This window comes from Dermacentor variabilis, chromosome 11, assembly GCF_050947875.1.
Source record: "Dermacentor variabilis isolate Ectoservices chromosome 11, ASM5094787v1, whole genome shotgun sequence".
Classification (NCBI taxonomy): Eukaryota; Metazoa; Arthropoda; class Arachnida; order Ixodida; family Ixodidae; genus Dermacentor; species Dermacentor variabilis.
The window spans coordinates 102,827,480-102,971,658 of record NC_134578.1 but is presented as its reverse complement, the minus strand read 5'-3'; the positions used below and the strand labels follow the sequence as shown (position 1 = coordinate 102,971,658).

General features: G+C 47.1%; 1 protein-coding gene across 1 annotated transcript; it reads left to right on the top strand.

Annotated features, from left to right (window-relative positions):
• The first annotated feature begins 71,559 nt into the window (after nt 1–71,559).
• LOC142563963 (synaptotagmin-5-like) lies at nt 71,560–120,672 on the top strand. The gene is made up of 7 exons (XM_075674718.1): nt 71,560–71,689; nt 81,926–82,247; nt 96,205–96,378; nt 104,960–105,168; nt 106,999–107,118; nt 110,285–110,402; nt 111,141–120,672. The coding sequence occupies exons 1-7, from the start codon at nt 71,630–71,632 to the stop codon at nt 111,464–111,466; spliced, it is 1,329 nt and encodes a 442-aa protein (XP_075530833.1). The 5' UTR covers nt 71,560–71,629; the 3' UTR covers nt 111,467–120,672.
• The last annotated feature ends 23,507 nt before the right edge of the window (nt 120,673–144,179 follow it).

Sequence of the window (144,179 nt, the reverse complement as noted above, 5' to 3'; positions counted from 1 at the left end):
TTGGGACTCCTTGGGCTGTTGCTTCAAAAAGTCGGCAACTGACTCTTTCACGTCGTCGTCCCACACAAATCTGGTTTCCTTCAGCTGCTTCTTCAGTTGTCCCAAAAGGTGGAGGTCGTAAGGCGACAGGTCTAAGCTGTATGGTGGATGTTGCAGCATTTCGCACTTGAACTTTGCCATTTTTATATTTACCAAATCAGCGACTTGGGGACGGGCATTGTCGTGGAACAAGATGACCTCATTCGTCAATTTTACGCATCATTTGTTCTTGATTGCGACACGCAGACAATCCGGCGGTTCACGATATCGGAAACAATTGATGGCCTCCTGCTTTAGCAAATTCTATCAGTAATGGCCCCTGATGATAAAAAAAAGTCAATACTTTTCCGGCGGAAACGGCGGCCTTTGCTTTCTGGGGGGTGGTGAATACGAATGTTTCCACTGTAAGCTTTGCCGTGGTGTTTCAGGCTTGTTGTAGTGGCACCATGGTTCATCCCCAATCACAATTACAGACAAGAAGTCGTCACCCTGACTATGATACCGGATCAGATGAGCCAAGGCAGCGCCGAACTTCTCCATCTTCTGGCAGTGGTTCAAAATATTGGGCATCCATTGCGCACACAAAAGCCGATAACCGAGATGTTCATGAATTATGGCGTGAACCGAACCGTGACTGATGTTCACACGCTGTGCCATTTCGTTGATGCTTATCTTCCGTTCTTGTCTTATCAGCTCATCAACCTTTACATTTTTGTTGGGGGTGATTGCATGGTGGCTTTGGCCCGGTCTTGGATTGCCTTTGCCACTTTCACGACCTTCTTTGAACCGTTTGTTCCAACGCTTCACAGTGGCCAATGAAGTGCAATTTTCAACGTATGCGGCAGCCACACGGCGATTAATTTCTTTTTAGGAAACACCTTCAGCTGTCAAAAACCTCACGGCACCACACTGCTCAACTTCTGGAGCGTTCATTATGTCACGCGACCATGTTCAACTCAGTGTTTGAGAGCATTAAAGAACATTTATCCTCACACCTGCGTGTCACTTTTGTATATGAGAGATGCCTGTGTGCTGCGCGCATGCCTCGCAGATATTGAACCGAATTATTGCGCGGGCTGGGTAGGCTCACTTTTATTTGACTCGCCCTTGTACATCAGAAATGCGAAGATACAATGGAATATACAAATGCGAAGATACAGCTTGATAAAGGGCAAAAAATGTTTCACCGGAAACAAAGCTCACTGCATGTATGCACGAAACCTCGCCACAGCATGTTTAAATACTATACGTATAAGTCTCCAATAAATCTACGTATCTAAGAAAAAATCACTGTAAATAATGCGTCAAACAAGGCAAATAAACATGTTGCGCAATCACAGAATCCTAAATCCCGCCCCCATTCTATCCACTCCACCCGATGTATCGTGCTCAACGGAAGGTGGCATGCTTTCTCCCCGCTTTTCTACTTTGCGCACACAAGACTGAGCCGCCATCATCGGCTCACTCATACCACTGCCCCCCCCCAAGCTTTCGCTCGCACATACAGCATGCGGTGCGTGGTCACGATGTTATTGCTCTTGGACTTTATACGGAACATGAGGACGACGGCGACGGCAGGAATGCGCCTGGAGTTTCATATAATTGCCATCGCAATAATATAGTAACAACATCCGGTAACTGAAGCGTCCCGTGGCCCATTACTTTCCGTAAAAGAAGTAACAAAGTCGAACTTTCACCATGCGACAATTTGCTGCGCTGCGACAATGTCTTTTTGTCTTTTGTGGGGCAGGAACACGGAATTTAAAATAAAACGCAAAGTAAAGCATGTTGGCCACAATCGAATGCCTACTTTGGGCACCTAGTGTGGCTATCGAAGGAATATCGAAGAAAACGTGAGACTCTTGGTCCACTGAGAACCATACTCACACTGCTCTGTATCCTACACCGGCGAGACGAGACTTTCCAGAGATTTTGCGCTCAAGTGAACGCGGTGCAATCAGTCGAGTCCCCACAGTGATGGCGGTGAGCGACCATTCTTTCTTTTTCTCGTCTGCTAGCCAGAAAGCGTCCAAAACTCTGTGTGGCGAAAATCCACTCGGCCAGAGAAAACTGAACGCGCACCGAAGTGCGCCGCGCTGCGGTCGGGGCAACACCAGAAAAACGCATGCGCTTTGGCTGGCTCTGGCAGCGCACAGGTGGGGTAGCGAGAACAAGAAAATTGAAGAGACTCAATGTGTCCTCGCAAATAAAAGTCCAAATAGAAACAATATACAAGAACGTATTTACCTTTGCTGGCTTTACTGTCTTGACATGAATGTTTTGGCTTGAGTGAAAAAAAATGTTGATATTTTTTGTCGCATGATGGCACAAATGAACCAGCACAACGCTTCGTCTCAGCGGACCTCGCTGCATGCTTTGTCAACTTGTCCGACAGTGTGTTGATTTGGCTTTTCTCGTTGTATGTTTCGATGTATGACGTTAGAAAAGTCAATGCACCTTTGGCATCAAATGTTTATAACAACATTAAACCCACAATATTCCGCAGTTGAAAATCTAAAGCACAACTTTGGAAATGCCAATGCACCTTTCACATAAAAAGTTTATAAGAACGTTATACCCATAAAGCTTCGGAATTGACATCCATTCGCTCCCTAGATTCCGCGGCCTCCGCGAGATGCTGTGGCGAGCCCGTTCACCATCAACACGCCCTTGAAACTTTGTGCTCAGATGGGGCTGCTTGCGTTATGTGACTCACGGTGCATGGGCGTTGCCGCAAAATCCAGCCCGAGTTAGCAATGTTCACGGTGAAATGTCTTTACGAGCGTGAAAAAAACATTCTAGACAAAATCCAGAGTGATTTCCGGCACAGGGGGTTGCTTTGGTCAGCGGTGCGTGGACAGCACGAAAAAATTTCGGGGGGGGGGGGGGGGGGGGGGGGGGGGGGGGGGGGGGCTCAAGCCCCATGAGCCCCCCCCCCCCCCTGGCTACGCCCCTGCTCATCACAGGTATGTGGGCTCCACTGTCGATGAGTGCTTGGACAGCTATGCTGTCTATTTTAACGCCAATTACACTTCTCCTTGTGTGCATAGACAGAGGGTTTGCTGCAGCATTAGGCAATGCAGCACCACCTCCGAGGGCTGCATTTCTTAGTTTTACGAACGGGTATGGCCAAACGCCACAGGGGACGAAAGGCGACGTGGCTGTGGCGAATGCGAAGATGGGCGACGTGTTTGCGGTGAACGAGATTGGTGTCCGTGCGGCGATGGTGAGCGACTGTACATGTTCCTAGCAGAGTTGGCGCTGTTAGATTCGGCGGTGGGCGAAACATTGCGGGCATTTTCATCAAAATGGCTCAGGTTGGTTGGCATGCGAAGTGTTAAGGGCCACGAGTTGTGACAGTATCAGGCGACATGACCAACGCGGCAGCAGGTGAAACATATCGGCTGGTCGTCCGCAGTTCTCTACTCAGTCGGGTTGCGATATCGCGGAGAGAAGCGTCGGGGTGGAGCAAACATAGTAGAAGGGCATTTGTTAGCTCTGGGATTGGCAACAGCACAGACAGAACGTAAGCCAATGTTTTCAAGTTCCTGGTGAATGATGGCTTGTAAGGGGACTGAAAATGTTGTAGCATCTGGGATAGGCGAACAGAAATGCAGGCGCCATCGCATCCAGTTCATGTCAACAATTCGCACCAAATCCTCCGATGGCGACTCATGCTGCTGTGTGGGTTGATCTTCACACACCGGCGTTGCAGCAGTAGTGGGAAGTCTGGCGAATGGTTGCAAGACGCATCGGCTTTTGGCGTGCTGGAATTGTCGGCACTCTTTAAAGATAACATCAACTGTAGAGCAGCTTTTGCACATGAGCAGATTAAAGGCATCGTCAGCAATGCCCTTAAGCACATGCCCGACCTTCTCAGCTTCTGTCATGTCGTGATCGGGTTTGCTTTATGACAAAGTGCCAGCATGTCCTGGATGTACAAGAGATAGGACTCCGTGGGGGATTGGGCACAGGAGGCCTGTTCCTGTTTTGCATCAATTTTACGGCCGGCTGGTTTCCCAAACAACTCTGTCAACTTCTCTTTGCACTGGTCCCAGCTGGTTAGCTCCTCTTCGTGGTTTTCATACGACACCTTTGCCGTGCCTCTTAGGTAGAACAACAGGTTAACTAGCACATGCGTGGGGTCCCATCTGTTGATTCCACTCGCACGTTCGTGCATAGCTACCCACTTTTCAACATCGGTGCCATTGGTCCCACAGAGAGTTCCAGGTTCCTTAGGTTGCACAACCACAACCTTGGCTATGCCCGATGACAAGGTACAGCAAGATGCTACTTTACCCCCAGATGTCACCTCTTATGACATTTCAAGGCAGCGAGACTGAGACTGCACTGTATTCAGCGGCACTGACAACCATGATGTAGAGGATTGACTTTCCCCCTATGTACAACACATCAGCAGAATAAGAACAAGGAAATGCCCCACACAGGTGCATGGCACTAAACTGGACGCACTACCTGCTGTATGCAAGAGAGAATGAGGAAGAATGAGCTTCCCGTTACTCCTAAGCACCTACCTACAACTGTTTTTATGGGCACAGCATTGAAGCTGCAATTGAGGTAATGCCTAACACCACATGAAATACAAAGCACAATAGGTCAACACAGAGAAACCAAAACAACTGCACACACTTCTCACCGAAATAGACACAACACCTGCTTTGTTGCATCTGAGCTCAAGCGGGTGAATCCCAAACTCTGTGTCACATAACATCTGAAAGAATTGGCTGCTACAAGAGAACCAATGAGATTAATCTGGCGCGCTATGCATGCATCTTTAGCCTAATGGGTAAAGAATTGGGCTGCTGCACTAAGGACCCAGATTAACAACCCACCATCAGGCACATTACTATTATTGAGCCTATCTGACTGGATGTACGAAGAAGCCAGGAGACAGCTCATGATAATGCTTTGCATAAGAGACAACGAAGCTGAGCCCACGTTTTCTGCCTTGTGCTTGCAATGCTCTACCAAGTGAGCTTTAACGGCACTTGTCGCAATGTCAATTGTCTTGGATAGCTGCGCATATGTACTAACCATAGCCGTGCTATGCAGCATAGCCGTGCTAGGCAGCAGCACTCACAGTTATGATGGCAGATGTGTAGTATACTTTAAAACACCCACATTACAAAGCACATGAAAACACTCTTTTTCTACCATGAGGCCCCAAGGCAGCCGAAATCAACACATTTGTATCTTATGAGCGAGAAAAATCAGGGGAATCATGCAGCTCAATTTTTTTTTTTATAGCAAGCATGTGATGGCAAAAGACAATGAAGCAACAGTGACTATATAGAAAAATGGGTTAGAGCTGATGACAATCATTGGCATCTCACACTATAATGCTTTCTCTACAATTTATTGTCTCAAGACATCTGGCAGCAAATCCTCTGGATTCTTCTTCTACTATGTCTTTTGAAACTGAAATTTTAAATGTGTGTAATACTTCATGGCAACTTAGAACACTTAAATGGTTAAGCATCTCCATACCTTAAATTTGTGGACCAGCTTTGTCACCTTTCTAGAACAATAACTCTCTGGTGTCATACATCACTCAAACCACTACTAATTAAATCTACCTTTAGATGAGCAGTACCTGTATTAGACGCAGCAGCATACCCTTTTAGCAAATGGATATACATACCACGCTCAGACCGAGCAAACCAACAGCAACCAGTACTAGTGTCCATTTGTCTTCAACAAGGCAGAGACAGGCCAGGTCTCGATAAACACAACAAATATAAGGTGCAGGCAGAGGAAATAAGCAGAAGCTGTAAAGACAGCAGCAAAGTGAAACAAATTAGGCAAGTTTGCACACAGTCAGCGATCTGGGCCGAGGCCAATTCACAACGTTACTGCCACAATTAGAAGCAAATGCTCCTCATGCAACAAGAAAAAACACGTTGTAGCTGTAAACAGTACTACTGCGCGGAGTTGGTTGACATTCTAAAAACAGCACAGACAACAATTACAGCAGACACATTACTTGTGTCATCTGTCTTCTTGCTGTTTCTACAATATCGGTCACGGTTGCAAAGCTAAGCACATGATCTATGAACGAAAGCAACGGACGTGCATATAAAGCTTGGTGAGCCGATTCATACTAATATATGTTTAATTTTGAAAGTTCCCGTAAAAGCGATAGTAGCAGCAGCAGTAAAGTGGGTTCGTTTACCAGCTCGCTCACAACGTACGCATTGTATGATTTAACTCCACGGCTCGCAAAGGAGCTACTAAGAAGCTTTAAGTTAAGGAAATACGCTTTGGTTATCTCACTGCAACGAATGAAAGCCTCTGACGCCCATACCGCGGTCAGCAGTGAGAAAGGCAATTAAATGCAGCCATGCGCTGCATGGGTAAATAAGAAGGGCATAGCGTAGTCATCCTATAGAGATGGAGAAAAATAGACTTAAGAACGCGATAAACATCACAGGACGACACCCACGCTAGTTGAGTGCATGCATTTCTGGCGCGCGGAAGATGTCGCTGTTTTTTTGTTCTTTTTTTACATCGGTGCAACGCGTAGGAACTGCAGTGTTGAAGGCACGAACGAATAAATTATCCTGCGATCACTGCGGGACCTGCGACAACCGTTTCGTGTTCCTTCGAATTTCGAGATCACATCGACCACAGCTCGAATGCGCAACCGGTTTTTTACGTGTCAGCAAGAGAACGGGTAATCGCACGACACTTACCGTTGCTCCAAGTACGTCGCGGTAGCACCAGCAGCTGGGCAACAAATGTCATCAAGCCCTGGCCCACCGCAGTGTACGCAACTTGAAGCTTCTAAGCATTCGCCAAAAACAAAAAGCGGACCACATTCGTACGTACGCGCGCGAACGAGACGCGAGCCATGTCGTCTGAGTTCGAGAGTAGTTATTTCATAAAAGCAAAAACAAACAACAATGTGACGTCACATTCGGTAAAGTTAACTTGTCCTCCTTTCTCACCTTCTCTCAGCTAACGCATGCGCAGCGACCACGGGCCCTCGCGGGCGATGTTCAGGTCCGCCAGGCGGCTTGGTCAAATGGATGTATTCTGAGTGGTGTCACATGTGCATTCAGCGCGAGATGCATGTTGTGATTTCACGTGCGATCCGTCGTACGACGCGTTGGAGTTTGACTTGCCTCATACGACGATTCGGTACACATGGTAAGAAGATCGCCCCGCTATTTTTTGAATGCCAGTGCAATAGCTCGCTTGGTGGGCCTTAGTTCTGTGGGTTGCCCCGATGCTACGCTATCCAGATCGTACTAATGCCTGAAGCCCTTTAGGTACAGCAGGAACCACGAGGGCACGGGACGAGGGTGCCTGAATGGTCTCTCCCTCGCTGACTCTGCGTACACGTTAGGGCCAACCGCGTCGTCTACTATTACATCCGCCATGACATGTCTTGCACCCTACCATAGCCTCCTTTAATTTTTGCTGAGGAGGCTGTGTCCCTACGGAGCGCACTGCCGGTGCGCGTATAGGATGAGTTTTTTGCAGCCAAAGCCATTCCGTGCGAAAGAGGCTGCTCATAACAGGCACGTCTGTGCTCACACACTGTTTGCAGTCCTAAATTACATTAATTTTGCCCTCGCACACGGTCTCCTGTCACCGCAACTTCTCGGCGGTCGTGCCCGGGACGTGCCCTATAGCGTTAAGAGGCCTGTGTCGCAGAAAATCCGGTGTCCACGTTGCACTTCCCATCATGAGGAGGAGGAATAAACGTTTATTTTTGAAACAGTATTCTGGGGTAAGCGCCGGTTCTACTCTAGGTGGGAGGTCTCCTCATTGCAGGAACCCTCTGGCCTTCGCTGCCTCCTTGGCCCTGGCGACGAGGCGACGTTGTTGTACCAGGCCCACTTAGACTAGCTTGGTCTCCCGCGTTTCAATGAGGTCTTCGCTTTCTTGTCTGACGTTATATTCTTTCGGTAAGGCGATGCGTCTGTATCTAGATGCCATGGACATTCAAGTTCAGGTGCGCCAAGGTGTCCGGTATGCCGCAGATTGGGCAGTGGTATCCTTGTAGCGTTGGGTATAGTCTGTGCATGAGCATTCAGTGGGTGTAAGTGTTACTCTGTTGTCTTCGGAGTGTGGTACTTTCCTCTTTGGTGAGCTTTGGGTGAGGTGGTGGGTACACCCTGCGTTCCAGCCTGTGATGTTGAAAAATCGCTGAGTAGGTGATAAGTACGGTCTCTGCCCCTGCTCACACAGACCGAGCATATCGAGAGTAGGAAGGGTTGGCTCGGCAGGTGTGGCCTCGGGCCGCGGCATGTGCCGCTTCGTTCCCCTCTAGCCCCTCGTGCCCAAGAAGCCACGTTATGCAAGTGTAGGGGATCAGAGTGCTGAGGTGCTTCAATGTCTTCAGTGCTTCTGTCGACACACGACCCTTATCGTAGTTCCTGGCAGCTACTTCAGAATCGGAAAAGAAAACAGCTGCGTCCATGCACGTGGTAGTTGCTAGGGCAATCGCTGTCTCTTCTGTAATTTCAGGGTTTTGTGCACGGACTGTGGCAGACGCTAGCTCTCTGCCCTGAGAATCTATGACGCTCAGGGTGTAAGCGTTTCTTTGCAAGTATTTGGCTGCGTTGGTGTATCTGGCATCCGGATCTTTGTGTCTTCGCCGTATCGCATCCACTAGGGCTTGTCTTCTTTCCTTGTGGTGCGTGGGGTGCATGTTGCGTGGAATTGGTGCTATTCACAGGTATTCGCGGATGTTTGGAGGAATTCTTTCCTTTCGGTCCGTGGTGGCCATAAAGGTTTCACCGTAACGCAGCCGTTGCAGCACTGATCTTCCGGTGGGCGTGAGCTTCAGTCGTTCCAACTGACTTTCTTTATGAGCTTCAGCTTGTTCTTGCCATTTGTTGTGTACATCCATCTTGAGAAGTCTCGTAGTCGAAGCCGTAGATGGTAGGCCCAGGGTTATTTTGATGGCTTTGCGTATTTCAATGTTAATTTCTTCTACCTCTGCATTCTTCAGCGCGAGGTGGGCCATGCCGTATGTTATTCGACTGGTGAGGAGTGCTTGCATCGTGTGTAGCGTGTTGCGTTCTTTAAGTCCGCTTCTATGGCTTGTAACTCTGCTAACGAGATGCGTGAGCTGGGATAGCTTTTGCTGTAGGCGTGGGAGGGTGGCCACCCCGGACTCGTCTTTGTGAATGTGCAGCCCTAAAACTCGTAGGGTTTTCACTTTTTGAATAGGCGTTCCATTGAGGGTGACATTGGGATCGGGTTCATCATAGCCAGGTGGTCTGCCTCTCCTTCTTGGCTTAAGAGCGACGTGTTCCGACATCTCGGGAGCACAGCAGAGGCCGCATTTGTGCAAGTAGCTCTCGATCGTATCTAGTGCTTCCTGTAGGCATGTTTCTTGCATTCTGGTGTTTGAGGCCCTTGTCCATAATGTGATATCATCTGCATAAAAGGCATGGCCTAGGTCTGCTATTGTGTTGCGGAGGCTGGGTAGCTTGATCATAGCGATGTTAAGAGCAATGGCGATATGACTGAAGGGGCGCCTTTGCTCGGTAGTCGGAAGCTGTAACTGCACAGGGTGTATATTCCAGCTGTGGCCATGGGGCCCGTGACGGAATTCCTGACGTAGTCATATGTCTGAGATTCACAGCCCAGGTCTTCGAGGTTGCAGAGGATAGCTTCGTGACTGACATTGTCAAAAGCTCCCTTTTCGTCGATGGCTAAAATCGATGATTTGCTTCTGGTGCTCAGGTGGTCAGTGAGGTCTTACATGAGTAGAAGGAAGACATCTTGCGTTAGCGGGTTCTACCTGAAACCGAACATGTTTCGAAAATATCCATTGTCTTCGAGGTATGAGTTTAGCCGGTTGTGTATCAGCTCTGTCTTCTTTGGTGAAGATAGCCTTGGCCCGACCGCAGCCGATTTCAACTTATCTCCGTTCGACTACTTAATCACGGACTGTCCAATCCTACTGGTATCCAACGCTGTGACGTCAGCGCCTGCGACTATAAGAGCAGCACCGCTGGCCGCTTTCTTCAGTGGGCAAGGTGACAGCAACGCCGCAACCATGCTTAGACGAATTCTACTCTTTGCGCAGGTATGTCACTTCAATAATGCTTACTGCATTCGATCTGACGACCCCTTTTTGTTGCTGCTGCCTTGCCCACGATGCTGCAATTCATGTTTTGCATACATTTGGAAAGAGCTTGTGCATCTTGTTAGTCACCTTTTGTTAAGTGGTGATGTTGAGACGAACCCAGGGCCTCCTAGAAGGAACCCTCAAGCCAACACAGAGCTAAACTCGCAGTCTGGATGCGCCCCTACCCTCGATAGGTCGACAGCAGCGGTTGCTGACACTCACAACGTTGGTGATATATTTGCTCAGCTCCTCGCTGGCCAGAACCGAAGTGCGCAAGATATTGCTAATCTTAAAACTTCCGTTGACTCCCGTTTCAAGGCCTTTGAAAGCCATCTAGCTTCACTTGAATCTTCATTTTCGGCCTCTGGCTCTGTGTCTGATGACGTGCAAAATAAAATTCTGGCATTAACAGCCACAGTGAACAGGCTTGTCACCCAGAACTATGAATTGGAAGCTTGTCTCAGTCAAAACAACTTCAAGGCTCTTTCTTCACTTCTCGAAGACTTAGACAATCGCATGACCGCAGCGGAAAACGCCCCTGCGGTCAACGACCTGTGTACCAAACTACAGGCAGAGGTGACTTCGCTTTCGACAACTGTGACACGGCTACTTTCCAAGAATGATGAACTAGAAAACAGGTCCCGTCGCAACAATATAATTCTACATGGTCTTGATGAACCGACTGGCGAAACTCGCAAAACATTATTAGCTAATGTTTCACGGCTATTTTCTTAGACATTGATGATGCAATGTCCGTCCATTGAACGGTGTCACAGGATGGGAAGGCCACCGGCACCCCGTAATAATGAAGATCTTGAATTTCCAGGAAAAGCTTCAGATCTTCAAAAATGCCACTAAACTCGTAAATTCCGATCTGCGCTTCACCGATGACCTGTCTTCAAATGTGAGATCTGTTCGCAAAAAGCTCTGGGAGGCCTCCGGTTCATTTCGCGACACAGGTTTTGTTGTAAAAATGTGCTATGATCATGTCTTTATTAACAAGATTCACTATCACTGGGATCACTTGTCTAACTCAATGGTGAAATCTTCCAGTAATTCCTTTCGCTCCTCACCTGTGCCTTTAGTTGACAACTGTGCCGATGCCAGCAGCCATACTGTATCTCCGTCATCGCATCTTTGACCAGCTCCCACATCGCTTGATTGCCTTCGTTTACTCAATCTTAATGCATGAAGTATCACCAATAAATTTCCTGCCTTGTTATCTCTTATTCACTCGTACTGTCCTCACATTGTTGCTAGCATGGAAACGTGGCTACAGAATGGGATTTTTGACTCGGAATTCACTCCAATGGACTATATCGGAATTCGCACGGACAGACAGAACAGCAAGGGGGGCGGCGTCGCCCTTTTGCTTCGGTCTGATCTTAGGTTTTCCATTCTTGCAGCTCCTCTAGATACGGAGTCAGCCTGGTGCATACTTTACTTGGAAAAAACGCATCTTGTAATCGGTGCTTTCTATCGCCCCCTGGGAACAACGGTGGACTCGCTTCAATCAATCGAAACGTTCATGCACATACACAACCTAGGTCCTTCCAACGTTATTTGTCTGGGCGATTTCAATGCACCTGGCATTCATTGGCCCTCTCTATCGACATGCAGTCATGATGGCTCTTTCGATAAAGAACTTTTGAATTTTGGCCTGAATTTGGGGCTTACTCAGATCGTTTGCGAGTCTACCAGGCAGAATGCTCTTTTGGACTTGGTCTTTCTTAGCTCGAACCTCACCGCGAATCACTACACTTGCGAAGCGGTAGAAGGCATTTCTGATCATAAGGCTGTTTTCGTTTCCCTTCCGTGCATTGTTTCTAAACCATCCTTCCTTCTTACTACATTTCGCAATTTGAATCACGCTGACGACACCTCTATTTTAGATACATTGGCCGATGCCTTCGACACCCTTGAAACACTCAGCATAGCAAGTGACATGAATGTTCTCGTGACATATATTGAAAATATTGTGATGTCATGTATCGAACACTTCATTCCCATCAAAACAAAAAAGAAAAATACTAAAATCCCTTGGATGAACAGAGATATACTACATCTTTCACGTCGTGTTCGCAGGCTTAGACGCTTGGACTCCCATAATCCCATACACACTGTCAGGTTAGCTAAGGCGAAGGAGGATCTTTATACAAAAACCAAATCAGCCAAAGATGTTTTTTATAGCGTGCAGCTACTGCTTCTGTTGAAAAGTAACCCGCATAAATTCTGGGGATCCATTTTTCCTCGTGACAGCGCTTGTACATCCTTGTGTGTGAAGAACGAAATGACTAGTGATTCACTATCAATCTCCAACGCCTTCAATGCATACTTTAAGTCCGTTTTTACTTGCGATAATCATATTGTTCCTCCTTTTCCAAACATTCATCCAACTTGCCCCATTTAGCACAGAAGGTGTCTTAAACCTTATAATAAACCTTGACACAAAGAAAAGTGAAGGGCCTGATGGAATCCCGAATTTGTTTCTCGTTCGGTATGCCTTATGGACTTCACGATACCTTACTCTTATCTTCAATAAATCACTAACTTCCGGCCTAGTACCTTCATCATGGAAGATGGCTAAGGCGCTTCCGTTACATAAGTCAGGTAGTAAGCAGCATCTTTCTAACTACCGGCCAATATCTTTAACACCATATTCATGCAAAATACTAGAGCATATAATATACACACATTGTGGAATTCCTTGAATCAAATAACATTCTCTCTAATGTACAACATGGATTCAGACGCGATTTTGGCACCAGAACACAACTTCTCCAGTTCACGCGTGACATAGCTTCTAACCTGGATAAGGGATTTCAAATTGACGCTATATTCATAGATTTTTCCAAAGCTTTCGATACCGTACTTCACTCAAAACTACTGTCCTAACTAAATGCCATTCTTAACCACCCTCAATTAGTGAACTGGATAGAAAGCTTTTTGTCTCACCGCACTCAATTCGTAAGCTTTAACTCTATCAATTCTTCGGTGGTGCATGTGTCATCAGGCGTCCCACGAGGCTCGGTCCTCGGATCTCTACTTTTCTTACTATATATAATGATTTGCCACGCGAGATATCATCCAAAATTCGAATGTATGCAAATGACTGCGTATTGTATGACATCATTTCATCTCCCTCTGAGCATGTTCGCCTTAGTGAATCATTCGTCAGATTTTCTAAATGGTGTGAAACATGGCAGATGAATATTAACTTCCGTAAGACTGTCGTTATGTCCTTCTCTAATAAAGCTAACCCGTTCCTTTTCAGCTACGGATTTAATGATAATTTAATTCAACGGGTTTCTGAATATAGATATCTTGGTCTCACGTTCACCACTAACGTGTCCTGGTCAAAGCACATTGATTCCATTACGACTAAAGCTCTACAAAAACTCGCTTATTTACGTCGTACTCTGTCTAATTCTCCGCGCGACACTAAATTACTGTTATATAAAACTATTGTTCGCCCTATACTTGAGTATGGTAGTATCGTTTGGAATTCCTACAAGCATTACGAAATAGACAGAGTTAAGGCCATACAAAGGAAAGCCATTAGATTTGTCTACCGACGTTATGACCACCAGTTCTCACCATCGTCAGTCATGTCCTCACTCAACCTGACATCTCTCGCCGAACAGCGACACGTCAATTCTTTAAAATTTTTTCATGGCATTATTCACTCATCTTGTCGCCTCTCCAGTAATGAATATATCGCCTTTGCAAAAATCTCTTCTAGTAGGAGACATCACGCACTTAACATTACACCGTTTTTTGCACGCACTAATACTTTTAAGTATAGCTTCTTCCCTAAAACAATTGAAACATGGAATTCGCTACCAGGAACCAACCGTTCTCTCCCATTAAATGAATTCTTGTCTGTACTCCCTCAACACTGCGCCTAAACTTTCTTTGTTGCATATTGTATTTCTTTCTTGTATTATCCACTCCTGCTATAGCCCCAGCAGGGGCTGCAGTATGTGTAAATAAATAAATAAATATGCTAGAAAAGTTTCCCTACGCACAAGTTAAGGGAAATTTGGAAATTCTCAAGGCTGAGCTGTTTATTCCAGGCAACTAGTAACTCTTCTTTCTCCCAGCATGCATTGAAGTACTGGAGCAGGGTTGCGGTAGCCTGCTGTGAAAGGTTCCGGAGATGCTTGTTGATGATCCGATCTTTGCCCGTTCTAGTGTTTCTGGTGAGTGTCAATAGTGCTGCTGAGAGTTCAACTTGTGTAAAGGGTTGGTCAAGTTCGGGGTTTGGTTTCCCACCGTAGACTTTGTCATGTGCTGTCATATTAATGGGTGGGTCGCCGCAGAGCTTCTGAATTTCTCGGAGGAGGTTCTCTTCCAATCCAGCATGGTTGTGCGCGAGGCTACAGAGGTGCTGTCTCTGCTGAGTCTCTGTAGGGCCGCTGTCGAGAAGGGCACGCAGGAGATGCCATGTCTTTGTGCTCAGGGTTCCCTGGAGTTTGTCGCAAAATGCGTGCCAGTTCTCTCTTCCTAATCTCTACGTATGCCTGTGCTTGCTCGATGAGGAGGGGAAATTTGCTTCTTCAATTTCTTGTTTAGCTTCTGTCTCTTCCATCTTTTGAGGAGAGCTCTTCCGGCTTCCCAGACGTGGAGAAGCCGCGTGTCGATGGCTGGCACTACTTCATTCAGCTGTATTGTTTTGGTGTAACGATCTGCCGTGTTGAGGACTTTGCTCAGCCGGTCATCTATGTTCTCGATGGCGGTCTCGACATTTAGCTCCTCTCTAAATGACTTCCACTCCGTTACCCGGGCCGTTCCTACCCTTGCAGACTTGGGAGTGTGAGCCATGGTTAGTTGGAGGATGTGGTGATCGCTGCCCAGGGTGTCTGGGAGTCGGCTCCATTTCTTCGCGTCTTCCCAGCTGGCTCTGCTTGCAATAATCAGGTTCTCGATTCTCTGCACTTGAACACACTTTTTCGCCAAAGTCTCGCTGTGAGAAACACTGGCTCTTCCCATGGCTTGCATGATGACGACATTGTTCCACTTTGCAAGCTCGAAGCCTGCTTGTGAGCTGAATACAATCTTGTAGTCATCGACTGGTAGAGGTAGCATTCGGGCCTTTCGCTGTTGCGGTGGTGGTGGTGGCTTTTTATTCAATTGTTGCTCGGCTGGGCTGCTTTCTTGTGTCATTTGATTCTCTGTGTCCTTCTTGCCTTTTCTGCCCCGCGTAGTCCAGATGCTCTAGCGTTCAATAGTTCTTCCGCTGCTTGCATTATAATTCCAGGCAGTTTCTGTGTTGTTTACTTCAGCCAGGTCCATCTGCATTGTGTTTGCATCTTCTAGCTGTTCTCTTGGTATTTTGATTGCTTCTACTGCTGCTTTGCTCATCTCGAGTGCTCTTAGTTGCTGCATGGGCAGGCGCCCGTGCTATGCCCTTAGATATGCTCGAGTGGCGCCAGCACGCACCACGGGGTTGCAGTGGCTCGTTTGGCATCGGGCTTAGCCAGGTGGGTGTGGAGCCATTGCAGAAATAAGTAAATGGGGCACTCACTTGATGGTAGGTAGTGTCCGGCGATTCCTCTCGTCTTGCCATTTATGCAGTTGGCAAAATTAGGTTGTTCGCAGGATGTGATCCTGCTTGAGAGGCACGAGAAGCGGGAGCCCATGGGAAGCGCGTCTGTTCTCCACGGCCCCATAGCGGCTTTTTCCGACGTCCCATCAGCAGAAATATTTTTGAACCGCACATACCCAGGCCCTACATGTGCCGGAAGGAATTTACTGAACTAATGGAATTTTGCAAAGATACGTGGGAAAATAGTAAACTACACCTTACACACAACCTACAGACAGAATAGGCTCTTAGATTATAATGTGACTATACGAGGAAATGTAATTCTGTTACGCGAAAACTCAGACCCCTTTTCCAGAGTTTCTACAATTCATAGACTGCCGACGGCATCCGCCATTTGCACGCACTGGCGCGGGGATCTCAAGGAGTCCACGTAGTGGCGCGCACGCTTCCTTGAAACACTTACAGATGGCGCTCGCCTGCGCCAATTTTTAAAGCCCCTTAAAACTTCGTAAAGTAACCACACTCTTCTCCGCCTTCACTCCTCCTTGTCCCTCCTCCCTCCCTCCTCGACTGTGGTGCCGCCTATACCGCTTGAGCATAGCAGACGGCCTTTGGCACAGTTGACTGCACGCATCTCAAGGCAGTGTGCTTTAAGGGGGGACGCGGGTCTTGAAATCGCGAAATATGGTCAAAAATGGAAATTTTCAAAAATTGCGTTTTTGAAGTCTTTAATGTCCCAACTATGCCTCTACAAAATATTATGGCTCAATTCCTACTAGAAGAATAAAAAAAACGGCAATTTAGAAACGTCGGTGAGCCGAAATTGAACGCCAAGCGCGAAGGTTTGTCTCATTTTCAAGCTGCCGTAGCTCCGCGCGACGCGAACCGATCGGCGCCATCTTGGTCTCGTTTGAAAGCTGGTTTCCCGCTCTCCATTCTGGCGCCCCTCGGCACGCTGTAGACCCTCGTGCAGCGGAGCGAGCGGCACCCGTTCTCAAGCGGGAAATCGTCACGAGACAGCCGCTGATTGGGTGAAACGGGCGTCTCCTCGAGGGCAGCCCTCTGATTGGCCCTGACGCATGCTTCGCCTGCCGCGGCCCCGCGGCCGCGTTGTTCGACTCCTCCGCGTCGTCTGCTTTCGCCTGCATGCACGTCATTTTTCGCGCTCCTCTTTGTTTCCTAGTATTTTTCGTTCTGCCTTTTTCTTTATCGTTCTTGTAGATATTTTGGCTACTGAGTCGCTTCTTTTAACCACGAATTTCTTGCTTTTGCGTGCCTGGTGTCTATGTTCCGCGTGTCACGATGGCGCGAGACGCGCGCTTGAAAGCAAGCACGCGAAAAGCAGTCAGCAAAAAGAGACGCGCATGGAATAAGAAGAGCGCGACATCGTCGAGAACTACAGCTTCGGTGATGCCGCAAGCTGCTGTGCCCTTGGTGGATGCGGCTGGACTGAGCTCGCCAACAACAGCTTCGCCGGAGGACGCGGCTGAACAAACCCCATCGACGCTAGCTTCGCCGGTGGACGCGGCTGGACAGTGCCGATAGGTGTCAACTTCGGTGTTACCGCAAGTCTCTGCAGTGCCGGTGGATGCGCCTGGACTAAGACCGTCGAAAATGCCAACTTTTGAGACGCTGCAAGTCGCTTCGGATTCCGTGTCGTCGGAAGCGGCCGAGCCGGCTGACCGAAGCCTAACGTCGACTTCGGCGTTTCTGCACGCCGCTTCGGTGCCGACGGACGCGGCCGAACCGAGCTCGCGTGCTCAACGCTTTGACAGTGTTTTTCACGGAGGCGGAGTGCGCGGGGCACGAAAAAATACGCAGACAACATTAAAACTTAATTGGCGAAGAAGTCCGCAAGTTCGAGCTAATGAACGTCGGCACAGGAAGTGAAGACGACGATCGCGGCACAGAGTACACCATCGTTGATCTCTCTGTGCTAAAGAAGCTGTTTGCGTCCTCAAGCTGCAGCAAGTGTGGGTTGGCCACTCTCCAACTCGCAAAGTGCAGTGAGAGAGAGCAGTGAGAGAACCAGCAGAGCTGTTGCAGCACAGCTTGGTTACAGTCCTGGGAGCTACCTCATTCGTAGGAGCCTTGAAAAAGATCAGAGGCTCTGCAGGTCTTATAAAAGTCACACCAATGCTGAAAAGGTGAAGAAGAGGATGGCCAAGAAGCACAAGCCTGACAGAACCCAGGACTACTGCCCAGGAATTATGTGAATGTGTGGCAGATTCAAAGAAAATAGCAAGTGACTTTCTGAGCTTTTTTTTTTGTCAAGTGCCAATGCAATACAGAGGTTTTCACAATCTTTACATGAACAGATTTCGTTGAGTTTGGTGTTATTGTGTTCAGTAATGACTGGGCTGCATGCTAAAGCATTAAATTTTTCCATGTGATAGGTAAACAAAAGTGGTAGAGTAAGCAAAACTTTGAATGCAATTTTCTCAGCTTTGCTTTTTCGATCAAATGCCTTTGCCTTACAGAACTTTTCATAATGTTTGCATCAACTGATTTTATTGAATTAGGTATCATTTTTTTCAGTAAGACCTCGGCTACATCCTAAAGCTTTCCATTTTTCATTAAACCCAATAGACTAGCAATTATGTCAGATGTAAGCTAATTACTCCCACATTGTTTTTTTCTTCCTACTTTGTTATTCATTCATGACCTATATGATGACTTTTTGAAAATTTCTTTAGCTTTAGGATGTGCAGTGGGCCCTTGGAAATGACAGCTATTCTTTAAAACTAGTTTTTTTAATTAAGAAATTATCATAATGGCCCGTAAGAAAAGACCTATGTGGGATGAATTATTTTGCAATATCTTCATTTCTAGATGAGATATATAAAATCTGGATATATATTTGGGGTCAGCATTCAAAGATACATCTGCATGCCAATTTTCAGAAAGATATGTTAAGAAATAAAAAAAAAGTTTTCAAGACCCTCATCCCCCCTTAAGTTTTGTCGTTGGCTTCCAGCTCTGAGTAACTTCATGTACAGCATAGCATAACATAACTATCCTGAAATCATGGGTTCGTGGCACTGAAGTATTTCCATCTCGGCTATTAATGCAATGGCGTTAAGGGCACCGTGCCACAGAAAATGCGGCATCGGACATTGTTTCGGCAAAAAGGTTCTCGAACCGCACATACCGAGGCCCTCCATGTGGCCCATGGAAGCTACTGAAATAATTGAATTTCTCAAGCTAAAAGACAGAAAAATCATAAAGTACGGCTTACACACAATGTATAGACATGGTAGCGTCAGATTGTACTTTGACTACACTCGAAAAGATAATTCTGTTAGGCGAAATTCAAAGAAAACCCTTTTCCTGCGTTTCTGCCGTCCATAGACCGGCCACAGCCTCTGCCATGTGCACATGAAAGTGTGGCTGGCTTCGCCTATATACCGCTCACATGAAGATGTCATTGTCGCACGAAACCGTATCATTCGTCACAGACTCCCAAATTCATCAAAATCTGCTCGTCCTGTCATTAGACCTCGTCCCTGTCTTTTCTTGGCATTGTCCTCGCATCTCCGTGCAAACTTTTTCAGTATTCATCAAAATGAATTGTTTTCTAATTCAAATTTACTTCTTTCGTTCGCCCGATAACACGCATAATTCTGTACCCCCTGTACGTGTAAGAAAAGTCTACCGGTGACTGTACTTATTTGCATAAAAAGTCCAGTTTCAGTACAACGAAATTTCAATATAATGAAGCAAATTGCCAATTTTACCGACTTCATTATATTGAGGTTTAAACATCTTTCCAAAGTGTGCACAAGGCACGTACAGTTTTCAGGCATTAACTGTGCCTATGCAGCTCACAGGGTTGCGAGGCAGCATGTGGTGCTCCACAGGAGGACAGTATAGCTTTGCTGACCTCACCCTATTCTCCACTGACGGTAAGACCCACCGCATATGCGTGGTTTGGAACAGTAAAAATTCTGCAGGAACTGTAGTGGAGCGACCAGCCATCTCCTCCTCCAACTCGCCAATGCTCCCAGTGCTCCGCCCAAGCCCATGGAGGTAAGCTGTTTTGACTCAGGCCAAGCCACAAGACCCCTCTTGTACAGATGAGGTGAAGGCCACCTAGCATTACCTACTGAAGTACAGTTAAACCTCGTTACTACGAATTCCACATGAACAAAGTTTTCAGAAATCCCATCTGACTTCTTATAGTTTCGATGTAAAAGTATTTCAGTGCTCCAAATTTCAGAATACCGAACTTTTCAGAATTACCATCATTATTCAGTTTCCCTGTGAGGTTAACAACGCCTCAGTACCATGAGCTAATATTTAAATATTTGAGGATTCTTGATTTCTTGATTCTTGATAATGGAAGAGGGAATAGTCCAGAGGACTTTGACATCCCACAAGTATCGCCGGAAAAAGTAAAGAAAGCTTTGGGAGCTTTACAAAGAAGAAAAGCAGCTGGGGAGGATCAGGTAACAGCAGATTTGTTGAACGATGGAGGGCAGATTTTTCTAGAAAAACTGGCCACCCTGTATACGCAATGCCTCATGACCTCGAGCGTATTGGAATCTTGGAAGAACGCCAACATAATCTTAATCCATAAAAAAGGAGACGCCGAAGACTTGAAAAATTATAGACTGATCATCTTACTGTCCGTTGGCTACAAAGTACTTACTAAGGTAATTGCAGATGGAATTGGGAACACCTTAGACTTCTGTCAACCAAAGGACCAGGCAGGATTTTGTAATGACTACTCAACAATAGACCATGTTCACACTATCAATCAGGTGATAGAGGAATGTGCAGAATATAACCATCCCTTATATAAAGCTTTCATTGATTATGAGAAAGCATTTGATTCAGTCGAAACCTCTGCAGTCATTCAGGCATTACGGAATCAAGGTGTAGACGAGCCGTATGTAAATATACTGAAAGATATCTGTAGCGGCTCCGCAGCCACCGTAGTCCTCCCTAAAGAAAGCAGCAAAATCCCAATAAAGAAGGGCATCAGGCAGGGAAATGCGTTCTCTCCAATGCTATTCACAGTGCGTTTGCAGGAGGTATTCAGACCTGGATTGGGAAGAATTGGGGATAAGAGTTAATTGAGAATACCTTAGTAACCTGCGATTCGCTGATGATATTGCCTTGGTTTTTAACTCAGGGGACCAATTGCAATGCATGCTCACTGATCTCTACAGCAAAGTGGAAGGGTGGGTCTAAAAATTAATCTGCAGAAAACTAAAGCAATGCTTAACAGTCTCGGAAGAGAGCAGTAGTTGATCATAGCTAGCGAGGCACTGGAAGTGGTAAGGGAATACATCTACTTAGGGCAGGTAGTGACCACGGATACTGATCATGAGACTGAAATAATCAAAAGATGAAGTATGTGCTGGGGTGTTGTTTGCCAGGCACTCAGATATGAACAGTGGGTTGCCATTATCCCTCAAGAGAAAAGTACATAGCAGCTGTGTCTTACCAGTACTCACCTACGGGGCAGAAACCTGGAGGCTTACCGAAAGGGTTCTACTTAAATTGAGGATGACGCAACGAGCTATGGAAAGACAAATGATGAGTGTAACGTTAAGGGATAAGAAAAGAGCAGATTGGGTGCGGGAACAAACGCGAGTTAATGACATCTTAGTTGAAATCAAGAAAAATAAATGGGCATGGGCAGGGCATGTAATGAGGAGGGAATATAACCGATGGTTATTAGGGGTTACGGATTGGACTTCAAGAGAAGGGAAGGTAGCAAAGGTTGGCAGAAAGTTAGGTGGGCGGATGAGATTAAGAAGTTTGCAGAGACAACATCGTCACAATTAGCACATGAGCGGGGTAGTTGCAGAAGCATGGGAGAGGCCTTTGCCCAGCAGTGGGCGTAGCCAGGCTGATGATGATGATGATTTTCATATATATCTTTCACAGCAGCCGAAGCAGTAGGCTAGCAGACAAGGCTCAGAGAGCGGACGTAATGGCGCATGAGTTCGCAAAACCTGAGAGGGTGCCCAAGAAAAAAAGAATGTGGGCGAGCTGAGGCGAATACGCATCAGGTTTGGCAAGCACTTGCTCCACCCAGAAAAGTGTTGCCTAGCAATGGAACCGCGTCTTTCTTCTTTTTGCCTTCTTTCTACGCACACTTCTTTCTTTCTTGCTTCTTTCGGTGGCAATGCTAGCTATGCATGTGGTGAAATATAACCTCTGTACTCGCGGGTATGCCACACAGTCACACTTTGCACTTTCCAGACGTGCTTGTGCTTTGACATAGCTCAGGTGTCTGCCTTGAGCTAGAAAGATGCAGTATCCACCGCAAGAAATGTCAAATATAAGCAAAAAGCGAGAGACAATCCACTTCCAAGGTGACATGAAGCTACCTTTTTGTTGGTACTTCTCTCAACATCAGCATCTGTTTTGCACTCGTCACTCTTATTATATGGAGCTTCGGTGATGCGTGGCAGCGGAATCCATGGAAAATTGCAACAGCGCATGTTGAGACCCAACAGCGACATTTTCGTGGATAGCTCATATGCTGACACCTTATGAACTGATGGGCTGATGGACGGAGTGGTTAATTTTGGGGCTTTCACTATAACAGTCTTTCAGAATAATGAAAAATTTATCACATTCCCCTGAAGTTCAACATCTTAGATGTCTCTTATGAAATGCTGACAACATTGAAGGGCTTTTATTCCACATTCCTCAGATGGAATGGCAATTGCTGTACCGTCAGCATGGGAATATCCATATGTCACCTGAAGCTGTATCCATACAAGTGATCTTTTTAACACGACAATAACTGTGTGTTCTCTATATACATCACAGATCCTCAACTTAGAGGCCATTTTGAAAGCCTGGTTTGTCTGTGTCCTTACCCATACGTCCTTGTATGAAACCTGCACTTCAAGCTCACTGTGGGGCAGGTCGGTATGTGATATTATTGGTGAACTCATTGAGAATTTTCAGATGTCCTATGGGACAAGTATAAGTAATGCAATGTAGCCTACTTTTTTCTAGCATCGTACATAATAGTTTTTTCTAGAGTCGTCACAGCGCCTGCATGCTCACTTCCTTGCATGCAATGGCTGATGATTAAAAAGCCTCTTCAGAAGTGGTAATGTCCCAGTGTTACTAGAGAGAATTGAACAGTATGTATGTGCCTTATGTTTAAAGCGATGGTGTCTATGTGTTGCAAACTGGGATAAATTCAAGCAGCTTTCCAGCCTGACACCTCCATGAACATAACTCTTCATCGGTGAAATAACATGCCGTAGACTTTGAGCTGCATGCAAAATCACCCCTCGATGTTCAAGCACTCAAGTCAACCCAAATCCTTTGTAAGGTGAGGAATGCAAATTGGCATCACGTAGAGTAGAATAAGACCTGGGTTTTAATTTAGTGTACCCAACATGTAAAATTACAGTTACTTTTAAACAATGCAGAGCAACTTGGAGATGCGTACGTCCGAAAGCAAAAAAGGAGTATTTGGTCAAGGTGCATGTTGTCTATAAACTCGCACATATTCTACAAACTCTATAGCACGGTGTGCAGGGTAAAAGAGCTAACACCCTCACCCTTGTTTATGCCACGGGCTATAGACTACAACAGCAAAGCTAGATATTTGGCGCACATTTATGTGGATATTTAGTTGACAACAGTACTGGAAAAAATTTCTTGCACTCAAGCATGACTGCTGAATTAAAATCACTTTGACCAATGCCTAAGTTAGGACCAGTGAGTGTTTCTTTGTCATTGTATTTGTTTTAACCATGGGACATACACATTTTGTCCCCAAGAGTGTTTTAAGAAAATGTTTGTCGTCTTTTTCTTTTACATCAAAGCTGTTAGCATCTCTGTGTCTGTCCTTGAGCATAAATTATCATTGGCAATGGCTCATCCCCCTCGTAATGCAGAGGCTACAAGCACTCAGCAAAGTGAAGCGATCAGTGCAAACAATCCTTGATATAACTTGTGCAACAAACAGAACAGCATACGTTTAAAGGGCCCCTGAAACGGTTCGGGCAAATTTTGTAGACGCGTAGGGTACAGCTTAAGTAGAACATTCGCGCCACAATTTAAGTGAAGTGTTACGTATTAATGGAGCTACAAGCGATTAGAAGTTACCCTCCTCCCTAGCCATGCTTTTCCTCCTCAACTTGTCCGCCGAGCGATCGGGGCTAAGCTCTGCCTTCACTGGTTCTGCGTCACGATGCGACGTCACATCACGCAAGAGCTATCGAAGCAGCGTGCCTTGCGAGCATTCTGTCGTAGCGCCGAATGTGTCTGGTATTCCGGTAACCACAGACAAGCTGGTCATTTCAGCAAATGGCTGGAGGTATAAACTCAAGCTGATGAAGGAACTTTGGCGTAGACGTGCGTGAGCGGCTTGATCAGGGTGCATGGTCCAGCCACTTGTTGGTGCAGCGCTTAACCAGCCACACAAAGCGCTAATAGTGTTCTAACCAAGTGTAAAACATTTTAAACATTTATGAAAACAACATGTTGATGATTACACTCCTGCGAAAAATACACACCAGCAGCAAAGAAGAATACACTTCGTTACTGCTACTGTGTATGGTTGAGCTCTGTGCCACCAGGTGGCTGCACCGTGCAGACCATTCACATTTGCGCTTCTGCTTATACCGTTACTGCACAGTCAAGCGGCCAGACCCTGTCTCCTTGCGCTTGCGTTTGCCCTAATACCGGACTGGCGAAATGCTATTGCGTTAGTAATCTTCCAGTGTAATTGACGGACATGAACACACAAATCCTGGCGCCGATCGGATAGCGGCAGTCCGATGCACAGCAGCCAGTTCGCTCGTATGCTGCCTTGCAGAGGGATGCGATGTCGCAGCTTGGCATATTACCAGTCGCTACGTTTGCAGTCCACAAGGCAACAAAGTCGAGTCATAGTGCTTGCGAAAAGACTGAGACAGACTCTGACTGCGGAGCTCTCGTCAAAATGGAGTACGTTGTAACACAAGCAGACGACACTTGCTGTGTGCCGGAAGTGCTTGAGTGTACTGAAAGATTGTTCTTGTGCATTCTCTTTATGTTACTTTCTTTATATAAAAACAAATGAACTAACATTCCAACGATTACGAACAACATTTGTTTACCATAAAGTTGGAAAAATTATCGATCATGCGCCCTAGTCAGCCAATCAGATAGCTCGCCCCACTGACGTCATATGGGTGATTTCCGTCATATGGGTAGGGGCGGCTTAAAATTCTGCCGAGCAGTGCGCTGCGATCGGCAGCGATGTGCATTTTTAAAACCTTATAATAAATTACACGCTTTACGCAGAGCACTTAGATGTGTCAATTAATGATCAGAAGGACCTACACTATCGACTCAGTACGTTTGTAGAAAATCGTCAAAATCATTTCAGGGTCCCTTTAAATAAAGTACAAGTGCAATAAGATACCTCAACCATAAGTTAAGCATTGCATAGTGCCATTAGCAGTTGTAGCAGTTTTTTTTTTAAGTTTCACTGGGCATCGACTTCCTCAGGGCTTCGATAGTGAGACAATTTTTTTTTATTCTGTACTTATACTTCAGCATGTTTAGTCTGCTTTACTGCATGGATTATCTGTTCGTTTCTTATCATTATCTTGAGCCAACCAGTCACTATTATCTTGGCACCCTATAGCCTTAGTAGGATTGATGTCATTATTTAAATAATTATCACCATTGAATGAACTATATTTGCTGGCAGATTATTCATGCCTGAAAAGGGTAGTGAAAATATCAGTATAGTTAAGAGTCTGAAAAATGTTTCTTCAAAAACTCTGTACATACCCGGCTGCACATGCACAGTTAGACTTGTCGTTATGATGGTCTGTACACCTACACTTTCAAAATGCAGGTTGCTGTGCTTCAGGCTATGTCAAGATGAAAATAGTCACTGCCAGCACTAAATATGCATTTGGCAACTTTCATACGGGTGGTATGCCATGCTTGCAATCCACCTCAGCAACGAAGCTTAGTTACAGCAGGCCTTTCTCAAAAATTGCCCGTGATGTATAGTCTGAGGTTTTATAAGGAAGGAGGACTTGCTCTTTCATGGTTAACGCAAGATGGGTACCTTCTGTACATGTTTGTGGGGCTCCTAGTTATGTTATTCAGAGGCTTATTCTTGCAGAGTGCTTGTTTTGATATTGTATTGGGAACACCGGCTGCTGCATCCTTTTGATCAGGGCACATTCTCTTATATTTATGTTGCCCTGTGGCATTCATTGTCCTGAAGATCACAAAACAATGAAAACTAGGCACAGGTGTAAACTACATAGAACATGTGCCAACAATGGATGCAGGCAGTTTTGGTCAAGTTTGTGATATAAAAAAATAAATATGCTAAGCAACTGGCAGTAATGTAGATTGCTTTGTTGCAGTGCATATACAAGCATACTTTTATCTGGAATATATTAAATGTGTCATCAAAACATTAGTGGAAATATTACACTTTGCAGTAATGGCTGTATGCACGAATGCTGCACACCACCTCAACTCGCTTTGCAATTTTAGAGCAAGAGCTCCACTAAGCCATGTCTTTCAAGGTCATTTATCGTGTCGCACTGACTTTGAAACGCTACTTGATCCGCTGCGGAGAGGTGTCGCAACTGCGCTCGCACGGAGCCTAGCTGCTGCGAGCGCAGTAGGAGAAGGTCAAAGTGCTAATATAGTCTGGCGCACCGTGAGCACGCGGACATGTTATGTCACGTTGGCAAGAGCATCAACGTCTATAGTTCGACAGTTCAACTGTTGGTTCGATGCACTGTCGCAGCCAGTGCGCTTTGAAGCACCCGGCATCGAGCGATGCTGGCCCACGCGCCAGTTAGGTCGTAGTGTAAATGCTCCTTTAACAGCTGCTTCGCTGGCGCTTGGTCGCTCAGTCTCGCCATGGATGGCACGCCGGCTGTTCTGTCTGTCTGCGCTTCAGTGCAAGGGACAGGCTGAATCCAGTGATCCAGTAGAGATAGCTAGACGGCATGCTGCGAAATCCCAAGCAAATGCCAAGTTGCCTGCTGAAACTGTGGTGCGAAAGGAAGCCTGAGTAGCTTGTTATAGAGAATCTGGCCAAGCCCGTAAGCATGCAAAGATCAAAGGTACTATAATTTCTGCCATAGTCCAGCAACACAAAGAACAATAAGAAGGAGACGAAGCCGTCAATATAAGCAACGGCACCCAGGAAGTTTGACTGCGATTGCCAGGTTTCGCCGTGACTTAACGGACAACCTGTTCCGCAATGTGTTTAACGTGTGTGAAATACTGCGGCCCAACTTTACTAAAACACTACGTGCATAGTCTTGCAAAACCAAGCAAAACAGATGTTTTGCTGGTGATGACTACGTTTACAAGAGCTGAACCTTAGCCAATTTTTTTTTAAATGTACAGCCAAAACCCATTATAGTGAACAACCTTGTGGGCTAACAAATAGCTTGATCTATCAGGTGATTTGATATACACAAACTCACCTATAATGTACCCAGATAAGCTTTTCTTGTTATGCAGTTCTAAAATACCAATTTGTTCCCAGTGGCTGCAATCGCCAAACATACTCACTCTTATCCAACAGCACTTGGGCAATGGCTGGATGTGCATGAAATAGATGTTTCATTTGGACTTCACTGAGACCAATTGGCTCATTTTAGGGAACTCTACTCACACCATATACCCTCCCCCCCCTCCCCGTCCCTCGATGTTCTTATCAGAGGATGCACTATTTAATTTTAAGAGTGCTCAATTACCTTGCACAAGTCAACTTTCTCGACATCATCTCATACCATCCTAACCTTCAGATTGTGCCTCACAGGTGAGATACAATCTGATGCACAAAAGTATGTCTGAGTTCTTGCACTTCTTGCATAAGCAAGAATTGTACAAGGGATTCGGACAACCCAGAATAATTTAACATGTGTACCTGTAGCAAATGCATTTAAGTACTTATATTTATTTTAGTAATTATTTTAGGATGCATCCACTAGTATTTAAAGATATATCTTACGGGTAGGCCTCCGTACAGCCTTTATTTTAAATCATAGTCCCAAACTCACAATTTTACTAAATCATAACACGTGTCCTGGTGCTCATTGGTCTTAGATGCCCTTGCGCCCATAAACATCAATCATCAATCAGATGTTTCATTTGGTTGCCCTTTCTAGATTGGACTATGGCAGTGTAATCAATGGATCGGCACTTTCTTTCACATTCTATATTCCTGACACTAGGCAGCAGTTCGGCTTGGAAATGGGAGAATACTTCAAAGATATTTATTATTCCCATGCAAATATTCAAAATTTTTAATGCAAATCAAATAGTTGTTGCTTTTTTCTTTCTTTCGTATTGATTGAGAAGTCACTATCTGAAAGTTTGAATATTAACTTCTCTTGAATATCTGGAAAACATCACTTATTGGAGTCTTAATCGATAGAAAACAACGAAATTGAGTAGTGTTCCTAATGACACTTCTGTAGGGGAGCTGCAGTTGCTGCACCAGTTCCTGAGTGAATGCATGTTTCAGATATAATTTCTGCCGAATTGTTCCCAGTGGTTCATTATGCACGCCTCACTTTTAGGCAGCCTGTATGCGAATTTGTGGTCTCGACGTAAGCAAAACAATTGATTATTCGGCCAATCGCACAATGGTCTTGCCCCTTTAAAAGAATATGCAGTTAACAATAAACAATTGCTCTTGTCTTATTGAAGGAATTTGACATTCTATGTGCATTGGTTGACATGCTGTTCCGTTATTCATCTCTGACATAGTCACAGTGCACAAAATAACTTAGAGCAGTTGGTTTCCATTTACAAGCTCTTTAGTGGAATGTATGTTAGTTTGCAAACAATGTTGCATGCATTTAGATATATCTGTAGTTGAGCCATGTAAGTAGTCTATAAGCTTTTCTTTTAACCCGAGCTCGAAGCAAGCTATATTTCATTGTTTACAAATAAAATATTAGATTTAATTTCTTGAGATTGGTTTCTCGAACACAATGGACGTGCTTAATTCGTCTCCAGTTAAATTGATTTTTAGTTATTTTTATCCCTGCCCAGAGTTATCTATCCCTGCCCAGAGTTATCCCTGCCCAGAGTTATCTATCCCTGCCCTGACCAGCGCCGATGCATTTCTATGCTCCCAAAGTTCTATTATTTCGATCCTAAGGTTAGCTTTCGCCGGATAATTCAAACTTGACGAGTGAACACGCAGGAGACTGACCCCTACTGAGGCCCCAATAATGACCCTTTTAGTAGCAGCGTCTGTCTTGAAGGAGCTTAGGAGGAAGTGGTTCCTTTGAACACACATCATCGCTAGTCGAAAGCGTCACTTTTTTTTTCCTGTCCAAGAAAATTTTCACGCAATAAGCCTAGCTCACAATGTCCTAATACAGTAATTAGCTCATTCTGATGCTTGCCTTCCTTTATTCTTGTGAATAAAATTGAGCCGAAAATTGCCTGCACGCTGCCATCGCACAATAAACCAAAACTGCATTTGCAACATTTGTATGCTTTACCACAAAACGCGGCCGTATTGCTGCGAAGATAATTGTTTGAAAATGCATGGCGAAGCCCACTTTAAAAAACCAGGCGCCATTGTGCACCAATTTTTCTTACCAAAAAATTGGGCACGCATTAGATTTCTACTTTCTTAAGGAGCTTTAATCTCATTTTTACGTCTGTGTTCTACTTTGGAAACATAGAAAGTGTGAATGCATAGCCTATATTAAGCTGTACAATGCCTCCCTTCTTGTAGTTTTTCACGAATAACAAGACAATAGCATACTATGGCAGATGATTAGTTCCATTCTCCTGGATTTACTGATCGCGGTGCTTGCACTGAGCTAAGCCAGGTCATGCAATGCAAGAAGACATGTTGAACTTAGCTTCTGTGCGAGGTTAGCATAATTTTTTTCTTTAGTTTACCTCATTTATGAATGCATCTGTTAACGTCATTGACATTGTTTGTGCTTAGCAATACAAAATGTCTCATGTTGAGGCAGCTCAAGTTACGAAAATGTACATGAACAGTGTTGCAACAGCATCTTGCCATCGAGCTTGGTTGTGCGTTTAGATTTGGAGTGTGTACAGTCAAACCAGTTTCAGAAAAACGCTGTGACAGGTTACCATGTGTTGCATACAGAAATTTACTTTGCTATGTGTTATATAATAAATAGCGCTGAAAACAACTATTTAACCACCATTAAACCATGAACTAGTTGTAATGATGTCTTGCTCTCAAAATTAGAATGCAGCTCACAACTGCATTGTGTGTTGTAATGTTTGTTGGCCTGGTAACTATGCTTGAGCTTCTCTTCATTGTTAATAACACTTTGCCGCACTCTTTCTCTCTCTAGGTGTATGTCACTGATGGATGAAGAGCGCCATGTTGTGGCCCCCACCGTCTGTCTTGATAATATGCGATGTTACTTTTTATTCGTTTCTGTACATTGTAAACCTTCCTTCATCTTCGTTACTGGCGCCTCCAGTAGTGTTACTGATTTACACAATATGATTTGATATTTTTCTGCTATGCTCACATGTTTTTTTTCCTTTAGGTTCTTCCTTGGTGTTTTGTTTGGTTATTATTCTGTTTCAGCTTTTTCATTATGTTTGCATGTAAGCATTTCCTTTAGTAGTATTCACTGTTTAGTGTTGATTAGAAATTCTGTTTGCTCAATTTGCCTCAGTTCAAAAGTTGCAGCGTTTGTTGAATTATGTGCATTTTAATTTTTGTTGATGTTTTAATTCTTGCACTTGTAAGATGTAATCTTTTGGCACCTTTTGCATTTGATTGTGTCTTGTGCTCCAAGGCAAGTTGAGTGATCGCACTTGCAAGTTGACCTAATACAGGCAGTAGGTCTTAATTACACCACTCTTTGAAGAAACAATTTCACTAAAATTGGTTTGTGATCCTGCTAGATATATTCTTAATCTGTATTTTCTACTTTTATTGCGATAGCAGTTATATGAGCATTCCAGGCGCATTGCTGACCTCAGTCAATGTCGCCATGAGTTTCCTGTAAAGTCCAAGGGAGATAAAATCGTCGACGCACACTTTGTGCTGTATGTGCGATTGAAAGCGTGCGAGGATGAGCCAGCAAATGCACCTCAATCTCGCATGCGTGAGCGAGGAAGGTGGTGCGGAAGCGTGTTCCCTTCTGTCCTATGCGATGTAATGCGGTGAGGTGAGGCTCTACACCGGTGGCAGGTGCTTGCAGTGTCGCCGTGCGGCTGCCGTGACTCGAAGCCAGCCTGCGATGTTGCCAAAGTACACTCCCGCACTGGGCTCACCTTCAAATGGATCTGCGATGTTTGCAGAGTGCGCATAGTTCGAGTAGCTTGATATGCACTGCGCTTTTGATCTTTCATCCACGTTGAAACTAGAGATGCATGAAGGTCAATTCGCTCGTTGCTGCTGTCACTATTCCTCACTCCAGCATTTTCGCAGCAAGTTTCTGCGGTCATCAAGCGAAATGTTGAAGGTCATGTTTACCTCTGTACACATGGCATCGTGCTTGTTAATCTAATAAGAGAGGGTTTAGAAGTTTGTTTGGCCGGTAAATCTACTATCCTTACTTCATATAGCTATCTGCTAATTTGCTATCGCAATCAATGCTTCGGCTTTCGGGCGAAACTGTGACTTTTTTGCAGCATGTCTTCTTTGGTACGTTTACAAGAATCATTCCCCTGTTTCTACAGTTTCAGCACTTTGTTGTTTCTTTGCTATTGCTTTGTTTTATGAAACATGTTTATATAGATATCTACTAACAGTGTGGTATAAATAAAATATATTTATTAATGAGGCCACTGTGCTAGGGCTATGGTAGCAAAGCATTTCTTATGGGGTCTGGTTGCTTCTTTTCATAGATTACCTTTTCTGTTCTTGAGTCTTTTGAAATTTCAAATTTTATTGCATTTGTTGATGCAGAAGCTTTTGCACAGTAGTCGGTAAAACTTGGTTTTCCATGCTTTGTCGTTTTCATTTTAAGTGTGTTGTATAATCTGTCTGGTTTCTTTTCTTGTACATACATGCATCTGCATGGCTATAGCCTGCTCATCAGCAAGGTTCCGATTTTTGTGCTTATCTTGTGCACTACTTGTCTTGAGTTAAACGAGTTCCTGCACAGTAAAACAATCAACCTCCTTGCAAAGTTAGATATTTGTTGTCTTAACTGGACACTTTTTCTTTTTTTGATCTGCGTATGTGTTAAGGTTGCTCAGATCTCTTATGCTTAATAAAAGAAAGTATGACACAATACTGCAGCCTAAAAATAATGCTTGGAAACAAGAGCATTGCTGTAGTAACATCTAGATCACTGTATGCAGTTATGGCCGCTGAACACTGGCATGTTTTCTAGATGTTGCAGTTATCAAGCAGAGGACTGTACACTCTACTGCTGCACCCTGTTGTAGTTATGTGGACAGCCGCCACCTACAATGCATACTCTTCTAAGTAATATTTTATTTTTTACAGAGTTATGCAGTAATAGCGGAGAGATTAAATACCTTCCGTAAAAAAACCAAATATGGTAATAATGTAGCACATTCATCTAGAAGTAACTGGTCCCAGTTCAAAGCTGCATCCTGCTATTCTCACCTGAGGAACCATATACTGTGTTGCTTCCTGCATTTAAAAAGCAGTTGTTGTTCTTGTATGGTCCTATATAAAACTGTCGCCTCAAGTGTATGTATTTGTGAAGCCAGTAGCTATGTTTCTTACTGATGTGCTTACGTACCAGACTGCTTGTTTTGCCATTGAACTTCGGGTTTCTTTGAGAGGAAAACTGAAAACCCTGCAGGAGCAGCTTTCAATAATACAACAATCCCTGCCCTCTCACTTTATGATGTTTTTACAATTCAAATTTTTTTTTTCTTGGCAGGAATGTGTATGAATTTTTCCAACCGGGTTATTGAGCAATCACACAACATATTTCCCAGTCTATAAGTCGGCTCACTGTCACACTTTCAATCACACATACAGCATAGATGGCACACGGGGACGATGTTATTGCCCTTGGACTTCATACGGTATGTCACAGCGGCCATGATGGCAGAAATATATAAATTTGGTGGAGGTGGACCTTCCCAGTACCCTTCATGGAGCTTCGCAGCGGTCGCAACGGCGACAGTGCAACTTCGGCTCCTGCTGGCAGCACTTCATCTACGCAACAGTCTCCGCCTGCAGCCCCGACCTACGTCGCCGTTCCCCTCGAGATCCTGGTGTTTTCAACGGAGTCAGCAGTCCTGATGTTGACGACTGGCTCCACTTATACGAACGTGTCAGCACCAGTCACAGGTGGGATCCGACTATTATGCTTGCGAACGTTCTTTTCTACCTCGACGGAGCTCCACTTGCATGGTTCCAGATTCACGAAGAGGAGATCCCGAGCTGGGATCTCTTCAAAGAGAACCTCTGCGACCTTTTTGGCAATCCGTTCGGTCGCCAAGTCAATGCCAAGAAAGTCCTTGCCACACAGGTACAGACGTCGACCGAGTCCTACGTGTCGTACATTCTCGACGTCTTGGCCCTTTGTGCCAAGGCTGACCCGACTATGTCTGAGGACGATAAGGTTAATCACGTCCTCAAAGGCATTGCCTTTGAGGACGTGATTCAATTTACTGGTGTTTACGAACGTCACCAGCATCGATGCGATCTTCAAGGAGTGCTGCTGTCTTGAGCATGCTAAAAGCCGCCGGGTATCCCAGCACATCATGCGACTTCCCAACATAGCTGCTACGTCATCCTGTGACGACTTCTTCCACCAGCCATCGCGATGTGACAACTTGACCCGCATCATTCGTCGTGAGGTCAAAGCGGCACAACCGGCGACCTTTTCATTCCCGTCACCTGATCATTCTCCGGTGACAATCTCCTTGATCCAGGCCATCGTCTGTCAAGAGTTGTCCAACCTCGGCCTGCAATCCATTCGTTCCATACGCTCGGAAGCTCTTTCTCGCCGCACCTCCCCACCACACTCTTCTTACTCCTCTTACGGACAGCGCAACTCCTCCGAATGTCGAACAGTGGACGACAGGCCGATCTGTTTTAATTGCCGACGCATTGGACATGTCGCTCGCCACTGCCGCAGCCGCTGGACTTCTCCGATGCGCTATTCTCCTGATTACCACCCTCGCCCCTCTAGCGCGTCCTCTTCCTTCGCCCCTTCTATGCCCGCTCCATCATCTGACCCTGCGACACCTCTGACATGACCCCGCTACTCCCGCTCGCCTTTCCCTCTTGTCGTCAATCTCGTTCACCCCCGTCACGCCGTGCTCCTTCTCCGACCTACGCACCGCACCCCTGACCGGAAAACTACAGTGCAGCTTCTGGAGGTGAAGCTTCAAAGACGACATTGGCACGAAATTCTCGCTTCACCTTACCCACGAAGAAGAATCTTTTGGACGTTCTCGTCGACAATGTTCCTGTGTGCGCATTGATTGACACTGGGGTGCATGTGTCCATTATGAGTGCTGCTCTTCGCCATCGGCTCAAGAAAGTTCTGACGCCTGCCCCGACCCGATTTGTACAAGTCGCCGACGGAGGGACTGTCGCTATTGTTGGCGTGTGCTCTGCCCGACTCACCATTACTGAGAGACAAACCGTCGTTCTCTTCACCGTCATCGAGCATTGCCCTCATGACCTCATTCTCGGTCTGGATTTCCTTGCCAATCATTCGGCCCTCATTGACTGTTCGGCCGGCTCACTTCGCCTTGACTTGCCTCTTCTTGCCGACCCTGTGGACCCGCCTCCAAGCCGTTTGAGCTGCATGGATTCTATTCGCCTACTGCCTCAATCTGTGACACACATCGACTTGTTGTCCTCACCAGCTGTACCTGACAGTAATTACGTGGTCGCACCAATTCTGGCACTTATACTTACACATGGTGTTACCATGCCGCACACTGTGCTGACAATTACTGGCAACCGCACCTGCCTTCCCCTTGTCAGTTTCGCGCTAACCGCGGAAGTTCTGGCTCAGGGGATTTCATTGGCTATAATTAGCGCTTTGCAGGATGATGAGATCGAGCCATTCACAGTGGAAGATCGCCAGAGCTCGGCCCATACCGTGACGTCATCGCATGGTACTGACGTCGACATTGAGAAGATGGTTTCCTCTGACCTTACACCTGTTCAAGCTGAAGCCCTTTGCCGCTTTCTTGACGGCTATCGCGACATTTTTACTTTTACAATCGACCCTTAGGTCAAACGTCCGTCGAGACCCATCACATTAACACTGGCGATGCGAACCCTATTCACCGACGTCCATATCGTGTTTCTGTGTCCGAACGAGCTGTTATCCAACAGGAAGTGAATAAGATGCTTGCGAAGAACATTATCGAGCCTTCCTGTAGTCCCTGGGCTTCTCCCGTCGTACTCGTCAAAAAGAAGGATGGAACATGGCGTTTTTGTGTAGATTATCGCCACCTGAACAAATTCACAAAAAAGGATGTGTATCCTTTGCCACGTATTGATGACGCTCTAGACTGCTTGTACGGTGCCACCTATTTTTCTTCTATCGACTTACGGTCCGGCTACTGGCACATATCCGTCGACGACATGGACCGAGAGAAGACTGCATTTATTACCCCTGACGGCCTTTATCAGTTCAAGGTGATGCCTTTCAGTCTCTGTAATGCGCCCGCCACCTTCGAACGAATGATGGACTCGTTGCTTCAGGGGTTCAAGTGGTCCACCTGTTTGTGCTATCTGGATGACCGGCATCGTTTATTCGCCCACATTTGACACGCATCTAGACCGTCTTTCAGTGATTCTTGACGTGTTTTGCTGCAGCAGTCTCCAGTTGAACTCGTCAAAATGTCACTTCGCTCGCCGCCAAATCACCGTCCTTGGACACCTCGTGGACGCCAGAGGCATGCGACCTGATCCGGACAAAATTCGCACCATTACGAACTTTCCTGTTCCGAAGTGTACCAAGGACGTTCGTAGTTTTGTAGAGCTTTGCTCATATTTTAGACGCTTTGTGAAGGATTTTGCGACCATCGCACGTCCCCTTACCAACCTCTTGAAGAAAGACTCCCCATTTTCTTGGGGACCTGACCATGCCGCATCTTTTTCGCAGCTCGCCACTCTCCTTACCACGCCTCCAATTCTGGCCCACTTTGACCCGTCTGCCTCAACGGAAGTTCGAACTGATGCCAGTGGTCACGGCATAGGAGCAGTGTTAGCACAACGCCAGCGTGAACATGACCGCGTTTTAGCCTATGCCAGCCGACTTCTATCACCCGCTGAGCGCAGTTATTCAATCACAGAGCGCGAGTGCCTCGCTCTTGCGTGGGCTGTTTCGAAGTTTCTTCCATACTTGTACGGCCTCCCCTTCTGCTTCATCACTGATCACCACGCACTCTGCTGGCTATCCTCACTTAAGGACCCCACGGGACGACTCGCTTGCTGGGCATTACGCCTGCAAGAATATACCTTCTCCGTAGTATATAAGACGGGATGCTTGCACAAGGATGCCGATTGTTTGTCCCACTACCCCGTCGACGAACCGGCTGATGCAGACGCTATCGCTTGCGTTTCCTCTGTCTCCCAGTCGCTTGAAATTGGCAATGAGCAACGCCGCGATCCTTCATTACGAGCCCTCATCGACCATCTGGAGTCAACGCCTGACGACGCCTCTCCCCGGATGTTTCTCCTTAAGGAGGGGACATTATACCGCCGCCATCTCGATCCATACGGCCTTGACCTTCTGCTCGTAATTCCATCACACCTGTGTTCGACTGTCCTCCAACAACCTCACGACGCTCCCTTGGCTGCACAATTGCGCGTCTCTGGCTCATACAACTGTGTACGCCGTCGGTTCTTTTGGCCAGGTCTCGCCCGCTCCGTGCGGCTCTATGTTGCCGCTTGTGAGCCCTGTCAGCACCGGAAAAAGCCCTCCACACCTCCAGCTGGATGTCTCCAGCCGATCGACATCCCAGCGGAACCCTTTTTCCGTGTTGGTCTAGACCTTCTTCGACCATTTCCTCTCTCGGGCTCCGGAAATAAATGGGTTGCCACCGCTACTGATTATGCGACGCGGTACGCAATCACCAGAGCCCTTCCGAGAAGTTGTGCTAGTGACGTTGCTGACTTTCTGCTTGATATCATTTTAGTGCATGGTGCTCCGCGCCATTTACTCACTGACCGTGGCCGCAGCTTTCTGTCGGCAGTCGTCGAGGACATCCTCCGCTCCTGCTCGACAAAGCACAAGTTCAGCACCTCCTACCACCCACAGACCAACGGCCTCATGGAGCGCCTCAACCGGACCATCACCGACATGCTTTCAAAGTATGTTGCGACCGACCACCACGACTGGGATCTTCACTTACCATATGTGACGTTCGCGTATAATTCATCGCGTCACGACACCGCCGGCTATTCACCGTTCTATCTCCTATATGGCCGAGAACCCACCTTGCCCTTGGACACATTGTTGCCCTCGGCCACACGTTCAACCACTGAATACGCCCGCGACGCGATCGCACACGCCGACCACGCGCGCCAGCTCGCCCGCACCTGTCTTGAGGCCTCACAGGAGCATCAGAGACTCCTCTATGATTGCCACCATCGCGACGTGCACTTTACTCCGGGTTCTGTGGTGCTTCTCTGGTCACCCATTTGACGTGTGGACCTTTCAGAAAGGCTGCTGTCACGCTACACTAGCCCATACCGTGTGGTGAGACAAGTGACCGATGTCACATATGAAGTCATCCCCGCCGACCTGTCAGCGTCATCATCGGCTGCAAGTGACATCGTTCATGTGGCGAGACTAAAGCGATACCAGACACCATTCACTGCGGATGTGTAGATTAAGCACCGGGACGGTGCTTCTTCCGCCGGGGGTGATGCTACGGAACAGCCGCCACACTGAGGCTGCACTGAGAAGGAAGAAGACGACGTGGGCCCGCTTGATATAGCGTCGCCATTTTGGCGTTCCGTTAGCTTCCCTTCCCTGTAAATAAATTGTACATAGTATTGGGCTCCAGCTGCACGTAACAATATCATTGCGTGCGCGTGACCTGCATCCAGGAAAGGAAATGTCATCGTATTGTTTTTCTTCTTAAGTAACTTACTGACTGAACAGGTGCGTCTCATACGCCGGTAAGACTTACATACTATTTTGTTCGGGAGAACTGCCGTTTTGAGGGGGAGTGCGATTTATAGAAAAGTGACTTATACACTGGAAAATTCATATTCAGCAAATGAAAAATAATGGACCAGCTGTGCTCTGTTTGGTCTAATCTGAAATTACAATCAATATTTCTTCAATGAAGAAAAAAAGCAATTGTCAGTATTAGTATCTATGTTGTTTCTTCATTTCCATTTCATAATTACAATTTTGTTTTCAAATCAAAAGCATTACTATGGTAACATGTTCTAATTTGTTTATGCAGCATCGGGGCCTTCCAGCTGTCAAGCTTCAACTATGAAAAGTGAGAAGTCGCATCAGGGACGCCACCACCACTGTAACTTCTGTGACTATAAGACTGATAGAATGTGTAATCTGAAAGTGCACACCAGGGTTCATACGGGCGAGCGGCCGTTTGAATGCCATTTGTGCCCTCAGAGCTTCTCACTTAAGTGCACTCTGAACAATCACCTCCGCTCTCACACAGGCGAGAGGCCATTTCAGTGCCCTTCATGCCTTCGGAGCTTCTCACTTAAGCACACTTTAAGTGATCACCTGCGCACTCACACAGGCGAGAGAGCATTTCAGTGCCACTTATGCCTTAAGACGTTTACAGCGAGATGCAGCCTTAATAAGCACCTGCGGCGTCACAAGGGCAAGTGACCCTTTCAATGCTATTCCGCTTTGAGAGCTTTTTTGTAAACTCCATATTTACTTGTCAGAACTGTGCAAGTGTTAGTGAAGCTCTATAAGACATATAAAGCTTTAAGTCTAGTATCAAAGATATGCCTTCATCATTACTACTTGTGTATTCGTATGCATATAAGAAACTGCTCTAAAGTAGACTGCTATCAGTGCGCGTGCATAGCTTCCTGCTATCCAGTGATAGTGCTTGTTTATGCTTGCACTGAGTTTTACCTGATTGTATTTGTTTGTCTGATCTTGATGGGTGGCTATTAAGACACCTGCGACAAAATAAATAATTCTTGTTTTGGCAGCGTACTTCTGCTGTGTCTTGAATACTTCATTCTCAGCCTGCCAGCACGGTTTAGCAATGGCAACAAGAAATGTATTCACATATTGGAAAGCAAAGGCTTTGCTGCTTCTGCATTGTAATGACAAGTACCACTGTTTGATGAGGTAACAGCATTGTAAAGGATGCACAGAAGACAATGCTTCTTGTCTTGGCCCTCGGATCAAAGTGAATTGAAATCTTCAGTAGGTGATGTTTTTCTTGTAAGATGAACCGGTTCACCATCAACGAGACGGTTGAAATTCTGGAGGGATTCTAGAAACCCAAGCCCTGCAAGGTTGGAGAAAGCTTCAGATTTTTACTCTTGTCCAAAATGAAGACAAATCAGTCCAGTAGTTGATTGTTGAGCTCAGACAACAAGCTGACAAATGCAACTTTAGTGACTGTTCACAATCACCGAAAGCCAAGCTGAGTAATGAAGTCATCCGTCCCATGCAGCACGTCCTGTGAAGGCGTTAATGGTAATGGACATTGGCACCCTGTAATGCATCATTCCCTGCAGCATCTACAACATACACTGCACAAAGTGGCTTAAAACCAAGAAGACAGACTTGAGGTTGTCCTGCTACCTGGGAGCTCTGGCTATAGCTGGCAAGGTTACATTGACAGTTTGCTACGAGTGCAAGTCACTGACTGCTTCCATGACTATAATTCATCATTCAGGGCCGTGTTTGTGGTCGCAACCTTATTCAAGCCCTGAACAATCCCAGGTGCTACAGTCCCAAGCCTCGGTAGTACCAGCAGATGACATGACAAGGACCTTGAAGAAATGTTGCAGTATCAACACCTTCACGCCAGAACTAGGCCTGTTCCAAGGCTCTGCCCATTCACCTGTACGTAGAAGGGGGAGCCGTTGTGCAGGTTTTCAAGGCGAGGCCACTATCATGTGCAATGCGAGACAAGGTGACTGAAAAGCTTGAAAGGCTAGTCAAATCGGGCGTGCTTTCTCCTGTGACTCACTGAGGATAGGTTACACCAATTGTGCTGGCGCTGTAGAAAGATGGATCTGTTCTGGAGATGATCTGGAGCATGCGTCGCAACATAATCTGCTTCCAGTCATAATTTTTCAACAGTGCACAATGGAGACGTCTACAGCACCTTCAATTTGTAGGATACCTATAACCATATTCCACTGTATGAAACGTGAAAGAAGTTGAAGACCATCAGTACCCACAAAGGGTTGCTTTTCTTCAACCGCCTACATTTTGGAGTGTCGTAAGCGCCAGCTATCTTTCAACGGATCATGAAAAATATGCTTGGCGGTCTAACAGGCACACAGGCATGTATGGATAAGTTGCTGGTTTTCAGAGGGAAAATTCAACAGTGGATCAATCTCAAGGAAGTCGTCCAGCATTTTCATGAATGTGGTATCAAAATGCGGGAGGATAAGTGTTCATGAATGTGAGCAAGCTCTATCCTTACATAAGTCTGCTCACTTATTAGAGCAGTTTACATGCCGAGCATGGCAATGATGCTTGCTTCGTTGTGCGACCTGTTGAAGGATTGTCGTTGGCAATTCTCATCGAAGCAGCAACAGTCCTTGGAACAATATGAAAGCCCTCCAGTATGTAAGAATGCTAACGTACTTTGATGCAATGAAGTTGTTGCGCGTCAAGTGCAGCACATCTATGCACTAGTAGGAGCGGTACCCCATCGTGTACAGCGCCTAGTGAAATCAAAAGCAGCTCCATCCTTTGAAGATTACCACCATACTTCACGGTGCCAAACATTGTGAGCGGCGTATGCAGGCACCACATTTCGCACCTCCATTGTGCTTTTGTAGCGTAGTTGTATGTATGCAATGCCGTGTTGCTGTGCTTTTGGGTGCAGCACAAGTGAAAGGGATGGCATGCAACTATTCTGTAACCCGCCGTGGTTGCTCAGTGGCTATGGTGTTGGGCTGCTGAGCACGAGGTCGCGGGATCGAATCCCGGGCACGGCGGCCGCATTTCGATGGGGGCAAAATGCGAAAACACCCGGGTGCTTAGATTTAGGTTCACGTTAAAAGAACCCCAGGTGGTCGAAATTTCCGGAGTCCTCCACTATGGCGTGCCTCATAATCAGAAAGTGGTTTTGGCACATAAAACCCCAAATATTATTATTATTAACTATACTGTATTCCATCTGCCAAGCAAGACACGGCACGGAGGAAGGTCTGACTTCAAAGAATCAGGCGGTCTGATTTCAACTCAACGCAATGGTCCTGGCTCTATGAGGTAAGCGAGCAATTCTTCACTCATCACTGATCTCGTATGCTGCCATTTGTTGTATACGGCTACATTAGCTTTTCCTTCTCCTAAGTGCCGCATGTTTCCGCTGCTTATGCAACTTTCTTGCCAGACTTCAATCAAGTAGTCTTGAAAATCACATGCTTTTTGTCGACTTAGTCGTACATTTCATGCGCTGTCATTGCTTGGCCTGAATGTATGCTAACGGCACCTTTTGAGTGTATCGCCATTTCTTAAGAAGCGGTAACGGTAAGTAGGCACACAGGTGTGCTTATTACGTTCTAATCATTATCAGCTGTTATTTCTCTTGAGCACCTTATTCATCTACGTGGAACGGTTAGGAAGTGTGACCAAAGGTACTCCAGCAGTGGCAGCACTGTGCGGACCCTACCTTGAAAACAATCTGCAATGCCAACAAAGAGTGCCGAATAGTGATATAGCTTTGTGCTTTGTGGTCTCGCTGCTTAGCGTTGGACAGAGATGCATGGAGAGCGTCTGCTAGGTCAGCAATGTGTAGGGGGAGCCACGGTCGACAGAAGAGAGAGTGAAGGCCAGTGCAGGAGGAAGAGGTGGCACTACCTTTATTTTATTTAGGGGCTTTGCCATCGTGTTGCCGGCGTCGACAAACCTATAGGGTTACGTCTCCAAACACTGATCCAAGCCGAACATAGTTCACACATGTAGCAGAAGGACTTCGCATTTTGTTTTGGCATAGCCAAGTTATGTGCCGTAGGTTTGTTTCATCATTGTATAGTGGCACACACCTACTGGCACGTACAGAATGAACCAAGTTGGCATCAAAGAGACTCATTCAAGACTAGTACCGAGCTAGTAGTACATACCCAGGGCTCCAAGTTGGGATCAAGGTGTTTCTTCAAACAGCAGTACCTACCCAGTCGCGTACCTGCAGTGACCCAGGACGTCATGAAAGAGGTTCATTCAAGAGCTGCATGTACATACTGTTACAATCTGCCAGTGTGGGAAGTGACCTTCCAGCCTCTGCTGCCCTACTATGACAAATCGCTTCTTGATGTTCACAATACGTTGCTTCAGACAGACCAGCGGCGACAGCAAGAAAAAATTCACTTGACAGAGCTATATGAGGTTGATTTATGGCACGACACTGAGATCAAGAAACTCCTGGAAAAATTCATTATACGCAGCTTCATTATGGTCACTACTGGGCCATACCAGGAGCCAAGACGCCCAATTGGAGTCAAGTGTGACAACCCCGTCTACAAGGATCCCTTTCTTTAGAATAGTGAGCCATGCGCGCCCGGGGTATTTATGTGATTATGTTCAGGGAACAAATGTTCCGGAGCTATTGTGTGCACTCGTGCCCTCAAGACGACTACGAGCACTCCGTTTTGATGGTATAACGGCGGATTTCACTGGCCTAGGGATCTAGGGAGGACAGAAGGGCTGAAAGCGGACACCTGTGCTCTATGTGCTCTGATGTGTGCTCACCAACAAGATGTACCCTTCTGACCTGTAGCTCATGCTATGGGAATGATATATTGCATTCTGTGCTCCAGCTGGTTCGAGTACCCCTTTTTCTATGTAAATAAGTTTGCCTTTCCAATGTAAATAAACATACTGTGCTGTTCCTAATCCTCCCCACCTCGTACTCTTCACTAAAGAAGCAATCCTTGTGATGAGAACTTGGATGATGACGTGAGCCCGCTTGGCCTTCTTGTGACTCCCCGGTGTGACGCCCCATTTATGTGATTGATATGACGATGCCAGAAGAATTCAGGTCAGAAAAGTATACTCGCCAACTCATTAATTGGAGTCGTCAGCCCTTCATTCTTGTAAAACTTTTATGAACTCGTCTCTGTATGTAACCATGTGCAAGTGATCACAGGTCCTGGAAGTCTTATTAATGTAATTCTGCAAAACACTAAAATTATCTGTGTTCATAATTATCTTCTACGGCACGCAATTGCCAGCATATAGTGTCATATATGATATAATTTTTCTAAATATATCTTTCATGTAAATTAATAACAGCAGTTGTACAAACATTCAAGCTTGCAGTACACCTGGAATCACTTCAACTTCTTTAGCATGGCAGGTTTGCATAATGACCCTCTGAACCCTAGGTGCAAATATTCTTTAATCCATGCAATTAAATTTCGTTTACAATTGCATTTTTTGTGTCAGGGGCACAGTGTAAAAGGCATTTTTAAAATTATATAACTATTCAGTGAACCGAGAAACATTTAAGCAATGCATTTGCTAAATCGTGCGAGTTCAGTGAATTGTGTTATGCAGGAATAGCCTTGAAAAGCTATTGTGTTCAATATTGAGTACGAAATATCTGTTCAAGTGATCCATCGTAGAAAAAGATGTGTTCAAGAGTCCTACATATTGAACTTAATAAAACTGCATGATAATTCGTAACAATGCTACAGAGGTTAGATTTTATCAGCAGCACATCATTTGTGGTTTTCCAGTCTTCAGGTGGGGCTATTCCTTCTAGTGACCTTGTAAAAATAAACATTTTTTGACAGTAAGAATGCACTTGTAAAAAGCAAAATGCTTTTTGTGTCGTCAACCGTGCAGCTGTTACTCGCTGAAGGTTGCCGAGTACTTTTGGTGGATTACAGTGATAAGGAGCCCGCGTTCCCTGGGTTTGCGATCCATTTCATGATGCCAAGGACCAAAGTTGTCATCTTGTGTGCATACTTGAACACCAAGCTGAAAAAGGGATTTAAGCAAGTGGCTTTTGCGAGATTGTTGTCTATTCACCATCATGGTTGAGGGCTGGAATCAATGACATGCTCTCGACCGTTGCCTTTCACGTTCTTCCATAAAGCTTTTGGATTATGTTTTATGTGTTGGTACCGTGTGTCCAGGAACATGTTCTTTGCTTTTATTTGTGCATCCTGCATTCTGAAGGATTGAAGTTCCTTGGATTTTAATGCATCCTTACAGGGACACTAAAGCGAAACCATAAATCAGTTCAGACTTATGAAGCATTGTTTAGAACCCTGCAGGCAGTCATTTCAAAGTAATAGCTTGATTATTAGATGAGTAAATGAAAGTTGAAATATCAGTATTTGAATTTCACGCAGTAATCTCGACGCTGGTACATCAATGTGATGTCAGGGATTCCAAAGTATATTTTCGCATTAGGGCCGTGTTGGCTGATTAAAGATTCCTGAAACTTGCCATGTTTAATATTTGGTTTATTTAGAACGCAGTGTAGTCAATCTGTACCGCTATATAATTAAGTAGGCCGTAGAAGGTGCCATCAAAATCCATGGCGTTACAGTGACCAGGTGCGAGAACTTCAACGAGGTGTAGCCACCAGTCTTTTGTGGTTGCGCTTTTTCTGGTTTACCAAGTGTCTTATTGTGGTAAGTGGTGTTTTTGGTGTCATAGAAAGGTAATTTATCGATGCAGAAGAAATTATTTTTCTTTTTAGTGTCGCTTTAAAGATAACAATATTTTCTTATGATTAGCCATACCTTGACAGGAGTGCTTTCAGTAATCAAAGTGTTGATGTTTTGCACCAATGTGCACTTTGAGCTCTCGCAACCAAAAGCTTAAGCTGTACCGTGGCGATGGGTCAAAAGGTGGAGGGTAACAAACTGCAAACAGTTTGGGTTGGAGCCTTGGCCAAGCCTCGGCCATTGTGTTCTTTGTCTCCCTGCCAAGCAGAGGGCTATGGGACATCGCGGATATTATGGGAGTGAACCTCGGCTTACCTTGTTGCAGATTCTCAAGCCTATAGTATGTATCGTACTTTCAACTAGAAAAAGATTGGCCCCAGGAAGGGGTTCAACCAAAGAAACTTCAGAAGGAAAAACCTTATTAAAAAATTTCTAGTGATATATTGCAATGACAATGCACCAATCCCCTCGGGCCTAGTTATCTTTTTTTTCAGTGGTGATCATTGAGTAGTTTATTTCCCGAAGGCACCAAAGAGAGAACTGGGGCTTTTACGAACCAATCTCATCATTGTCTAAAGAGTAGACAATACTTTCAAATCACCGACGTCACACTGACGTCCAGGCGCTGGAATTCCTAGCAATGTTTGAAACAAGGGACGTTTGGATTTCATTTTTTTTATAGTAATCAACCTCATACGGCGAACGTAAGGAAATTAGAGTTTTTGGAAAAAATATACCCGCGCAGTCTCGACTGATCAACCCCCGCATTCACAGAACGTCTCTCCTCCCAACATTCCACCTCGACTCAATAAAGATGACGGCAGCACCCCCTGTCGGCAGGAGTGGTCACTGTACTTCATTGACACCCCGCGTCAATTCTTGAGAAATACAGCGTCTTGTTCAGTCCAGGGGTGGCGCTATGCTCAACTAGGTAGAAGAGAGAGAAACATAGAGTGAATTGGATGCAAAGAGTAGGGTTTTACGCGCCGAAAAGATCTGATTATGAGGCAAGCCATAATGGGGGACTTTGGAAATTTGGACGGACCATCCGGGGTTCTTTCGCGCCACATAAATAAACGTGCACGGGTGTTTTTGTCCCCAACGAAATGCGGCCGCCGTGGCCGGGATTCGATCCCGCGACCTCATGTGCAACAGCTGTCATGTGGTTAGGATCGTCACGTTGCAAAGCGTGTGACGCGAGGAAGATGGAGGAGACGGTACATGATTAGAAACACACGACAATTATAGTCGACGGCACGTAAACATGAATATCTTGAACTACACACACACAAGGTTGTTCGTAAACAGGAAAAATGTCTCGCGAGGTTGCGGTTGAAGTCCGGAGTGTGGTGAGACGTAGAGCCCTTCATGTGGAACACTCGCTATTAGAGTGATGACGGCGTGGAAGAGCAGACGCAGCAGCACGGGGCCGGAAAAGGTGGATGCGTCCCACAGCTCCGTAGACGGGAACAGTCCACTCAGAAGTCTCGAGCAAGAAGATGGCCCAAGGCGCTCCTTGTCTCGATGACGGACGCTCGCTCTCCCGAACCTTGCGCGTAGATGCGGGTTAGAGGCTGCAGTAGGCCGTTCCGAGGTCTCGTGCCGTGCAACTACCCGAGGCGTTCCGTGTCCCGAAGACGGACGCCCAATCAAGTGAACCTCACCGGCAGATGTGGGTTCCGTAGGCCCGGCGGCCCTAGTCGTGCCGGCGTTCCAACGATCTCCGTTGTGCGAGCCCCTTCTCATTCTCTGCACGAGCCTCCCTTGTCTTTTCCTCTTGTTGAGGACGGCAGCATTGTCGTCTGCTCTTGAGCTCGGTACTTTGTGCATACTTCTTCACAGCAGCCCAACAGCATAGCGACTAAGCAACCACGGCTGGTACAAGAATCGGAAGAAAGATATTAGAAGGGAAAATCTGTGCAATAACACAAAGGGCAGTGCATTTGCTATTTGAGGTTAGAGTTCGTTGCCTAAGGACAAAAACATACCGGAGCCAACACGCAACAACATGAGGCATGTGTATGCTCCAGCTGAAATACGGAGACCACTCAGTACATCCCAATGGAATGCGAAGGCATTCATCCAGTGAGACCCCGGGTATATATTGTCCACCTTCCAGCTGAAGCATCAACCGGTTAGCAGTCGAGATAAGCCAGATAAATGTTCAGAGTATCGGTGAAAAAGAAAGGAAGACATTGATACGATCAGATCCATTACAGGCATAGGTAGCTGTACGAAGTAGATAAAGAAACCTTGAGGAAGAGAAAAATGATTAGGGAGATGTATACCAATATGCTATAATGAAAAGCATGTATGGTATACCTATTTAACTTAAGCACGATAGGTAACTATTTGTCACGAACCATTTAAAAAGAGGATGTCAATAAATAATCATAGTCGTCATCATCCTGCAGTAGAGAACATTTCGAGTCGAGGGTGGTCTGAGGAAACGCGGGCAAGTGCGTCTATTAGGACACTTACGCGTCTGCGGCTAGGAGACTGCGACGTGGGTGTGGACACGAAGCAGCGGAGTTCGCAGTACCGGACGTGCCCTTGCGGAAGCCGCAAGCACCCGCAGCCCTGCCGGTGGTCTCGGCTCGTCGGCGAGTGACGCATCGCGCCCTGGCGACGCCGGCCCGACCCGCCCGGGGAGCTGCGTCTGTCCAGGAATCGTCCCCCGATCTCGGAGGCAAGGGCCTCCAGCCACCTGACGCTGTCGAGCGCGGTGTTCCTGCGCAGGAGCGATCTCTGACTCCGGAAACTGACAATGTCCGCGAAGGTGCTCCGAGGCTCGGGATGTTCCGGAGAGGGGAGCTTGCTCAGCGTCTACTCGGCTTCTCGCGGGGACGGTTGGTACCAACGACATGCCGTCGCCGTGTGCGCGCCGAGAAAGCGAAGTCCGTTCAGCGACGCCGTCGGAGGCGAAAGGCCGCGCGGGCACTGCGAAGAATGCACGTGGTAGGACGCGGCTCGCCTTGGGCGCCGCTCACTAACCTGCGCTGCAGCGCTGGTCGTACACGAAGGACCTTCGTCCGAGAGGCTGGTGTCCGAAGAATCGCATTGCAGCTTGAGTGTGCTTGACCAAACCTTGTTAGGAGGACAGTACCAGACACATGAGCTGCCTTCTCGTGGTCTCGAGCGGCGGTTCATTGCTTGGTGCGAAATGAAATGGCACAACCCACTACGGGTGAATGTAGAGAGAATTTCAGAAAAGAAGAAATAATAATGATAATTGAAAAGTAAGTAAACGTAAAAAAGGAACATCATCGCATTGAAATAACGTAGTGTGTGTTTCAATAGATAATGTAAAGAAGTGATGGTAATAGTACTCACGCTTAATACCAACGAATGAATGAATAAGCCTTCGTTGAAACAGTGACTTGTCACTCGAGGTGGGAAAGCCCCTTATTCCAGGAACCCTCTGGCCTGGACCGGTCCTGGGCGACGAGTTGGTGCTGGTCGACCAGGTCCGGCTTGGAGTTCGCAGCCTCCCACGCTTCATTGAGGAGGTTTGGGTCTGCGTCTGCTGCTCCTAGTGTCGCTGTAATGCTTGCTCGGGTGTGCTTGCATTTCGGTAAAAGGTGTGCCAGGGTCTGGCACGCTTCAACGTGCACAGGTGTAGCTTTATAGCGTCAGTCGGATAGGGTACAATAACATACCGTGTATGAAGGAGTCGCCTGTAGGCGGTACCTTCATCTCTTGTTTGTTCTGGAAGTGGGGAAGGGTATACCCTGCATCCAAGACGGTAGTGCTGTAGTGCTTGGTAAGTAAGTCACATGGTTTCTGTTTCCTCCGATCATGTAGGCGGGTCGGACATGTCTAGTATTTCGTGCGGGGAGGCCCGGTTGACGCTTGCGTGCGCCGCGGTGTGTGTCGCTTCATTCCCCTCGAGTTTCTCGTGACCCGGAAGCGTTTTTCCAATTGCTAGTGGGTACAGCGGGGCGTGGCTCTTGCGGAAACGACGGATGTTTTCGCGCATGCGCCAGTAAGAACGGGTGAGAGAAGAAATGTGGGAACTTTTGCTCCTTGAATATACGACTCTGTCTAGGCATTACGGAGGAGTTTCTTAGCGCATGTTGTATGCGCGTGTCCCTAGGCATGCCGGCAGAAGTAGCGGGGCGCAGTAATGTTGAACTTAGCATCGCAAATTGGCGGCTCGACGCAATTATATTCAATCGTGTTTTTTACTAAATAAAACAACGTGTCATTATTTCGCATTATTGGCGGCGCCTCCAGGACACCAAAGCGGCAACGGGGACATCAAAGCTAGAACCCGGACTGGTCCGTGGGTTGGGGCTCGCAGAGGCCTGCGCGTGCCAGCAAAATATAAGATCGGCTGTCCGCGGTAGCGGGCAGCCAATTTTTATGCGGACACCCCCTCGCACGCTTCGGCCTCAGCGGCCCCAACCCACGGGCCGCCCTGCTTCCAGCTTTGATCCCCCCGCTGCCGCTTGGGTGCCCAGAGATCCTGCGCTGCCTGCTTTGATATAATCTCGGGTGCTCTCCTGAGGCCTCCGTTTGCCGGTTACATGTGACCTGAAGCAGTGCTTGTAGAAATGCAATCTATCGTCGAGACTAAAAAAGCGACCCGCGACTTATACAACACCAGTCAGAACCTTGCCCCTTCAGACACAGCGATCACCAAATGGGGCGTCCGTTCCCACTGCCTCACCGCGCCGGCAGCCAGCGGCGGAGCGTAAACAAACTGGACCGCACTCCGCAATGCCGGCATGCTTATGGGACAAACGCATACAACACACGTTAAGAAACCTCCTCCGTTGTGCCTAGACAGACTTACATATTCAAGGAGCAAAGGCCCCAGATTTTCTCTCACACCCGCTCTTACTCGCGCCTGCGCAGAAACGTCGAGCGCAGTGAAAAGCGCCACACCCCGCTGTACATACTAGCAATTGTAAAAACGCAACCCGAAACTCTCATGATGCAGGCGTAGGTGCGAGGAGTTTCCGCGGTTCAAGATGTTGATCGATTTGATGGAGATCGTGCCCTTCATGTAGCTGCGTGCCGCTGTTTGAGAGTCGGTGAAGACCACTATGGCATCCTCGCTCGTCTGGGTGGCGAATGCTATAGCGGCCTCGTCAGCTGTGTCCTGCCCTATGGCGAGAATCGTTGCTAACGAGTCTGTCGCGCTGATGGCGAAGGCATTTCGGTCAAAACTTCACTGCATCCACGTAGCACATGTGCGGGTGTTAGGGTGGTTGTGCCTGAGAGCGTTTACCTTGGCGAGCCGTCTGCCTCGCTGGTATTCAGGATGCACGTTCCGGGGGATTCGGTTAGCTTGTAGACAATCTTGGAGTTGTGATGGGATCTTGCTTTTACGTTCGCCATCGAGTTGGTTACGTATCCTGCACGTCTGAGGACTGCTCGGCCTGTGGTTGTGAGCTTGAGTCTCTGAACCTGGTTGACAAGGTGTGCCTCCGCGAGTTCTCAGAAATTTTGAACACCCATGCGAAGCATTCGTACAGTGGAGTCGGTTGGGGGCAGCCCGAGTGCGAGCTTCGTGACCTTTCGTGTCATGAGGTTTAGCTTGTGTTTGTTTCTCCGCTGTTTTCAGGTTGAGGTACGGAGTTCGGTATGTTATGTAGTTGTAAAGGAGGGCTTGTACCATTCGCAAGGTGTCGTGCTCTTTGAGGCCACTGCGGCGGTTGGCCACCTGTCGTATTAGATATGTAAGCTGTATCACCATGTTCTGTAGTCTGGGGAGTGTAGCGGAGCCGGATCCGTACTATAGTGCATGTTAAGTCCGAGGATTCGAAGCGGTATCGGGATACCCTGCAGAAGGTCTTGTGGGTCCGGTGCGTCGTGGCCCGGTGGCCTGTCCCCGGTGCCTGCCCCGACTACTAGCAGCTCAGATTTTTACAGGGCACAGTGGAGCCCGCAGGTACGGACGTTCCGTTCAATGATGTGCCCCGCCTCCTGAAGACGGTCCTCCTGTTCGCCCGTGTTCGCGCCTTTCGTCCACAGTGTGATATCATCTGCAATAAAGCGTGCCATATCCCTGGAGCGGTGTCTAGGAAGCGGGGAAGTTCGAGAAGGGCCATGTTGAAGAGGAATCGTGAGACAACCGAACCTTGCAGCGTGCCCTTTTTAGGTAGGTGAACGGTCTTGCTCCGGTGGTTTTCAATTCCTACCGTGATCGTACGGTTGTTGAGGAAAGCGCGCATGTATGTATGTGTTTGGGCGCCGCAGTCGATATCTTGCAGGCCACGGAGAATGGATTCATGCTCACGTTGTCGAAGGCGCCATTTACGTTTAGAGCTAGAATGAATGACGATGTGTTTGGTCAAATGGTCAAGAATATATCTTTATTTAGCTAGAAAAGAACGCCCTGAGTGGAAAGAATGTGGAGGAAGCCAACGAGAATTAAGCTTGATGGTCTATCTGCCTCATACAGAAAATTAAATTGGGCATCCGGTATGGTCCTGCAAGTGGCGAGGTCCCAAAGGAAGAGAAGATAACCGGAAGAGTGTAAGGCCTAAACCGACCTTAACAAGGGCACATTCAAGAAGGCATTTTTTTGTAATAAGGATCCACGGCGTGCTAACCCAGAAATGTTCTATAGTTTCGTTTTAATTGTGAAAATGACACTGAGGGAATGTAGTCCAACCAGACCTATGTAAATAAATATGGAACTAGAAGAGGCGTTGCCGTTCCTGCTCAGTATGGTAGCCTCAGAAAATCGAGTATCACACCCACACGCTGTAACATGTGCGCCATTATCCTCCTTTTAGTTTATTTTTTTGCGCATGTTCCCTTAAACGGTCGTTCACGCAGCGCTCGGTTTTTCCGATGTGCAGCTGACCACATGGGTGCAAGGGGATGGCATATACGACCCCTACGGAGCACTAAACAGAGGGTTTCTCATGCCTAGCGCGGCAGCCCCGCCTGCCCTCACAGCAAACTCTAGAACACAGCTTCGAAAGTTTGTTAGGCGCAGAAAAACAAGGGGGATACCATGACGGTTAACAATCTTTTTAAGGTTGTGTGACACATTGTGCAGGTAGGGTATAAACCCCGGCATCACCTTCGGTCGTTGGACCTCTGCTCTTGTCCTTCATGTGCCAAGCCGTACTTTTTTTTTGCAGCATAGACTCCGCTATAGCGTTGACAACTGTAAAAGGGAAACCAGCCGTCAAAAGGCATCAAACTTGGTATTAGAAATTAGACCGTATTTGGTGCATGCACAACCACGCAGGCCCTCCGTGTGGCACAGAGGCGTTACTGGAGTAATTGATTTCCTCAGAGTAAAATGCTCCAGAAAAATTGTCAAGCACAATCTAAACTCAACATACACGCATGATACCGTCGGATTGTAATTTGAGTATACCAGAGAACATAACTCTGCTACGCGGAAACTGAAACACCGACCCCTTTTCCAACGTTTCTATCCTCCATAGAGAAGTGCGGCCCGCTCAGTTCTTGCAACACCACCACCAAGATGGCGCTCGCCTCCGCGCACCCAAAGACAGCTGCGGTTGCCGGGAAGCGTGACAAACAGTCGGGGATCTTTGAATGCTGTCGCGTTCCACTCTTAAAGGCGAAGCTTAAGCGTCCTCCAAATTTTGTGTCTAGCTTTCTTTTTTTCGTTTCCGGGCCGCGGATGCGCTGTCACCGAAGTTACGTCACGGAAGCAATCACGGCTGTGCAGAGCGTAGCACAGTCAAAGATGCCGACTATTCTGAAGGAGAAAGGGCAGGGTAACAGTACGCGAAAACGGCGACGTCAAACTTAGCAAGCGGTCAACGTTGGGCCACATAATATTGCAGACGCCTTGTTAAGAAGGTTTGGGATCGCCAGGACGTTGAGTGTCTAAATAAATGGTCCTGTAATGCTTGCTAGAGCCAAGGGAATTTGTCACTCTCACGGTAGCTTGAAAGAATAAGCTGGTTTCTGAAAGTTGGCGTTTCATTCTGCTCAATGTCTAGGAAGACCTAGTTATGGACGTCAGCTCAGGCTTGTGGACAGAGGGAGTCAGAGGGAGGGAGGACAGAGAGAGAACATCTCCGAATAAGCAATTCTGGAAATATGTGAAAACTTCTGCATATGTGGGGCTCCAGTACCAACCAGTGTGACCAGCTATTCACCGATCCCTCGAATAATACGCATCTATTAGTCCCGATATCTAGGCTTATCACCTTCATGGCCTCGCAGAATCATCTTGTATCACATATGCTGGAGGCTTGACCTACGATGACCTCAACAGCTTGACAAACTTTTAATGGACGTCAGCAGGTTAACACTACTTGAACAGACATTGAATCGCGGATTTATTCCAATTAGCGTAGCGCGCGTTGTTTTTCAGTATAATTCTGCATCTTGTTCACTACCTTATTGCTAGTTTTGCCGCAAGTTCAATTATAACAAATTGTTGATATAGCGAACATATTTTGCATTACGGAGATGTTCACTTTATCCTGTCTCGACTTTACATATTTAAAAATGTTTGCTCAAGGTTCTGTGTGAGCGTTATAAACATCATATATTGTTTAGATATTATCATATTCCCTAATTAACGCTTTACATTCTGATCGCGAAGGTTTCAGTGTCGTTTAAATGTGGACGTTCATGTCTGATTTACGTAAATGCCTTGTAGGGATTTATGGATAAAGTCAAGGGCCTGTTGATTGAGCTTTCAGCCAATATTCCTTTACAAGGTGTATGCTGGTATAAACGTAGACTTAATTGAACTGAATACGATAGTGTCCGAGACAGGAGGCTCCTGGAGAATTGAATGTCCGGAATCGAAAAAAAAAATACTTCAAGTTGTCTAAACCGTGCTTCATCGTCTCGAGAACAACTTCATTGCTACGTGCACAACGTCGTCATTGCTGTGGCCTCGCCAATAACATGCACAGACGCCACAGCGGATATCGTATCCAAACCCCAGTTGGACATTTACCCCACAGGCATGGATTCAATGAATTCGTTCACTAGCAGGAATATTAGGCAACGTGTTGTTTTCCTTCGCCATTCCTTCAGGAGAGGGTGAGAATGAATGAACCTTTATTTAATACATTCTTCAATAGGAGGAAAGGGGACGACTGGCAAAAAGCTACAATGTTGTAGCTTCAGTGTGCCTCGTGACACTGTGCATAGAACTTGGCACGACAGCTTGCGATCAAACACAAGACTTCACAGTTTCAATTAAAAAAAAAGAAAAAAAAATATCACGGTTTCCCCATAAGGGAGAAGCAATAGATACGATAGCAACATGTTAGAATGTTAAACGAAGTGCAGGACTCACAGCTGTAGTAGCGGTGTGAATTGAAGTAAACGTACGCTAAGTAAAAACGAGCTGTTGTGCTAGGGGTGTTCTGTTGGAATCCTGTCATCGGTCAATTTTATGCATGTTCATTAATGAAAGCCAACGTCTTTCTAAGCGAATTTACCATTACTTTCTCGTGTCGGGTGTTTCAAACCTCTTTCCTGGTCTGCTCCCGGAGGTAGTACACAGCCACGTCAATAAAAATTACATAATCTTCAGGTTGGAGCTCCATTATTCTTTCGCACTTTCAATATTTAAGCCTGAGAGGAGGTAAGATAAAAGGCATGCGCTGTAGGTCTGTTGTTTCATCGAAGAGCGGACACTCCTACAAAGCCCAGCAGCCAAATCAACTGTGGCGCTTTAATGGGCCGGAATTAATATCTGAACCACACTTCCGGTTTTGGTTTTGGGCGCGCGCGTTTTGAACGCTAGCTGGAACGCGTTACGCCGGCTGCGCTGACTGGCGCGACATTTGATGTTTTTTTGCTTCCCCTGCTCAATCACGCAGAGTCTTAATGCGTAGTCGGTTTATTATTAGGTAAAAATAATTGCGAACGATCTTTACAAGCATCCATCGCATCTGTGTCACGTGTAACTTCATAAAGTAGACGCAAGACGCCTTGTGAAATGAGGAAATGTTCATTTTGCTTTATATGAATGCTCGTTTTGAGCTTTTTGTGCATTCATCCAACTTTGTGGCACCAGGTAAGCAGCAGTAGTTCCCGTATGAAGCTCCACCAGGCGACGTCAGCTGAAAAAAGTAAATTGCAAGCATGTGTCATTTTGGTATTAACACCTTACAGTAATGCAGTTTGTAGAGGCGAAACGTGGGAAACTGGTGAATGGGCGTCATTTCAAACAAAAGCAATTCGTTTTTACATACACGGCGTAGAAAACACCCGACTCATTCCAAACAATACCATACATAAAGCATGAGGAAAGCATCCAATTTCCAAGCATTCTCCCATTCCCTGACCTTATTTCCTACACTTAAAGAGCATAAATACACGGGCGACTGCGCGTTTACAAAACAACTTGGCCTCAGCCGACGCGATGGTACGCCAGGTACACAGAGGTGGCCACAGCACAGGCTTTTAACCAGACCATGTTAGACGCTCGCAGAATTCCTTCTACTCGCACTCAAGACGAATGCGCGGGTGCAAAGCCTGCTTTCAGTCGTTCAGAAGACAGAATTTTCGAGTTACCAATTCCGGGTGTTTGAGCTTCTTGGCAATCGCTCGACGCGTTTTCGAGAAGCGTGAGTACCAAAAGACGGTATATGTTGTTGCGGGTCCATAAAATGCGCCAAAAACTTGTCCGACTCAGATTCAGTGCACGCCAAGCTGACTTTGTCACCACGGCCGAGCTGCTCTCACTGACTGCGTCACAACGCCAGGCGCGGCGATCGTGCCTCAAAAGCAACCCAAAAAGCAGTGCCTCCGATATCTACATCAAACATAGAGGATATTTCACGTACGATACAAGCAACTGCGTCAGTTTGCTTAAATGTTGCGTTTGTAAAACTGCTGCACATAGGAGAAACTGCTGTGCTCTTAAGATACTGCCTTAACAAGTATAAATGTCATGCTGCGGCTCTTCCTAACCATCCGCTATCAAAACACGCGTGTTTTGATAGCGGGGGGCCCGGTATCCGCACGCGTGCGTATACCGGGCCCCCCATTTGATAAGTTAACTGCAGCCATCCTTGAATCTGCTTTTCGCTCCCATCACGAAAGGAAGCTTTGAGAATGGTATCTAATTCATAAATTCAGAGGGGTAACTTGTGAAATCACTGAAAGTGTTGGCAAACGTTCCTTTTTACCCGTTTAGTGCGCTGACTGCATGAGACTTTCGTCCACCCTTATTGTTGTAAATATTTTCCCCCATCACTTTTAGCCTGTGTTATGTCTGAATGTGTTCACGTGTATTTCTTGCTGCCACACGATTTTCCTCTTTTTCTCTCTTATTTTGATATTCAGTTGGGCAGATGCCACATGTGCCACATGCCACAGTTAGGCAGATGCCCCCAATTTCGGTGCGCCGTGAGGGTTGTTACGAAAGCAGCACATGACCAGCGGTCCACGACGTCACCAGGGAGCTTATTCCATTCTCGGACCGTTCGTGGTAAGGAGTTTTTATAACGTGTCGTTGTTTCGTGGATTGGTGAAAACCTTGGTTCTTTTGTTGAGAGACTGGGTGGATGGATGGATGGATGGATGCAAAACTTTAATGAAGGTCCTGAGGTACGCGACTCAGCGCGCTGCGGGCCGCTCCCACGTTGGGACAGTCAGGCCATGCCCGACAGCCGCACTGTGGGCCCTCTGGACAGTCCATAGTTGCGCCCCGGCATCGGGGCTCTTGATAGCGGAGAGCCACTTGTCCTCATCAATTTGTTCTGTGCCTCGTAACGAGGGGCAACGCCAGAGCATATGGTCTAAGCTAGCGTAGTCATTGCAGTGCCTGCAAGAACTAGTGGCGTAAGTTTCGGTATAAAGCTTGTGGAATAAAACCGGGCTGGGATACAAGTCTGTTTGCAATAATGGGAGGGTGAATGCCTGCGCTCTATTTAACTTCTTGTGAGGAAGGGGAAAGTCTCTCCTGCCGAGATAAAACTGCTGCGTAATTTCATTGTATGTGGTCGGTTGATCTCTGTTCTCCACCAGTGCGGGTCGACGGTGGAGTTCTCCATGGTCGCGAAAAGCGAGACCTCGCGCCTTGGAGTGGGCCAACTCGTTGAGGTTTGTGGGGCCTCCCATGATGGATCCCATGTGAGCGGGGAACCACGTGACAGTGTGGGTGGCGATGCTTTTGCCGTTGAGGATGCGACAGGTTTCCTTACACGCGGCGCCAACGCTGAAGGCGCAGATGGCTCCCCTGGAGTCGCCGAAGATATTGGCATGTTTGTCGCCCAGGAGGTCCAAGGCAATGCCCACATGGTCGGCCGCACGCGACGACGTGCTTCGTACCGAAGCGGCGTTAATGGTCGAACACCTGTGGTCGATCGACACTACTGTGAAATTATTGCTGTTGCCATACTGGGCCGCGTCAACGAAGCAGCTGCCGCCAGGGAGTTCTGTCGCGCGGCGTAGCAGCGCCACCGCCCTGGCCTTCCTTCTTTCTACGTTGCGCTGGGGATGCATATTGCGCGGGGCGGGAGATATGATGTTCTCTTTCTGCTCTTTCGGAAGGCCTTGGCAGGCGTCTTCGACAGTGGCCGGGGGGACTCCCATCTCTGTTAGTAGTCGTCTGCCCGCCCTGGTGCCGGAGAGTCTGAGAATCTGTGCCCTTTCTTGTGCTTCTGCAATTTTTGCCAGGGTAATATGAATACCCAACTGCAGGAGTCGGTCGGTGCGTGGGTAGTTTGGTAGCCCGAACGCGCTCTTGATCCCCCTCCTTATCATGACATTTAGCTTGTCTCGCTCGGCCCTCTTCCAGACGTGCATGGCCGCTAAGTACTTGAAATGGCATAAGAAGAAAGCGTGGACTAGCCTTATGAGATTCTCTTCGCTCAGGCATCTCCTTCTGTTAGCTACCCACTTGATTAGACCGATGGCGCTATCCGTCTTCTTTGCTAGTTTGTGAATGGTAATGCTATTTGTGCCCGCCCCTTCGAGTGTCATTCCCAAGATTCGAATGGACGCGACTTTGAGAATCGGCTCTCCGCCCTTGGTGTAGAGATTAATGGCGATTTCAGTAGGGGGTTTCCAGTTCTGTGGCTTGCGGCCTTTTCTAGTTGGGCTGTAGAGAAGGAGCTCCGATTTCTTTTGGGAGCACCGGAGTCCCGTGTCTGTTAGAAAGCGCTCTGTAGTGTCGACAGCTTCCTGGAGAGCGGCTTCGACTTGTTCGTCACTGCCATCCGCGCACCAGACAGGGATGTCGTCAACGTAGATCGTGTGACCGATGCCCTGGACCTATCATCACGAAAAAGTACATACACGTATGCTAACCGAACTGCATGTCGCCGCGATTGTAAGGCATCTAGTTCAACTCTCTTTAACAGACAGCTTTAGAATAGCGTTTGGCGCCTTAGGTACAATAAACGTAAGCACCTTTGCGGGACATTACGATGCGCATCCTTTCAAGTCTTTTAGTTTACCGTACGGAAACGCAAACGTAAAAAAGACGTTATAAAACAGGGCGCCGTCTGGTGCCTCGTGCCAAACATATCCAAGCCAAGACGACGTATTAGCAACCATCGTGCTGTTGCTATGCGGACGCTTCTCGTTAGGCCTACGGGTGCCAGAATCGCCGAACGATCTCAGAAAATGGACGCGCTATGTGCTCATGACTAACATTTCAGGTGAGTTTGTAGAAAGCGAAAGCTCATTACAATGTACTGGCGATCAACGCGAGTGAGAGCGCAGTCATCACGAGAATGCACACTGAAGCGGGAGCCATGGGTGCCGCCCCCATGTTCAACAACGTCATTTCTTAGCATCCGTAAACATCGCAAGCGTTAAACTCGCAAAATAACGTGCGTTATCATAGCGCACGTAAACCACATAAACCCAATAAAGTTCGGAGCGTGCGCAGGCAGGAGGGTGCTGTTTCCTTACTTACGTAATGCGTTTACGTTTGGTTGCAAACGCTATTCTAAAGCTGTCTACTAAAGCATCAGACGACACGCCCCCGCTGTAGGGGCCATACAAAAATCTGAACAATTTTCTTTGAACGTTTCCTAATTGGGCGATATTTTCCTTTAGTGTGTGGATTCCCCAAAGCTGACATATACTCAGTTATAACTGTAACGGTAAGCGCTTTTTTGGTGATTCTCATATAACAACTGATTTTTTTTTTGGTTAACTTTCATTTTCCAGGTCTCCCACCATTTTTCTGTGTTATTAAGAGCCTCGATCGTTTAAGATGGCCTGATCGTGAGGGTTATCAATATCGCGACAGATTATGCAGTCGTTTGCAAATAAATCAATTTTGACGGATATTTAATCAACATTGTCATTTATAAATACCAAAAATAGCGGTCCCAGGAACAACGCTTGTGGGACGCGTGACCTTACAGCTCTAATGACCGAGTGTACATCGTCAAATAATGCCGCACTGTTGCCGGTGGTGCAAATAGACTTCTATCCACGGCACTAACATACAATATTTAGTGTAGCTTTTATCTTCAACAAAAGTTTGCAGTGGGAAACACAATCAAACACTTCTTGAAAGTCTAAAAATAACTGAGTCAATTTGAGATGGATCATCAAAAGCGGCTGCGAATGCACGAGAAGTTTCGCACAAAGCGACGGGACAGAAAAAAGAATGCAATTGGGCCTAGTTTGAACTCATTTGTGCCGTTCTCTAAAGCGCTCAGCAGACTTTGATGGGCTTGTTGGCTCAACACGCTGAAGCAACGACACGTGAAAGACCCCGGATACAAGAACGTCACGTCGACGCCACGAACGCCGAAAACTAGCAATGAAGTTTTATTGCTCAACGACCGATAGGCGTTCTCTTCGGCGTGTTCACCTCCCACGGTATAATGCAATGGGTAAACGGAACGTGATGAAGCAGCGCTCGGGAGAAATCCGAGAGCCTGTCGATGGCGATAGGCCAGATCGCCCTGACTTCCGGACGGTCGAGATTTGCTGAATGCTTGACGTCCTCGCTGGTGCACAGTGTTGAAATCGCACCGCTGGTACGAGTTGTTGTGAACTCGGCGCTGACGCCCGTTGTTGCACCTGGGTCGCAAGCCCCAAGGGTAGCGTTGGCCTGGCGGCCGGGGGTACAACTGGAAGCATCCGAAGGTCCCGGCAAAGCATGAGTCGACTGGTAACAACAAAACAACTTGTTTATTCTAACATCGCAAAGAGTTGGCGGTCCGGTTGACCGAAGTAGAGAGACGGGAGAGCACGTTACTCAACAGAAGAAATCGGAGCCTCCCTTTGGCGTCCGGGGGCAGCTGCTTTTATACTCTCGCAGTTGAGGGCAAGAAGGAACCCCTCTATAGACGAGCACGTGACGGTGCCGCTCGGGCACAATGGGATAAGGTGGCGCAGCCGTCGTGCCGGCGCCGTTCGGGCACAATGGGGAGGAGAAGGTGGCTCACACGTCGTGTCGGCGCCTGTCAGACCCCCTCGCTTCACAGTTGTTGGGAGCTCCTCTCCCCGGCTGCCGCGCTTCGACAAGCGTGGGCAACAATATGCACATACACTCACACACGCACATGAAGACACGTGGCATCGGAACATGCCTGGACGCGCTTGGCGGGGAGGCGTAGCGGCGGCGCCGAACGGGCCAAAATGTCTGCCGCTTTGAACGAAGCCCCGGCGTCCGTTGCATCCGCGCCGGCTAAACCGCGCGTCGTAGGCGAAACGTAACAGACCGCCCCGCCGGGGGAAGGAGATCCCGATGGTCAGGGGACTGCATCCGCTGTCCGGAGGGATGTCGCTCGATGATGCTCATAACCAAAGTCGGGCATCCCTCGACGTTTCTTGAGCGCAGCGCACAGAGAAGGCCTCGTTCTCTCGTTCAGGTTCGCACGGGACACTGCAAAGTGACTTCGGGAGAGTTCACATTTTTGTTCTCGTTCCCGGCAAGCGTTAGAACTACGCTGAAACTCAACCGCTCAGTCAGCAAGCACGGCACAACCCTCACTAAGCCCTGCCAGGCTCTTTCCCCTTCTATACCACTGCCTAGTTCCTTACAGTAGTCTAGCAGCACTCAGAACGCGTCCACAAATTGGAAAATTGCACTAGAAAGCATGTCATCACTTTGAAACACTAAACAAAAGCAATATGTTAAAAATCCTGCCTCAGGAAGAAAAACACCAGTAACAAACAATCTTGAGGCTGATTCCTACGTTAGGGGCTTCGACTTAAGCCATCGGCGTTACCGTTGAGACTCCCCTTTTTGTAGCGCACCTCAAAGGAATATTGTTGCAAAGCGAGGCTCCAGCGCAGGAGGCGGCCATTTTTGGGAGAGATGGTCTGCAGCCATTGGAGAGGGCAGTGATCCGTCTCAATGATAAACCTCGAGCCGGCTAGATAGCATGACAATTTCTGAACGGCCCACACGAGACACGCACACTCTTTCTCGGTGGCACTGTACGCCTGCTCACGACTGGTCAGCTTACGACTAGCATACAGGACGGGGTGCTCTACTTCTCCATTTTCCCGTTGGCACAGTACAACGCCCATGCCTCGCTCACTAGCATCGCACTGAACTACGAACCCCTTTGTGTAGTCTGGCGATCGTAGCACAGGCTGGCTTGTTAGGGCGCTCTTTAGGGCGCTAAAAGCTCTTTCCTTTGTCTCGTCCCAGACGACTGTTTGCGGCTCTGTCTTTCTTAGAGCATCCGTCAGGGGAGCCGCGATATCAGAGTACCTGGGGATGTACCTCTGATAGTAGCCGGCGACACCTAAGAACGACCGAATATCGGTCTTCGTGCGCGGTTGCGGGAAGTCTCGCACAGCGGCCACCTTTATTTCAGAGGGCGGCGACGACCCTGACCAATCACGTGACCGAGGTAGACAACCTCGGCCTGTGCTAACTGGCACTTAGGAGCCTTGACTGTCAAGCCCGCTTCGCGCAGGCGGGTTAGCACTGCCCGCAAGTGTGCCATATGCTCAGACCAGGATGCGGAGAATATCGCTACGTCGTCTAGATACGGTAGAGCGAATTCTTGCTGTCCCCGCAACAATTTATCCATGAGGCTTGAAAAACAGTATGGCGCGTTCTTCAAACCAAAACTCAACACTTTAGGACGGAATGTTCCCATTGGTGAAATGAACGCCGCATACCTACTAGCCTCTTCTGTAAGTGGAACCTGCCAATAACCCCTGACAAGATCTAGGGTGGAAATAAACTGAGCGCTACTAACTTTCTCAAGGCGCTCCTCGATGTTAGGGATCGGATAAATTTGATCCTTAGTGATGGAATTAAGCCTGCGGTAGTCGACGCAAGGACGAGGTTCCTTGCCCGGTACCTCAACTACAATCAAAGGGGAGGTATAATCACTCTCACCTGCCTCAATAACACCGAGCTGTAGCATTTTCTTTACCTCAGCCTCCATAATATCGCTCTGGCGGGGTGACACCCGATACGGCCTGGATCGCACTGGCCCTGGGGAGGTAAGTTCCATATCATGAGTAAGGACAGAAGTCCTACCAGGCCTCTCAGAGAACAGACCTTGAAACTCTTGTAAGAGCTGGTGTAGTTCGGTTTTCTGCTCACGCGACAGCGATGCTCCACTGACTAAGTCACTAATGACTTGACCGGTGTCTTCCCTGTTCGTCACTGAGCCTAGTCCCGGAAGCTCGACCGGAAGCTCTTCAGGAACGTTTACCATCATGCACACCACTGCTTCCCTTTGTCTATAAGGTTTGAGCAGATTACAGTGGTAAACTTGCTGTGCTTTCCGCTTTCCTGGCAGACTCACCACGTAGTTAACGTCCGACAGTTTCTGAACAATTCGTGCTGGGCCCTCCCACTGCACGTCTAGTTTGTTGTTTAGCGATGTGCGCAATATCATGACCTCATCGCCCACCTCAAAACGACGGGCCCTGGCGGTCCGATCATAATAAACCTTGGCCCTCTGCTGGGCCTTTGCCATTGCTTTACCTGACAACTCCTGTGCCCTTCTTAAGCGTTCGAGGAGCTTAAGCACGTACTCCACCACGACTGGGTCGTCGCCCCTGCCTTCCCACGATTCTCGAAGCATGCGAAGCGGAGACCGAAGCGAGCGACCGTACACCAGCTCAGCTGGCGAAAACCCCGTAGCCGCATGCGGCGCGGTCCGTGATGCAAACATCACCCCAGGCAGACACAGCTCCCAGTCAGTTTGATGTTCAAAACACAATGCTCTCAACACGCGCTTCATGACGGAGTGGAGCTTCTCAACGGAATTCGACTGTGGGTGGTACACTGAGCTGTGTAACAGCTTTACCCCACACCTTTCGAGAAAAGTTGTCGTCAAAGCGCTAGTAAACACTGTGCCCTGATCTGATTGGATTTCCGCAGGAAAACCAACTCGCGCAAATATGGACAGTAGTGCATTGACTATCTCAACTGAGCTGAGTTCTTTAAGCGGCACTGCTTCAGGGAACTTTGTCGCTGGGCAGATCACAGTCAAAATGTGTCTGTACCCCGTGGCTGTTACCGGCAGAGGTCCCACTGTATCAATAACGAGCCGTCTAAAAGGCTCCGTAATGATAGGTACCAACTTCAACGGCGCCCTCGATTTGTCCCCTGGTTTGCCCACCCGCTGACAGGTGTCACATGTCCTCACGAAATGGTCTGCGTCCCGAAAACACCCTGGCCAATAGTACTCTTGCAAGAGACGGTCCTTAGTTTTCTTAACTCCTAGGTGTCCGGACCACGAACCCCCGTGCGACAAGCGCAACAGATCCTGACGATAGCATTGAGGAACGATCAGCTGATCGAACTCCACTCCTCTGCGGTCTAGATACTTCCGGTACAGGACTCCACCTCTTTCCACAAAACGAGCATTTTTCTTGGCGATACCTTCCTTGACAATGCAGCGCACGTTTTCTAGGCTGCCATCCTTCTTTTGCTCGGCTATCAAAGCCGACCGGCTGACTTTTAGCAACCTATCAAGTCCGTCTGACGTAGGCGCGATGAGCAAATCTGCAGATAGCTCTTCTAACTTTCCCTTATCGGGCATTTCCTCTCCAGTATCTGGCGCCTTCAACGCTACAGACTCAATTTTATTCAGTTCGGGCGTGCTCTGAATATCGGCTTGCTGCGCCTCTGACCCTTTCTCATTGTTCGCCAACGTCGGCCCCGCAACTACCGCCTTTGCAGCGAGCTCCCGAACCTTCGATCTGGTTAAGGCCTGAACGCTAGCCTCACCAAACAAAAGCCCCTTCTCGCGCAGGAGGTGATCGGACCTGTTCGAAAATAGATACGGGTACTGGGGGGGCAGCATAGATGACACTGCCGCCTCTGTCTCAAGCGCTCCGAAAGGTCCTTCAATAAGCACTTTTGCTACCGGCAGACACACGCTATGAGCTTCCACGGCTTGCTTGATCCATGCGCACTCGCCCGTGAACATATGGGGTTCTACGTAAGAGGGGTGAACTACATCCATTGTAGCTGCGGAATCGCGAAGCACTCGGCACTCTTTCCCGTTCACGAGGAGGTCTCGCATGTAAGGCTCGAGAAGCTTCATGTTCTCGTCAGTGCTGCATATTGACAAAAACACAACTTTTGGTTTTGTTTCCGGACACTGCGCCGAAAAGTGACCCGGCTTCTGGCACGTATAACACACGCGCGCTTGCCTCATCTCGAACCGCTTTCTGCGTTTGGCTTCGGCTGCCGCCGTCTCCTTACGTTTTGTCGGACTGCTTTCACTCGCATCCGCACTACGTGTGTCCCCCTTTAATCTCATGGGCGTGAACTTCGGCCTCTCAAACTTCGAGCCAAATTCACCCTTCTGACCGTCCTTAGCTCCGCGAGCCCGACGCGTCACAAACTCCTCGGCTAGCTCAGCGGCTTTAGCCACCGTACAAACGTCTGGCCTATCCAAGACCCAGTACCGCACGTTCTCAGGTAACCGACTATAAAACTGTTCCAGCCCGAAGCACTGCAGAACTTTCTCGTGGTCACCAAACGCTTTCTCTTCTTTGAGCCACTCCTGCATGTTTGACATAAGCCTGTACGCAAACTCTGTGTATGACTCACTTCTGCCTTTCTCATTTTCCCGAAACTTCCGACGGAACGCCTCCGCTGACAGCCTGTACTTTTTTAGCAGACTCGATTTCACTTTGTCGAAATCCTCTGCCTCCTCTCTATCCAAGCGAGCGACTACGTCGGCCGCCTCGCCGGGTAACAAAGTGAGCAAGCGCTGTGGCCACGTTTCCCGAGAGAACCCCTGCGTCTCGCACGTTCGCTCAAAGTTAACCAGGAACAAACCAATGTCCTCTCCAAGCTTAAACGGCCGCATCAGGTCAGTCATTTTGAACAATACTCGTTCTCCTGCACCGTGTGCCTGACTTCCATTACGAGCGCGTTCCATCTCTATCTCGAGACGCTTCATTTCCAAAGCGTGTTCGCGCTCTTCTTTTTATTTCTCTTCTTTACGTTCACGCTCTTCTTTCTCTTTTTGCTCTTTAAGTTCGCGCTCCTGTCTTTTTGACCTCTCCTCAATAGTCTCAAGGCATTCCGACAGCTCGTCATCCTCAGCCTCTAACTCAAGAATAGCCTTTAGCAGTTCTGGTTTTCTGAGTTTGTCTGAGACATCCAGACCCAACTCTCTTGCAAGCTCCAGCAATTTCGGTTTGCGCAACGACTTCAAATCCATGGCTGCTCTGAATGCTGCTTTCTCTACTGCCTACTATTGTCTTGCCGCAAACTAACCCGGCAGCAACGACAACCACAATTACCAGCTCTGTTTCTGACACTAACAAAAGCCTGGCAAAGCTCAGAAGAAGAAAGTCCCGCACTCACCAAACCTCGCAGCCAAGAGTTCAGCGCAGTCGTTCCGCTGCAGGCAACCAGTCATCACACAGGGCTCGTTGCACTGCTCCCGGATCGTCGTTGAGCTGCTCAGCATACAGTCAACTGCATATCTTCGCTGCTGGCCTCCGTTGTCGCGATCTCACCGCTGGCAGACAGTTGTTGAAATCGCACCGCTGGTACGAGTTGTTGTGAACTCGGCGCTGACGCCCGTTGTTGCACCTGGGTCGCAAGCCCCAAGGGTAGCGTTGGCCTGGCGGCCTGGGGTACAACTGGAAGCATCCGAAGGTCCCGGCAAAGCATGAGTCGACTGGTAACAACAAAACAACTTGTTTATTCTAACATCGCAAAGAGTTGGCGGTCCGGTTGACCGAAGTAGAGAGACGGGAGAGCACGTTACTCAACAGAAGAAATCGGAGCCTCCCTTTGGCGTCCGGGGGCAGCTGCTTTTATACTCTCGCAGTTGAGGGCAAGAAGGAACCCCTCTATAGACGAGCACGTGACGGTGCCGCTCGGGCACAATGGGATAAGGTGGCGCAGCCGTCGTGCCGGCGCCGTTCGGGCACAATGGGGAGGAGAATGTGGCTCACACGTCGTGTCGGCGCCTGTCAGACCCCCTCGCTTCACAGTTGTTGGGAGCTCCTCTCCCCGGCTGCCGCGCTTCGACAAGCGTGGGCACCAATATGCACATACACTCACACACGCTCATGAAGACACGTGGCATTGGAACATGCCTGGACGCGCTTGGCGGGGAGGCGTAGCGGCGGCGCCGAACGGGCCAAAATGTCTGCCACTTTGAACGAAGCCCCGGCGTCCGTTGCATCCGCGCCGGCTAAACCGCGCGTCGTAGGCGAAACGTAACAACAGGTCATATGCGAAATTGTTAAATCACCGCTTCTTTCGGCCAGAACTAGTGCGGACTTCATGTTATAATAGCGGACCAGCTTTCATTCGTGCCAGAATTATCTAACGTCAATTTTCTATCCCGCCTATCAATAAAGCAATGTGTTAGTCACGGGAAGCGTTCGTATAAAATTATCCTGTTTGGCCTCTAAATTAGACGCGCAAGACGAACGTCGAGGTACCTCGATATAAATAAATTATGTTCACTGCACGAGGAAACTAATAACCGGCCAATAAGTTCCTGGCCCAGCATGTAGCGGGAAGGCAAAATTGTTTATTTCCACTTATCCATCTCTTTTTATTATGTTGAACCGCAACGTCTCCCTGCATTACATGGGTGGTGGTGGGAAGGTGATAGTGATTAATAATACTTTTGTGTGTGTATTCCACACGCAAAAGAGAAATCAAGAGAAAGGCCAAACAAATACTAAGAAACGCAGGTCAAAGAGATACCAAAAGTCAAACACAAAGAAAGAAAAAAGAAACTTGTATGCATCAATATGTCTCTATAGTGTTGCATTTTGTCGTGTAAGTATATATAGTGTTTTGGACACGTTAAGATCTGTTTCTATATTACTTACGATTCTCACTTTGAATATCTTTAAGTTTCTTTTGCTTGAAAACGTGTCTCTTATACTTGCGATATTGTGTAACTTACGTTATATCTATATGTTCCTTTTTCAAAAAGGGTTAGCGGGAACCTTCTCTTGATGGCAAAATGTGCTTATTTAGTGACATGAATAAAGCTCCGCAGCCTGTAAAAGCACAGAGGAACAAAATAGACGCTGGTTGAACATACGCAAGAAGGCGCAAGAAAGCAGGTAAAGAAGAGTGACAGTAAATCCAAGTAAAAAATTACTTTATCTTGAGTAGACATACGAGCTATGGTCTACAAAGTTCAATCAATCAATCAATCAATCAATCAATCAATCAATCAATCAATCAATCAATCAATCAATCAATCAATCAATCAATCAATCAATCAATCAATCAATCAATCAATCAATCAATCAATCAATCTTAATTTTCCGTCTAATAAAAGGGGCGGGACAAAAATCCGTGCTCCTTCTTGACTGAGGTTGCGCCCCCATCTTACACGGCAACAGTGGAGGTAGTATACATCGCCTTCATATTGCAATACATCACGTAATAGAAGAATCACCTCCGGTAGAAGTACTATTCAAAATAGGCAAAATACTACACATATAAAGGAATACTATTTACAACAAATCATATAATAAATTGAATTGAATTTGGGTGTTTTACGTCCCAAAACCACTATTTGATTATGAGGCACGCCGCAGTGGGGGATTCCGGATTAATTTCGACCACCACGGGATGTTTAACATGCCCCCAAAGCACGGGAAACGGGCCTTCTTGAATTTAGCCCCCATCAAAACAAATCGCAATAAAAAATAACGCTTGCGTTATAAGCAGTATTCATGATACGTAGAGTATTCCAAGTGCACATAAGATCTTTCATTGCAGTGAAAGTTTGCTTTTGAAGAATGACTTGATCTCAGGATTTCCACAACAGAAAGGGCCAAAGGTTTTTTTAGAGAATAGAAATTTAACAGTGTTAACGCAGCGACTACACATTAAGGTTCTATATCTAGGAAAGAAAACAACTACGCAGTCTAATATCGAGGTGAAATACTCAATTACACAGGTTCATAAAGATTCCAAAGTTTTCGGACGTGGCCATCTACCGTCCCCCCCCCCCCCCCCGCGGAATAAATTTCATAGTAATACAGAAAGAAAAGGCATTGCGTAACATAAATGGGTGAATAAAGATCAAACAAAGAAGGATATTGAAAGTGCCACCCCCTACCTTCCCCCCCCCCCACCGTAATGGAAAGAAAAGAAACAATGCATTGGTTATACTAGGTAATATACTTAAATATTCTCTACAAGGAAATACTCAACGCTGTTACAGGCGCAGGTGCTATAAAGGAGATAGGGAGAAGTCATAAGGGAAAGGCAGGGAGGTTAACCAGGCTGAGCTTGGTAGGCTACTTGGAAGTGGGAAAGGGGATTGAAAGACGAGAAGGAAGAAATGAGGTCACTGTTTGCGCTATAAAGGAAACCACGTATGGCACTCGCCTCCTAAATATTGTAGGACACGCGAGCGTACGGCCCCACGCTCCGCACGCCAGTGCATTCAGCGCGGCCGCGCACCGAAGCAAACGTGCGCAGTCGCAGTGACGCCTAGAGCTGTGGCTTCACGCTTTTTGCCGGTGTGTTTAGTCCCGACCAAGCCTGGGGCGCTTGGGCGCGGTGAAGCGAACTTTGCTTGCAATAGCATATCGCCGTTGCAGCAATGCCAGCCTTGTAGCCTTGTGTTTGTGTACCTGGCGTAAAAAAGGACGGCGATTTCGGCAACTCGAGTCCACTGCACTGCCTCGTCGACTCCAGTAAGCACGAGTCATGCCCACAACGTTGTAGCTTACGGCTCGAAGCCACGCTTCACGCCACCGTTCTTTTTTTTTTTTACTAAAATTACCAGAGTGAATGCTAGCCCTGCCACCATTCAGCCACCATGGGAAGGATGGTTTGTGCATGCATTTCTCCGAACTTTGTGCTTGTGGCTTCAGTTGTTCTTGAACGTGGCCTTGTTTACTACTCTGTAGCGGCTTTCATTGACTCAAATTTGGAAGAAATCCTACTATTCTAAACGCAGAAAGCTGTACAGTCTCTGCGTACGCGCATAATCACTGTGAATTGTTTCGTTTGCACCGCAATATTTTTGTTGAAAGTGATCAAGTTGGGATTTCGCGCAGCCGTTAGAAGCCTGAAAGATAAAATTTAGTCAAATCCGTGTATTACCCATCATTCCCGTGCTGGCCTCACCGCCCTGCTTGCAGTTACCGTTGACACTGGCACCAGAGTTACGTCTAGTAATTTTGGGAGCGCAGCACTTAGGCGCCGGCCCGCTCCTGCGTTGAGCGTCGGCGTGCCTCGGCGTCGTTGGCGTAACCGAGCTAACGAGCAGAGCGAAGGATAAGTGAGCGAACGCGGAGCGCAGCGGGTATGAGAAGCGAAGAGAGTGCGAGGAGGAAAGCGGAGGAGGAGGCTGCCATGAAAGCACGAGGCGGAGAGGGGAGGAGGAGGGTATGGCGAAAGCTTGAGAAGAAATGCGTAGATGACTACGAGATAGTGACGAAGCAGCACACGTCTTCTGTTCACCGACGGCATGCGTTGAGGGCGTCTAACGCTACAGTAAACCATTTCATACATCACTTGCAACGCTGTCGCCAAAATTTATGCCCTCCGCGCGTTCCATCTATGCCTCGCTGCGCGCCAGGAGGCGTTTGCTCGCGCGAGCATGCACGTGAGGCTGCCTCGATGGGCTGCGAAAGAAAAAAGAAAAGAAAAACAAACTGATCTAAAACAACGCCTTAGCAGTCATATGAGTACATGGTTTGTTTGTTTCTAAGACTTTCTTTTTCATTCGGAACTGAGCCTAAATAAATAACATTTTCACAAAACTAGCACGAAAAACACCGAACCATTTCTGAGGGCGAACGCGCCCACTGCAGCAAGTATCTCTAGCCTCCACAGAGCGGCGCCTGATCTATGAAACGGAGTATATATATATATATATATATATATATATATATATATATATATATATATATATATATATATATATATATATATATATATATAAAACAAAGGGCTGCATTAGTGGACGTCTGTTTGCGGCGGCTGCTGTGAATCGCGCCCACACGTCAGCCACGCGCTGCCTCTCGCGGTCTCCCGATTAGCGAGGCAGTGACGCCGCACTTCGCTCCGTTTGCCACGTGTACCGCACGAGGCAGATTGCCCGCGACGGCCAATATATAGCGAAATGAAAACACGTATAGAGCTTGGCTCAGATTTCGCATTAGGGAATATCGTAATAAATTTTACTTCCCCTTAATAAGTTTCAGTTACTCGAAGGTTAGTGAAATAACCAAGATAGCGCAGTAATGAGTTACTAGGCAACGGCATACATATGTGTTTGCGCATGGTCGCGCACGAAAGAATATGTCGGCCTGAAAAGTGTATAAAAGTATGTGCGACTTGATCATGGTTGAGCCCTTGTTGAATAAAGTGTTTCTTCTTTCTGCCGTTACCGGTACCGCCTTCTTCCGACAGCTCGAGCTCTACCGCGCACTAGTAGTTGGAGGAAAAAGATATCGGTAACTGTAAAACAGTAACGCGTACGTAGGAATACTCCACTAACAGCTTTCGCCGAAACGGTGAAGCTGCATCCGAAAAGGTCAGAAAGGCGACGTCGTCCAGTCCCCCGTTTTTTCGAAATTGAACTTTGGTTGTTTTTTTTTCCCTTCAATAATGAAAGAGAAGGAAACGTAAAAGAAAACTACCGGTGATCTTCAGATCTATACAAAGGGCGGCGTCTGCGCGGCATTGAGCCGTCATTTCGGGCTGCGTCCACGTCACAGGAAAAAAAAAGGTAGTGTGTGTGTCAAAGCAGCGCATAGCTTCAATATACTGTCGTAAATTGTGAAAACAAATAACTAAACGGACCAATAAAGGCGTTCGTCAAACTGACACGGCAGGGCTAGAGACGTATTCGGGTGGAGATTATTAGCCTCCATTATGGCGTCATTTAAGCTTCAGCGTTTTCTTAAAAAACAATTTCACTCATCACCCGCAGGAAGTTTCTTGCTCGCGCGTGCGTTCTGTCCGCTCTTCAGCCTGAAAGAGGCCCTTTTTCACTGCGCCGGCATTCACCGCGCTCTGCCTCGGCGTCACTAGTGAGGAGAGCGGAACGGCGGAAGCGCATAATTAAAAGCTAATGGAGGAGAATTTTCGTAGTTTGAAAATGAGACCAGGTGTTACGCAAGCGCTATCCGGGAATAGGAACACCCTGATTCTATGACATGAGCTGACAGCTTAGTGAGTGATAATATAGAGAAGAAAAAAAAAAGAAGAGAGGGGGAAGTAGGAAAAAAGGTTAACACACGCAAAAACAGGAGCGATGGGAGAGAATACATGAATCGAAAAGGGAGGAAAGGAACCGTACAGGTGTTCACAGCTTTGCAAGTGCCCCTCCCCCCCCCCCCCCCCCACGCCTCCACCGCCTAAATCGACATCACGACGTCACCTTGTCTCCGGAGTTAGGAGGATACTTAAGTACGCTATGGGAGCGCCATATTAAATAGAGGGAAATTGATGAACCTACCACGCGAAAATAAAGAAAAGTGGGCCGTCACCCCGCAGCCACTCTTTCCCTTCAATCCTCATTTGGGCAACAGTCAATACGAAAGAAAAGAGAGAGAAAAAATTAACACGAAGAGAAAATCGAGAAAGGAAAGAAAAGGCTATCGAAAGGGAATCGGGAAAAGGTGTCAGCGCGGAGAGAGCACCCTCGCGTTGTGATAGAAAAGGGTGGCGGGTAAGGAGGAGGGCGGCTCGTCTTCCACCGGCGGCGCAGCTGCCGCCAGAAGCAGCAGCAGCCGGTCGATCGGCGCATGCGCACTGCCCACCGCGTCCTCCAGTGACGCCGCGGTTCGCCGTGCCTGTCGTCGTCGTCGTGGGTCGTCGCCTAGACGCGCAATGGCGGCGCGCTCCAGAAGCTGGGGTAGCGACGGCCACTGGAAGCGGCTCGCCTTCAAGGTGAGGCTGTCGCGGTTGCTCCCTTCGCGGCTGTGCCACCTCTCGGAAGCGTTGCGCCAGGTGCACGCCTGCAACCGGCGACGCACGGCTGCTGGTTTCGCGCCGCGACGTCCGACAGGACGCGCAGATTGCATCTCACAGTCACTGCATCCTTTAGCTGCGGACCTCGCGAGCTTCTTAAGAAACGCGTAAACGCGCTCTGGGTGCTTGCTATTGCGCGTCGAGACAATGCGCGGGTGAAAAGAGCAACGCGTTATGCCGTTCGCATCGAGTTCGATTGCAAGGCGGGCGTTCTGCCATTTGTTTTCAGTGACCCGGCAAATCGGTGACGAACGTGCGTGTACACACGCACGCACACCTTTTTTTTTTTTTTCGCTCGCTTATCTGGATCGCTCGTCCCAGGAGCCCTCGCACCTCGCGCTCCCCGAAGTCGCGAGGGCGTTGCGTCGGCTGCGGGGAAAGTGGAAGGAAGGTGACAGGTGGTCGACTTCGGCTCGATGCGTCGTGGCTCTTGGTGCAAGGCGTCGGGAGCGAACCACAATGCGGGGCTGGTTGCGCAATTCGGCGCAAGAAAGCTGTAGCGTCTGGATCGCGCATGTTGGCATGGCTGCGATTTGTGGGCCCGCCGCTTCTGCATTCAGCAGCTGGGCGCGTCTTCTGCGTGTACCGCGGGTACCTGCCGGGCGTTGCGAAACCTGCGGCCGACGTGCGGAGGTCCGGTGGGCGAGGAAGGGCAGCGACAGTGAACTGCGGTGCGTTGCCGCCTCGAGCGTGCGTTGCCCTCTCGGCTACGTATCGCGTCGAAGCGGAGCGAAAGACTCGGCGTAACGACGGGTCGCGTCGAAGAAGCCCGGGTGTGCGTGCGCAAGTTAACCGCGGAGGCACTTGTTGAAAGCAGGCGCAACAGGCCGACATCGGCGGAAATGCAGGATTCGCAGGTTACGTGCAACGCTTCGCTGCAGGGCCACGAAAGGAAGAAAAACCTCTGCTGGCCGAGAAAACAAAAAGAAGAAAAAGAGCGACCCATCGAGAGATTCGACGACATAAGTATCTGGCGCGACACGCGAGCTGTCGTATGTTGGCGGTCAGCGACGCTCCGTTGCGCGTTTTTCATTTGTCTGGAGAAAACGAGCTTTGCGCTGAAGTCCGCAACGAAGGGCCTCGGCTACACTGCCTTCGTTGCGCGCCTTGCTTTTGCGGATGGATGTTTGTGACTCGCGCCACGTGACCTGACCTTGTTCTTCGGTTAGCCGCGGAGTAGCGCTGTGCGTGGCAGCGCGCCTTGCTTCGCTGAGGCCGGCGAGGCGGTTTTTTGAGAGCTTCGTTGTTTGAGAGCTTCTGCAAGCGCGGGAAAGCTCGCAGTGACCCGAACCGCGGGAAGGTGTTTCGGCTGGGACGGCGGTTCGCGTCACTGTTAAGTTTTTCCGCGCTCGCAGAAGCTCTCAAACAATGGGTGCCCGACGTTCTGGTGGTTTGGCAAGCCAACGCGGCGTGGCAGAACATCGGAGGCAGGTGCACGAGTCCAAAGAACTTTTCCGCAGCCTATTCTGTATTAAAGGCGAATTACGCGTAGGAAGGAAAGCGTGGAGAGTGCAAGCGTGCAAGTAAAAACAGTGTAACTAGATCGAGGCTGGTACTTCGCAATAATCCGGAGCCCTTGGTTTCTTGCTAGTTCGACATCTGCCATATGCGCAGGATACGGCACACCTCGAGCACTACAGTAATTGTCGCATGCTTAGAACTTGGTCATCAGGCACCCAAATAACGTTCTTTGGCGTTAGAGCTCGCCGATTAAGTACGATGCCGCTGCGGTCCGCTGGATGCTGTGGCTTCTTAGATCCGACGGGCATGTTTATACGACGAGTTCGCGCCATGATCGCTCTTCTGTGTCATCACTTGGCACCTGAGTGTTCGATAAAGTCTTCCGAGCACCTGCTTGTGGATTGTTTTTCTAGGATCACTACTTGTACTATAGAACCGCCATTTTGTCAAATGCGGTGCTTATTACGCGTATTTTTATATTTCTCGCCACGCAACTTGTGTTACAGGCTACCTGTAGGAGACATAGCGATGACAAGTATCTGCAGAATTTCTCTTACAAACTATTGGCCGGCACTCCAGAGACCGATATTCTCAATAGTCATTGGTGTGCTGGTCAGACAATCGCCACGGTGACGATCAATCACGGATTGTGCTTGCGCAAGAGGCGTTCTGCGAACACGGGCCTTGTTGTGCCAACTCACTTAACCTATTTGTGCTGCTTCCGCGAAGCATAGAACCTGCCACAGAAAATTACACGAGGGGGAACGCTGCCTTCAGCGTCAGCGGGAGCGGAAGGTGTGGTAGTTTATCCGTCGTGTGACGTTGATGGGTATGAAACAAGTATTTGTCACTAAACGTCATCCTTCTGGTTTCAAACGGCTTTACGACTTTGCGATTTGACCATTTTCGACAAAATATTGCGCTGTTTCGGTGGTTTCCACGTCCGCGCCCCAGCGACTGCTTTCCCGGGGTAACAGAAACCAGTCTCGAAGGCTATTCTTTTTGCAGGCTGCATGTGCCGGACCCGATTGCGGGAACCCGAAAACACGTCACAGTCGCCATACATTAGACACCACCTATCAATTGAAGGATCCGCGATGAAATGCATGCGCAATCTTATTCGCGTTCATGCGCTTGGAAACAATATGTTTGCTTAGAAATTCAGAAAGATAAAGCGTAATGAACAAAGCCACAATTGAACACCAGTTACTCGATCCTCCCTCCACGAAGTGCATATATCTGTGAGACACGCAAGGCTTGACTAAAACACAGTGCTTTATGGAATGCAGTTGGACTGCCGGACGCTTTGAGAAATTTTTTTTCGATGTTACATTTGTTATAACCTTAAAGTTGGATTCCAGGGAACGTGTCGCTTTTCGCGCTTTACCGGACCCAGGATCCCGCCAAACCTCCTTCCATTTAGTTATTTAACGCACTCACCGTTTTACCTACGTTTTTGACGCTTCGAACGTGCCTTTATAGGATCTTTACCCAGTTTCGTCGCGCTTGGATACTGAGTGCACAGCTTTGCCTTACGACAGCTTTAAGACAGAGGCCTCATACATACAGAGTCGTCGCCCCTGCGCATGCGCGAGTTGCAAGCGGTGTCTAAGTTTTGCGACTTAGCATAAGGGGATAATGATGATGATGTGTAGCTTTTCTCTTTAGAACAAACGGGCGGGCTCCGACCCATTGCCCTAGCCGTAAGATTTAAAACTGTGCAATGTGAAAGATAGTGTAGGTCACGTGTTGTGTGACTGCCCTCGGTACGCGGAAAAGCGTCAAAACTTGAGGTATGTCCTTACGTGCCTCGGCAGCCCGCCGCTGTCGGAGACGTTATTTTAGGCCTTTTGCCAGACGTTAAATCGACTTTTAAGGTCATACAGCCTTACGTGATTTAAAAAAAAATAAAAATAAAGCATTTGCCTCGACTGTAGGCTTTACGTAGTCCAAATTACTTACGACGTGCTTTACATCTTTCCTCATCTTCGTCAGCCATTATGCGCCTTTTTCTTCCCCTTCCCCCAACACAGAGTAGCTGGCTAGAGGAATGTACCTCAGGCAGACCTTTCTGCAGTTTGTATCATTAAACCTTTATATCTGTTAAAGAAAATGGACGACAGAAAATACTGGATAACTCGGTACATGAAGATATACATCACAGAAGCAATATGGGATCACATAAACACAGCCGAAGAAATCAATGAATGCACGTATAAAGAGAGAGGACAGAACAATAAATGAATACATAAATAGGATTGTACCAAAATTTGCCTAGCGTCATCTGTAGATTTGCCGTAAAGGGTCATCCACCACCGTGGTGACGGAGCGGCATAACTTACGTTATGTTATGACGACGTGAAAATACTAACAATAAATAACAATAACAATAAATAGGAATAATAAATAAATAACAGCACATACTGTAGCCACACGTAATAGCTGCTGTTTTCGTCGTTGTTCCGGCGTGTTCTCCCCCTGTCTGGTTGCTGCTATAGGTGAAGCGAAAGATCCGTGGCAACGCCGCCAACAACCTGGGGTTTGTTTGTTTACAGTTGGTACGCAACGAAATGAGCGAATAAAGTAAAAAATGTCCGGTCGCTGAACAGTGGCAGGACACAGACGACGATGTGGACAGAGTGCTGCTGCTTGTTGCCGAGTGTCGTTAACTGCGACTTGTACACCCAACCCGATCCTGAAAGAAAAAAAAAAAAGTTGTGTTATTTCTCATGACGTCACCTTTGTTTAAATGTGTGCTCAATTGCAATAAAAGGTTCTTTACGAAAAAAAAAAAGGTTTTAATGTCCGTTCAGCCCATGAAAGTGATGTGTTTTTTGCTTCTGCGAAGGCACTGTCGCTTCACGATAACACAATTCGAAATTTCTAAGCGTTTTAAGAGTTTTTGCAACTACTGAACACTTTTTGCACATTGACAAAAAAAAAAAGAAGGAATAAAGTGCCATGTCGGTCGTCGCGCTACTCATTTTGCTGAAGATTTTCTTTTTCAGGAAATGAAACTTTTCTTTTTCAGAACATGAAAGAAAACAAAAGCCTTTGAGAGGACAACGCGAGGTTTACGAAAATTGTGCTTCAATTTGTGCAGAAAAAAAAAAAGAACAGAGACGGAGCACTTTGATTCGGTAGAATGCGCGCGCGCAGCTGGAGCATTTATTATAACCGTTTGTCATTTCCTCTGAAAACTTGAGACAGCTCATCAATGTTCACTGAAGCAGATTTTGCCGAGCGGGGAAAACGGAAGAGCGCTTAAGACGTCGGTGCCGCGTGGCTACTGCGCTTTCACTTCCCACTCCCTCTCCCCTGACGACGCTTCGCCGTGCTCCCTCACGGGTTGCAGAATCAAGCGTCCTTCCTTTATTTAGATCACTATCATCATTCGCAGCAGCGTGCGCCGACGCCAGAGTCGGACATGGCGCGTTCAGTACGATGCGTGCCCAAGCTGTCGCTGCTTTGGCACGCCCAGCGTGCTGTTGAATCGCTCGTGCGATCGTTGTCCGCGCGTTCCTTTGGTGTTTCTTCGTCACGTCGGCGTTTGTTCGGCTCCTGCATTGAGACGCCACGCTAGCTAGCTGGCTTAGCCGCACGCTTCTAGCGCTGCTCGTGTTATTAATTAAAAAAAAAACATTGTATGTCTCACGAGGCAGAAAAGCCGGCGGTGTTGCCCGCAACGAGTGGTACCGAAAATCGGTGCGCCGTCATCAGCGTCCTTTATTACGTCGGCAGTAATACATCATCATCATCATCAGCCTGGTTACGCCCACTGCAGGGCAAAGGCCTCTCCCATACTTCTCCAACTACCCCGGTCATGTACTAATTGTGGCCAGGTTGTCCCTGCAAACTTCTTAATCTCATCTGCCCACCTAACTTTCTGCCGCCCTCTGTTACGCTTCCCTTCCCTTGGAATCCATTCCGTAACTCTTAATGACCATCGATTGTCTTCCCTCCTCATTACGTGTCCTGCCCATGCCCATTTCTTTTTCTTGATTTCAACTAAGATATCATTAACTCGCGTTTGTTCCCTCACCCAATCTGCTCTTTTCTTATCCCTTAACGTTACACCTATCATTCTTCTTTCCATATCTCGTTGCGTCGTCCTTAACTTAAGTAGAACCCTTTTCGTAAGCCTCCAGGTTTCTGCCCCGTACGTGAGTACTGGTAAGACACAGCTGTTATAAACTTTTCTCTTGAGGGATAATGGCAAACTGCTGTTCATGATCTGAGAATGCCTGCCAAACGCACCCCAGCCCATTCTTATTCTTCTGATTATTTCATTCTCATGGTCCGGATCCGCAGTCACGACCTGTCCTAAGTAGATGTATTCCCTTACCAGTTCCAGTGCCTCACTAGCTATCGTAAACTGCTGTTCTCTTCTGAGACTGTTGAACATTAATTTTCTGCAGGTTAATTTTTAGACCCACGCTTCGGCTTTGCCTCTCCAGGTCAGTGAGCATGCATTGCAGTTGGTCCCCTGAGTTACTAATTAAGGCAACATCATCAGCGAATCGCAAGTTACTAAGGTATTCTCCATTAACTCTTATCCCCAATTCTTACCAATCCAGGTCTCTGAATACCACCTGTAAACACGCTGTGAATAGCATTGGAGAGATCGTATTTCCCCGCCTGACGCCTTTCTTTATTGAGAATTTGTTGCTTTCTTTATGGAGGACTACGGTGGCTGTGGAGCCGCTATAGATATCTTTCAGTATGTTTGCATACGGCTCGTCTACACCCCGATTCTGCAATGGCTCCATGACTGCTGAGGTTTCGACTGAATCAAACGCTTTCTCGTAATCAATGAAAGCTATATATAAGGGTCGGTTATATTCCGCACATTTTTCTATTACCTGATTGATAGTGTGAATACGGTCTATTGTTGAGTAACCTTTACGGAATTCTGCCTAGTCCTTTGGTTGACGGAAGTCTAAGGTGTTCCTGATTCTATTTACAAATTACCTTAGTAAATACCTTGTAGGCAACGGACAGTAAGCTGATCGGTCTATAATTTTTCAAGTCTTTGGCGTTTCCCTTCTTATCGAATATGATTATGTTAGCGTTTTTCCAAGATTCCGGTAATACAGCAGTAATTCCGGTATACGGCAGTAATACAGCAGATAGTAAACGGTTTAAGAACGTTAAATAGCAGCAATTATGGGCGATTAATGCGAATAGAGTGAATAAAGGTGAATTAGAGTATGTTAGAGCAAGTTAGCGTAAGGTGACTTAAGGTAAAGTGAATTATGGTGAAGTGAATGAAGGGGAATTAAATTGGCTTAAAGTTGGTAGAAACTAGAGCAAGGTGGATCAAACTAGATTAAGGTTGGTACAGATTAGAGCAAGGATGGATTAAGGTGGATTAACTTTAGTGCAAATTAGAGAAAGGTAGATTACAGGGGATTAACATTGGCACAAGGTAGAGGAAGGTGGATGAAGCAGCATTAAGGCGGTTTGTGGAACAGTTCTGAAGGACACGTGGTAATGTATGACGTTACGTATCTTGTGCGTCCCCAATTAATTAGAGAAGTCAATGCTATTTCATTCAAATCGTTTAATCATACTTAAGTGACTGTCAGTGTTGCTCTGTGCTCGCAGCCGCAACTTCTGCGAACAGTGAAGTCCTCAGCTTCCAGGCAGAAAGTAGTAGGCGAATCCAGCGGAGCACAGAACGCAAGTCAGAAGGAACGTGCGCAACGCCCTTTCGCGCGAAAACTTTAAATGTGAAAGCGTCAAATGACCCATTGAGAAAAAAACCGGCGTCTGTCAACGGTAACAATGAAACGGCACCTAAACTCACAATGCCGTGCCAGGTGTTGCGTGAGGGGAAAGGGCATCGCCGCGGCGCCACGTCATCCTCACTCTCGCTCTCGGCTCGAGCGCTCCTCGACGGAGTGGAGCGGCGGAGCGGGCGAAAGGGTACATCTGAAGTGCGATAGCGCGCCAGGGGTACCGTGAAGGCAGAAGGCATCGCCGCGTCGGTGGTATGCGGCGTTGTCACCGCAGGATGCTGGTGCTTACTGGCTTGGGCAGCATGTACCGCTATGGTGCAATACTCGCAGCGCAAAGCTCGAAGGACCGGTCAGTGGCGTTCTAGTGGGCACCAGTGCTTTCGCGTTCACAACTCTTAAGAAGTGTCTAGGCGTCCTCAGAGTTTTACGTGCTGCTACGGCCGGAAGAAAGCAGCGCGTGGAACCAAGTCCTGGAATTCGATCTGCCGATCACGCTAACTGTACGCCGTTTTCATAGCACATGGTCGTATGATCTGACCTTGCAGAATTTCAGCTCCCACACCCTTATGCAAGAACCCACCGCGAAAAGAACAACCGCAGTTCTCATTAGTTGCGTGCATGAAGCTATCAGCCTCTAAGAACAGCGCTGTGGTGTGGGAGCTTCGATTTTTCTTGCAATGCAAGGTGGTTTCAGATGTTCGACTTGAATATTCGAGTGCGAATGGGCATCTTAAAGGGCGCTTAGCTCAGGTCGTAAGCGCGCGACTCCGCACAAAGAGGCTCGGCGTTTGGTTTCAAAACAACACTCCGCTTGAGAATGCCGTCCGGATATCCAACTGTACGAAAACCCGATGGCGTGGCTACGCCAGTTTGTAGTAGCACAGTGAAGTTCGCTGTTGTTTAATCGCTGGACGATTTAGTCGATTGTTGCATTTTAGAATCCTGATTAGTCGCGCGGCGGTGATCGCCGAGCATCGCATTAACGTACCAAAACCGCCTATAAGTAGCCAGCGTCGTAACGAGCTAATAGGGTCGTGGCTGATGATGGTGGTTTGTAATGGCGTCCCCTTCGAAACGGGGCAACGATAGATAGTCACCTAGACTCCTTGTGCTAATCAGTATTATATACAGGCAGAGAAGTCAATAATTTTGCCGATCTCTCCTTGATCTTTTCTCTCTTCACGAAAACCTACATCTCCATATCGTACAGTTAATTATGCCTGCACCGACTCCGGTTCCATAAATCTCTTTCCAGCTTTTTTTCCTCAACGAACACTCTAAACGGCTCTTGCTTACCTCCACGATTGAGCAGTTTTCATCCGCTTACAATGTCAGCGCTTCCGGAAGGTGGACAAGGTCTTGCTCGGTGAATATTTTGAGACATTCCTTACAACGTGCTGAGTCGTTTCCTAACTTCTTCTGTAGCAGACACATGCCTCATCCTGTTTTCTCCGGTACGCTTTTGTCCTCGGGTAATCAGCTCGGGCTTCAAACAACCAAGGACCGGCCTTTGTCTTTTCGTACAGATTTTCTCTCCTGGTTTCTTTCTTGCCGTATTTGTGTATCCCCGCGTTCTTTTCTTTTGCGTCCAAATTAACTTCGACAGCTGGTGACTGCAGCGCCGCCGCACGGAAGGGACGCGAAGCACACCGCCGCCGCTCTTCTACGTTTTGGAAACCCAGGCTTCGCATAAAGTGCGCTATGTTCCTGCAACGCGAATACTCCTTCTCCGTGCTTTCTACGCCCGTGGGGAATCATTGTCTGCGCTGGCGGGGAAGCAGGTAGCATGCTAAAATAAATATTATGCCGGCAAACGGAGACCTCAGGAGACCGGCTGTGATCATAATGAGGCGGGTGGCGCAGGATAAGGTACCTGCACATAAAAGAGGTAAAAGTTCGCTCCTAACTTGTGTACCTCAGACACCGGAAATGCGAAATGTTTGCGAAAAGCATGGGTCGCCTGGCGGTGCACCAGCCAGAGGAACTGCTGCGTGTGACATTTTGTGAGCGGGACAACTTCTGATGCTTATGATCCGAGTTTAGATCAGCGCAGCTTGCCCGGTTTTACCAGGAGAGGCATTAGAACTTCGGTTTCTCCTCGTGGTCTCGGTGTCGACCTTGAGAGCTGTGGCTAGTCCGACAACCCGCGTCCCGACACTGGCGTCAAACGTGGGACAGACCTTAGAAAGGGGATTTAGACGACCCCGATGTTAGCTAAAATATTATTTGGCGAGTTTGGGAAATCACCTGGGAAATAAGCACAAAGAAAGCTGTCTGTTGCAACAAGGTACCAAAGATTTACAGTTCGGTGCCTTCGTCACAACCATGCGCGATATTTATTGCGCAGACGAATGTGTCGTGGGATTGCACTGATGACACGTGTCGACATGCGCAAATCGTTATATTTACTAGTAGTGTTTGTTCGGGCAAGGAATTTCCCTGCATGGAGTAAATGTTTCGATAAAGGAACTTGTGTTCGTCCGCTACAATGTCAGGAACAAAAAAATGTGGCTGAAATAAATGTTGCAACAAAGGGAAAGAGTGCCTTTGTCGAAGGGGATATTATCCCTTTTGGCAAAAGTCCCTTTCTACATTTGTGTTGACATTGAAGAAAGAGACTTTATTTCAACGTTACAATGAAAGAACTTTGTCCCTTTGTCGAGAAGTCGCGTTGTCGAAACGTTGGCTACAGCGACATCACTTGTTCGAACATTGTTCACTTCAAGTCTCTACGTTTCTGTAAAAGCTCCGTTTTCAATAGCTCTATTGACACTTAAACAGTTTACATAACAGCGGCTATTGTCTGAACGAATCCGTGTCTCTAGAACCTGCCTCTCGGTTACGCATTCATACCCTGCACCGGACAGACCGTGCCAACTTTGTCGTCCCTACCAGTGCAAACGGGCCGGGCCCGATGACGTGTGTGAACCCTCGCGTGGCCAACCGCTCGCAGAACCTGTCCATCTTCCGGGACCGGGGCGAAGACGAGGAGGAGTGCGGTGGCTGCGTTCGACTCTCGCTGCCGGACGTGCACATGGACGACGCCGGCGGCGGGGACGGGCCCTCGGCCAGGCTACGGCGCTCGCCGCTGGTGGCCCGCGCCAAGTCGGTGGACGCCCGCGCCATGCCGCTGCTCGTCCACCGGCTCTCCATATCGGCCGAGCGGCGCACCCCGTCGCCCGAGACGCTGCCCGAGCCGACGTCGCCACGGCCGCGCTCCCTGTCGCCTCTGCTCTCGCCTGCGCCCCACGCCCAGGACCCGGCCAGTCCCATCGGTGGGTGAGCGCGCGCACGATTGCGCGCATGCGTTAAGAATGCGTTTCTGAGTCGGCACGGGTCCAGAACCAAGGGCCTCGACCAGAGACGTGTTATTGTACAGATGAATCGCCTTGTAACGAACCGCTTCGTCAGCTAGCGAAAGTCGAAAATATCCGTTAGTTTTGATGCACCGGTTTATGAAGACCGGCTGTTCAGGTGACACATGCAGACTCCCGATTGTAGAACACTCGTTAATCTCGCTGGTGTGGTATCATGTTATGCTAATTAGGGAGTCATTTGCTGGACGTTTACAGTTGCTCGATGAGCTTGCGACGCCCCAGGTGCCCGTTTTATTGTGTTGTTCTCCACATTTTCTTCCCTGAAGCTGGCAGGCGTAGTGCCCCTACTGGTGGCAGTTGGCAGCTGACATATATACTCACGGACAAATTTCTGTGGCAGTGGAGGGAAAGCTACGGAGGCAAAGGGCGCGCAAGCGAGAGCGCTTCTGAAATTAATGCCGCCCTTTCATCCCTGGGAATTTAAGCTGGGGAAGAGAAAGCGTAAACAGCCTATTTACAACCGTTAAATAAGACAGTTGTGGAAGGCGTGGCAATAGCGGCTGCTGTTCACAAACTAAAGACTTTGCCTCCATAGAATATGGTTCTTCTTTCAGACTCAAAGGTTGCGTTGCCGCATCTCTATCATGGTCAACCGTCCATCAAGTTCCCGTAAAACATTACTAGCCCTCGTGAAATAACTCGGCAACCAAGCCTTCGCAGCTAAAGTTTCAGTGGATTCTCTCCCACATTGCTATTGCTGGCAATAAAAAGCTGATGCTCTTGCATACGCAATGCGCTATCGCCCTCTTCAAGTCAAGGCCTCAAAGTGTAATGAAGTTAAAAAACCTGGCATTCTAAACAGCTCTGAGCCACTTTTGGTTCCGCCACATATGCCCTGTGTATCCAAGAGATTTCACTGAGAGGAAGACTCAGTTATATATCGAATAAGGAAAGGATCTGCTCGTACACCAGCATGGTTATTTAAGATGGGGCGTATCCGTTCTGCGAACTGTACGGTATACGACAAGACATGAGGTATTGATCACTTTCTGTGGTCGTTGACGAAATACCAAGACGAAAGCGACGCTTTTCTGGGGGACCTGCGCATACATGCCTGAACGTCTTGTCTTCCTAGAAGGATTAGTTACAGCCCGCAAAGAAGCTTCACGTCTTCTTATTACATTCTTAAGAAGAAGCTTTAGCTTGGGCCAACTCCGGTGCCGCCTATTTAAATACATATAAAATGCAGAAGCGCTTTTATGAGATAACCGCTGGGCAGAATTTAATGAAATACGTTGCATTTGAGAGAGAAAATTGAATTCAACTGGCTGTTGGAAGCGAAGTTTTGATTTAGGGTCTGATTGCTCTGTAAGAAATTTTCAAAAATTGGCAAGCTACAAAAAAATCAAAGCACGAACTTTACAAATTCTTAGCTCTTCTCCCAGAACAGATATCGCAGTTCTGTAAACTTAATCCTTTAGAAGATTGAAAGCGGACAAATTTGATATGTCAATTTATATCCTATATCAATTTGCATACGCAACGCGCTATCGTCTTCCTCAAGTCAAGGCCCCGAAGTGTCATCATCATCATCATCATCATAATCATCATCATCATCATAATCATCATCATCATCATCATCATCATCATCAGCCTGGTTACGCCCACTGCAGGGCAAAGGCCTCTCCCATACTTCTCCAACAACCCCGGTCATGTACTAATTGTGGCCATGCCGTCCCTGCAAACTTCTTAATCTCATCCGCCCACCTAACTTTCTGCAGCCCCCTGCTACGCTTCCCTTCCCTTGGGATCCAGTCCATAACCCTTAATGACCATCGGTTATCTTCCCTCCTCATTACATGTCCTGCCCATGCCCATTTCTTTTTCTTGATTTCAACTAAGATGTCATTAACTCGCGTTTGTTCCCTCACCCAATCTGCTCTTTTCTTATCCCTTAACGTTACACCTATCATTCTTCTTTCCATAGCTCGTTGCGTCGTCCTCAATTTGAGTAGAACCCTTTTCGTAAGCCTCCAGGTTTCTGCCCCGTACGTGAGTACTGGTAAGACACAGCTATTATATACTTTTCTCTTGAGGGATAATGGCAACCTGCTGTTCATGATTTGGGAATGCCTACCAAACGCAACCCAGCCCATTCTTATTCTTCTGATTATTTCCGTCTCATGATCCGGATCCGCCGTCACTACCTGCCCTAAGTAGATGTATTCCCTTACGACTTCCAGTGCCTTGCTGCCTATTTTAAATTGCTGTTCTCTCCCGAGACTGTTAAGCATTACTTTAGTTTTCTGCAGATTAATTTTTAGACCCACTCTTCTGCTTTGCCTCTCCAGGTCAGTGAGCATGCATTGCAATTGGTCCCCTGAGTTACTAAGCAAGGCAATATCATCAGCGAATCGCAAGTTACTAAGGTATTCTCCATTAACTTTTATCCCCAATTCTTCCCAATCCAGGTCTCTGAATACCTCCTGTAAACACGCTGTGAATAGCATTGGAGATATCGTATCTCCCTGCCTGACGCCTTTCTTTATTGGGATTTTGTTGCTTGCTTTATGGAGGACTACGGTGGCTGTGGAGCCGCTATAGATATCTTCCAGTATTTTTACATATGGCTCATCTACACCCTGATTCCGTAATGCCTCCATGACTGCTGAGGTTTCGACTGAATCAAACGCTTTCTCGTAATCAATGAAAGCTATATATAAGGGTTGGTTATATTCTGCACATTTCTCTATCACTTGATTGATAGTGTGAATATGGTCTATTGTTGAGTAGCCTTTACGGAATCCTGCCTGGTCCTTTGGTTGACAGAAGTCTAAGGTGTTCCTCATTCTATTTGCAATTACCTTAGTAAATACTTTGTAGGCAACGGACAGTAAGCTGGTCGGTCTATAATATTTCAAGTCTTTGGCGCCCCCTATCTTATGGATTAGGATTATGTTAGCGTTCTTCCAAGATTCCGGTACGCTCGAGGTCATGAGGCATTGTGTATACAGGGTGGCCAGTTTCTCTAGAACAATCTGTCCACCATCCTTCAACAAATCTGCTGTTACCTGATCCTCCCCAGCTGCCTTACCCTTTTGCATATCTCCTAAGGCTTCCTTTACTTCTTCCGGCGTTACCTTCGGGATTTCGAATTCCTCTAGACTATTCTCTCTTCCATTATCGTTGTGGGTGACACTGGTACTGTATAAATCTCTATAGAACTCCTCAGCCACTTGAACTATCTCATCCATATTAGTAATGATATTGCCGGCTTTGTCTCTTAACGCATACATCTGATTCTTGCCAATTCCTAGTTTCTTTTTCACTGTTTTTAGGCTTCCTTCGTTCCTGAGAGCATGTTCAATTCTATCCATATTATACTTCCTTATGTCAGCTGTCTTACGCTTGTTGATTAACTTCGAAAGTTCTGCCAGTTCTATTCTAGCTGTAGGGTTAGATGCTTTCATACATTGGCGTTTCTTGATCAGATCTTTCGTCTCCTGCGATAGTTTGCTGGTATCCTGCCTAACGGAGTTACCACCGACTTCCATTGCACACTCCTTAATGATGCCCACAAGATTGTCGTTCATTGCTTCAACACTAAGGTCTTCTTCCTGAGTTAAAGCTGAATACCTGTTCTGTAGCTTGATCTGGAATTCCTCTATTTTCCCTCTTACCGCTAACTCATTGATCGGCTTCTTATGTACCAGTTTCTTCCGTTCCCTCCTCAGGTCTAGGCTAATTCGAGTTCTTACCATCTTGTGGTCACTGCAGCGCACCTTGCCGAGCACGTCCACATCTTGTATGATGCCAGGGTTAGCGCAGAGTATGAAGTCTATTTCATTTCTAGTCTCGCCGTTCGGGCTCCTCCACGTCCACTTTCGGCTATCCCGCTTGCGGAAGAAGGTATTCATTATCCTCATATTATTCTGTTCCGCAAACTCTACTAATAACTCTCCCCTGCTATTCCTAGTGCCTATGCCATATTCCCCCACTGCCTTGTCTCCAGCCTGCTTCTTGCCTACCTTGGCATTAAAGTCGCCCATTAGTATAGTGCATTTAGTTTTCAGTCTGCCCATCGCCGATTCCACGTCTTCATAGAAGCTTTCGACTTCCTGGTCATCATGACTGGACGTAGGGGCGTAGACCTGTACAATCTTCATTTTGTACCTCTTATTAAGTTTCACAACAAGACCTGCCACCGTCTCGTTAATGCTATAATGTAATCAAGTTAAAAACAAGTAAAAGAAAGTAAAAAAAATCAAGTTAGAAGTTCTGCTCATATAGAAACGGTACATTTAAGAGCCTTGTATACTATAGCAGTTTTTCTCCGCTTTAGATGTACTATGAGGCGCAATTTACAGAATTGTGATATCGTTTTTTGTTGCTGAATTCCTGAGTTCAAAACTTCATGGTTTCCTTTGATGAAAATTTGCAATTTTGAAGAATTTTTAAATATTGACAGCATAAATCGAAAATTTGCTACAAACAGTCCCTTCATTTTAAGTGTTTCGTTTCTTTTAAATGGAACAGACCGCGTCAAATTTGGTTCAGTCGTTGCTGAGAAAAGCGATTTCTCCTTTCCCATGTATTTAGATACGAGCCCCAGAGCTAAAGCTTTATCTTAAGAGAGTCTGTCTTGAAGGACATTTGGTGAAACACCGCAGTGTAATTGTAAGAGACGCTTGGGCGCAGCAATGGACGGCCTTGATCGCCAGACTACGCCCTCCTGTTGCTACGCACTGACACCACCACCGCCACCGCAAGGCAAAATACACCACTGAGCGTTAAAGTTGACTTATATTGCGGCTGTCGCAAAACCGTCGCACGTGGAAAGTGCGTCGATTCTCTCTGGCGTCTGTTCCGAGAAACCAAAAGCGCTGCCGGACCACATGGCGCGGTAACACATGTGCAGAAGCTCCGCGCCTCGTAGCTTTCCCATCGTTTCCGCAGAAAACTGCGCGCGGGTATTTGTGTAATCGTGTTTATGATAAACACCACCACCGCCAACAACAACAACAACAACAACAACAACAACAACAACAACAACAACAACAACAACAACAACAACAAGTACATCAGCTGCATTACATGCAAAGGCAGACATTACTGGCAAGATAAATCACAGAGTGACGTTGCTAGTTAATAAAACATTGCTAATATATTTTTGTAAAATGTCACTTTTAAGCATATGTCACAATTGCGGTGTTCAAACAGAACAGTAATTTCTTTTGGCCCTCTGGAGTTCTTGGCGTGCACCCGAAATACATGAGAAAACTACATACGTTAGCTGAGTGCGCATGGCGTGCGCATTCCATTTGCACAAGAGCACGTACAGTCAACAGCAAAAGCTTATGGGATACGATTTCCCCTGCAAATGCGGCTTCCCGCACTGATAAGGCATGTCACTTGTAATTTAATGAATCACTGTGTAGGTGGCGAAGGCTAGTACATGCTGGAACATTTAATTCGAGGCTGCGTGACCGCGCTTCGCTAGAATTTAGCATCTTGGCAGATCCTACGTCCCGTAAGCGTTTGCTGTTGACGGTACTTATGGTTGAATGGGATATAAAAAAGTCGCAGTTTCGCCCGAAAGGCGATTAATCGATTGCGATAGCAAAATAGTAGATATCTATACGAAGTAAAGATAGTAGTTTTATCGGCCGTATACACTTGGAAACATTCGCTTACTAAATAAACTAACAAGCATGATATCAGCGCATAAACAAACATGAATACATCGCACTCGATCAGCGCGGACACTCGCTGTCAAAACGCTGGTGTGAGTAAGTGCGGCAGCAGCAGCGAGCGAATTGACCTTATGGCGGTCTATCGCTTCAGTGCTAGAGCCGCGTGACCACAACGCGCACAAAGGTATGAGCCGTGTGCAGATCCATTTCAAGAAACGGTGCGCGCGGCAGTCCAAAGTACGGACTTGCAGAGTCGAAGCCGCCCTCCCTTACTCCCGCGCCGCCTACCGCTTTCCTCCATATATGGCGCGCGAGGTTGAGCCGCCATCGTCAGTTGCCCTTGCGCCCGGTCGCGAAATGCGCAGTTGCTGCCGGAGCACAAAGCCGCACCCCCTCCCATTTCCCCACAGCCTATCGCGCGACGCAAGACGGCGCGTTTTCGCTCCACGTTCTTCCTTCGCGCGCGCCGGAGTAAGCCGCGACCGTTGGCTTCCCTCGCGTGCTTTTACTCGCACATATAGCACACGACCCGCGGCGACGGTGTTATCGCCCTTGTAATTTATACGATACATCACGGCGACGGCAACGGCAAAAATGCGCCTGGAGTGTCCATATATTGCGATAGCACTCGTATCGACACTCCAGGCTTATTTCCGCCCTCGTCGTGTCTTCCGTACAAATTGAAAGTGCGATAACATCGTGACCGCACGCCGTATGCGGTGGGTGCGAGTGAAAGCTTGAGAGGGTGAGCCGAGGATGATGGCTAGATCTCGCACGCACAAAGGAGGCAGGCGGGGAGAAAGCGCGCCGTCTTCCTTCGCGCGCAGGGCACCAGGGGCCGTTCTACTCCGGTGGCGGTTGCGAATGGCACGGCTGAGCGCGGCCATACGGGCTGTAAAGTAATCTGCAGTGGGTACAGAGTCTAGGTGCGCCAAGTGCTTATAGCTTCGTGTGCGCTGTGTTCTCGCCGCTTAGGTCGAGAAGAAGCGAGGGGCAGCACGAAGGTCAATTCGCTCGCTGCTGCTGGCGCTCTTCCTGACGCCAGCGTCTTGACAGAGAGTTTCCGCGGTCGTCGAGTGAGATGTCTTTATGTTTGCCTGCGCGTGTGTCAGACCATGTTCGTTAATTTAGTTCGTAAGCAAATGTTTGCAAGTTTATACGGCTGATAAAGCTACTATCCTTACTTAGTATAGCTGTACAATAATTTGCTATCACAATCGGTTCTTCGCCTTTCGGGCGACACTGCGGCATCTTTAAACCTTGCTACGTGGGTGCAAGAAACTGCTCCAGTGAAAGTTTTACGACGTGACGAATACAGTGCTGGCACAGTGCGCATAGAGATATTTACAACTTAGAAGCACTTTCCGTGCGGAGAGGCGTTTCTGGTACTTGTGGAAGTTTCTAGCAGGCCCCTTCTCCACCTCGGCTTGCAGTGCCGATCCCAATCGGTAGCACCAGCGGCTACAGCGATGAATGCACTACAGCTTTCAAGCAGCTCTTCCGAATGAACACTTAACGAACTTTAATATGGTTTAAGTGTTTTTGTTGGTTTAATTAAACGGTTTCAATGGTTTCTGCTAAGTGTAGTGGCCCAAGATTGAGGTAAAGGAATTTGCAGAGGTAAGCTAATTGTTCGCTGTTATTATACTAAAATTTCATCCACATACTAAAGAAGCTCCCCAGAGGCTGCGATGTTAAGGCACCTTCTACTGTGCACCACCGATGTTTTAATTTCTCTTGCGTGTTGCTCCTCAGATTCCTCAAGATAGTTCAGATCTTTCTGAAGCAAAGAAAAGTGTGCATCTTGCCCTCACCGGTAGTCCAGTGGCTATGACGTTGCAACGCTGAGTTCGATGTTGCGGGTTCGATCCTGCTCACCGCAGCCGCATTACGATGGGATTAAATGCATTAATGCGAAAGCGTTCGTCTACTTAGACTTAGGTGCACGTTAAAATAATAAGTCCGGAGTCACCCACTAAGGCGTTTCTTGTAATAAAATGGTGGTGTTGGCACTAAAACTCTGAAATTTAATTTTTAATTTTGCTGATGTCTCACTGCACGCCCTAGAATAGGACACAGCTCAAACTTTCGTCGCGCGTCATGCTTGACATTTGCGGCCGCCTCTCCTAATTTTATTGGCCCAGATTTTGCTGTTCTTTTACAGAATTGTCGTCTACATTTGAAGCGGACATTTTCCACCGCATCAGCATAGCCGCAATAACAGCTGCGCTGTAAGACGTTACATTTCTGGCAACTTATATTTATCGGGTCTAACCGCTTGTCGAGCTAAAAAAAATGATGGGGTTTTACGTGCTAAAACCACTTTCTGATTATGAGGCGCGCCGTAGTGGGGGACTCCGGAAATTTTGACCACCTGGGGTTCTTTAACGTGCACCTAAATCTAAGTACACGGATGTTTTCGCATTTCGCCCCCATCGAAATGCGGTCGCCGTGGCCGGGATTCGATCCCGCGACCTCGTGCTCGGCAGCCTAACACCATAGCCGATGAGCAACCACGGCGGGTACCGCTTGTTGAGTATTAATGCGATTAGCATGCTTTGTTTATGTTAGGCATTTTGAGCCTACCTATCTGTGTGTCTATTTACGCTGACCCAGTGGCTCAAGTTGCCTGCCGGCTTGGGCAACTAGCTGTGTTTTAGTGGTCTTGACGCTGTCACGCTCCTTCTGTCGTCGTCATTTCAGCTGCAGGATCTAACTCTCCTCATGACCTATAGTGAGCCGTCTGCGCCCACTCATAAACCTAAGTTGTCTAATAGTTTGGACCACTAGGTATGTGCTCGCGAAGCAGTCGCGGTCGTTGCATCGTCGTAATTCAGGCTTTGCCACCCGATCCGACTCTCATCATGCCGTCGTCGTCGCGTCTTGTTCGTCACGCAGACGTCATATGCATTAGTTGCCATACCGTCGTCGTGATCGTTTCGTCCTCATCGCTCCAGCTTCCTCATTTGACTCTTGTCGTATACCGTCTTCGTCGCACAGTGGTCGTCATACTGTCATTTTGTCATTGTGATTCATTTGGAGGCGTCATTTCATCGTCGTCGTTCCACCGACGTCATTGCTTTTTTGTTGCGAAAGCATCAAGTGGCCAGCCAATTAAGCGAAAGAGCCGGCTTCTGTAGCAGCAAAACGGCACCTATATTCCCATTGGCTGCGACGCCAATTCACGTGCGTGCCTCAACGGAATAGAGCGGGTGAAAGGAAACATGTGCTGGCGCGCCAGGTGTTGCTTGAAGGGAGTGGGCATCGTCGTGACGCCACGCCGCCCTCGCTCTCGGAGGCCTGTGTAATCTGCGCGTTCCTCGTCTGCGTTCTACTTTCGCCTCGGTAAACGCTGTAATTAAATGAATGTATAAAAAAAGAATAAATTCGAAATGGGAAACGTTGTTGGTAGTGGGTTTCGAACCTACTTCCGCACGCTAAGAAGCCGAGTGCCTTACCCACTGGGCTAAAGCAGCGTCTCTTCGACAGCAGGCTTGTGCACTGTTTTATGACGTCATGTTGCTTACCTAAATTTCCATTTCGAAGCCCGGCGAGAAGGTGGTGGTAGCGTCAAAATCACCATGGCAACTCGGGAGCGTCCCCATTATACTCTATGGCAGTCGGACAACGTAACATGACGCCACGGATCAATATGCACCAGCCTTGTGCTATCAAGGAGGCGTTGGTCGAGTGTCTCAACACGCTCGCATGCCCGCGTAGAGTTCATAACTGGAAGGACCACTCAGCGGCGTCCAGTTAGACATTAAAGGGACACTAAATTGAAAAATTATTTCTTCTGCATCAGCAAATTACCGTTCTACAACACCAAAAACACCCCTCTTACAACGATAAGACGTTTGGTAAGCCAGAAAAAGCGCAAGAACGAAATACGGGTGGCGACGCCTACTTAAGTTGGGGGCTGTGGCGTCTTGGATTTTGATGGCATCTTCTAGGACCTACTAATAATATATAGCGGCACAGATTGACTACATTGTGTTCTAAAGGAACCAAATATTAAACATGGCAAGTTTCGGGAACCTTTATTCAGTCAAACGCGGCCCAAATGCGAAAACGTACTTTGGAATCCATGACGTCACGCTGACGTACCGGCGCTGGGGTTTCGGCGCGAAATTCAAATACTGATATTTGGACCTTCATTTTCTCATCTAATAATCAAAGTATTTTTTTTAAATGACTGCCTGCAGGGTTCTTAAACGGTGTTTCATTAGCCCAAACTGATTTATTGTTTCGCTTTAGTGTCCCTTTAATGCTTTCGCATTCACAACTCATAAGTGCTTGGGTTGCCTCAGATTTTTGTCAGTCTATCGTATTTATGCTGTTGTAACTGAGTCCTGATATTCACCCGCTGTTGCCAAGGTATACTCGTCATTGCCTTGTCGTCAAACAATCCCTGCCATTCATACGTTCTCATACCGTGGTCCTCATGCCGCTGTGGTCGTGCTGTTGCCGCCATTGCAGCTCGTCATCTGACTCGTCACGTTTGTGTCGTCACGCCTTCTACGCCGACTCGGTGGTTGAAATTGTCTAATAGCTTCGACCAGTAAGTATGTGCTCGTGGTGGAGATAGCGTCGTGGTCGCTCTATTGTCATCATTCCAGCTTTGTCATGTGACTCTTGTTATGCCGTCGTCGTCACGCTTTCCATGCCGACTCTGTAGCCCAAGTTGCATAATATCTTTGACAACTATGCAACTGGTCGGGATGCCGTCGTCGTTTTGTCGCCGTTATTAGAGCCTCGTCATATGACTGCCGTGATGCCGTTGTCGTCACGCCTTCTACGCCGACTCAAAAGCCCAAGTTGTCTAATATTTTTGGCCACCAGTTATGTGCTTGGGGTCCTGATGCAGTCTTGGTCATTGCATCGTCGTCGTTCAACCTTTGTGATCGGAATCTCGTCATGGCGTCGTCGTCATGCCGTTGTCGTCACACGGTCGTGACGTATTAGTTGTCAAACCGTCGTCGTAAGGTCGTCGAGGTCGTTCTGTAGTCATTACTCTAGTTTCGTCATTTGACTTTCGCCGTGCCGTCGTTGTCACGCCATCGTCGTCATAGAGTCTTCGTGATACATTCCTCGTCATGCCATCGTCATCTTCGTATTGTCGTCACACCTTTGTCATGCATCGTCGTCATGCGCGCGTCGTCATGAATTCGTTGTGGTGCCATCATCATGATGCCGGCGTGGTAATTCCATCATCGTAATTTGTAACTTCGTCATCCGACTATCTTTATGCAATCGTCGTGAGGCCATCGTCGCCACACAGTCGTTGTCATACTATTGTCGTCATGCCATTGTCGCTATCGTTTGCTATCGTTTCGCCATCGGAATCACTTCAGAAACGTCGTCCTATTGTCACCATGCCGCCGTCATCAAACCTCCTTCGTCATTTCATCGACGTCATTCGTTCTTCGTTTTATTGTAATCATGCTATCGTCACTCGATCGGAATTATGCCACCGTTGTCACGCAATCCTCGTGATTGCGCCGTCCAACGGTCGCTGTCTTGATGCTGTTGGAGTCGGGCCAGCGTCGTCAATCTAGCTTCGTAATCCGGTTTTCCTCATACAGTCATCGTCGCGCTGTCGCCTTTATATACTATTGTCATCAGTTCAGAAGCGTCATCTCATTATCGTCATGCCGTCGCCGTCATGTCACGTTTGCTGTTCAATCGACGTCGTTCATTCATCGTCCTCCCATTGTCGTCACTGCGTCGTCGTACAGTCGTCGTCATGCCGTCGTGCTTGTGGATAACCTCGGCAACCTAGCGAGTGTCCTAGCAAATGGGACGATACCGGAGACAGTGTATGTCGGATGTAGCAGAAGCAATGAAAGTCTCGGATATACCGCTACAGATAATAAATTACAGTTACTTTAGCAATAGAGTGTGTCTCTACATTACTTGAATGCTAATCGCATTACCGTCGACAGTCATCGTGAGATGGGTTCCGCCGGAATATTTAGTTCCACTTCTGAGATACGTGATGTTTCTCGACGGCGTACGTTTACTCTTCCGGAGGTGAGCACCCGGGTAAATTTATGAGATCTCAGTGATGGAGTTCGATACGTAAAACAACCAGGTAGTTTTCTTTCTTCTTAGAGTACAGGATAGGGCTAAAGTGTGATCTAGCTATTTATAATTACATTACGTGAACAGAACGACTCGGACATCTGACGCAACGGTTGAAGGGCCACTGTAGGAAAATATTAAGCTGAGTAAGATCGATAGATCATTCATCTAGGAGTCTATCATTATTTTCTTTGGGCCAATATACCACTTATGTAGAAAATTGCCGCCGAAGGTACTGCTGTTGCTTTTTGATTGGAACCACTCGCACCGAAATGGATGAATTGACCTAATCACCATGTGGCCTCGCTCTGTTAATCTGCCAGTGCTGACGTCACATGAGAGGTACCATAGTTCACAATAGGTTGCGCCACTCCGATTTTTTATATTTGTCATCTTCTCGTTTAAATATGTGCTATGTTCTCGCGACGAATTATGAATTGGTTATTGCAGAAGCCTAACATTTTAATCCCTCTAGCTGGTCACTGACCAAGTTCAAAACAAAATGACGTTTCGGGATCCGTAGCGATCCCTTGTTCACAATGCATAGCTCGATATAATATTCTTCGTTAGTGTTCCTTTATATTCGAACTAACGATCACTGTGACGTGTATTCCGTACGCAGTTTTAAAAACGGAAAATCAATCGACTGCAGCGGCAAGTAATAACAGCCTGTTTCAAGCGCACGCATAAGCATCTTAAGGTGACGTGCCAGATTGGGTGCAAAAGTACGTGACTATTAGTCAGGCTCTCGTTGATAAACGGCTCATATGCTAACATAAGGTGCTCATGCCGTCGGTCGTTACAGAAGCACCAAGGAGAATACTAAATTAGTTTAAACTCACAAAACGCTCTTTCAGAGCTCTATCTCAACTTTTACTTGTAGAGGAAGATTGAATACTTGTGCAGCAATTCCCGTTAAATTTGAATAAAAAAAAAGAAAATAGACAGTTTTCACGTCAGTTGTAGCACTGATCGATAAGTTTCGACAGCGCTGAAGCGCTCGGGTTGGAGGAGGTCGGACCCTTCGGAACTCCTCCTCTGGACCCGCCACCTGTACGAATCATTGTACTGTACTTGTACTTGGTTTGTAGCTTGGTGTCGGGGTTGTGCATGCTTCGTTAAAGTTTACAAAGCTCTAAACTTGGCTAGTTCTATCACAACCAGTGACCTTGTTCTCGAAACGTAAAGGTCGTTGCCCTTCGTGAAGTAAATGACGCGCTGTGTGGATGGGCGTAGAATCAGGCGTTTCTGTCGAAGGGTTGCACAAAAGGTAAATTAAAACCTCCTAAGCTGCTGACTAAGAGGGTCTACCTTTTGTTGGCTAAATAAGTAAACATATGAATATATATATATATATATATATATATATATATATATATATATATATATATATATATATATATATATATATATATTATACTGTACTTGTAAAATGTATGATAAATATATAAATAAGTATAAGTAAATAAATGGCCGAAGCTCTTTGCTTTGATCATTCAAAGTAGAATCTAGACAGCTATTCGCTTCGTTAAAGGAATGATGTGCGCATGAAGGCTTATATTTGTTTCAGTTAAATTATTCAATTACCGCTTGTTATTTGATTGCGTAATTATGTAGATAATAGAGCCGTTATCCAGCCAGTCTCTAGGGGTAGCACAGGTGGCTATGCAGATTCACCAAGTTATCACATTTGTGCGGTCTCAATCGGCGCTAGCGCCAGCGTGGAAGGCGACTGCAGCCCTTCTCTCCCGCAGTTGTCACAGGGGGAGAGGGCAGCGTGAGAACAACAACAACAACAAAAAAAAAAAAAGACTCTCCTTTCAGAGCGCTGCAAAACAGTATCGAAGCCTTGAGGCGCCCAAAATCTCTAGCGCGACAGCACGTATACGTCTCAAAGAGCTAGAGTAGTTTGCATAAACGCGCTCAGCGCAACTCTGTTAGGCGACAGCACCCGCCCTTTGCGTCGGAACCTCGGTACCGGCGGGGAGTCTGACCACCGTGAAAGATGGGCGAACGAGCCAGAGAGAGCAGTTCGCCCCCAATGTACCAATGTGGTTCGCAGGCGTGCCGAAAGTGCGTTTGTTACTGCGCCGGGAGCCACGGCGGCATTCCCTGACGGCGCCGTGCCCACCTTGCAGGCGGCATCCAGCCGGACCTGTACCGCAAGAAGGAGGCGGTGTTCTTCCAGTCTCGCGACGTCTCGTCCCACTCCGCTTCAGCCACCCTGGCCGCCCCGACAAACGCCGGAAGGCTCCACTTCCGGCTCAAGTACGACTTCGACAAGTCCGACCTCGTCGTGCACGTCATCGAAGGTAAGCTTCTAGGCTGAACGAACGTTGGAGAGATTCAAGAGGTTTACGGCTGCTCATTTCTGCGGGTAGAGCGAGGTAGAAAATGCCTCGGCTACTGAGAGAAAGTGCTCTCACGAGGAAAGAAAAAGGCTTACTCACGAGAAAGTGCTCGCGCTGAGCAACCAATTCAAATGAAATATAACCTTAAAATTAGTGAAGACTTCTTGGTACTCACCTGCGTTACTCGCAAATAGCTAACTTGCTTCGGTAATCCCGGTTCACGCAACTATAAACTCGGCTGAAATAAGTTGTTCATAAACAACAAATGCTATATTTATGATGCGTCTACCGATAGCGTCAGTATCTATCTATCTATCTATCTATCTATCTATCTATCTATCTATCTATCTATCTATCTATCTATCTATCTATCTATCTATCTATCTATCTATCTATCTATCTATCTATCTATATCGATCTATCTATCTATCTATCTATCTATCTATCTATCTATCTATCTATCTATCTATCTATCTATCTATCTATCTATCTATCTATCTATCTATCTATCTATCTATCTATCTATCTATCTATCCATCCATCCATCTATCTATCTATCTATCTATCTATCTATCTATCTATCTATCTCCTTACATCGACCCCATGGCGCAAGCTGTCTACCACATTGGGCCACTGACGTCGTGATGCCTTCCATCTTCATCATTACAACTTCGTGGTCTGAGTCGTGTTGCCGTTGTCGTAATGCCTTCTACGCTGACCTAGTGGCCGAAGTTCTCCAATAGCTTGGGCCACTATGTGTGCACCCGTGGTAGTGATGCCATTGTGGTTGCTGCATCGTCGTCATTCCAACTTTGTCACCCGGCTCTCATCATACCGTTGTCGTCAAGCCGTCGTTTTCACAAAGTCGTAATGCACTTGTTGCCACACCTCCATCGTAGTGCCGTCGTTACTCGTTCCATCGTCTTCACTCCAGCTTCGTCGTTTGACTCGCGTCATGCCGTCGTCACCACGCCATCCTTGTCATACAGGCTTCGTGACACAATCGTCATCACGCCATTGTCGTCATACACTGTCTGTCTGTCTGTCTGTCTGTCTGTCTGTCTGTCTGTCTGTCTGTCTGTCTGTCTGTCTGTCTGTCTGTCTGTCTGTCTGATTAATTGATTGATTGATGGATTGATTGATTGATTGATTCATTGATTCAAAACGCGCGCATTGGGCAAAGAATGCTAATTGCATTAACTCTCTCCCCTTCAGGACGAAAGTCTGACTCTGCCTCTACACCTCAGCGTCTTTTACGCTATTCGTGCGCCTCTTCGACCAAACGTTTATGAAATCGCAGTCTCAAAGAAAGGCGAACAACAAGCCTATAATAGTTTTCCTGCGTACTTCGGAAACATCATGGAACACTGCGTTTAGAAACCTCGGGAGCAGGTGTTTCAATGTGGAATTCTAGTGGATTTCGTCTGACACTGAAATTGAAGGCAACGGGAAAGCTGATGCTTTTGTGAGCGAAGCCCTTTCATATGCCTTAATGGAGAGCCATGTTTTATGTTCGTGATGGACTGGTGTAAGCGCCGCCAGAGGTGTGAAAAGTTTTCCGGAACTTTGTGGGATAAGTTTACAAATGAATAAAAAAAGAACAGCGAAGAAGCCTGACAGTGCAAGTAGAGGTCGAGCTGTCTAATTGACGGGCGAAGCGGCAGACGGGTATTTTAGAACAGCCCGCTCCCGTTCGACGCTTCTCCGGGAAATAATTTTGGGTCATTAGCTCCTAATGTTTTTGTGCAGCTGCCGCCCATGGCAGCAAACTAAAAAATGAAAAAAAAAATGCACAGACATTGACGCCTAAAGAAAAGCGCTGATTGGACAAGCGAAAGACAAAAAAAAAAAGAAGAAAAGGAAGTAGATTGCCTATGGAACGAAGCTAACGACCTGCCAGCATGGGAACGAAACGAGGCGATGATGACCCTCCTTTCTCGCCGGTTAGGAATATATGACGTCGTTCTTCCTGCTAAAGGTTGAAGTGAGCACCCGGAAGACTTAATGAGCTGCCTATTCATGACTGCTTCATCGAGTTCAGTGAATCGAGGTTTGAGCGAGGGGAGCGCGCAATGGCGGCATGCTGCCCCGTAGTTCAATTCGTACCTTTGCATGCCCGCCTATAAATAAGAATAGCACGACAGCTGTTGTAGCATGTTGCCATTTAACGCACTTGCGCCATCGCTGTTGGCGCCATCTTGCTTCTGGCCCCGCTTGGCGTCACCGTCTAGAGCGAGTACAAAATAGCTGTGACAGTATTGGTATTAGTGGCTCTCTGGCGTGAGCGAGAGATATAGGAGGCATGCGCGAAAGAGGAAATGTTTCGTGAAGTTCACGTATCCGCTATGTCCTGTGGAAATATCATTAGAAAATACCCAGAGGAAATTGCATCAAACGTACGGTCACGTAGAAAGCAAGTTGTCGCACGATAGCCCTGCGGCCGTAGTTTGTCGGACGTTGGTGCGTTTCTGGTGAACAAAAACGATCGCGCTGTCGAGGACTCAGTTTTCAAAAGCTCAAGCCGCACATTGCCCCACTGGCAAGCTCTACGGCCTCATTGCACTGATTTACAAAAGCTGGACGTCTGGTGCTTGTATAACAATTTGGTATTGGTGCATGAAATAAAAATGCTACAGGCTCGGCGGCCCGAACTCTGTAACTGTGCTAAGTAGCTGCACTGCAGTTTAGACCTTCACATGACCTCGTAACCACATTCACACAAGTGAAATAATGCTTACCTAAGGCATGAACAAAATTTAGGTTCGTGCTGAAGCAAGCTGCCGAGGCGGGCTCGTTGGTTACTATTCATTTTGGACTTGTAACGCAGTGCATACGAAGAGGGGTAAAATTGAGGAGGAAAAAACCGACGACGTGGCACAACACAGCGCTGTGTCGTTGTGTTTTCGCCGTTTAGTCTCTTTTTGTTTGCACTCGTTCAAAGTGAATTGGTTTTCACTTGGCCGCCCGTGCGCGTTGCGGTACGGGTTATTGGTGACAGTTGAATTCGTAGTTCTCCATTTCATCAAATGCACGAGGAAATAACGACTCCCACAATGATGCCAGCCGCAAGTTGTCTATGGGCTCTGGACTGTTGGCCATGCAGCCTTCGTCGCGACTTGTCTTTTCAGCCCTCGTCCCACCTGCCCTCGCAATTCTACCGCGCGTCTTGTGGTGCATTCCTGGACTGCGCTCATCAACGCGCTGGCTGCCATGCAGGTTGAGGATCGCGTTGGAATCACTAAGCACTATATATATGTATATAACAGGAATGCTTCGCTCGTTTTGTTCAACAGTGCAAACTTTCAAATAATAATAAAAAAAATCACCAATGGTTGCGATACACCCGAATGCGAAATTTTGATCGCACCTCTGTACGATTTTTCATATTGCGATATATTGGCTGGCGTGGAAAGTCCGTCTCGTGCGGCACAATGCAAACGGAGCGAAGTGTGACGCTAGTGCCTCGCTAAGCGGAAGACAGCGAGAGGCAGCACTTGGGTGACGCGTGGGCACGATTCACAGCAGCTGCCGCAGACAGACCGCCACTCAGGCAGCGCTTTGTTTCCATATATGGTGTCGGTAGGCGCTGCCGCCGCATGTCATCGGCAAATAGACGACGGCGCGCTGCTATGGCGCCATATCGTAATGGTCGTCGCCGCACAGCCCCTCTGTAGCGCGGCTCTGCAATTTTCTTCTCACGCTTTCGCCATGCCCTCCTCCTCCGCTTTCCCCCTCGCGCTATCTTCTCTATCGCCGTTTTTCATTCCCCGCTGCTCTCCGCGTTCGCTCTTTCATCCTTCGCTGTGCTCGTTCGCTTGGTCACGCCTCGAGAAATGACGCCGACGCGAAACGCAGGAATAGCCTCTTAAAAGCTGCGCTTTAAAAAAATTATGTACACTTGTGAAAAGGCACATACAGGCGAGATTGCAACGGCCGCAGCCTCTTGTGCGAGGACTTTGGCTTGAATGGTTATAGATCGGTTGAGGCTATCGGTATCTTCTAGGCAGGGGGGCCGCGCTCGGCATGGATGAATTTGCGGGATGTTTCTACCGATGGGGGCATCGTCCGCCTAAAACGAGGTAGCCTAGAGTGATAAAATCGGAAAAGTAAGGACGCGCCCGTGGAACAAAACGTTTCTCCGATGCAGGTAAGGGAAACTGTGAGATTATCATTTCGCGTGACGTAAAGAACGAACGGTATACGACGGCCACGCCCCGCAGTCTTACTTGTGACGCTCAAGCTTAGCTGAGAAACGTAGGGCTTACGTCCAATTCCTGCACATGCAAATCAATTCTTTTAACATGGATAAAATAAAATGGATAACTGCATGAACAACTGGATACAAAGCGAGGTGGTCGTTAATTTCGAAGTCATTTTTTTTTTCTACGAAAGCGGGCGCCTTGAGCTGTGTGGCTATTCGCTGTGACGTTCGAGTTAATCGATATAGTGTGATCAATTACTCTTAGCACTGCCGTGCTGTGGTGAGCATTTTATTTACTGTTGCTGTCCTTGCAAGAAAGAAAGCGCAAACAAAGTGTCGTTGCTGAAGAAGACAAGGTCGATGTACAGGGTGGCTCAAATGATTCATTGATAAAATGATGTTTATTATATCTTTATATTCTGTCAGATTGTGTCTTTTGTTCGTCTTCATTATTCGTTTATGTCGTATCCCATTCCTGTAGCATTTGACGCGCAACTAAGTCGACCTTGTCTTGATAAATGTGGTGAATCGGGCGTGTTGGTACATAGAGTATAGGCTTGGGCTGGTTGGTAATACATAGTTACACTAGAAGCATAGCGCGGCAAGGACGAACAACAAAGACTAGACAGGACAAGCACTTGTCCTGTCTAGTGTTTGTCGTTCGTCTTTTCCCGCGCTATGCTTCTAGTGCAAACTATGTGTTGGTACATGTTTGAAAAGGCGGCAGGTCAAAAAAGGCACGGACGGAGGCAGGACGAAAAGGACGAGCGCTGAACTTGCAACAACATGGTTGTGAATGGTTCGCGAAGTATAAGTGCTGTCCGAGCCAGGGGTAATCATCTGCGCATGCGTAAATATGTTAGCTCTTTGTCTGCAAGTATCTTGTCTTCTTTAGTGTCGACGCATGGTTGACCCTTTCTTTTTTTGACCACGAGGCCAGGTGGGCCATGCCGAAGATAGTGCAGTCTGTGGTGCGATGTCGGTAATTTTACGAATATATTGAGGTCAATTAAGCCCTGGCCCATAATTTTACCTACTCTGCGACTTATACTCGTTTCTTGTGGGCACCGCTGAAGCTGCTTTCCAGATAACATTGCCTCGCGTGAGCCCCTGCTTAGACCAAACGAACTCACTGCATTTCCCAAAATTGCACCGTACGGCGGCTTTGCCTCAAAAGGAGTTAATCTACGGCGATGCACCCTTTACAGGGGTAGAGTGCAAAATGCAATGTGGTTAATTTTCGACTACTTTGGCGCTTATTCGCCCGTGCCCTTACTTTTACCTACTCAGCAACTAATTCTCGGTTATTTTCTTACGGAGACCAAAATTTTGATTCTTTTTGTGATTGGCTACAGCGCTCTAAGGCGCGAAAGGGCCGCTTTTTTCTGCATGTGGTTACAAGAAACCCAGATCCCAGATATGCCAAATCCCTGTGGTCACCTAAGAAGACCTTCTATTAAAGAAAAGCTTGTATGGTCTAGAGTTGCCCAAACTAGTCGGTGCCATTTGGTAAACCGTAAGCTCTCAGTAGGGTTAACACACACAAGCACTGGCATGTGTCTCGACTTCTGTGTGTTCTGTCTGAAATTTCCGTGCTATGAACTAGGAAATATCTCATTAGGCTTCGGTGGCGCAAGTTTAGACACTTCAGCCAGTTAATTCACAGTGTTGTACGCGAATTTTTGCCATTTCTGGTCAATAGTGATAGAATGAAACCACGGACATAAAGCTGTGAATACAGTGAAACCCTTGCTCACCCATGGTGGCTACAATCAAATACATGTGCTGGATATTTCTACACGCGACCACTTTACTGGGTGCACTACAATGCTTGGCGAGAGTTATGACCTGTCGCGTTGTGTGAGTGATGGCGATGTAATGCTCTTTTTCTTCTTTGTAATGCCTGCCGCTAGTAAGTAACTTGTGCACGAAAATCAAGCCAATTATCTATTTTTAATGAGAAAAATGTAAACGTGGCCTTACTGATTGCAAAAGAAATCCATACTTAATTACTCTCTCATTACACTAAGCTACTAAATATGGTGGGCAAGATAGGGAACAACATGCCGCTGTTAATGAGTCAAACCTATCTGTTCACTAATGAACATCCTCACTACGTATTTATCAGTCAGTTGACCGCTTTTTCAGACGTATGGCTGCACTTCGATCGTGCAGTTTTGTTGTTGCAGGCCCAATTGGCATTATCAATCGCACATATATGTGATTTCTTTATCAATGCTAAACTGTTGTGCTTGGGTCATCTTCAGTCACCCATATCTATGTGTTCTTATGGGTTCGTGTTCAGAGTCGTCTTCCCTTACCGGCCATAAGGGTTGTATGCTTTTGAGAAAAGATGCGTTTAAATTAGAGGTCTGCGAATACTGAAGCATTCAATTTCGAATCCTATAGTGAACGTACGAATAATAGAATTCGCGAATCGAACATCTAGTATTCGATTTCTCAAATATTCGGTACCTACTGTGAATGACGCGGCCGTGGTCGATGCCTTGATGCGCGCAGCGTTCCTACGACGCGCGATATCTGTCGGTACAAATTTCGACCAGGTGGAACGGGACAATCGAAATGAGTAATGGTACGCTAACGGAGGCAACGAGAAAAGCACGGAAGCATGTGCAAGAGTGGTCTGATTAACCACCGGAAGGCACGCTGATCGTACCGGACACGCCCAGGTCAGTTATCACGCACGCAGATTCCGCTCTCATACGAGCACACAGGTGAACTTGGCACGCGTGGTAGCGGTAGTTGCCGGTTGGTCGGCCGCGGAGCCGAACGCCGCTTCAACGGCCGTTAGTCTAATCCGTAGTCTAATCCGTACAAGCTTTCCGCGACGTTTTGCGGCACGTTATCACATGAGCTGGTGGCGAATTCTCGTCATGGTCATACCATTGGCCACACTCTCTAGCATGTTAAGCCTAACTGGAGACGCGTCGTCCGGGGTCGACTACTAAAATTGCGGTTTCAGACTCAATTAACGCTGATATATTCACAGCGGACGCACGAACCTCACTAAGCTGGCAAACTGCATCACCAACGAAAACAAGTGCACGAGATGACAATTGTTTACGGCAGCAATCTTTGCGAAATACCGTACGGTGACCCCTCTTTCACAACGCTGTTCGTAGGAGCACAACGGCCTCTTATTCGTAGCTTCGGGCGACCCGTCATAAGACTAGCTTTGGATTTCTATGGAGGGCTCGAAAATGTTACATGAGAGCCCGCTGATCCCTGGCTGCAGGCACATTTACACAGCTGGGAAACGGACGCGATTGGAAAGAAGAAAAATAAAGGGGGGGGGGGGGAGGGGAGGGCGTCGCGCGACCTTGCCGTGGGCCTCCCGATTTGAGACTCTTTACCATCGGCACCGACCGCGGTGGACGTGTGCGGCACAGATGACCACGCGGAGCGGTGTACCAAGCGGCGTGATGCGCATTGACCACTTGCGTATGTTGCGCACATTGGCCTTAACGTACTGGCGATAACCCGCTGAAAGCACCTGCCATAAAGATGGAAGATCCCTCGTGTATTTTGGAAGAATAGTGGAAAGAAAAAAAAAAGAGCTTTATATGAATTGGAGATAAAATATTTTCCCCTACCCTATGTCCTTAGGCTCAGTACGGCCCACTATGAAACCGAAAGACACATTGTTATTTAATGCACCTTTGCTATTTATTCTGCTCCAGAGGGAAAAAAGCGCTTTTATTCTATTTGAGCAATATTCTATAGATGAAAAATACTTTCCAGACGTTCTTGTACGAACTGAATTATTATCAGGGCTCGCATACTAAATCGGCTTTTTTCTTCTTTCGATTCGATATTCAATTCAATATATACTATTCGGTATTTGCGCACATTTAATTTAAACGCATACCGTGCGCACCTTAAGCACCTAGGTAGCATGCATTATAGGCATGCCATGATACTGATACACATGGTACTGGAAAATGACGGGAGTATATGCGCAGTGGATAGATCTCAGCAAAAAGGCGACAAGTAATTATAATCCTACGTGCGGACAAAAAAAAAAAAAACTTAAACGGCCCCCGCCCCCTCTTTCGATCCCTCCTCCAAGATCTGTTCAATGGTCAGATCGATTCCGCAAGGAGCGCTGCGCAGCCATTTGCTATAAGAAAGAAATGACGCACTCTCGGTGGGGCATACGAGACAGCGACGATAATTCAACTGCTCTGTGGCTACAGCAACCGTGTTGACCCACACGACAGGCTAGTTTTCTGTTTCGAGTATGTAACGCCTGCGCCTTTGGTGGGCCGCTTCTGAAGATGTGTTGGACAGTGGACTACAGTGGCGCGCTCTTGTTTGCAGCCATGGAACTGGGCGGGCCCCGGATGGACCAGCGGGGAGGCGGCGGGGGCTTCGGCGAGCCCTGCGTGCGGGTGGCCCTGCTGCCCGAGGTGGACAGCAAGCAGCGGCAGGCGCTGATGCGGCGCCGTTCCACGGACCCGCTCTTCGACGAGACCTTCAAGTTCCCCGTCTCGTTCGATGACGTGCCCGCCAGGACGCTGCTCTTCCAGGTGCGGCCAGTCTTAACCGACACGTAATAAGAGCTAAACGCCCCATGTGAATCACTCGTTACTGCTTTGCGTCGCTGTGCAGGGGCGGGGCGTGGGGTGGGGGGGGGGGTATCGTTATATGGCTGCGGTGGCCGCAGTACGAGAGCAATGCAAGGAGTTTTTTTTTTCTGTCGCTATTTCGGAGCGCGTCAGAATTCCAGGCGATCCAAATTGATGCGGAACACTCTAGTCACGAGCCTCTTATAGGCAACGTGTTGCTTATCCCTTAATTAGGGATCACACCGATACAACAGCTTAACAAAATTTCACTTTAGGATACGATTGTCTTGTAAGGTTGTATTCAGCAGCAGCATTTCTGGCTTTCGATGCTATCGGTCAAGATATATTTCCTTCTACATTTGAACGCTTTAAGATATCGCAGTGCTCTCGTTCGGGACAAATATATATTGTTGGAGGAACGAAAAGAAGAAATGAAGGGAGTCGGCAAAGGCACTGGGTTTTAGCAAAGTCCTCGAGGCCATCATACACAGCAAGAGAGTGACTCGTAAGTTTATAGCCTTCGATTATGCTGATACAAACACCTGTATGGTTTTCCGGATAGTATTGAGGCACCACATTGGCGCAACACAGGTTCTTTATATTTGAGTTAGTTGTATTTTCTTGATTTTGATGCACTCCCGTCCTCAAGCATCATTACATGGTTAAGACGTGGGTTCAGAATGTAAATTATATCATTAAAACATAACTTTCTATGTTTAAGTCCTCCCTGAGCGCAAGATTCTTGATAACAACTCCACTTCCACGAAGGCTGCTTGCTCAAACAGGAGGGGGCATTGTTTGCCTGCCTCCCATTGCACTTTCAGGTTTGCATCGGAAGCCATTCCAAAGTCCAGAAGACAATGCTGCCGCCAAAAAAGTAATTTTGATCACTGACGAAATAGCTTGCATCCGCACAAGCGCATGAACAATGTTCAAAGTACAATCTATGTCATCTTAGTGAACGCCTATCATTCAGATATTGAGCTCATGCTAACAAAACACTAAGAATGAATGGTTCAAATAATTATTCGTTTGAAACTAGATGAAAATGCAAGAATATATTTCGTGGCCGGCTTTTGCACAATCTACAAACTATTTGATCATTAAAGAATGATAGCGTGAGGTGAAGTCAACGCGCATTGTAGCAGCAAAGCGGTTCTCATAATACGCGGGACATTCATTTGGATAAAAAAGAAAAGCTCACGAGCAATACAGAATGTTCCATAGTTCTTGCGATTGTAGTGAAAACACTGAAAGCACCGCAAAGCGAAGTTAATAAGCCACTCACAAGACCAAACATACGTGTCTCTGACGTACCAACGTTGAAATCATTCAATAACTTAATAGCTTTCCTTTGAAACATATAATCAAGGCAGGAATATTCTCCAGTCAACGAGTGTTCAATGGCAACGAAGTACGAAGTCACGTCAAGCATTAAAAATAAAACTTATACCGCAACTTCCTGTTCGTGCACTTCGGTTAAGCTCAGCAGCTAAAGAAAGGAAATCACGCAGAAACTCCTTTTGGAGTTGTCCAAATCTCCACGCAGTTCGGTGTCATTATTTCCTTTCACTTCTCCTTAAAGGCCCCAAGGCATTGCATAAGGGGGGACATAAATACATGGTGAACTTCAATAATTTGAACAAAAATGGAAGAAATACAGCCGAAATAGATCAGTGAAGCAATTCATCTTACGTGACAGACGGACGGACGGACATGATTTCTCTTTGCGTAGACATAGAAATGCTTACGCATTTAAAAAAGTGCTAGGAACCTTTTTTGGGGGTGCAGGTGTTCGACTACGACCGATTCTCGAGAAACGACGTGACGGGAGAAGTTCGAGTACCCCTGGCCGACGTCGACGTCACGACCGAGACCGAGGTGTGGTGCGACATCGAGAAGACCGAAAAGGTGAGCCGAACCCATTGGGACGACGTTGCGCTATGATAGAAACGAATACATTCCGCGTACCTGCATCGCCGTTCGTGCAAGCAGTCTGAAGCTGTGGCTCACGCTCACTGTTAGAAATAATCCTGTATAAGCACGGCGCACGTGATCTGTAGAATATTAGACCATAACGTCCCACAGCAAGCTGGCGAAATTTCAGCGCATTCGGTGCGATAGAAAATTCGTGTTCACGTTTTTCATTGTAATAGCAGTTATATGGGCACTCCGGGTGATTTTTCGCCGTCGCCGTGTTGTTCTGTAAAAATTACTACAAGATCGATAAGAATGTATCCCGCCACAGGTGCCGTATGTTCTGGGTTCAAAAGAAAGGGCGGGAAAGCGAGCCGAGAAGGTTGGTGGCTTGGTGCGTGCCATCTTCCCCTGCACCCAATGTGGGATGAAGCGCGCGCTAAGGAGGGGGGGGGGAGTTAAGGCTAAAGCCCCTTAAACTTCGTAAAGTAGCGACACTCTCCTCCTCCGCCTTCACTCCTCCTCGTTTCTCCTCTCTTTCACGCTCCCTCGTCGACCGTGGCGCCACCTACACTGCTCGAGCGTAGCAACGGCGCCAACACGCGCTGCTCGCCACTCCGTAGACGTTTCTCGAGCAAAAATGGCGCTGATGCACGGCGCGAGGGCCCACGTGTTGCTATTAGGCCAATAGCAACGCGGCGTCGGCCTCGACCAGAGCGTGCGAGGAGGAGGCGGCATTCTTCTAAGCGTGGCACTACTTTACGAAGTTTAAGGGGCTTTAGTTAAGGCTGGTGAGCGCGCGTCTCCTCCTCTGGCTCGGCCGTGGTTGGAGCATGGCTGCCTGATCGGCTGAGTGCATACGCGACACCGGCGCCATATGTTCGCACGCGCCCTTCTTGATTGCTGTCAGCTATTGGTCGATAGCAGCCGTGTGTGGGGAATCTGCTATATTACGAAATAAATCATCCAGAAAAGAGTGAGGAGTAGGATTTTTTCGAAAAGAGAAGCGTTTGAGAGAAAGGTGAGCTGTCGAGCTCCGCTTGCCAGCTCCACGCATCGCGCACGACTGTAATACTTGGCCCAGATGCACACAGCAGCGTAAACTATTTGCGGACTGTATTGCTCCAAGCCCGAGAGGTGGTTCAGCACCGGCTCCCTTAAAATCTCACGCCCTACAATGCACGCCCCTACTCACCATCACAGGTGCTCAACTCGTGCGGAATACACCTTGCTGTGAATCGAGTCTAGTCGCCTGACTCGGCCTGTCTTGTTTTCGTAACCGGTCTTTAGCTATAGTATATTAACTAGCCTATCAGCACGTTTTGTTGCGATATTGCATGTTCCCTTATAACTATGTGTCCCATTAAATTAAAATGAACACGTAATGAAATGAGAACTTCACAGTATATATTCAGTTCGCACAGTACAGACAACGAGCGTGGGCAACTTGAAGGATCCAATGAACGAGAAAATTTGGGAGTTATCGCTGTGAACCTCCGAAATTTTCTCCTTCATTGGATTCATGGGCGCTCAGGGCGCCACGAAGCTCACTGAATGTACAAATTATGACTCCGATATACAACCACGTTTAGCGCATCATTTTTTTTTACGTTAATGCACGTGCAGTATAAAACGGTTTTAGAGAGCTAGTAGTCATGAGAACTGCGTTTCTCTAAATGTATCGCATGTTTTTCAGTCGGAGGCACGCCAATGTTCTTTTTTTTCTAACTCGTTCGAACCTGAATGGACCAATTCAGGATACATCCTACCGGTTCCAACCGTTCATATTTTCACTCCGGAGTTGAACCTGAACAGAGCCGAAAAAAGAACGAACAGAGCGAAAAAAAGACGATACAACGACGACGAAACGCCGTCGTCGTTGTGTAGTCTTTTCACCGTGTGTTTGTCCTTTTTAGCGCTACCTTCAGTTTTAAAGAATGCATCACCAACTAGCCCAGCACCAAGTTTTATTAGAGCCGAAAAGTTTGACCCAGAATCGAACCCGAAAAGATTTGGGTTCGACAGCTTGAATTCTTATCGCACCTAGGCTTTATACGAATCATCGCGACGACAATGCCCATGGCAAAAATTCGCGAATAGGGGCCATACAAGTAGTAGTAATAACAATAATAATAATCGCATCAAATCAGCTTCGGCTATTTTCCTTGTAGCCTGTCGCAGCAAACTCACAGCGTGGAAAATGATACACCAAAAGCAGAGCTTGTATGTTTGTGCAATGTAGTTGTAATCAAGCTAAAGCTTTTCGTCACTGTGAGAGGCCTTCGTCCAGCAGTGGGTGTAAATTAGGCTGATGATGGTGATTATTACAATAATAATGTCAGTTTTTCAGAAAGTAAAGCCATGCAATGCACAACGATCACAGAGCAGACCACCATATTACTGTGCTTCACAGTGCCTTCTTCCATTTCCTCGAGGTTCGCACCACTAATTTTTCAGTTTAATACAAGTTACAGGAGGCGCAAATAAAGCAAAACACTGGCATTACCTCGTTTTCCCTTCAGCGTTCAGACTACAACAGCAGTTGTAGCGTGAACATTGAGAATGCGTGAATTTATGCTGTGGAAAAGCGTATATTGCTCAAACCGGGTGGTTATTGAGTCTCAGATTAACTGAGTACAACTACAATGCACAAATTTACAAACAGTGCTATTTGGTTCATCAGTTAATTTACAATAACTGCTAGACGAAGGCCTCTCACATTGTGACTCCCAGTTACCCATTACTGTGTCAACTGTCTCTATCTTGTGCCTCAAAATTTCCCAATTTCGTCACATCACCTAATCTTAGGCCTTCCTAGATATTGCTTCACTTCCCTAGGCTACAGTTAATTTGTTAATCTAACAGACTGCCGGTTATCTGTTCCACGCACGTTTGTTTTCACTTGACTGCTGTAACTTGTTTGTGTGGTGGTGTTTGGTGTTTATATGCGAAACTACTTCGGATGAAGAGCTGTTGTGGCAAGCGACTGTGCTCTCTTCTCTTTACTTTCATTTTTTTAGGCGCTGCGTCCGCACTACCGTTATGACAATTATCAAATGCTAACTGGCCCGTCTGACAATTCTACTGTCACAGTCCTTGCTGTATTTTGGTGAGCAGGCCTGCGAGTATATTACCGTAAACGAATACCCTGTTGATGCAGGCGAAGCGCGACTGGCCAGAGCTACTGCTGTCTCTGAGCTACCTGCCTTCAGCGGGAAGACTCACAGTGGTGGTGCTCAAGGCAGCAAACCTGGTGCCCGACTCCAAGGACAAACCTGGTGAGTGTCCATCCAATTGGTTATAACAGGGGCGCAATCAGTAAGCTTACAGAATAACACAGCGACCATTAGGGAAGTCATCGAAAGGTCACATGTCAAGTAAACTTTAAACAATTAGTGCCCCATGTGACTGGCCGAACCACACTTTCCGGCGTTCCGATTACTTGTTTTATGTGGCTCCGTCATAAATCTCAAGCCTTGCCCGTAGTAGAAGCAACCTGAGGAACTGCGATAGTGAATTTTTAAAACGTTATTGTTTCTGTTATCTTTATGCAAACATGAGTGCTCACCCTCTGTCTAATTTAAACATAATTTTTAGTAGAGTGTGTAACCTGCAATGGAGAAAGATCAAAATATTTCGAAACTAACGAACGTCAAGCGTAAAACGTACGTCCCAAATAAACACTGACGATAAGTAGAGATGTCCCTTGCGTCAAATGTGCGTAGCTAACTCGTAGCTCGACTATCCCTCCCTCTCATTGAAACTGGAGGAGGGTGAGCTACGCGTACATTGAGCGCTGCTGGGGTGCGCCTTGGTGTAGACAAGCCTTTTTGATCACTCGGAGGCTAATAATGCGGCAAAAGTTCTCTTATTTAATTATCGTTGAGGAAGCGGTATGCGGTACGCATTTTTAGGTGCTCGGAAATAGCCGAACACAAGGGTTCTCTATTCAGCTGGAGGGGCCTCGCCGCCCTGCCAGCGGCTGACCGGCGCTTTGCCGCGCACGCGCGTTGCAGACACGTACGTCAAGGTGAGCCTGAGCTGCGGCGAACGCAAGCCCAAGAAGCGCAAGACAAGCGTGAAGAAAGGCACCGCCCAGCCGGCCTGGAACGAGGCGCTCAGCTTCGACGTATCCGAGGAGCAGCTCTCACGCGCCCAGCTCTGCGTGCACGTGTGGCGGCATGGCTCGTCGGGCGTCTCGTGCTCCACGTCGCTGGGCGGCTTCCAGCTCGGACCCGGCGGTGCCGACGTCACCGAGGAAGGCCAGCGACACTGGAGGGACATGCTGTCCAACCCTCGCCGGGCTGTGGCCCGCTGGCACGCGCTCCAGCCGAATCCGTAGCCGCTGCAGTAGCGGCAGCGCGGGCGAGGAGCTCACTGGTCGGCGGGGAGAGAACCGGCGGGCACTACTACTGCCGACGTTGTGACACGAGTCGTGGGTCTTCGGTATTATCAGCATGGTTTCGAAACGGTTGACGGAAAACTCGAGCCACTCTCAAGTGGCAGGAGTCCCGAGTTCCCGAGGAACGCTCGGAAAATGAGTTTCTGCAAAGCTGGCGCGGCCAGATGGGTCGCACGTTGAGACACCTACACGTTTGTGTGTCTTACCGCGCAGTGAAGACATTACCTTCTACTGAGCGTTAGACATAGTGGGTGTCAGAGAATTTCGTAGCATCGTTTCGCTGCTCGAAGGTTCATTCGACCAGCCGCTATACACAGGCGGAAGGAAGGACGCAAATGGTTTCGGCGCGTCTTTTTTGATCTCCCTTTTTATCTCTGCAAATCCACAATCTCGGACTCCTCACTGGATTCCCTAGTTCTAACAGCCATCCTCGAGAACGTGCTGCGTTTTTTTTTTTGTAACCGCACAATTTCTGCACACAAAGTTTTCCTTCGAAGAGAGCGTGCTGAAGAGTAGCTGTTTTCACGCGAACAGATAGGCCGCATTTCCGTCGAGGTCAGTCCATGTGCAAGGCATTCTCGCGATTTCAAATGCGCAGTGAAACGAGCAGTATGCCTTCAATGAACACAAAAGCTTGCGAACAAATGCAAAGACAAATGGAGGAGAAAAAAGGAACGCTTGGGGCGTTCATGGTAACCCGTTGCCTCGCTGCAGAAGCCTGGATTGATCTTCGGCCAGGCTTTGCCGTTTGGTGCGGTATGCTGCCCGAAGTTGATCTCGACTGTCTCCTCAGGGCTGCGATAATGTTGAAGTACAAACCATTCAACAGCTTTTCTTCGCTGCTAAGTATCGCACTGTGTATGATTAGGGAACAATACAGTTGTGTGTTGCGGGCTGTAACAGCAGCAACACTAACTCTGGCTGCAATAGGTGCTTGCAGATCGGTGCTTGCTGCCAATAGCTGCCATTTGGATTCCTTTTCATGAGATTAGCAGTTTCCTCTGTCACTAAATTGCGAATTTGTCCGTGTTCATCCATCCCTGATATGCGGAGGATGAGCCCACTGAGGACGCCCAGTTGGCATAACAGAAGTGTGGTTGTTACAGCTGACAGAATTCGCAATTGTGTTGAGAGGTCTAAAATATGTTGCCAGTATTTTGTATTTCTAACACTACTGCCGTATACTGTACTTGTTTATGCTGGTTAAATCGCTGCTCGCGTTGATTAACCCTGCGTACAAACGAAGAAAGGCAAGCTGCAGGCATTGGTAATTTAGGTTAGGACATGACACACGCAACGTACGTACTCCTTCGGAAAAAAGAAAGTTGAGAAATTTTTTGTTCCAGAATACACTAAGTTCACTTCTAGGGTCATCAAATAATAAAATTCTCGCAGCGCACTTTCACGATGTCGCACGCGGTTCGCACACGTTCCATTTTTCCGGTGAAATAACTATCAGCTAATGCACAGTGAGGGTTATTCCCGGTAAAGATGGTGATGTAAAAAGTACCCTTGCTTTGTGTCAAGAGCACACAAAAAGGACGAAACAGTAGCCTGTGAGCGACGCAGCCCTTGATATAGCGAAGATGCAGCACAACGGAAACAAAAAAACTAGAACAAAGAAAAAAATAAGGCCCACGGTAGAAGCGATGATTGGTCAACAGGATGTAAATATGGGTGGCTACTACGATAGCTCATTACTGGGAATTATAACATTAAAGCCATAAGAATGTACTTTGAAAGAGCCGATCAGCAGCAGTTGGACTTGAACCGGTCGACTTTTCTTAAACTTGAGAGCAGTGCTGTCCGTCATGGTGTCTTCCAGACAAGAAATATAAACCTACGTGGTAAAGAAGCGCAAGCCCCTCGATTAGGTAGGTTTCATTCGCTTCGAGAATGTCCCAACTAGCTTTTATCCTCCTCCTCCTTTTTTTTTGCTGCGCCACAGGATTGAAGGGCTTTGGCACTGCACCCTCTGCAGCCGTTTCAAATAGCAGTACAATTGCACGCGACAGTTTCGCTACAGCTCTACAGCATTTCCCAGCGTTATGGTCAGAAGGTCTTCCGACAAATGATTTCACCCTTGCGTCCTGTGAAACAAGTGGACCCAAGCGCATCGCTGCCTCGTGAGCTCGGTCTTCACGCAAGCAGATGCGTTCACACACGAGAACCATGGCAGGTGTAAGATGCGGTTGGAAGCTTTTAGGTAAGAGCTTTGTGCGGTTGATTGCGGGCCTTTGCAATGTGAAATTTCAAGAAGCAGGAATTTCAACGAATGGCGCCCACGAATGGTATTTGAATGGACGATCATGGTATTAATTTATTACAACGTAGTGCCCACTGCAGGCAAAAAGCAAATAGTTTGCAGTGCACTACCCCCGATGTATATGCGCAGAGCGAGAAATCCTAATTGCGTTCGAGGTTAAGACGGCTACAGCTGGGTGCGACAATTTTTGGACAAACAACGTGCGGCAGCTTCGTGCCGAAACCGCACTCCCGAGGCGTGCCTGCGGGATCGTCAGGTCGTAGTGACTGCATATAAGGGTCATGTGAAACAAGGTGACACTGAAGGAAAACGGAAGCAAGTCGTAAATAATTTCCTTGCGGAAATAGGCACCGCAGGGTACGTAAACTTCCATAAGGATGTGGTGGCGAAGAGCCGAAGCGCATCTTCAAGCGCCCGGGCAATTGGCGAAACAAGGATTCGAACGTCGCACGCTCATCCATGTAGATAAAGGGGCGCGAGGCCTACGGCAAGACTACTCAGAGGTGCAGAGAGCAACGCGATGGTAGTGCACTGTCGCAGTGGCGAGCAGACATGCGCGCGACGCTAGAAGCCCTCCAATGGCCGAGCTGCTCGCTTTGTAGTCAACAGCTTGGCGTTTTGCTGCGAGAAAATAAAGAGCAGGAACCTGCGAGGGCCTATATTTTTTCTGGCTCTACTAGCCCGTTTAACTGCCTGACTGCACTGTCACCGCGTTGTCTGTCATATTTTTATCCATAGTATATAATACCCATATTATCGAAACTATACATGCATTTGATGAATTCTAGGGGTATTTTTCGGATGAAGCGGACGGGGCAGACAGGGAAAACATGAACGGAGGCTTTTGACTACACTTGGCCCGTTCAATTCCAGCAAAGGTGCGGGAAATACGCGTGCTACTACAGTCTTTTAACCATTTACCAATGTCCTTTTCGTGGACCTCCACCATTTGGTGGAACGGGTCTCCTCAACTAGGGTTGGTTATTTTTATTCCGAGAGAAAAAATGTTTACGCGCGGGACGGCGGATAGGTACGGCCTCAAGGGCGTGGTCTAATTGCGAGTACTAAATGTACGGCATGCAGGTGTAAAGCCTGCATCACATCCGCAGAGATGCACCCTTCGGGCCACGGGATTCCTTCAGGTCTCGTGTGGCGTCGATAGTTGTGGCCGTCGCACGAAGATTCTTCGTTGCATTCCTTAAACGCGGTTATACCGGGTGTAGCAATGCGACATGTCAGTAAAGTGACGCTACTGTGTATTGTTCTAGGCGTGCGGCCATGGGCTGAAGCGCACCGGTGTTTGTGGTGGCCACGAACAAGGTGTTCAGCCATGTTTTCAGCCATTTGTGATGCCCGCTTTGGTGCGGGAGTGAGTTGTTGACTCTTGAAGTTTCTCTTTTTCAGTTCTGCATGTGGTTCTTTGTTATCGAGGTAATCGAGGTCGAATTCAGCAGTGCTTAAACATATACGAAAAAAGAAAACAAGAACAAACACACGTGTTAAGAATAAGGCCTTAAAACTGTCCTGCAGTGTCGCTTGCACCTCAAGGCTTGTAAAGTTGTCCGTTTGCGAGGTTGTTGTTTTTTTTTTTTTTTGCCCACCTGCGCACGGAGACCACTTACACTTTGTTACTTATGGCACTTAGCCGAAACAGCAGAAACTGTTGTCTTCTCGCTTTCTTCCCCGCCTCCCGTCCAAGAAAGTCAATGAGAGTGAAGTTGTGATGCATTTTATATATTGCGCATCAGTGAGAGTGAAATACGTCGCTGACTTAAGAGGAACGCTTAAAGAAAAGGTTTTTGAGAAACTTTGTGCTGACCGACGAGGATGGGCCGTAAATGTGTTTGGTGGTGTAAGCGTGCTGATCTGATGTACGGTGTGCGTTAACGGGCGTCCTTGCCTTTTGCGCGCATTGCGAGAGTGCTTTCGCCAGGGCGGCGTTACTATTGGTGGCATCTGCATTGTTCGATTACGTGAGGGTGCGCAGTTGTCTCCCGTTTCTTGAGAGCATTGGTCATTCATCGACAAGCGCTTAAACGCGTTGAACCCGACAGTTAGATCTGTCTTGTGCATTTCAAGAAAACGTACGTGGTTTTGCGTACGAAGACGAAAAGACCCGTCAGGACAGCCGACCTCAGATACACGTATTTCTGTTTGTCCTGCCATGCACTATCCTTTGTGTGTGCAGGACCACGAAGACGGAAGTGAGGAGACTGCTGAATTGGATGCATTTATCACGCTGCCGCTTGGTCCAAATTGCGAGTTGCCGTGCGCTGCTAGTTCAGAGCGAACCTTAAAAAAAAAGGCATCTTCGCTTGGGTCATGTGATGCGCACGGGTGATTTTGAAAAGCAGTCTGAATTCCTTGCGTAAATAAAGGATCTATCCTAAACTGAGTGAGGATCGTAAGAGTGCGAGTTCTTGAAAGAAATAATTTTATCAGGAACCCTAACTGTTCACTGTGGCACGACGTACAGAAATACGGGTACAAATAAGGCGGCGATGACCGTGCTAGCATGTTTCTGGTGTATCTAAGCCGTTTATTGAAAGAAACTGCTAGAAAATGGAGGAACACTTTGTTCGGAAGATGCATGAAATACGGGGCACAACATCGCAACCTTGGTGATAAAGTGTAGGTCCTCGCTTGGCGCTGTTTTCTGATTGTTCATCTGCAGGGTGCACATGTATTTGTTTTCTTTTGTCACCCCGTGATGTCACCTGCCGAGAACACTGTTGTCAGCCATGAAGAACAGCGATATCGTGCTGGAAGTTGTCGAGTAATCAGGGTCCCACTTCCTTTTACCACAGGGTGTGATGACGTTTCATTTCAGCCATCCAGTTGCTCATTTGCTATGTATGGCTGCAGGCTGCGCTGGGGAGAGTGCTGTGTTCTGGAGCGCTTATTCGCGATCACTCACAGCAGCGGAACGTGCCAGGGAACTCTAAATTATGCCAAACCCTGAAGGATCTAAGTGGTGTCACGCAAGGCGAAAACAGATGCGAACAAAAACAGCAAACTCTGTTTGTCGGAAAAATGTCATTCTGTAATGTAACGGTCAAAGTACTTTTGAGGAGAGATTGTGGCATAGCTGTATGCACATGCACAAAAGACGTTGCTACTAGAGAGCCTTGCCCCTTGCACTCGTAATCTTGAACCCATAAAGGATTTCAGCATGTGTGCCTCCAGTAGAAAATCAAGAATCACGGCCTGGGAAAGATACTGCCTAAATGAAAATGTGTCTCTGGAGTGTTTGCAATGAAGAGAACGTCCTTTGCTTAAAGAAAAGCTGATGATTTTAGAAAAAGGAATGAGGGGTACTTTGATGAAGGCTCCACAAAAGAAAGGGCTATGATCAATGTCCCGATGAGCTTTACAGGCGCATTACACAGCTGCACCATCGTGCTAAAATGTTTGATTATAACCAAACGTTGCAGCTACGGCACCTAATGGTGTGCACTTGATCCCGCAGAAAAGTTGGAGTACTTCCTTACTGCTCGCACTTGGGAGCGGATATCAAAATCCCCCGAAGCATTGTATATTTTTGTACAAACGATTTTCAAGGGCAACCTTGCTCACGGCCTTGGTACAGTTAGACCTAGTACAGTGTCCAGCGCTGGTTATTCACTTTAGTGACTACGAATACGTATTATATAAGAAGTTTTGTCAGCGCAGCACACATGCCTAATTTAGTGTTCTAGGTGGAGTCAGCAGACAAGAAACTAAATTGGCAGAGGCTACACGCACTGAGCGAACAAGAAAGGCTTCCTGCCAAGCAAAGTGGTGCTAATTTCAGCCTGTGTTCTGAGAAGTTAAGTGTAGAAGGTGCACCTCGCAACTACGTCACCCAGATGCGACCATTCATGACACCTCTTTCTGCCTCTAGACCTCTAAATTTTGCTAATCAGGAGGGTGCAATCCTCCGGGTCTTTGATATCTATGTAATGCCTTCTTTGTTCCAAGTCATCTGAATACGAGTGTTCTTCGAAATTCGCGGGCATTCTCTCACCTATCATGGTACCTAAACTTGAAGGGCTAAACGTTCCTCGCACTTTCTGTGGCCGTGGAGTGATTGCGTATGGGCGCTCCCCGAAACTCCCACAAGTCGCGGAGCGCGGTCCCTACGTGGCCGCCACGCGCTAAGTTGTCGGTGCCCTGCTCGTGTGTCGTGTCCCCCTCCTGTTCCCGGGGGCGCCTCCTTGTGATACGCGCGCCTCCCGCCGCGCAACTTTTTTTCGCGGTCCACGCTCTAGTTTTTTTCTCTGGTGTCCTAAAGCATACATATCAGAAACATATGTACAGTGTCAAAGTTTTTCCGAGTGTTTTTATGCAAAAGCGCTGCTGCTACTGCTGCTGTTGTGCGTCTCTCGTTGAGTGTTTGCCTCTTGTGTCCGCATGGGGGCGCCCCGGAGCACTGCGTTCGCCTTCAACCGTCCCCTAACAGCGATAAACATGTACACGTAGGTGGTGGTTATCTGACACATAAACAGATTGTTGTGGTGACAAGAAGAACGAATTAGAATATAGAAGAAAGCTTTATAATTCAAGCTAGAACAGGTGGCAGGAGGCCAGTTCGCTTTCTCTTTACAAACTGCAATATGATGTTTAGAATTACGAATGGCGAGTCGTAACAAGATACGAGACAGTAAAAGAGCTTTACGTGAACGTTTATGCACTTTTTTGCATACTTGTGATATTTACAACAGTGAGCTTGCCCCGCAAATCAATGTTTGAAACCTGCTGCCGCACAGCCCTTGATGACTCGCCCTTGAAAATTTAATGCATTATTGCGAACTTCATGGATGCACATGTCTCGCGGTAGCCGTAATTAGGTCGGTACTGTGGCACAGCTTTCCACTCATGCATCTTCTTTTCTTTTTTTAAGGTTGACTTGTGTCACAGGCGCTGAGTGCATGGAAGTTAGCTAAGGAATAATTTGTCCCAAATGCGTCGTCACACGTGCGATGCTGAAGTACATATCAGAGTCTGGGTGCAGGCCAGTTGGTGATTCATGATTTGTGAAGTTGCTGCAAGGAACACACGAGACTTTAAGAAAGGGAGAACACGAAGCACTTTAAAGAAGAATACAGAGTAAGTGTACAGAGTAATACAGAGTAAGAGTAAGTTCGGGTACCCGAACAGTTACCGGGTGTGCCCATGCAAAATGATGAGTGTCAGCGAGCTTAGTCAATACTTATTTTTGTAGTTGAAATATCAGGCGTTCACAAACCTCACGAAGCGAGTGACATGGTACTGGTATTGAACACGCAGTCCTGACTGCGTGTTCAGTACCAGTAACTATTCTATAGCTATTGCGTGACTATAGCACGCAATAGTTATAGAAGTGAGGACAGCTAAAGTGGCGAGATTTGAGTTACATCTACTTTCTGTGGTGCGCAAAGGTATCATTTCACACAAAGGCAATGCGCTAAGCTGCAGACTCACAGGAAGTTGCTTAGTCTACAAGGTGACGTTTCTAGGTAATCGTACTAGGGGTGGGATTTAATGATCGATGTACATTGTTAAATAAAGTAACAATGACGGGAAGGACAACTTTATTGCTAAAAACTGCTGCCTATAATTTCCTTTATGACAGATCATGTCACTCGTGGTACAACCATGCCTCCGCCACTTTAATCTATTTGGTCATATCTACCCTGGTTTTGTTTGTAAGTAATCCTCTGCTTAGGGGATGGTTGAAGGCAGGAGCTGTCTCCGGCATTGAGTGGCTGAAAGGACCATTCTGGGTGCCGCGTCGGGTTTTCATAGTTACGTGAACTTCGGCTTCTAAACGTGCCCGATGTACTAAAACAAAGTTAACGTTTCATGTGTCAATAAGGTTCTCAATGGACTGTTGGTTCGGGGCCATACATTGGTTCGGGCCGTTAGTGTTATCGCATAATGAAAGCACAACTTGCTTTGGTCCACTTCACTAGACGCAGGTGTTCCAGCGCATTGAACGGTGCTTGGCAAACGAAGTCATCGTCGAATAAAGTAGGTTCGACATTTCCGCAGAAATAATATCATTATCGTTGTCGATACACTCGGTGATGCTCCCAGATTTACTGTCTAAATTTTGTGCTATGCGAACCTGTCTTGAAAACAGCAGTTCGGCCTGCTGAACTGCTGTTGCCCATATTAAAGCTCATGAATTAGAGTAAAGTTAAGTCTTAGCTGGCGAGGTTATTCTGGCTACGTTACGCACCGCGTGGCTACATGGATGGCACGTGGAACTTGTGTTGCATTTGTTGTTCCTGGCGTATTGGTTGTTATCTCATTAACTATTCGCACGGCTACCAGTGAAGTAGCGAAACCTCACAGAAACGATTAGAGTTACCTGCTTGATGTTTATGTTATACTCTCGACGTTTCTAGAAGGGGTCGAAAGGCGAACAATGTGAAAGACACACGGATATATCGGCCTTTCGGCAGGCAGTAAGGCTGCCAAGTTACAAAACGGTTCCCGTAGGACAGACTTGCAGTGACACTACGGCGCACAACAGCGTAAAACCTAAGGAAAAACAGTCACATGACACGTGGAATTCGGTCGCTGCACCCTGAAGAGTTACTTGTCACCCATGGCTGCCCCCAGCAAAGTGCTTTAGGTGCTGTTCGAGGCACGCGTTGCTCGGCCCGATCCCCACCTCTCCCTTCTCCGGAGTCCTCGTGGGGAGGAGCTGCTGCTGTACATGTTTCAAGAAATATATAATACGACCTGTTTCCGAAAACGCCTGCGCCTCTTTTCTTCTTCAGAACAGGCGACATCAGACGGGCTGTCGCTGCCCCAAAGCGAAGAAGTGCTGCAGAGACTGAAGGCTTATACGCCGAGGAATACTCGACCGATGGCTTTCAGCGGCTTGTGTGGGGTATTCTTTTTTAGTGCTGTACAAAGAAAATAAATGTTTGTGGGTTATGATTTCGGCATAAAACACAGAAGAGTAATAGCCATATTACCACGTGGTTCCTCTCAGTGGCACCTGCAGTTGTGAAAACTTTTCATTTATTAATGTGAATAGCATTCTTTGCTTATTTCAGCTGTTTTAATTCTATCAATGTCATGATTTCAACTGTTTAATTATACCTATGACATGACAGCTTCGTAGTATCATACTCGTCATGCCGCCGTCGTCACGCCTTCTATTCTGAGCTAGTGACCCAAGTTATCTAACGGCTTTGGCTACTAGGCTACGGCTATGGCCTTACAGTCGTGATGCCTTCGCGGTAATTGCATCACCATCGTTCCAATTTTGTATTCCGACGCTTGTCATGGCATCGTCGTCACGCCATCCCCGTCACGCAGTCGTCACGAATTCTTTGTCACACCGCCATACTGCTTCCGTCTTGGTCGTTCAATCTTCTTCATTCCAGCTTCATGATCTGACTCTCGTAATGCTGTCGTCGCCATGCCGTCGACTCCGACTCAGTGGTCCACTTTGTCTAATAGATTGGGTCACAGGCATGTGTTCGAGGTCGTGATGCCGTCGTGGTAGCTGCATTGTAATGATTACAGCTTTGTCATCCGACTTGTCATTCCGTCATCCTCACACCATCGTCGTCACACGGTCGTCGTCATGCTGCCGTCGTCACGCTGTCGTTCAAGCATTTTCATTACTTCAGTAATGCCATCCCATGGTCGTCATTCAGTCATTGTCATACCGCCTTCATTCCGTCGACGTCAGTCTTTCTTCGTCCTAATATTGTAATTACACAGTGGTAATTCAATCGTGATTATGCCGCCCTTGTGATGCCTTTGTCTCGCAACAAACACTGTTATCCTCCATCGTCAGACCCTCATCATTGTCACTGCACCTTCGTCATTCTACTCATACCATCGTCATCATACATCTTTCGTGATACAGTCGTCGTCATGTCATTGCCATCATACACTTGTCATTTAATTGCCCTCATGCCGTTGTCATTCCATAGTCGTCACTCCATCGTTGCCATACAGTCGTCGTCACGCAATCATTGTCGTACCGTCGTCAAGGTGCCGTCGTGGTTGCTTCATCGTCATCACTGCAACTTCGTCATCAACTCTCGTCACGCGCCGTCGTTGTCAAACCCATGTTGTCATTTCACCATTGCCATCAGTTCAGTGTCGTCATCCCATTGTCGTCACGCCATCGTCGTCATAACATCGACGAACGTGTTATTTACGAAGCGTCGTAACGTGTTATTACGACCAGCGTCTTCACGGTGAGAGCTCACGTTCATGGTTGTTCTTGTTTGTCTTTGAGCACGTGGCGCAATGGTCCTGGAGTTGGCGAACTTTTACTGCCGCTTATACTGCCCCTGGAACTACGAGCCGTACTTGTTCATTATGAATTAATTTTGTTGGCACAAAGACCATATATGGCTGCAGAGCGCAAGGGCCATGGTAACGAGCTGTCAGTCACACATGAAATATGAATGTAATGAGGCTATACAATGACCAATAACATCGCTTCTAGGCAGCCTAAAATGTGCATTTTGTAATGATGAACACAGACAATATTCGATGGACGCGGAGATGACAAACGGAGCAGCCCTGATCACCAGCACGGACGACGTGACAGATCAGCTCACTGTCCTGGCTTGAACTGCTTTTCTGTGGCCAAGCTGCTCCTGATAAATATATTTTCACGTGGTAGTGACAGTGAATAATACAGCGGTAAAACTGTGAATGACGAAACTAACTTTTTTTACTGGGCGAACTTGTGCCCACAAAAGCAATTTACACTTAAAGCACAGCAGTTGCGGCGAACATGGTAGGCGATCGTCGAAGATCTAATCAGCGGGTGAAGCGCGTCGGCTTTTATACATCAGTTATCGAAGGTTGCAGAGTAATGGCTGGTGCCCGTGCGTCTTGCAGAAAGTTCTACATAATTCGCGTCGCACATGCAATCAGAATACGAACGTTTCGGTGACAACACACAGCAGATAGAGCCATCGATAACACTCCAGAAACTTCAGATACATGCAGGCGGACCCTGCGCTGAGCGATAACGTTCCTTGGACGATGAAAGGCGGTCACCCGATAAACGAGTACACCTGAAATTTCCCCTTTTAATTTGGTGAAGGTGCGGGGTGCACTTCAAAGGGGAAGCAACAAAGCAGCGCCTTGCTGCCAACGTCAACAATGCAGCGTGTAGCCATGAAAATATTTCCCAGCCTCCGGACATCGTCTGTTCCAGCGCGATACAGCGATATTCAGCGGAACTGGCGACTAAGACGATGCGAAGAGAACGCCACTGAGCTTAACAGTGCAATTTTTTACTTGACCGGTGTCACAAATTTGTGCTTCTGCTAATAATCAGACATGACCGAGTGGGCTTCATTTCAAACGAGGTTTGCCGAAGTGTTCGAATTATATTAGACGTCGTCAATATGTGCAAGCCCCGCCGTGGTTGCTCAGTGGCTATGGTGTTGGGCTGCTGAGCACGAGGTCGCGGGATCGAATCCCGGCCACGGCAGCCGCATTACGATGGGGGCGAAATGCGAAAACACCCGTGTGCTTAGATTTAGGTGCACGTTAAAGAACCCCAGGTGGTTAAAATTTCCGGAGTCCTCCGCTACGGCGTGCCTCATTATCAGAAAGTGGTTTTGGCACGTAAAACCCTAAATATTATTATTAATATGTGCAAGCGTATAAATTCGTCAACGATCAGGTCACATAAGATCAATAAAATCCTTATGGGAATAGCCAAAGACGCTTTTCGAATGTTATTAGCCAAAGACCCACAAACCGTGGCAAAATTGTCATCAATTTTCGCTAGACATTTCACGAATGATGACAGAAACTTGCTCCAACGCGACGCCTTCGGGCACAAAGTCACCTTGTCGCAACCTTGGCTCCTGCCCCCTGCTCCCCCCCCCCTAAAAAATAATCACTGCTTGCGGCATACGGGCTAAGCAATGAATGCGATAGCAACATGTTAGAACGTTGCACCAATTTTAAGGCTCGTAGCTGTAGTGGCAGTATGAATTGAACGTAGCGTAACTATGTAAAAGTGCGGATTGTGGCGTGTGTAGACACATGAACAGCGTAAACGCATTGTGGGAAACACCTAAGGAATTACTTTTGCCATGCTGAGACGTAACAGGTGGTTAAAGCAAGGCAGCGGGTCGCCACTCGATGCTTGTGTTGGTGGCTACGTAGGTTTGACGTCAGGATATTGGAATAAAAACGGAAATAGTTCCACGTCGTAGGGCCCATGAGTGGCACACGATAGAAAATATCAAACTTGACTCATAATAATTCGTGTAATATGATCCTGGAATACCTCTGATCAACAGGAAGTAACCGAATTGCAGGTGATCCTAAGCTAAATATATATAGCGCTGTCTAAGCTTATAGAATTGGCGATCCACCACTAACGCCCTTACCCGCCGGGATAGCTTAGTGCCGTTGCGTTGCGTCGCTTAGCATGACGTCATCAGTTCGTTTCAGGCCATCGCGGCCGCATTCCGGTGAGGTCGGAATGCAAGAACGCCGGTTTACCGTGCTTTGTGTTCACGTTAAAGCAGGGTGACGAACAAAGAAGAATAGCGCGGTTTGGTTAGGGTTCGGGTTCAACGCGCTCCGATTTCGTTCCAGTTCAGTTCCGGTTCGGATATCTAAAAACTACAAACGGTTCGCAACACTCATGTGGTTCAAAACGCAGTAAACTTTATCCTTCCACTGGCATTAAGCCACATAGTGCTATCGACTTGTCCACATGGCACACGCACAAGTTTCTTCAGGAGAAGGAGGCATGGCTTACAACAATCACTTCCTTTAAATGACAGCCATCTTAGCAGCCATCATGACAGCCATCTTATCAGTGGTGTCTATATACGAAGTCTGCAGCACGTGATGTGATGCCTCGTCGTCTCCGTCCCTGCGTTCCAGTCTTCCTGCGCATTTTAATATCGTCAATGGTACTTCAGTGAGTGAAAAAAATGGCAGAAAATAACCTTCTAAGATGTATGAGAGCACGCATTTCAATATTTCTAAACGCACAATATCACGCTGACAAACGAATTATCATACGACTTTTTCTTCGTAAATGCCACTTTGAAATTTAGATATACTTTATTGAAGCGAATAAAATAAAAATATTCCATCCAAATATATTCTTAAAAATCTAAAATGAATTATTAAGTTTATTATAGTGTAGCGCATTCACAGGGACTGCGAGCCATAATGTCGACGTAAAATGACGCAGTATCGAGCATACAACAAAGCTCGATTTTCTATTCATCACAATGCACACAAATCAAGCGAAGTTAGCATATAGTGAGCATACATGTTGGTCACTAAGCCCACTGCGCACTTGTGTTTCTAGGGACAAGAGTATAAGTTGTCTTAAAGGATACAAAAAGTAAAGGAAGGAAGGAAATACCGGAGAAATTGTTGCTACGACGTATCACAACCAGGAGCACATACCTAATGGCCCAACCTGGTAGACAACTTTTGTTACTGGTCGGAGTAAGAGAACAGACAGACAGACAGACAGACAGACAGACAGACAGACAGACAGACAGACAGACAGACAGACAGACAGACAGACAGACAGACAGACAGACAGACAGACAGACAGACAGACAGACAGACAGACAGACAGACAGACAGACAGACAGACTCAAAACGGCTGAAGTAGACCAAGAATGCTATTCGCATCAAAAATAAAAGCAGGTGAGGATGTTTTTCAACAATTTACAGCTTGTGCTGAACACCGCGATGACCTTCTTTATGTATCTGCACCTGGCTTATCTGCACTGACTAAGCAGAGAGAAAAAAAAATGCAAAGCACGAGTATCATGCCCCGAGGGTGATTTGCAATAATCGTAGAGCATTGTACCCTGCTTGGATGTTGCCAAACCTGCGTCCAGCCACGACACGTAGCAAAGGCATACTTCGCGTGCCGTTTACAGTTGTAATTGTCGTGCACTGAGAAGCCGACAGCGTCAATTAGCGAGCGCAGTGTTACGCACGGTTGCATGACACCGTACTGCTGAGCTCGGTTTGCCCATTTTTAATTTCTCGAGGACAACGTATTTTTCTTTTTTGACCTCCATGTGTCCTACTGGCGAGCGTGCCTTACTGTTTATGTAGTAACAGTAACGCGCTGACCTGACGGCTGAATGGGGAACTTGAACACAAGTGGTGATTGCGCGGAGTCCCTGAAACAACGTTTCGGCCTCGGTACACAGGTGGCATGGCTGAGTTCAGAAGAGCAAGTATCTCTGCCTATGTGGCCTTATAGTTTCCAGCAGACACTTATTGTCTATCCCCATTCTCGCTTACAGCGCAACTTCTCAGTAGTAAAAAAAATTGGAGGACGCTTAAGCTTCGCCTTCAAGAGTGGAACGCGACAGCGTTCCCATCGACCCGCCAAGGGGGTGTAAGACAAAGCGCTACGGCGCAGGGATCACTTACGAGGCGCCCCGCATCGGACTTTGCGTCCACCTATCACACGGAAAGCGTCGAGCAACGCAGCGTTCTGCGCAGCAACAAAACGTGCGCCTGAGCAAACGGAACGAACCAAAGAACTCGGTGTCTCGGAGGGGGAAACGATCTACGCCAGCCAAACGTCGTGATCGGCACGGGCAGAGAGATAGATAGTATTCTAAAGAAAGGAACGGCGCTTGATTCTGCAACCCGCGTGGGAGCACGGCGAAGCGTCGCCAGGGGAGAGGGAGTCGGGGCCGCAACGCGCCTGGCACCGGTCCGCGCACAGCCCAGCCCCAATGCGCGCATGGCGCGCCACCTGTCGGGGCAGCGCCGTACATTGAGAGGAGGGGTCTTCTGTGTTTGCCGCAAGATGGCTCTGCGTGTGTGGTAAGCGCAGAAGAAATGTAGCGGAAACGTACTTCGCTTTTCGTGTAAATGCGACTTCTGTAAGTTACGTGCTCATAATTACCGATATACACCGCAGTATAACATTCTACGGCACGTTTTTAAGGCAACACCGCGTTCACTAAAAGCGCGTTTGTACCGATTTCAAGCATCGAACTCGTGGCTGAGTGGTAGCGTCTCCGTCTCACACTCCGGAGAACCTGGTTCGATTCCCACCCAGCCCATCTTGGAAGTTGCTTTTTATTTATGAAGTGCCTGCCATGATTTATCGCTCACGGCCAACGCCGCGGACGCCGACACCCGACACCGACGCCGACGACACCGGCTTTTCTGCGACACGAGCTCCTTAACGCTATCGCGTTAATATACGAGTGGGGTGTGCTGACTGAAGTAAATAATTCGAAGAACCAGTGACCTATAGAGCAGCCGTTATCGATCTGTGCTTATTTATTTATTGATTCATTCAATTATTTTACTCTTACGGTACACTTACACATTACAGAGGGATGAGGCAAGATTATGACATAAAATGATAGGCATATTATCAATCAAGTGACAAGGGAATATAGCAAACGTTATCGCGTTCAATACAGGCAGATCCACACAAAATTAAGAAAAACACAGAAGCATTAAAGTATACCTGTATATGCAAGAAAAGATAAATGAATACACAAGATACATTACCTCATGTTAAGGCCAACTCGTTAGTAAATAGTTATTAGGGCATTTTTAAAATGAATGGGGCTATATACTGATGCAGTTGTTACAGATCATGGTAGCTGGTTCAAATCTTTCGCAGTCATGGGAAAAAATGAAAGTGAGCGCATAACCAGTGTCATTCTGGGTATGCTTACCCTCTGAGGATGACTAAGACACGCATAAATAAATGGAGCAGGACGAATCCACAATGGTGGCAGATATTTTGTGGAGAAGGAATACACGAGAATGCTTCTAGCAACTGGTGAGTGGCATAAGCTAGAGTGACCAGTTCATGGAAATTACACTAATGTGTAACTAAGGGGAAGCAGACTGCGCGGTCTTGCACTGCTTCGAGGATTTGGGTCAATATAGCTTGATGCGGATCCTGTACCGATGTGGTATATTGAAGCTAAGGGTGGATAAATGGGTTCAGCAGCAGTTTTACAGACTTTGACAACATGTAAAAGTTTCGGCACAAATAACCTGAAGTGGGGATGACAAAATAATCACTTTTCTTTTGTCTGGGCCATGGCTATGTCAAAAAAAAAATTGACCTAGAGACTGCTCTGGGAGGCAAGAATGCGTAAGCATTGTGGCGCTTGCTTACGTCCACGCAACCCGGTGTCATTATCAATCTTATGAAACTTGATCGGACCAGCATAAATCATTCTCAATCCTTATCGGTCATTATAAACCTTATCGGAATAGATACGACCCTTACCAACTCTTATCGGCTGTTATCAACCTTAACGGACTCTGTACGAGCCTTATCAACCCTTATCGGTCCTTTTCAGCCTTATAAGGCTTGGTCATATCCTTATCAAGCCCTATCGGAGCTTAACCTTATCAGAATTGCTCCGGTCACTATAAGATCTTGTCGTCCTTTAAAACCTTATGCATCCTGGTCGAACCATTATCGACCGTGATGAGACCCATATAACCCCTCATCAGTCCTTACCAACCTTATCAACTCATTGACCGCTCATCTGTCTGTGTTGCGTGACGTGAAGAGCATGAGCCTTCAGAGACCAGTGGCATTTCGGTCGATAAAGGAACGCATCAACAGAAGACGCATCCCGTGTCTACCGAATCGCATCGGGGAGGTGGTGTGTCTGGCAATGAATTTTCGCAAAATCGGAATCTTCCCAATGTCTTCAAGGCTCTAAGTGAGCTCTACGTGTGGTCCTAGAGATGTCTTTCATTCCACCATCATCAAATCTTTCAGCGAAGCCTTCATAGAAACTGCTCTCTTTTGAAATTTGTTTTGCACCACCGGTACAAGACGTTCATATGGTTCAGATATATTCGCCCTCCGCAAGCGTGGTTCTGTAGCCCAGTGGGTGAGACATTTGGCCTCAGAGCGTGGAGTCATAGGATCGAAACTCACCACCGCGTTTTACGTGACAGACGGGCGGAATGATAGGTGTACACATTCAAAACAGCTCTGATTAGGTGCCAGTGCAATTATAAGACATCACAGCGCTCGAAGTGTGGCTGGACACGACGCATGCACGCGTGTACATTAAGGAACACGCACTAGGTGTGTCCCGTGCCACTGGCCCCTTACAACTCTCAATATGCTTCACCGCATAAAGCGACTCTGCTGCGGCGAAGTTCACTAAATAAACCAGCCATTATGCAACGCATTGGCTGCACACAAATGGCTTCGATTTAAATCTGACTTCGGCTAGCTACCTAGCATAATGGCAATTACAGTGCGTCTGTGCTACATGATGCAGTTTTTCTTGCATGCATTTTTTCGCGGTAGGGTTTGCGCTGGGGGGGGGGGATTTATGGCAGTGCAGGTACGATCGGGAGGACTGGTCTGAATTCGGTAGTCTCCAGGGTAAATCGAAAAATTGGGCAGGTATGCGACTAAGGTGTTCACTAGCAGTTGATAAAGCAGACTGCGATGCACTTGTATATTCTTACTCGTCCTTGCGGCTGATTATTTATGTAGTACGTAGGGTGAAGTAGTTCGCAAAATTCGCATTGCCGTGTATTTGTGTTTAATTCCATAAGCCAATTACGATGCCCTTCACGTACTATGTTCGGGTCTGTTTGAAGAATCGCGCAGTCGGAACTATTGGCTATCTTAGTCATCCGCAAATAAACGAATTTGCGACGAAGTGTTACAAGGCAAGTCATTTATGTATATTAGAAACAGTAACGGCCAAGGACGGATGCCTGCGGCACGCCAGACAGAACATTCGTACTGGGTGTCTTTGTTTGATAATTATTGACAAATACAGCATGATGAGTCTAAAAAACTTGAATCGATTTCTCTATGTTCGCGCTAATTTTTTACGTATTTATTCTATGTAACAGGAAAAAGTGGTGAACTTTATCAAAAGCTTTAGGAAAATTCAGGATTACGCAGTCAGTAAGAAAACCGGCAGCAATGTAGTCATGCAAGCCATTAGTGAACGTTATAAACTTAGTGCCACAGGAAAAAGCCGTGTGAAATCAATGTTGAGATTGAGTAAAGAAGTCATTACTTTCAAGGTGAAAGTGAACGAAATGAGTATGTAATAAGTGTTGGATTATTTCAAGAAAGTGTATAATACAAAGTTACATTATTTTAGCCCGTATCAATCTAAGTGCTATAGGTCCGTAATTGTATGGGTTTCGCGTGTTACCAGGTTTATGAAGAAGTATGACTCCCTGTCTTCCAGCCATCTGGCAGTGAATCAATGTTTAATGACTGCGAGAAGATAGATTGCACTATATTCGCATGCGTTCTTGAAAAAAATGAAGAGTTGAGTTTGTCTGAATCGCAGGAAGACGAGTACTTTCAGTCACTTGTTATTGCGCTGATACCAGTGCATTAAAAAGCTGTATTATCTATAGGAATGTCGCTGCTTTGAAATATTTCTGAGTACTCTTGCACTGAATCGCTTGAAAGTGAACTCTCGAATGTATTATTTAGTACTATTGCGCAGTGATGACCAGGAACCGCCGAGCCAGAGGATGTAAGTGATATTTTGTTTGCGCTGTTTCCTCTAACAATACTCCAAAGAACGTGTGGCAGTTGTTTTAACCATAGCGAGTACTGCTAAAAAATGTACGCTTAGTTGACCTCTGCGTGGACATGTACTTGCAGCAACTTTTTTTTTTTTTTACTCTTGCCAACTAGTCAGGACCGGTCAGTTAACTTTCTCTGCACTCCGAAACAGTCGTTTCTTCCCGTTTTTTTATTCAGTTAAACTAAGGAGGAGCATTGTTATTGCACACGTGCCCTAAGGGTATCCAACAATTGATCGAATTATGAATGTTGTTGTGAAACATGCACCAGTTTGTCTCAACTGAGCATTTCAAGAAGCTTGGTAAAAAATCGTAAACGAATGCGAAGAGCTCGGTGTTTATCGCTGATAAGTTTCAACTTTGAGAGTACCTGATATGTTGTAAGCTTATACACTTTGTGAACCGAGCCACTGTTAGTGTGAAATGACAACAATCATTATTACTTAATCTAGCCAGGAGTGTTATCACCGAAATCATATCAGTGAATGACTGAGTACCAGGTCTAGGACTGAAGAAGTATTTAGTGTTACAGATGCAGGTGAAGCAACTATCTGTGATGCACTGAAGCCCGAACACACGGTGCTAAATTGGTCAGAATATGTGCAAGAAGACTGCAAAAGAGGGAATGCGCATGACCATCCAATTAGCGAGAAGTTATTCATAAGAAGGATTCGGGCTGCTCGAAAATGAACTTTAATGTGACTTAAAGAATCATTTTTTTTTAAAGAAAATGAGTTTGTGCAAGACGGTGTGCGATAAGACATACCTCTGATGAGTTTCCTTAAATGAAACCTCAAATCGGTATTTACTGGCACACAAAAAGATTGATGTTCTCGTTCATTGTTAGGAAGGTGCCACCACCATTTCTCTTGATTTCGTCATTACGATACATAACCTATTTGTGGTTGGAATAATAATGCTTTGAAATTTGTATGTTCTTCTCTGACCAAGTTTCTGTTCGTACAATTTTGCCAGAATTAATATAATTAATTACACCACTTAGTTCATGTTTCATTGTTAGAATACTGCGTATGGTAGTGTGAAACGTTCAGATGGTTGATGCTGAGCAAGAGCCTTCGGCCCTTGTGGTACCCTATGGCATTACAAAAGGGCTTATTCGAGCAGAGTGAAGCGCAAGAGGCAAAGCGTTTCGTTCCTTACTTGTGCTAGTGGAAGGTCCTACTTCGTATGCACTGTTGAATGTTGAGATACGTTGAATCGTTTCGTGCCAAACCAGTAAACCTTATTTTTTTTTTTTTTTTGGCTCAGGTTCGGTTTTGGTTCAGAAACACTCCAAGAATGTCGGTCCGGATTGGATTTCAGCTTCAGCTAATTCCTGTTCGAGTGCGCTTTTCGGTTCGGTTCAACACCCTGCGTGAGAAGGCAACTGCGGTGACTTTACGAGGTCAACGGATCTGAATGAAATTCGCTCAGTGCGTCTTCTGCACGCTTGCTTTTTTTCTTGAAAACGTCAGAGATGCGCAGATATTTTACAAATGAATCTCGTTCATTTCCTCGTACCACCTGCCTTGCCTGCTTTAAGCTGCTGGCCACGCTGTACTATGACGAAAGGGGTGGTATAGCAGAGCATGCTGGGAATGAATGGCAGACGACAGGGCCGAGGAGTGAGCTAGTGCTGGTGAACTAGTGGTTGGCGTGAGAATTTGCTGTCGCGAAAAATTACGTTCTCTGTGAACGGGCAAGAGATGGGACGCAAGTGGCTGCGCGACCTTCAGCCCTCGCCATCCGCACAGACAGTTTGAGCCGATGTCGATCGCGATCAGTCTAGGGTAAGCCTACCACAGTCACCTAGTTCGTGCGTCTACTGCTGGCGCACCTGAGCGACTGAAGGATTAAGAAAACTGCTTTTGTGGTTAAGTTTTGAGCATACGGATATGAAGCAAACTATTCAACTATTCTCCATTTCCTACAGCGCACACATAAAACGCTGGAAGCGAAGACACGGCGGACTATCAACACCGGTACATTGCGATTCTTGAAGGCTACCGCCGGCACTCGCCGGCACTTCCATAAAAAAATTTGGCTACGTATATGGTTACATTTTTTGCGTATCGTTATGCTGACACATTATTTAGCTTCTGAGGATAACTGTTTGCCTCGTATCCCAAATGGTCATCAAGCGGAGGTCCATTCGACAGAGCAGCGTAAACAACCGCTTTGTGCAGCTGCCCACGGTGTCAATAATGGCATCGGCACTTTTAAGAGAAAACTGTGCGTTCTTTGAATGAACGGTCATAGGCGCAATATCTTAGTCTATGCCTACCTTGCGGAACGCATTAATTGCGTACATGAAAGAAAATACCAAGAACGATTAACAGGCAGCGTAACAACGCTCCCGTACTACGGTTTTCCACTCGCTGTTTGCGAAGCTGTGCGGTCGCTTATATAAGCGCGACTGAGAGAGATGCAACGGTGCTTACGTGCGCAAAATCTGCGTGTATTGCTATGCTCTGGAATTATTTGATGTCACTGAGGAGCGGCTAGCATAATATCTCGAGGGAACGACGAGCGGTCGTCGCTGCACCTGCCGATGTAAACGAATGCAGTGTCAGCGGTGTTCTTGTGTACTACAAGCGCTTATCTGAGAAGGGGTACAACACCTAAAATAGCAAGCAGCACGTATGTATGAATTCCGTGGTTAGACTGACCCTTCATGCGACTCTTCATGCTGCAGCGCGATAGGTTGCGCGAGGGCGCTGGCTATCGTGATAGCGGGTCAAATGCGAACGGCGATTCGTGGGTGCTGAATTCCTCGGAATCGTATTTGTACCTGTTTGACAGATCCGAAGAGCTGGTGTTGCTGACGTCGCCACCCGAAGGTCCGACGCGGTCACGAATCAGCTGAGCGCATGCTCTTCACCGCTTTTTTTCGCCCCGCGGGCAATGTGCCTCTCGTGACGTCACACGAAGAGATTCGTCCTACTGCTCGGCCATGGTTTCGGTTTAGTTTTTTTTTGCGCTTCTTGTTTCAAATTATTTTCGAGTTTGCGGGACAATTCTATCAGACGCATGTCTCGGGAAGTTAAATATTTCCTCACCTTGATATGGTCAAAACATCGCAGGAGTATCCATTTACAGAATCTACAGACAGACAGATACAGAACTTTATTTAGGTCCTGATTTACGCTACCACTCAAGGCGGTAAAGTAGCGGGCCGCTCCCACGTCGGGACGGGTCCCACGTCGGGACCGCCGCGTCGCGGGCCCTCTGGACGGGCCCGAGGTGATGTCGAATGTCTGAACTCCTGAGCATGGAGCTCCATTCCTCTTCGGTCGTATGTTGAGGACCATGCAATGAGGGGCACTGCCAGAGCATGTGATCTAACGTACAAGCGGCGCCACAATCTGGGCATGTTGGATCAAGATCTTCTATGAACTGGCTGTGGGAATAAAGATTAGGGTATGACCTGGTATGAACCTTGCGGAGGGTAGATGGCTGTGCTCTAGAGAGCTTCTCATGAGGAAACGGGAAGATCCTCCCGCCCAGCTGATAATGTTTGATGGTCTCATTAATAGTGAGGAGAACGTCCCCAAAGATCGCTAGATTGGAGTCCCAATATCCCCCACGCGATGAGTTAGTTCGCGCGCTCGTGAGTGGGCGATCTCGTTCAGATTGGCCATGGAGGCGAGCTATGATCCGAGGAGAACCGGATGATTGTGTGAGAATATCTCTATGACTTAAAGTGCGAGTTACTTCAGCTGATACCGACTCGGACACAAAGGCCCTCACCGCTGCTCGCGAGTATGTGTAGATCTGTTGCTTAGAATCGTCAAGAAGGGTGAGGGCGATAGTTGCCTGCTCAGCCTTAGCGGGAGGGGCGTTCCTGACAGAAGCGGAATGGGCAACAGAACCTGTGTGGTCAACCGTGACGGCCGAGAAGTTGGCCGATCGACCGTACTGCGCCGCATCTACGAAGCATGCAGACTCAGGGTTTGCACGAACGCCTTTGAGCAGGGCTTCACCCCTGGCCCTTCGCCTCCCCGCACTGTGCTGCGGGTCGACGTTGTGGGGAAAAGGAGAGACCGTAAGTAAGCCCTTTGCTCCTTAGTGAGATTATGTTTGCGTTCCTCTTCTAGAGCTGGACTACATAGGATGCTCCTCCCTGCGGCCGAGGATGAGAGCTTGACCATCTGAACCGTATGGTGTGCCTCGATTATCTCTTACAACGTGTTGTGAATACCCAGTTGCATGAGCCGGTCCGTGCTAGTACGCGAAGGGACGCCTAGCACTCTGTTGATATTCTTCCGGATGAGGAGATTGAGCTTAGTCTTTTCATGACTCTGCCAGCAGTGCATAGCAGCAGCGTAGCTAATAGGGCTCATTAATAAAGTGTGGAACAACCTTAGTAAATTGTCCTCCCTGAGTCCACCTCGAGAGTTGGAGACTCTAGTGATAGTCGAAACATGCTTTCCGTTTTAGCTGTAATCTTGTTGATTGTCTGATCATTAGTGCCATTAGTCATTATAAGCATGCCAAGAACTCTGATGACCTCTACCCTAGGAATGAGATGACCAGAGCTGGTGCGAAGTTTTATATTGACGTCTGAGAGGGGGACCCAACCCTTAGGTTTCACCCCCTTCTCTTGTGTCTGTACAGCGAGAGTTCCGACTTGCTCGGAGAGAGTCGGAGTCCGGTACCGCTAAGGAAAGCCTCGGTGTAATCCACTGCCTGTTGGAGTGCCTCCTCTTCTCTAACCTCGCTGCCGTCCGTACACTTTGATGTGATGTCGGGGGCGTAAAGGGACTTGCGAAAGCATCTTGGAAAGCCCACAGAGAGCAATGTTGAATAAAGTGATGAAACCACCGAACCTTCTGGCATACCTTTGGAGCCAAGAACGAGCGGTTCTGATTTGAGATCTCCTATCCTAAAGGTGGCCCTTTTGCTTTTAACGAAGGAGCTGATGAATGCGTGGAATCTACACCCCAAGCCAAAACTAGAGATGGAGTGAGATTATGCATTGCGAGAGATCGTCAAATGCTTTCTCCAGGTCGAGTCCCAGGATTACCCTGACACCTCTTGTTTGAACGTCGATAATCTGATGTTTGATCAAATTGATGGTGTCCTGGGTCGATAGTGCCGGCCGGAAGACAATCATGTTGCACATGTTCTTCAATGTGTTTATAAATGGGGGTGTTAAACAATATGGGCCTGAGATAAAGCAATCCCAATGGGCGTCCCGGTTTCGGGATAAGGATGACTGACGCGAGTTTCCACGATTCCGGGACAGCGTCCTGTTCCCACCCCTCTTTAATCTCGTCCGTGAGCGTTTTTATGGAACCATCGTCCAGATTACAAAGGAGCTGGTTAGAGATCCCGCACGGGCCCGAGCGCCCATTCAGTCCCATATGGGCCTCCCTCACTTCACCGTTCTGCAAGGTTCGTCTGGAGACTCCGCGTGGGAATCCTCGTAAGGAGGATAGTCGGCGTCGCATGAGAGATCAACCGGTAGATATTTTTGCGCGACTATTTCGAGTATTTCTTGGTCTGAGTTTTCCTTTTTGGGCACATGAAAGATTTTGCCGATTGCCCCCTCGGATTGCATTTCGAGTTTGATTCATTGAACATGTGCTTGAGCAAGTTCCACTTGCCCCCATGCGCATCTGTCCATCAACCGAGCTACAAATCTCATCCCACTGTTGCCTAAAGAGCGTCTGACAGTGTTCCTCAATTTCGTGATTCAGCTCAGCAATCTTTTTGCGGAGCATACGGTGGATCGTTTGTCCTTTCCACCTGATAGAAGCGCGTTTTTAGCTTCGAGCAAGTGTGCTAGACGGCTGTCCATCCTGTCGACCTTACGATCAGTAACTAAGGACACGGTGGCCGCAGCTACATCCTCTTTGAGTTTTGCTACCCACTGGTCGAAAGATTCCGGCGACTGGCGGTCCTCAGCACCCTGATTCCTTTTTTTTTTTGCGGAAAAGGTCCCAACCTGTGAATTTAAATTCCCTTAGGGGCTTGTTCTGTACTCCATCGAGGTGGAAGTACACTCCCTGGAGCACCTCGTACCTATAGTACCTCATAACGCTCGGTTCTTCATTATGGCTGCATTTCGCTTCCCCTTTACTGTTATTTTCCCTTGTTTTCATATCCATTGCCTTCGTTTATCCATATACCGAGGTATTTATATTCTCACGCCACGCCGACGGCAGCGCCAGCTTTTCCAGTAGTGGAGCTCGCCCCGAATACTCTAGCGCAGTGGGCGAATAAGGGGGGTGGGTGGGATTGGAGGCGTAAACGTGTAGTATCCTCCTTCGCTGCTGGCGTAAATCTACTGCAGCGGGGCAACGTGTTCAAGATTACGCCGCTATCGAAAATTCACACCAGCGGCAGCGTACGCAATACGTGACTATTGCAGCAATTATTAGTTCTGTGTTTGTCTGGTCCAGCTCTGCATCACCAGGTGACACCACCAATCCGGCAGCCCACGTTTACACCTCAGCTCACCCGCCAATCTACGTAATCGACTTGATACGTATACCAAAATGCCAGACACCCTAAAACTATCTAGTGCGGTTAACGTGTGCACTATTTCAACTTCTTATACCAAGAGCACTGCCAAAAATAGTCATTCTTAGAACCTAATTTTATTAATTAGAGGGTTTTACGTGCCAAAACCACTTCCTGATTATGAGGCACGCCGTAGTGGAGGACTCCGGAAATTTTGACTACCTAGGGTTCTTTAATGTGCACTTAAATCGAAGTACACGGGTGTTTTCGCCTCCATCGAAGTGCGGCCGCCGTTGCCGGGATTCGACCCCGCGACCTCGTGCTCAGCAGCCCAACACCATAGCCACTGAGCAACCACGGCGGGTTTCTTAGACGATAAGAAATTTGCCTTTCGTAAGGTGCTGTCGTTTTAGAGAATCACTTGTCATTCACTGTGGCGGCGTTGTTTCGCACTCTGTAGCCGCGTTTACATGAATGCGACAGTGTCGCATCGCATCGCATTTCTAGCGCATCCCATTCATGGAAACAGCGGTAATGCGCTAGGAAGGCGCATCGCATTAATGCGCCAGGCGAGGGTTAGTTTACGGGCGCGAGTCAACTCTCGCGGAGCATGTAAACTCAGGATTGTCGCATTAGGAATTATGGGAAGGTATTAGCTGCGGGACTGCCGTGCTGGCGAAGCTGCGAGACAGCAACGCCCGATGCAGAAGCAAAATGGCGTCATTCACGGCAACTTCGCTCGCCGCAGCCTGTTCTACGCGAACCTATTTCTCCGCAGAGGAAACCACTGCTTTCCTTGCCATCATATCTGAATTAAATATTGGTGAGCTGTTAGATTAGAGAGACGGAACGCTGCATTCCCAAGCATTTTGCACAAACGTCAAGCTCTCGATAGCCGGTACAGTCGGCACTCAGCCACCAACGCTATCTCGGCACAAGACCGGAAACAAGTTACACCGGAAGTTAGCTGCACTTCCCTTAGACGACACCATGTGGCGGTACGTTCTTACGAGAGTAAGAGGTGACTGGAGGATTGGTGGAAGAAAAGTAGGGAAACGACAAAAGACGGAGACGTACAAAAGCACAGTTCGCAATAGGGGATCAGAAAATTGGGGCGTGGTAGCTCCATAACGTTTTTTCTTTCTTTTTTTATTGTTTAACCTAGGTTGGATATTAGGCAGTATAGTAGCAAGAGCTTGGTGGCGCAACCCACCGCCCCGTTCCAAAGGGGACGCTCATAATATCCACCCATCCATCCGGTTAATGCGCTACATGTAAACGGCGTCGCATCGTCTTTCCAAAATGCGCTTGGAAATGCGATGCGCCACTGTCACATCCATGTAAACGGGGCTTGTAATCCATAGGGAGCAAATGCTCCCTTACTATAAGACCCATGGGGACCTCAATAGAGACAGGACAGCCCAGACATGAGACGGTTGAAGAGAGAGCGCTCTACAGAAGGCGTTCTAAATTCACTCCATCAAAAGCGCATTGACAGCGTGCACCTTAAATACATTTTAATGCTTTCAGGTCCAATAATTCCTGTAGGTGTCACAATGTGGTACATATGTGACGTAGAGTCTGAAGTGAAAGGGTAATGAGAGAAATCAAATGACCTAGCAACTCGCACTGCATAATTTATGGAGGAATGGTGTCGCAGATCGTTATTTTTTTTCAAGATATTGGAAATGTCCAGCGTGGAGGCACAATGCGATCAGGCCTCTTTGCCGCACGCCTACAACCTACCACTTGAGGCCGGCAACATGATTTTGTGGGCATGCGAACAGCTTTGAGATCATTTGTAACAGCAATTCAATACACTGAGGATACACATACATGAATGGTGACGATCTGCCTTGAATATGCTGAAAGTTGGTAATAATAATAATAATAATAACAATAATAATATTAATAATAATAATAATCAGCCTGGTTACGCCCACTGCAGGGCAAAGGCCTCTCCCATACTTCTCTGACTGCCCCGGTCATGTACTAATTGTGGACATGTTGTCCCTGCACACTTCTTAACCTCATCCGCCCACCTAACTTTCTGCCGCCCTCTGCTACGCTTCCCTTCCCTTGGAATCCATTCCGTAACTCTTAATGACCATCGGTTATCTTGCCTCCTCATTACGTCATGTCCTGCCCATGCCCCATTTCTTTTTCTTGATTTCAACTAAGATATCATTAACTCGCGTTTGTTCCCTCACCCAATCTGCTCTTTTCTTATCCCTTAACGTTACGCCTATCATTCTTCTTTCCATAGCTCGTTGCGTCGTCCTCAATTTAAGTAGAACCCTTTTCGTAAGCCTCCAGGTTTCTGCCCCGTACGTGAGTACTGGTAAGACACAGCTGTTATAAACTTTTCTCTTGAGGGATAATGGTAACCTGCTGTTCATGATCTGAGAATGCCTGGCAAACGCACCCCAGCCCATTCTTATTCTTCTGATTATTTCAGTCTCATGATCCGGATCTGCAGTCGCTACCTGTCCTAAGTATATGTATTCCCTTACCAGTTCCAGTGCCTCACTACCTATCGTAAACTGCTGTTCTCTTCCGAGACTGTTAAACATTAATTTAGTTTTCTGCAGATTAATTTTTATACCCACCCTCCGGCTTTGCCTCTCCAGGTCAGTGAGCATACATCGCAGTTGGTCCCCTGAGTTACTAAGCAAGGCAATATCATCAGCGAATCGCAAGTTACTAAGGTATTCTCCATTAACTCTTATCCCCAATTCATCCCAATCCAGGTCTCTGAATACCTCCTGTAAACACGCTGTGAATAGCATTGGAGAGATCGTATCTCGTTGCCTGACGCCTTTCTTTATTGGAATTTTGTTGCTTTCTTTATGGAGGACTACGGTGGCTGTGGAGCCGCTATAGATATCTTTCAGTATTTTTACATACGGCTCGTCCACACCCTGATTCCGCAATGCCTCCATGACTGTTGAAGTTTCGACTGAATCAAACGCTTTCTCGCAATCAATGAAAGCTATATATAAAGGTTGGTTATATTCCGCACATTTTTCTATCACCTGATTGATAGTGTGAATATGGTCTATTGTTGAGTAGCCTTTACGGAATCCTGCCTCGTCCTTTGGTTGACGGAAGTCTAAGGTGTTCCTGATTCTATTTGCAATTACCTTAGTTGATAATAGGAGGATTTGACTTGTTAGAAAAAAAAAACTACAGCAGGTTTTATTTTGTGTGTGTAACTTTTTTCGTCTTGTAGAGATGCAAGAAAAATATAATAATGACGCCAAGAACAAAGCACAGACCAGAAAAGGGGAACAAATTTACAATGAGGAAAAAGTCTCCGCTCGCCTGTCGGCGTCAGGGGTAGTCTGAAGCCGGCGCGACACTGTGGGAGTGGTGCAGTGGGCGAAGTACCTGCGGAAGGTCTGTTGGACAAAGACATCCATGTCCGGGACTACTGACGCTGTGGCCTCGTCCAGGATGCAACGCAGTAGGGCGCGAGCCAGACAGATAAGCTGGTACTGGCCCACGCTGTGTGCAAAAACTTGAAAAGAATAGTAGGAACTCAGCAGAGAAGGCTTCGATAAATAGTGTGGTTTAAAGCAACGAAGAAAATAAAGAGATAGCATTGCACGTTGCAGTGTGACGCGCATCACTACTGTGACTTTTGTTAAGGTTTTGTGCCAAGTTACCAACGCCGAGTTGGCCGCAAAGGTGAGGTCCGGAGTGGTGTCCCTAAAGCATGAACTGCCAATTCTGGTAGGGAAGGAGGGATTAGTGATTAGAAGTGAGGTTGTGGTCCGAAGCCGCCTGCCATAGAGTTCTGCTCTTTGCGTTAGTGTGGTGATATCCCCAGTCTTGATGCGGGGCATTAAAGTCTCTTGGAATTATGAGTGGAGCCCCGCCCAACGTTCCGACTGCTTTGGATATGAGCGACGTGAAGCGTTGTCTCATGTCGATAGGCGTACTTCAGATGTTGAGGATGAAGAGGCTGTTCCTAAGCTACCCGCTTGGTATGACCTCGACTACCAATTGCTCAGTTTTATGATGGCTCAAAGAGAGATCGTTAACTATGGTGATGAACTGTTCGAGGCAAGGGTGCGGAGGCCCTTTTATTCTACTAGAAAAGACAGTGAGACCTATAGACCGATAAGGTGAATGAGGCCGTCAACGTTTCTTGGATTAGGATGATGTGCGGCTTGTTAGGGTGAGATCTAATGAATTGACGAAAAACCGCTTTCTTACGCTGAGATCCACAACATTTCCACTGTCAAATTACGACGTTACTAGGTCGACCTTCCACGATTCATAATTTCAATGGGTTTTCCCCTGTGGCGGATCTCTAACCGCCGAACCCGACGACATAATACCGACCGCGGATTCTAGCGCTCCGACCCTCTTGCTCAGATAGGAGGACGCTTCGCCAAGGGACTTGAGCGTATTCCTCGATTCAGTCTGAAACTCTTTCATGTCGGTCCTAAATTTCTTAAACTCAGATTCGCGCTCTACGTACGAAACGTTCGAGCTCTACTTATGAAGTTCTGCCGTCAATTTATGCCAATGAAAGCATATGGTGTGAGTTGTCTTTTCTACATTTTGCGTTGGTGATCGGTGTAATGTATAGACCTCCGGGAAGCCTTATTGCGTTTTTTGAGTACATTGACGAGTATTTAACAAAAATAACTACCGATAGAAGTAAAGTTATTTTGGTGGGGGATTTCAACTTACCGGGAGTAAATTGGGATGCAAGAATCCCTGGGACAGTTGAGAGGCCGCATGCGGGACTTATGCTAGAAATCATGGTGAAACATGGCTTGGTTGAAGTGGTCCAGGAACCTACGCGAATTCAAGGAAATTACAGTGCCCTTTTATACCTCTTATTTTTATCAGAGAGTAACTTTGAATATAATATCGAAGTGGGGGACGGGATCTGGAACCATAAAATAGTCGTAGCCACTCTAAAAATATAAAATATTTAAATAAGAACCGGATAGCTCATGTCTACAATTTTAACCGAGCCGATGATACGGCCGTCCTAGATTATTTATAATTGGCATTGGACCGTACGCCGGAAGAAAATGATGTAGATGAATTATGGAAGTATTTTACAGAGGTAGTGACCAGTTCATTATCTGTGTTTGTGCCAAAAAAAGCTAAGCGTTTACAGAAAAGCAATCCGTGGGTTTCTCGTGAGTTAATACATTCAAAACGTCAGCTACGTCGTGCGCGGCAACAAAAACTGAAAAATCCCGAGAGAATAGGGGCCCTTAGCACTCAAGTTCGACCGAAATTAAGAGTGTCTAAAATGTGTTTTTTCACTACAACACTGACTAATTACCTTAAAACATCACCTCAAAAATTTTGGCGATACCTTGCCCGATCAAAGCCTTCAATCAGTGGAATAGTTGTAAATGATACCGTGTGCAACAATCCCCAAATTATTGCCCAAAAATTCAAGTTTTTTTGGTTTTATATCCAGCCGAAGAGATCAGAGTGCTGCAATAGATTTAGAATGTGAGGACCATAGTAATGATAGTATTTTTATCTCAAAAGAAGGTATAGTCGACATGCTGCTAAAATTGGACGTAAAAAAGTCTTCTGGTCCTGACAAAATACCGCTTGAGTATTTAAAGCGATACTGTGAATGGGTTGCATGCTTCTTGGTTAAAATATTTTCTGTGTCATTAATAAATGATGCATTATCACGTCAGTAAGTATTAGCGAGGATTGTGCCTGTTTATAAGGCTGGAGATAGGCTAGACATTGGGAACTACCGTCCGATATCCATAGTTTGTACGGCTTGCAAAATCTTAGAACATATAATTTGTAAACAGTTAGTAGAATCTATTGAAAACAATAACATTTTTTTACAGCAAACAACATGGTTTTGGAAGGCGTCTGTCAACTGTCACGCAATTGTTTGAAGCCATACAAAGTTTTGCAGAAGCCCTTAATTGTGGCCAACAAATTGATGTCATCGCTTTGAATTTATCAAAGGCATTTGATAGGGTCAAGCTAATTAGAAAGCTTTATGGGTATAAAGTAAACTCAAAAATTGTTAAATGGATTCAGGCTTACTTACACAAGAGAAAACAGTTTGTTGAAATAGATGGCGAGTGTTCTTCCTTCCTTTCTGTATCATCAGGTGTGCCTCTGGGGTCGGTTTTGGGTCCAATTTTGTTCCTACTGTATATTAATGATATCTGTATATTAATATATGTGTACATCCTATGGTTGAAGTGTGGTTGTTTGCCGATGAAGTGCCTCTTGCTTTGCCGCGTTAATAGCGTTTATGATCAAGAACAACTAAATGACGCTGTATGTCGAATTTATAGCTGGTGGGCAAAATGACATATGCAAATCAATTTTGATAAATCTGTTTGTATGACAGTTACGAATAAGAAAACTCCATTGATGTTTTCGTACGCTGTAAATAATAATGTAATTAAGCGTTCCATAAAGTTGAATTATCTTGGTGTAACAATCACTAGTAACCTCAACTGGAATGAACACGTGGAAAACATATGTGGATCAGCCTAGCGCAAGCTTGGCTTGTTACGGCGTAAATTAAGAAATGCTGCTTCAGACATTAAGCTTAAGGCATACACTAGTATTGTTAGACCAAATTTAGAGTATGCTTGTATAATTTGAGACCCTCATCAACAATACATAATAGATAAATTAGAGCGCATTCAACGAATGACGGTTAGGTTTATTTTTTCTGATTATGATAAAACGCACTCGATAACCTCCATGCTCGTCAGGGCTGGTCTCAATACGTTGGCTGTGCGCAGGAAAGTCGCACGCCTTAAGTTGTTATATCAACTCTATCTCAATAAGCTGAACCTGAATTCGAGTTCGTATTTGAAGCCTCCTGGAAGGGTTTCACCGCGAACTAATCACAATCAAACTATGATTCCTTACGTGCCAAGAGTTGGTGTCTTTAAGTACTCTTTCATTGTCAAGACAATTGTTGAGTGGAACATCTTGAATTCGTGTGTATTTCCGAGCAATAAGATGGTTGACCCTTCTGAAGAAAAGTTGAAAGCGCTCTTTTCCTGAACTTGGTGCTCTGTATCCCAGCCTTGTAACAGCCCGGCAGGGCTAACAGTACTGGAAATAAAGAAAATAAAAATAAGGGCCTTGACAGTGCTCTCTGCTTAGCGGGTCGCTCGGCTACAGGCGTCTCCGACGAGATCTCGACGGGCGTGTCTACAGTTCCCGATGGGGGAGCCGACTGCGAATGCGGCGACGCAGCCGCTAATTTTAGTTAGTCTACCTCTGCTTGTAGGTGCTCAAAGGCGCTCCTTAGCAAAGCGTTTTCGGCCTCGAGTTGTGCGATCCTAGCCTCTTCATGTTATGGCAGTGGTGATGCTTCCCTCATTACCGTGGATGACGTTCCCT

What these genes read in the sequence shown, in the direction of transcription:
- LOC142563963 (XM_075674718.1), top strand. Translation starts at nt 71,630, where the DNA reads ATGGCGGCGCGCTCCAGAAGCTGGGGTAGCGACGGCCACTGGAAGCGG. An exon ending in CGTCGTGCACGTCATCGAAG is followed by an intron (nt 96,379 to 104,959) that starts GTAAGCTTCTAG and finishes TCTTGTTTGCAG; the next exon opens with CCATGGAACTGGGCGGGCCC. An exon ending in CCAGGACGCTGCTCTTCCAG is followed by an intron (nt 105,169 to 106,998) that starts GTGCGGCCAGTC and finishes TTGGGGGTGCAG; the next exon opens with GTGTTCGACTACGACCGATT.